The sequence below is a fragment of the Lathyrus oleraceus genome, chromosome 6 (assembly GCF_024323335.1).
Source record: "Lathyrus oleraceus cultivar Zhongwan6 chromosome 6, CAAS_Psat_ZW6_1.0, whole genome shotgun sequence".
NCBI lineage: Eukaryota > Viridiplantae > Streptophyta > Magnoliopsida > Fabales > Fabaceae > Lathyrus > Lathyrus oleraceus.
In genome coordinates this window covers 240,933,694-241,077,872 of record NC_066584.1, presented here as the reverse complement: position 1 = coordinate 241,077,872, position 144,179 = coordinate 240,933,694, and the positions used below count along the sequence as shown (strand labels likewise).

Here is a 144,179-nt window from a genome sequence, read left to right as displayed (position 1 = left end):
AATCTTAGAGAAGTCTTTTATAAAGCATCGGTAGAAACTGCCGTGTCCCAGAAAGTATCTAACTTCTCTAACCATTTTAGGTGGTTTAAGATTTTCAATGACCTCAATTTTTGCTTTATTGACCTCAATTCCTCTTTCAAACACTGTGTGTCCAAGGACTATGCTTTCCCTCACCATAAAGTGGCATTTCTCCCTATTAAGTACTAGGTTGACTTTAACGCACTTTTCCAGCACCTTTTCTAAGTTAGCTAGGCACCATTCAAAAGTGGATCCACATACAGATAAATCATCCATAAATACTTCCATGATATCATCTAGGAAGTCTGTGAATATTGCCATCATACATCCCTGAAAGGTTACATGAGCGTTGCATAGTCCAAATGGCATTCGCTGGTAGGCGAAAGTTCCATAGGGACATGTGAAAGTAGTTTTCTCTTGGTCATCTGAATGAATTGGAATTTGGAAAAACCCTGAATAACCGTCTAAATAACAAAAATAAGAGTGTCTAGCTAAACGTTCAAGCATTTGATCAATGAAAGGAAGGGGAAAATGACCCTTCTAGGTTGCTTTGTTTAGCTTCCTATAGCGTATACACATACTGTAAGACTCCATTGTTTCTTTTGTAGGTAGTGTGTGCATCTACCAATGCCTCATCAAGCTCATAACTAGGTATTGAGACCCTCAGTGCAAGGAAATCAATCAAGAGATGGTTCACAATGGTGTAAGACCCCAATTTTGACTCTAAGATCCCTCATGCTATCTCATCATTTGCATTGGCTTTGGGATCACACCTTGGCATCCTCCTTACCCCCCATTCACTGGGTTTGCATTGGGAGAGATCACCAAGCATATTTTATCGTATCATACTTTGTTTTTCATTATTTACTAACCAAAATACCAAAAATATGTCTATGTATAGCTTTGTTTCTTTTGTAGGTAGTGTGTGCATCCACCAATGCCTCATCAAGCTCACAACTAGGGTTTGAGACCCTCGATGCAAGGAGATCAATAAGGAGATGGTTCACATTGCTCTATACATCATATATGGATCCCCATTATCTTCATTTATCATTTTGATCAATAAATCATCAAGAGTTTGAAGCTTGTTTGTCTTGGAAGCCCTAATTCATCTGGGTATCTTGTGTGACTTACTCAGTAAGTTTCTTCAACATTTGATAAAATATTTAAAGGGATACTTTATTATACATAATATTTGCATATATGTTCCTCCATGAGTCCAAAATATTAATATAACTTCAAGTTTGCAAGTTGGTTCATAGTGGTTGACCAGAGAAAGTTAACTGGTCAAAACTGGGGTTCACTAGACCCTATCTCCTACAATTTTTGTCATATGAAAATGATTCCAAGATAAAGGTTACTCCTTATTAAATTACAAACAACTTTCTTGTTTAGGTCAAGAGCAATTTTTGCTTGGAAATTCATTTTTTATGGTGAAAGATCATAGGTCATTTTGTCTGGGCCCTAGTTAGGAGGTCAACTTCCGAGGACCATAACTTGTTCAATTTTTATAAGATGAAAGCTATACAAGTTTCATGATAAAATTAAATATGTATTATCCAACTTGGATTCTTTGATAAACTTAAAATTCAACTTGCAAGGGCATGTGCCAAGAGGAAACGTTATAGGTCATTTTGGTCCATTGAACAAGTAATTTTCCTCAACTTCTAAAATGCATAACTCCTTCATGAAAAATCCAAATGAGGTCAAATTTGTGACAAAATTTAATAGTTTTGAAACATCTACAACTTTGATGAAGGAACATTATCCATTTTAAGCTCATAAGAAAAGTTATTCAAGGTAGAAGAAGTGAACATTTGACTTGGTACTTAGAAAAAATTCAATTATGTTTGATTTCTCCAACTTCCACCTCAAAATTCATCATGATACAAGCTTCAAACGAAACAGTGTTCAACATGAAAGTTGTTCCCTTTGATCTCAACTTTCCAAAAAGTCCAAAATCACTTCATTTGGACAAGGTTTGAATGACTTGCACATGGATTTTCTTCAAGGTTCCATTTGGATGAATCTCATGATCCCTTCTCAATTCCAAATGCATGGCTTCATGTTACACTTTCAGCATCACTCATGATCATCTTTGGACCTTTCGACATCACTTCACGGGCCTATCACACACCCATGCAAACATGCACATTAGAATAGCTATTTTTGGCATTTTAATGGAAGTGTGTGGAAATCAAGTGCCAAGCCTATAAATACATTGCCTCATGCTCATAATTATGGACACCTTGCCCAAGCTTTGCTCCTGCAACCTTCCGTTCACCATTAGAGGATAAACTTGAAGGTTTTCAATTGAAAATCGAGTTTCAATTTCACTTATGTTTTGAAGTTGAAACTCCAAGAATCCAGGCCATTTGAGCTCTCAATTCATCTCCTGCAATCAAGTGGAAGCAAGCCCAAGCAAATTGAGATCCAGATCGAGCCTCATCACTGCAAACAGAAGGTGAAATTTGCCAAACTTTCTCTCTTCGATTTTCTCTCAATTCTTCACCATTCTCTTTGATTTTTGGTTGGATGAAGTCCTACCAATGCAGGCAACAAGATTGAGTTGCTTTGAGGTCAAATCGAAGCAATTGAGATCATGCACCTCAAATTTCAAATCCATGTATCTTTCAATATACTTGGAATTGGAAGAAATGAAGGTCAGATTCGTGCTCTTGAGTATTTTTCCTTCAAAAAAAAGTACTCACTTTTCATTTTCCATTTGATTCAGGGTGGACCAGTCCAATGAGGTCCACCAGAGAAGATGACCGGAGCTAGGGCTCCGGTGGTGTGCCAGTGTTGCCCAGACCATCTGATCATGGTTCCACGTTTTAATCAGGACCCTTACTTTTGCATACCACGCGTGTACACGCGTTGACTGAGGTGTTAGATGGAAGCGCGCGCTTGGCCATTAGATCTGCCACCTCAATTAATGAGGGAGATCTGATGGCCAATGTTTTTTTGAATTTCATTTTATTTTCTGATTTTTCATTTAATCCCTTTATTTTGTTTAATTCATATTAATTTCATTTTTAATCCAAAAAATATCGGACTTTCACCAAAAATATTTAAATATTTTTCTCTTGCATATTCTGAATTAAAATTATTTTTGGACTAATTTTGATATTTTTCATGAATTAAATGTTTTTGTGCATTTTTTTAATTGTTTAAAAATACTTCTGACTTTTCAAAAATAGTAAAAAAAATTGTCTAAGGTCCTTTTACCATATAAATCCCTTGGCCATTTATTTTGTGTTTTGAAGGAATTTTACGTTTTGACCAAATTAAAATGTATTTTACTTCATTTTTAAATTGTTTTTTAATTGATTAAATGCTTAAAAATGTTGTTGAGTCATTTTTATGGTCTTGTGATGTTTGCCCTTCTGCTTAGGCCTTGGTCATGATTGATTTGAATTTTGTTGGATCAAAACCATTGGATTTAGGGGATTGATGAAATGTACATCTCATCTCCCAAAATGAATGAATGGTTTTGATTTGATGAAAGTCCTCCCATGATCAATTTGTGTTTCTATCTTCCCCTCCCTCTTCATCTTCATCCCTATTCTTCCCCATTTCATCATTTGACCCACGAAATCTCTAATGTCTAAAGGCTAATTGATTCATCAATGACCTTGTGTCAGATGAATCAATACAAGTGTGACTGAGATAAGTCCCTCCCTTTTGATCTTTTTCTTTTAGTGTGTGGTATGTTTTAGGAGTTTGGTTCTTGATACCAAATCTCTAACATGCATTAACACCTAAATTTGTATTGCCCAACCTTAGATAGTTGTGACTTCTACATAAGTCCAATTACGATTGCTTAACATAGAGCTAAATTTGACCCTAAAGGCATAACATTCTAGTAAGTGAGATTGTAAGTCTCCCATTCTTCATGGCATTGTGTGGAGACTTGACCTTTTTTCCTTTCATGGGAGCTAGTGGCATACTTGTTGAATTATCCAAGTTGGAGCCCTTCTCATGGAAGATGTCTTAGTTTAAGGATTCATACTTGTGAATGAATGGTTGAGTGTTCTCCAAAGAATGACTTAATCAATTAAAATCACTACTAACACTTGACTAACTTTTGACTAACATTTGACTAACTCTTGTTAATATTGCTTTACTTTCAAGTCATTTACTATTATGCAATTTAAATTTCAGTCCATTATCATTCATTGCCATTTACATTTCATATAACTTGTTTATGTTTATGTCTCTTTTCACTTTGCTCATTTGAGCCATATCTTGTAATTGTATATATTGTTTGTGTGTTTTTATTTTGCTGGTGGTCTTAGGACCTTTAAATACCTAATAACAACAAAAACCCTAAAAGACATCTGGTGGACTGTTGAATTTGATCTGAGCTTTTGGACATGGAATTAGGCAACATGCCCTGTGCAAAAAGGACTTGGCCAATGCCAACATCCCGGGATTGAGCTATTTTGAATTGTGCCTTCATTTGATGCAAAACTTGGGAATTGTTTGGATTCATCTGCTACTCTATCTTAGTGCTTAATTGTTATTTTGATCTTGTGTATGATGCTTTGTTCTGAGTTGATCAAGGAATATTTCATCTGATACATTGGAAGACAATGAAGACTGTTAGCTATTGGAGTGCTTGCTTGGATGTGGCTATCTTTGTTTGATGCATTGATCTTCATAATGTCTGGATATTTCTCATTGCTTATTGACTATTGTTTGATTAAAGTCCAAAGGAAAATGGGTTTCTATATGACATTCTTGTCTGTTGGATTGCATCCCATTGGTAAGATTTTTTCAACTCTTAACTTTTAAATTTGTGCTTAGGATATCCTCTTCATTTCCTCCCACTTCTTAAATTTCAAAATTTTCTCCCCCTTTTCAAAAACCTTCTTTGCTTGTGATTTCAGATTTAGACTTTATTTTAGTAATTAGAAACTTTGGTCTTATGCCATTGAATTTTAAAACTCTTTATTAAATAAAATTTGTAAATAAACTTAATAATACTGACTTAAAATCTCAAAAGACAAAAATAACTAATAGCTCCATTCAAATTTTTGTGGCCCTTTGTGCCTTTTCTTATTAAACTTTTTGTTAAAAGCAATTCACTAACCTATTTGAAATTTTTACCATGAACTACGAGGTTTTGATCCCTCATTTTTATGTTGGTACGTAGGGACAAGTTCGAAGGCCTTGTCAAACACAAAAATATAATCAATGAATTCTTTTCTCACCCCCACACTCTATTTTTCTCAAACATCTTTTATACCAAACACATATGCACACATAAAAAAGGGCTCCCTAGGAGTATCTAGGATATTTTGGGTGCTAACACCTTCCCTATGTGTAACCAAACCCATTACCTGTAATCTCTAGAATTTTATTAGTTTTTATTTGAAAACTTCTTATCTTTGGGTTTTGTTTGTACTTTTCCTTTTTCCTTTGGAAACAATAAAAGCGCGGTGACGACTCTGGTTTTATTGACGTTGAGCTAATATATAGCTTGATGGTCATGAATTTACCGCTACAAATGGTTCTAGACATCATACATTGATAACCATGCTCTTCATTTATCATTTGGATCAAAAGTTCATCAATAGTTTGAAGATAGTTTGCCTTGGAAACCCTAATTCATCTGTGTATCTTGTGTGACTTCCTCAACAAGTTACTTCAACATTTGGTCCAATATATCAAGGTATACTTCACCACACATCACCTTATGCATATACGATCCTCTATGAGCCCAAGAGATCACGATAACTTCAAGTTTACAAGTTGGTTTAAAGAGGTTGACCAGAGAAAGTCAACTAGTCAAAACCGGGCTTCCCTAGACCCTATCTCTAAAATATTTGTAATATGAAAATTATTCCAAGATAAAAGCTACTCCTCATGATATTCCAAACAACTTTTATGTTGACATCAAGAGCTAGTTTTGTTTGGAAAGTCATTTTTTATGGTGATATATTATATGTCATTTTGTCTGTGCCCTGGTTAGGAAGTCAACTTCCAAGGATCATAGCTTGCTCAATTTTTATGAGATTAAGGTCATCCAAGTTTCATGATAAATTTCAAGATGTATTCTCCAACGTTTATGCTTTGGGAAATGTCAAATTCATCTTTCAAGGGGATATGCCAAGAGAAAACATTATAGGTCATTTTGGACCATTACCATTGAACAAGCAATTTCCCTCAATTTCTAAAATGCATAACTCCCTCATGCCAAATCCAAATGAGGTCAAATTCATGACCAAATTTAATAGGATTGAAAGCGCTACAACTTTTATGAAGGAACCATTTCCATTTGAAGCTCATAGCAAATGTTATTCAAGGTTGAAGAACTGGTCATTTGACTTGGTACTTAGAAAAGTTTCAATTATGTTTGATTTCTCAAACTTCCACCTCAAATTTCATCATGATACAAGCTTCAAATGGAAAAGTGTTCAGCATCAAAGTTGTTCCCCTTGACGTCACCTTTCTAAAAATTCCAAGATAACTTGATTTGGCCAAGATTTTAGGGACTTGCACGTGGTTCCTTTCATAGGTTTATTTTGGAAAGATTTGAATCCAATTATCCATTTCCTTTTGCATGCTTACATGTTATTGCTGAAGTGTCAATTATGAATGAATTGGAATGTGATAGCATCATGAATTGGGCCCAAATCATTGCCCATGCATCCATGCACTAAAGTTGATAAAATTGGCAAAGTTTAAAAGTGTGTGAAAAGCAAGTTGCTAGGATATATATACATGACCATTGTGATCAGAATGAGGACCATTCAGCCCAAACTTTGAATTCTTGCATCCCTAGCCTCCATTAAAGGATAAAATTGAAGATTTCACTTGAAATCGAGTTTCAATTCTCCTTCTGTTTTGAGATTGAAACTCCAAGAATCCAAGCCTCTCTTTGATCCATTTCACTTCTTGTAAACTTCTAGGTTCGAGCTAAGGGAAATTGGAAGCAAGATCAAGCTAAATTGAAGCTACCCGAAGGTGATTTTTCTCAAACTTCTCTTTTTCGATTCTCCCTCATTTCTCAACTATTTTGATTGATTATTGGTTGTTTGAAGTCCTACCAATGTAGGAAACAAGATTGAGTTGCTTTGAGGTCAAATCGAAGCAACTCAGATCCTGAACCTAAATTTTCAAATCCATGTATCTTTCAATATACTTGGAATTGGATAAAATGGAGGTCAGATTCGAGCTCCTGAGCATTTTTCCTTTAAAATAATGCCCTTGTTTTTCATTTTGGTGATGGTTTATGGTGGACCAGTCCGGTGAGGTTCATCGGAGAAGATGACCGGAGCTAGGGCTCCGGTGGTGTGTTGGCACCTTCCAAACCATCAGATACTTTCAGAACATTTTAATCCCGACCCTTCTTCCTGATTACCACGAGTGTACAGGCATTGACTGTAGAACATGATGAAAATGTGCGCTTGCCCATCAGATCTTCCAGCTCAATTAATGAGGGAGATCTGATGCCCTTGTTATTTTTGTATTTTTTGATTTTTCATATAATTGCCTTACTTTATTTAATTTATAATAAATCCATTTTTAATCCAAAAAATATGGGACTTTCACCAAAAATATTTAAATATTTTTCTCTTCCATATTCTGAATTAAATTTATTTTTTGGATTAATTTTGGTATTTTTCATGAATTAAATACTTTTATGCATATTTTTAATTGTTTAAAAATACTTTTGACTTTTAAAAATCATGAATTTTTTTGTCTAAGGTCCTTTGACCTTGTTTGACCTAGGATAAACCCCTTGGCCATTTATTTAGTGTTTTGAAGGGATTTGAGGTTTTGTCCAAATTAAAATGCATTTAAATTCATTTTTAATTGATTAAATGTTTAAAAATCATGTTGAGCCATTTTTATGGTCTTGTGATGTTTGAATTTCTGTTTAGGCCTTGGTCATGGTTGATTTGACTTTTGTTGAGTCAAAACCATTGGATTTTGGGGATTGATGAAATGTACATTTCATCTCCCAAAATGAATGGATGGTTTTGATCAGTTGGAATTCTTCTCATGATCAATTTGTGTTTATATTTCCCCCTCCCTTTTCATCTTCATCCCTATTCTTCCCCATTCCCTCATTTGACCAATGAAATCTCTAATGTCTAAATGCTAATTGATTCATCAATGACCTTATGTCAAATGAATCAATACAAGTATGACTGAGATAGGTCCCTCCCATTTTCTTTTAGTGTGTGGTATGTTTTAGGAGTTTGGTTCTTTGTACCAAATCTCTAACATGCATTAACACCTATATTTTTATTGCCCGACCTCATATACTTGTGACTTCTACATAAGTCCAATTATGATTCTTTAACATAGAGCTAAATTTGACCCTCAAGGCATGGAATTCTAATAAGTGAGATTGTAAGTCTCCCACTCTTCATGGCATTATGTGGAGACTTGACCTTTTTCCCTTTCATGAGAGCTAGTGACATACTTGTTGAATTATCCAAGTTGGAGCCCCTCTCATGGAAGATATCTTGGTTCAAGGATCCATACTTGTGAATGAATGGTTGAGTGTTCTCCAAATAATGGCTTAATCAATTAAAACTCAACACTAACATTTGACTAACCATTGACTAATACTTATTCATTATGCTTTTACTTTCAAGTCATTTACTTTATGCAATTTAAATTATAGTCATTTATCATCCATTGCCATTTACATTTCATATAACCTATTTATGTTTAAGTCCTTTTTCACTTTCCTCATTTGAGACATATCTTGTGATTGTATATATTGTTTGTGTATTTTGATTTTGTTTGTGGTCTTAGGACCTTAAAACACCTAATAACAACAAAAACCCTAAAAAACATTTGGTGGACTATTGGAACTTGATATGAGCTTTGGACTTATAATTAGGCAACATTCCTTATGCTAAAGGACTTGGCCAATGCCAACATTCGGAGACTGAGCTATCTTGGACAGCGACTTTCATCTGATGCAAGACTTGGGGATCTCTTTGATTCATCTGCTACTTTGTCTCTGTGCTTAATTTTTTTTTGTCTATGTCTGATGTTTTGTTCTGAGTTGATCAAGGAATATTTCATCTGATACATTGGAAGACAATAAAGACTGCTAGATATTGGAATGCTTGCTTGGATGTGGCTATCTTTATTTATTGCGTTGATCTTTATGGTGTCTGGATGTTGCTTATTGCCTGTTGCTTATTACTTAATCAAAGTCCAAAGGAAAATGGGTTTCTATATGACATTCTTGTCTGTTGGATTGCATCCCATTGGTCAGATCTTTTCAACTCTTAATTTTTATATTTGTGCTTAGGGTAGTTCCTTCATCTCCTCCCACTTCTTAAATTTCAAAATCTCTCCCTCTTTTCAAAAACTTTCTTTGCTTGTAATTTCAAACTTAGATATGTTTTAATGATTAGACACTTTGGCCTTATGCTAATGAATTTTTAAATCTTTTCTTAATCAAATTTGTAAATAAACTTGACCATATTGACTTAAATTTCAAAAGAAAAAAAAAGAACTAACAACCCCATTCAAAACTTTGGTCTTTTGTGCCCTTTTACTTAAACTTTTTTATTAAAATCAATTCATCAACTCATTTGAATTTTTTACCTAGAACTACAAGGTTTTGATCCCTCATTTTTATGTTGGTACGTAGGCACAAGACTGAAGGTCTTGTCAAACATAAAAATATAATCAATTAATTTTCTTCTCATCCCCACACTTTATATTTTATCAAATATCTTTTATACCCAAAAACATATGCACACAAAAAGGGCTCCCTAGGAGTACCTAGGACACTTTGGGTGCTAACACCTTCCCTCTGTGTAACCAACCCCCTTACCTATAATCTTTGGCATTTTATTAGTTTTGATTTGAAAACTTCTTATTTTTGGGTTTTATTCATACTTTCCCCTTTTTCTTTCGAAACAATAAAAGCGCGGTGGCGACTCTGGTTTTATTGATGTCAAGTTTATCGATAACTTGATGGTCATGAATTTACCGCTACACATACGACATCTAGTCTCTACTCGTTTGGCTACAACCTCTATTTTTTCATTCTTAACAACTGTTAGCCCTCCCTTTTTAGGTACGACGTGCATTGGGCTAACCCATTGACTATCATAAATGGGATAGATTATTCCAGCATCGAGTAATTGAAGTATTTATTTCCTAACCATGTTGCTCATAATAGCGTTAATCCTCCTCTGGTGTTCTCTAGAGGTTTTTGAATCCTCCTCGAGCATAATTTTGTGCATGCACACAAAGGGGCTTATTCCCTTTAGATCGAAAATGTTGTATCCTAAGGATGTGGGATATTTCTTCAATACCATCAATAGTTTCTCTGTTTTCTCTTTATTAAGATCTACGCTAACTATGATCGGGCGATCAAGTTGTTTATCAAGAAACTCATATATTAGGTTTTTAGGTAATACTTTAAGGTATACAGATGGATGCTTAGGGCTTGGCATAAGATATGGTGTAAGTGGTAAACACTCCCTAAGACAGTCATCTTGATAGGGTCTAAGGAACACATCATCTTCTGATACATGTGGTGCTGAAATCGTTATAAATTCAGTACTCAAAGGTGTTTCTAACTCTAGTTCTTTCAAACATTCATCAATAATATCCATAAAAACAACATGTATCTGTCATACCCCAATTTAGTGCGGGCCACATTAAATTTTCATAAATTCGATTTTAATTTCAATTTGCATCAGTTGTATAACATAACATGCATTTCATCATGAATAACACCTAAATTATCAGTCGGAATAAATTCTCGAATATACAGACAAACTGGTTAAATCATTTCTCAAGTACGTGCAAAATCAGCGGGTAAAAAGTTTCGAAATCAATCTTACAAACGTCAGTATTATTAATCTACGGTTCACGTAGTTTAACCTAGTGTGCTCTTTATATTTTTGATGACTTTTTCAGTTGCATTTTGATCCGCTTGAGCCTTTCAACCGGTCAAAATTTATTTCAAAATTAAAAGAAGCGATGTATTTTTCCAATAAGTCTATTTCACGCTGATCATTTTAGTGCATTCAGTTTAATTTTTCGAACATATTTGCGCCCGGTCCTTATTTATTGTTTATCATTTTATTGTTAATTTTTAGCAAAAATTAGCATTTGAATTTATTAGAATTTAATAAGAAGTTAGTATTGAATTTATTAAAGATAATAAATTCTATTACTAGCATTCAAAATAATAAAAAGAATAAGAGTATGCAACCATTCCATTCCATATGTGACAGTTCATAAATCTCTCTCATGAGCTAGGAAGATAAGGACGAAAAAAGAGAAAGGAAAAACGTCTCTCTCAAATATCCAAACAGATACTCTCTCATGGGGACACGTAGAAGGACTCTCCCTCTTACTAAAAGATCATTTTTCCCAATTGAAAAATGGTGGCATACCCAATGACTTAAAAAAGGAAAAGATCACTACCCTTTTTTTGCTAGGCTAGCCAGCTGTAAGAGAGATAATGATAACTTTTTCTTGGGACCACTCACCTCGGAGGAAGAGACTCTCATTAACAGCCGTATAGTACCCATTCACATAATAAAAATAGAACGAGGAAAAAAGAAGAAGGAGGACAAAAAAAGTATCAATTGAAATGGGGTTATTTTCTCTCTTCATAAAGGTTCCAAAATACTTCTTCAAGGGACAACCCTCATAATTTTCCTCCTTCCCACGATTTCCCTCAACTAACAGAATAAGCTTAACAACACCTTTCCTCTTATTGCCACCACGAAACCACAGACCACCCCTCACGGTCTTCTGTTCACTCCACCAATAACCCAAACCATTATTTCTTCCTCCAAATTTCCGATCTTCACCAACCCTCCTCATCACCTTTTTCCACCTTTCTTCTCCGCCTACACCATACAACAATCGCTCACCATACCACCACGAACATAACTACGCCACCACTCGCCATCATCTCCAACGACAACACACAAGTCTTCATCTCTCCAACCCTCCGTAAATATCCTCACAAACCGGCGAAAACCAAACCCTCGTCGTCTTCGCACAAAACCTTCACCACCACGAAAATCCTCACTCCATTTTCATCGCCATCCCCTTCTTCTCCACCCTCACGTCCGCTTCAACTCGCCGTCGTCCCTCGCCTTAAAGCAACAACAATCAATACCGCCGCCAAAACCCCTGCAACAAACACACGTCACCGATAATAAAACTATGAGTTCCTCCGGTCATCTCCGGCACCAGCACAATCCTGCGTAATCCTCCGTCTTACCCATCGGAAAACCTCATTCGATATCCATTATAAAATATCAATGATCATGAACGGAATACTCCGATCCGTTTCTATCACAACTTCAAACCTCAACTCACAACATCGGTGTTCACGAGCTTCATATCAATCGATCTTCCAAATGTTGAACTGAAGAAAATTATCGTTCCTCCACGAGAACTATTGCAATGACAATGTTCGTCCCTCCAACTTTTGTTCACTAATCTGATTCTGTTTAACTCTCATTCAAAAACATCAATACCGAGAGTTTTTCCGGCCTACACAGCAAATTTCATCTTTTCACTGGTGTAGTATTTGGTAATTTTCGGTTCAAGTTTCATTCTGTTTTGATTCGTGTGTCATTGCGATTTGGCCATGTTCGTCGATTTATGTTTAAAGTTTTGGATTGTACCAGTTATTTGTTTTTACATTCTAGATTGTGTTTTCCCTATGGATGTTAGTTTTTGTGTTTATAGATTACGCTTATTTCAAATATTTTCTGGTATGCAGTTATAACAAATAGCTTGGTTAAAATTGGTTATGCCTGGAACGTTTGGCTACTAGTAATGGACAGGCTACCGCCGCCTGTGTATTGTTGGAGGTCTTGGTATTTAGTTAAGTCATCCATGATCTTGTAATCTTAAATAACATTTCCGAGCTTGAGATGAAATTTTGTACTATCATGTTGTAGTGTAGAATACTGATTAATTTACTTTGAAGAGTGAACACAGGAACATGTATTTTTGTCTGTTTGCTTGTGAGTCTTTCTTGATGTTGTAGTGTAAAATTGGTTACGGTGTACCTGAATCACATTGAGATTAGCCAAAAGTTTGGGAAGATATTGTAAGTAAAATATATTATGAATTTTTCTTGATGTTGTTTACTTTACCCCATTACAATTAAAATTGGATTCTAAACCGCGGACTCGGCAATTTTGTGCCGATACGTCGCCAAAATGTCAATATATCAATAAAATATTTTCGCTGCATTTTGAATTTGCGTATCACATTAATCATGTTGTCATCACGTGCAAACCGGTTTTGAGCACATCTTCATCAACTCATACCGATTAATTAGATATTATCATCTATTTTCTTTTTCTTTTAATTAAATTATTTAATTAATTAAAGTTTAGCTTAATTAGTTTAATTACGATTAAATAATTTTAATTAACTTGATTATTTGATCTAATTAAATAATTTTGATAATTAATCTTAATTAATTTAATTAATCGATTCAATCGAACTTTAATCAATTAATTTTAATAATTAAAAATTAATCAATTTCATAATTAGTTCACCTTCACATCGTTTCCAAACTAGACCAATTCGATTTCCTCGTCAAATCAATACAACTTCTAAAGACCTTCTTCTATAATTTAGACAAACTTGGGATGAAAATGGGTATAGGAAGCGTTCGCTTCACTATTTCTCAAGTACTCGAATGATTGGCGCACACCATATTGCTTGAATTCTTGTCACCCGATTAAAACTTTAATCGTATAAGTTCAAATTATTTTTCAAATCAATATAAGAATTTTTACAATTTAAACTTTGGATGAAAAAGAATGGGAGGCGTTCGCCTCACTATCTCTTGAATATTTGAACGATTGGCACTCTCCATATTTCTCAAATTATCGACTTCCGATTAAAACACGTTAAATAAACTTGGATAAAGGAATGGGTGGCGCTCACCTCATTATTCCTTGAATAAGCAAGTGGGAGGCGCTCGCCTCACTACCACGCACATTCGATTTCCGCAAACAGCTTTCAATAATAATTTGAACGAAAAATGGAATAGGAGGCATTCGCCTTGTTATTCCTCGAAAAAATTAAACGATTGATGTGCACCATATTGCTCAATATTTTGTTGTTCTTCTTCAAAATACCAGACATTAAACTTAATTCCTTTCCCTCGTGCGACCAACAACTTAACTATTTTCAGAAAGAACATTTCTTAATCCTTTCTAATGCATACACAAACTAGCGCTTAAGTCTCTACCGCGAGCATGCAAGCCAACATTTAACCGTTAGAATGCGATCTAAGCACTTGTTCCTTAAAACACATCCAACTTATCAAACCTCTTTCATCGCCCCCGTATGATCGAAACTCTTTTAAAAAAGAACACTGTTTAATCCTTTCTAGCGCGCACAACAAACTAGTTCTTAAGCCTCCGCCAAGAGTAGACAAGCCAACATTTGCCTTTAGAACGCGATCTAAACAGTCATTCATAAAAGACACCAACAAACCGTAGTTTCCCGAACTACGAATGCTCTGATTTCCTTATTTCACCATAAGGATACGTAGGCACGAGATTGTGAGATCTTGACGAGCACACTAATAAAAAACCTCCATTTTCCCCTTTCTAAGGTTTCCATCCATCCCTATTTTTAATCTTTTATTCACTCGAAGAAAAGAAACAACATTCAGCTAACATTCAAGTCGCAAATTAAACTAAAAGGTTCCCATTGAGTACAACGGATGTGAGGGGTGCTAATACATTCCCCTTGCGACGACCATTATTTTATTTTTCAAAGGTTTTATCGATATTTTCCTATTCCTTCATTGGGATAAATAAAGTTCGGTGACAACTCTGTTCGAACTAATTTTATTTCTCCGCGACCATCGTGAGGAATCGTATTTTTCGAGATGTGACAGATGGTGACTCTGCTGGGGAATATAGCTCCAAGCTAGAGAGAGTCAAGCCTAATTTAGTTCAAATTGCTATGAATGTTAAAATATTGTTTTCTTCTTTATTGCTTCTTTATATCTTACTATATTATTTATGTTATGTGATTTATTCTTCTATTATATTGGGTGGTCTATGGTGCTTGATACATGTTGTGAGATAAGCTCCGTACCAGAGCTTTGAGAAGAACTTAGAACCTGTAGTTGTGTAGTATTGAAATAAGGGGTATACACCTCGTTGGGACAATACGAAGACTCCACCTAGAGTAGACCTGTTCGGAATTTCCATCACGATATGGCTAGCCCACTATTGCGAGGAAACTTTGAACATGGTCTGTGACTCTAGGGACCTCTCCTTAACCCAAAGTCCGTCTTCATGATTGGAGATTGTGTAGTATTGAACTGAGGGGTCTACATCCTGTTTGAAAAATACTAAGATCCCACTTAGAGTAGATTGATTCAGAACTTTCATCACGATGTGGCTAGCCCATTATTGTGATAAGATGATGAACACAATCCATGACTCTAAGTTCTGTCTTGGAAAGGAACAACATTAGGAGCCATTCTTTGTGTGTGGGGTAGAGAACATAGAACCTCCGTATAGGGTGTACCATATGATACTCATGATATCCTGGATCCTAACTATACCTGAATTTTATTTCCTTTGCATACCAAAATACAAAATCTCATGCATTCGCATTTCATCAGCATGAATTGCATATCATTTTCATAAACAAAAAACTCATCGCATCCCTTGTCCATAACCCGCAGTTGAATTCCCGACACTCGTATCAGACTTGAAGTAGCTCTTGAAAGACCATGGATCCATTAGAGCAAAGCCATATTGCATTGAGAGGAGATGTAGACTCGATGAAAAACTAGATAGACCAACTTGTGGAGGCTATGATAGCTTTAGCAAAGAGGGAGGACAACATTTAGCAGATTGCAGTTGTTGAGAATGTTATTCTAGCTCTAGTAAATGGTCCTACACAACCTCAGCTTGTGCGAACCCCAGTTGATAACTCTGTTGTACAAGAATGTCATATTGTATGAGATGTGTGTTCCTCATATCATGATGTTGTTGGGTATCATAACTTTGCATTCTCTACGCCATATTCCCATGGAACAAGCCTGGTGGTTAATACTGAACGACGACAAGATGATGAGATTGCTGAAAGATGCCGCGTGCTAGAGAAAAGATTCAAGGCCATAGAAGGACAAGATACTAAGCATGTGTTTAGTACCTGGCGTGGTTACACCCCCAAAGTTCAAAGTACCAGAATTTGAGAAGTACAAAGGGGATAGTTGTCCAAAGAACCATTTGGTGATGTTTTGCCGAAAAATGACCTCTCATGCCCATAATGATAAGCTAATGATTCACTGTTTTCAGGACAGTTTGACTAGGGCATCATTGAGTTGGTATATGAAGTTAGAAAAGAGTCACATTCAACCATGGTTGGACCTAGCTAATGCTTTTTTGAAGCTGTACGAATATAATTTGGACATGGCTCCCGATCGCATGTAGATGAGGACCTTGTCTCAAGAAAACAATGATTCCTTCAGGGGGTATGCCCAAAGATGGAGAGAGTTAGCGGCTCATGTTGAACCTCCACTCTTAGAGAAATAATTAATGGACTCATTCAAAGATACCTTATAAAGTCCTTACTTCGAAAGGATGATTCGCAGTGCAGCATCAGACTTCGCTCATTCAAATATACCTTATGAAAACTTTATTTGTTTAAAACAATGATATTCATCAATTAAAACATGCAAACATTTATTAAACAGAAACAAATAAGAGTGCCAAGAATTGGATAAAGGTTCAAATTTATTTAAGAGAATGGTAGTCCGCAAATGGTGAGACTCCATGGATCTTTACAAATTTTGAAATTGGTGATTTATATGGAAAAGGGCTACATTGAACATGATGACCGTTTCTCCACCAACTATGAATCAACTATATTCGAAACATCAGTTGATGATGATTGAGCGAGAATCTTTGACAGATGACAGTTGTAGAACAGAGTCTTGTCAGGATGTAGTTACTTGCCAAATCCCTAATTTTTGCCTAGATTTCCCCAGGGTGAGGTATTCAATCTAGCGGGATATATATTCATTTTTTTTCATGTCTCTAACTTTTTCCTGGACCGCCTTTTCGGGTTTTCAATCCACCGAGACGCTCATTTTTTCCTAAGCCGCCCTTTCGGGTTTTCAACTTAGTGAGTTATTCTGTTTTTATTTTTAGGCGAAGTATTTCTTGATTGCATCTGAATTCATAGGACGAGTGAAATCCTCCCCATCCATAGTCGTAAGCAACAAAGCACCGCCTGAAAAGGCTCTCTTAACTACATATGGACCTTCATAGTTTGGAGTCCACTTGCCCCTGGAATCGGGCGCGAAAGGCAAGACTTTCTTGAGCACGAGGTCACCTTCTCGGAACACACGAGGCTTGACCTTCTTATCAAAGGCTTTCTTCATCCTTTGTTGATACAACTGGCCATGGCACATGGAAATTAATCTCTTCTCTTCAATCAAATTCAGTTGGTCATAACGACTCTGAACCCATTCAGCCTCAATCAACTTGGCTTCCATCAAGACTCTCATTGACGGGATCTCGACCTCTACGGGGAGCACAACCTCCATGCCATATACAAGAGAAAAAGGGGTTGCCCCTGTTGAAGTGCGAACGGATGTACGATAACCATGCAAAGCAAATGGCAGCATCTCATGCCAATCCTTGTATGTAACAACCATCTTCTGAATAATCTTCTTGATGTTCTTGTTAGCAACTTCAACAGCCCCATTCATCTTGGGTTTATAGGGATAAGAATTATGATGTGCAATCTTGAACTCGCTACACAAATCTTGCATCATCTTATTGTTCAAGTTAGATCCATTATCAGTAACGATCTTGTCTGGCACACCATATCGGCATATGAATTGGTTCTTGATAAACCTCACAACCACCTGCCTGGTCACATTTGCATATGATGCCGCTTCAACCCACTTAGTGAAGTAATCAATGGCTACGAGAATAAAACGGTGATCGTTCGACGCCTTAGGTTCAATCATGCCGATCATGTCAATTCCCCACATGGAGAAATGCCATGGTGAGGAAATAACATTCAGAAGTGTCGGGGGAACATGAATCTTATCCGCATAAATCTGACACTTATGGCATTTCTTCACATATTTGCAGCAGTCAGACTCCATTGTTAGCCAATAGTAGCCTCCTCTCAACATCTTATTTGCCATAGCATGTCCATTGGAATGAGTACCAAATGAACCCTCATGGACTTCAGTCATCAACAGGTCTGCTTCGTGTCTATCCACACATTTGAGCAGAACTATATCAAAATTTCTCTTGTAAAGCACATCACCATTAAGGTAGAAACTGCCAGATAATCTCCTCAAAGTCTTCTTATCTTTAACAGATGCCCTAGGCGGGTAAGTCTGACTCTGGAGAAAACACTTGATATCATAATACCACGGCTTATCATCTTTCACTTCTTCGTCTGCAAACACATGAGCGGGTCTACCCAAGCGCATCACAGTAATATTTGGAACTTCATTCCAATAATTGACAGCAATCATTGAAGCAAGCGTAGCGAGAGCATCCGCCATCCGATTCTCATCTCGAGGAATATGATGGAAGTTAACTTTAGTAAAGAAAGTTGAAATCCTCCTTACATAATCTCTATATGGGATGAGGCCAGGCTGATTCGTCTCCCGTTCACCCTTAATCTGATTAACAACAAGGGCCGAATCACCATAAACATCAAGATGTTTGATCTTAAGATCAATAGATTCTTCCAAACCCATAATACAAGCCTCATACTCCGCCATATTATTCATGCATTTGAAAGTTAGCCTTGCTGTAAAAGGAAAATGTGTGCCTCGAGGAGTTATAATCACTGCCCCAATACCATTTCCGTACTGATTGACAGCACCATCGAACACCATACCCCATCTGGAACCAGGCTCTGGCCCTTCATCGAGCGTAGGTCCATCACAATCTTTCATCTTCAAATATAGAATCTCCTCATCAGGGAAGTCATATTGTACGAACTGATAATCTTTAATTGGTTGATGCGCCAAATGGTCAACCAAGATACTACCTTTAATAGCTTTTTGAGCTCGATACTCAATATCATACTAAACAACATCATTTGCCAACGAGCAATTCTCCCAGTTAAAGCAGGCTTCTCAAAGATATACTTGATTGGATCCATTTTGGATATCAACCAAGTGGTATGATTCAACATATACTGGCGTAAACGCTTAGCAGCCCAAGCCAAAGCACAACATGTCTTCTCAAGCATTGAGTACCGAGACTCACAATCAGTGAACTTCTTACTCAAGTAGTATATTGCATATTCTTTCTTTCCTGATTCATCTTGATGACCAAGGACACAACCCATGGAATCATCAAGCACCGTCAAATACATAATCAATGGTCTCCCTTCAACAGGCAGAGATAGAATCGGAGGCTCAGACAAATACTCTTTGATACTATCGAAGGCCTTTTGGCAATCCTAGGTCCAATCAAGACGCTGATCTTTTCGGAGGAGCTTGAATATAGGCGCACATGTGGCAATCATGTGGGATATAAATCTCAAAATGTAATTCAAGCGGCCAAGAAAACCTCGGACTTGCTTCTCAGTTTTGGGCGCAGACATCTCTTGTATTGCTTTGACCTTGGCAGGATCAACTTCAATACCTCTCTCGCTGACAATACAGCCCAATAACTTGTCGGAACAGACTCCAAATGTACACTTATTCGGATTCAAGCGGAGTTTGTACTTCCTCAAATGCTGGAAAAGCTTCAACAAGTGTTCTACATGTTCATCTTCCGTTTTCTACTTTGCAATCATATCATCGACATACACCTCAATCTCTTTGTACATCATATCATGAAACAAGGTAGTCATAGCTCGTTGATACATGGCTCCGACGTTCTTCAAACCGAAGGGCATCACTCGATAACAGAATGTTCCCCAAGGTGTGATGAATGTTGTCTTCTCCATATCCTCGAGTGCCATTTTAATCTGATTATAACCGGAAAATTCGTCCATAAAAGAAAAGACATTGAATTTAGCCGTATTGTCTACCAACATATCAATGTGTGGTAGAGGAAAATCATCTTTTGGACTAGCTTTATTCAAGTCACGGTAATCCACACACATTCAAACTTTTCCATCTTTCTTAGGCACAGGCACAATATTGGCCACCCATTGAGGATATGTAGAAGTCACCAGAAACCCCGCATCAATTTGCTTATGAACTTCTTCTTTGATTTTCACCGCCATGTCAGGATGAGTTTTTCTGAGCTTTTGCTTCACAGGCACACACTCAGGCTTCAACGATAAGAAATGTTGCACGATATCAATATCCAGACCAGACATGTCTTCATATAACCAGGCAAAAACATCGACATATTCTTGTAGCAAATCAATCAACCCCTTCTTAACAGATTCTTCAAGGAGTGCCCCAATCTTCACTTCATGAATGCAGTCCTCGGACCCCAAGTTGACTGTTTCCAAATTCTCAAGATGCGGCTAAATGATCTTCTCCTCGTGCTCAAGCAGACGGGTAATCTCATCAGGAATCTCTTCAACATCATCTTCTTCTGTGTTAAATACAGGGAACTCAAAGTTGGGAGATGGTGTTGGATCATTATGTTCAATGGGTTTGATTAACCTGCATAATGATTTTGAGTATAAATGAGATTTCAGAATTCAAACAAGGCAAATCATTATGCAGATGGAAAATTGATTCTCTTTTTTATGGTTTTATGGTGATCACCAATTTCATGCGAAAAAGCAAAAATGAAAAGTAATTTGAAAAACAAACATTTAACATGCGATTATTGAATGAATATCATTGTATTAATCAATCATGCCAACAATGTCTTCACTTCTCCTTTTGGCATGGGAGAAGGGTTTTTAAACAAAATGAACACATTACGTTGACTTATGGATAACTGTTGGAACATCAACAGCGATCCAATTATTGCAGATTCCTCCAGGTATGACAAAGTTGCCAAGGTATTCCTCTTCATCTTATTCAAAGATGGCAACAACTTCCTGATCTTCAACGGAGTGGATGACACCTCCACTAAGAAACAACCCAAGATCATTGGAAACACCAGAAGAATATCTTATACCAGCTCGGGACTTGTTATCTTCCAACTTTATCATTTTCCCCAAACCAGTAGTTGCACCATGCTCAATGGCCAACTTTGCGTCATTATAGGAGACAAGTGAAGAAAGTCCTTTCCTAGAAGGCTCAACAATAGACAAGGCTTGGAACGGAGTTCCAACCTCATCCTCAGTATCAATGTAGGAGAAGGAAGATAAATGGCTGACCAAGAGAGCCTTCTCTCCCCCTATCACCACCAAATTTTTGTTCTTAACGAACTTTAACTTTTGTTGCAGGGTGGATGTCACGGTGCCTGCCTCGTGAATCCATGGTCTACCAAGCACACAGTTGTATGACGGATGTATATCCATAACCTAGAAAGTGATATGGAAATCACTAGGTCCAATCTTGATCGGGAGATCTAATTCACCAATCACAGTTTTACGCGATCCATCAAAAGCTTTCACTACCACTCCACTTTGCTTCACGGGAGGCCCGTGATATGAAAGTTTGGCAAGAGTGTATTTTGGCAATACATTGAGTGATGACCCTGTGTCCACCAACACATTGGATAGGGCATCGTCTTTACAATTCATAGAGATATGTAAAGCCAAATTATGGTTTTTTCCCTCCTCGAGAATATCATTATCACAAAAGCTCAAATTGTTGCAGGCAGTTATATTTGCAACAATGCTATCAAACTGCTCAATCGTGACATCGTGATCCACGTATGCCACGTCCAACACCCTTTACAACGCTTCACGGCGTGGCTCTGAATTCATCAGCAAAGATAGGACATATATCTTTGATGGAGTTTAAAGCAACTGCTCCACAACATTGTACTCACTCCTCTTGATGAGCCTCAACATCTCATCACCGTCCTCTTTCAATTAGCCAAACTGGCCAACCAGGATATGAGTGTTATTGGATTTAACAACAACAGGGTCAACACCCTTCACAACAGGAATAGAATTATTTGAAGAAGAAGTCCCAACAGGACCGGAAGGACTAACAACATCTTTCTTCACAACGTCTTCATGGGATTTCGCTGAGCCGAGAAAACACGACCACTACGGGTCACTCCACTAACGTCAGAAATGCTTACCACATCGGTTGAGGGCAACTGCACCTCCTTCCCATCCTCCAGCATAACTGCATTATAACGATACGAGACCGCTTTATCTGATTCATACGGGATAGGGCCCGCTGGCTTGATCACAAGAGTTGGCGATACTTTTTTCTTGCTACCATCATACTTGATGATAACAGGATCAGAAATTTTGAATACTGGAGTGATAGCATCGACTTCGTCCTCATTACGATTATGAAGTATCTCAATCATCCCCTGGTCTATCATCTCTTGGATGTCCCTTATTACTTTGCGGCATCCTCTTTCATTGATAGTGCACACCTAGAACCTATCATGATCATGCTCATAATGACTGTGTTCACACAACAGCTTATGCATCTCTACCAAGGACTGCCTTATGTCATTCACATAAAGGACTTTGTATTTTCCAGGGCACCCTTGAACCATATTGACAGCTGCTTTCCCATGCTCGGGCAATGGGTTCTTCTTCACATTTGGGCCTACACCCTCAAAGAACAGTATCCCGCTCCTCACAAGGTCTTGCACCTTGGTCTTCAAAGGAAAACAATTCTCCACGTCATGTCTGAGAGCATCGGAATGATATACACAGTGAAGTTCAGGCTTGTACCACCATTGGGGATTGGCTGGCACAACAGGAGGATCACGAGGAGTTATCAGCTTCCTATCAATTAAGGAAGGATAAAGTTCAACATAGGTCATAGGAATCGGGTCAAAAGTCACCCTCTTCCTCTCATAGTTGTTGGTGCTGGTGTTGTTATTATTGAGAGGCTGGTAAGCCTGTTGTTGTTGACGATGTTGTTGTTGTGGTTGTTGTTGAACTTCTCTAAAAGCAGGTGCTATATGAGCCACCTGGTGTTGATTAACAGTTGGTTGGGCATCTTTCCTCCTCATAGAGGGCCTTCTTTTAACATGGGAAGAAACATCATGAGCCTCCCCTTCTTTTTTCCTAGCAAATCCTCCATATTTCTTTGCCGAGGAACCATCATCACGAGACAAGCGTCCTTCACGGACCCCCTCTTCTAGCCTCATCCCCATATTTACCATTTCGGTAAAGTCTGAGGGAGCACTAGCAATCATGCGCTCGTAGTAGAAAGAGCTCAAAGTGTTCAGAAAGATCTTTGTCATCTCTTTCTCCTCCAAGGGTGGCACTATCTGAGCTTCCAATTCTCGCCACCTCTGGGCGTATTCCTTGAAGATCTCCTTATTCTTCTGGGACATTGCCCTCAGCTGATCCCTGTCTGGAGCCATGTCCACATTGTATTTGTATTGTTTCATGAACGCCTCTCTAAGATCATTGAAAGTGCGGATGCTTGTTCTCTCTAGCCCCATATACCACCGCAGCGCAACACCTGTCAGGCTGTCCTAAAAGTAGTGAACCAGTAGTTGATCATTGTCTGTTTGGGTTGACATCTTGCAGGCATACATCACAAGATGGCTGAGTTGGCACGTGTTTCCCTTGTACTTCTCAAAGTCAGGCACTTTGAATTTAACTGGGATTTTTACGTTGGGCACCAAGCACAAATCAGCAGCACTCTTCCCAAAAAGGTCCTTACCTCTTAAAGTCTTCAGTTCCTTGCGCAACTCAAGGAATTGATCTTTCATCTCATCCATTTCTCATATACGTCCGGCCCCTCAGATGGCTCGGAATGATAAATAGTGTCTTCCACACGAGGTAAGGTATGCATTATAGGTGGCGGTACAGACAGGATCGGGCTAGATGCCGACAAAGAAGCGAAGGTGGGAGCGAAACCCTCTGGCACGAAGTTAGATGGCATTACCCAAGGGAATCCAGTAGGCAGACTAGGAGCAAAGTGGGCGGTGGCAGCAGGCACCGTTGAAGTAACCCCTTCGGAGACGACAGTCCTTGCGGGAGGAGTTGCAGAAGTTGGAGAAGCTTGACTTTGCGCAGCAAGGACTGACTCCATCATGGCAGTCAGTCTAGCAATCTCTTCCTTCAGGTCTCTGTTCTCTTGTTCGAGGTGTTCCATGATCTTCTGATGATTTGCTCGGGTGTTATACTGGTGCGTCAACTTGTCTTCAAAATAAATGAAGAGCAAAGAGTTAGACCACTGTATCATAGCTCGGAACCAAAACCTGCTTATGCATATGATGCATGCAATGCTCGTGCATATGATTTGTTTTTTATCAGAGGAACTTTATAAAGATCTATTTGCAAATGTTTTGAAAATATTGAACATATATGGAATACTCATAGCAATAATATTTGGAAACTTTTTACACCAAAGAAGTAGTACAGTTTCGGTAACCAAATACAATACAAGAGAAAAGGAGAATAAACATCCTATGGAGCCCTATAAGCAATCGTCCAAAGCCTTCGAGATCGGAAAATATGTCGCACGAAGCCTCTTCACCTCTCGCTCATAAGCTGCTTCCATGTTGGCCTTCTCCTTGCCGAGCTGATCATACTTCCTCTTCCACAACCTAGACGAGTGAGGAAGGAGATAAGTAACTACATCATCAGGCTCATCAATAACCTGATGCTCTAGAAACTCTATCATTGCATCCTTATCCTTAAGCTACTGAAGAAGCTCCTCACGTTCACGAATCCAAGCACGCGAACGGTCTTCATCACTCAACTCCTCTACTCCTTGATTAGGGAGGGTTAAAGGCCCAACCATAACCATAGGGGTAGGTCTTGGATAATCGTAAGGCATGCGGTACTCAAGAGCTCTCTTCCTTACCCAAGAGGTGTAAGGTTCCAAAGCAATACAATTCTTCGGACCAAGCTCATTCATCCCTTTCCTATGAACCTTGCGCCAGGCGCAGACCACCCTATCCTTCAAGTTTTGGGGATCTTTACCCTCTTGAAAGAACAATCCTTCCAATGAAATGTTGTTAGGTTTATCCTTTAAGGGGAACCCAAGCTGACGGCGAGCCAAAGCAAGATTGTAGTTAATTCCACCATATGTACCAAGAAGAGGTACATTGGAGAACTCACCACAAGAATCAATAATCTGAACGCCATCATAAACACAATTATACCAAAAGATATCATCATTAGTGAGAGACATAAGTCTCGTGGACCACCGTAGACAACCCTTGTTCTCCTTGAAGGCAAGCGTCTGAGGCAAGTGCAAAATAAACCACTTGTACAACAGAGGCAGACAACATACAATGGAACCACCACCCTTTGCATTCCTCATATGCAAAGAGAAATAAGTGTCACCCAACAGAGTCGGAACGAGATTAAGAGAAGAGAAAATCCTAATAGCGTTCACGTCCACAAAGTTGTCGATGTTGGGAAATAACACTACCCATAGATGAAGAGTACAAATATGGCTTCAAAAGCTTCCTTACTCATGGCCTTCCCAAACAAGGAAGCTTTGGCAATTAGAAAATCAGACGGGAGACCTTGAATTCCACCTTTGGTAGTCATATTAGCAACAATGTCAGATGCATCCATATGAAGCATGTCAGCAATCTCTTGAGAAGAGAAAATCTTCTCCAAGCCACTGAACAACAACTGGTCCAGAATAGGTATACCCATATGATAAGCATACTCCTCTAATGTAGGAAAAAGCCGGAAATCCGGAAAAGTGAAGCACCGATATAGAGGATCGTAGAACTGCACCAACACACTCATCAGGCCCTCATACACCTTGGTAGAAAGAATAGACAGAAGCTTCCCATGGCGAGCTTTGAACTTCAAGGGCTCTAATACATAAGATGCCAAACTCCTTAACTCTTTCAGGTCGGGTTGTCTGAAACTGTACTTCTTCGTATTCCTTCTTTGTTTATCCATGTCTGAAAATTTGCAAATAGACCTCTTAAGTTCCTTGTAAAACCTTTATTGTTGATGACATGAATGCGAATGAATGCATGAATGCATGGATGCAATAAACACACTCAAGGATCAAGCAATTCACACCACACAAAGGTCACGGGATGGCTCAAGTCATCATCAATATCAATCATCCATTTTGGTGGATTATGGTTTACACCTTATCAACACCCAAGTTCCATTGATATTGAGGATATACGAGAACGAATCAACCGCGAATCACGGGTTCGTTATAAGTCATGAGCATGGAGTCTCGGTTAAGAACCACCCAACGGGAGTGTACTATGGTTAAACCTGACAATCATGTTCTAAAAGGTTCCCATAGTCATCATCCCATCTTTCGGATATTATCGGATGAAACGACTACTCGTCTTCAAAAAATATTCTCAAGAGAGACTCTTATGAGTGTAGTATCGCGTAACAATTGCCTTAAGTCTTACACTTGAACGACCTTCGCACTACGTCTTAAAATAGGCCAAGATGGGCTAGGTATCTAAGGTCCTTGGTTTCTAAGGATCATATTGGAAAGAGTAATGCCTAACCACGACTACTCGTGTGACATTATTGATCCCAACAAGACCTCCACCAAGCGAATGGACTTGCAAGTTAACTTGCTAAGGAATAACTCCACACAAGTCAACAAGATTATGCCATTCTCCTATCATAAGTGCACTCGAGTTCAGGTATAAAACTCATCTCACAAGAAACCACCAAGCATACAAGCAATTAATATATCAAGCAATTCATACATTACAAACAATACATTCATCCCAAATTTGCATAAAAATATGCCACAAATAAATATAAACATACAACACATACAAGCAAAAAGTAGGCTACACCCACTAGGAAGTTGTATCCCCAGCAGAGTCGCCACTTTTCTGTAGCGGGGTTTTCGTTACCTTTAGGTTTATTGACTAAACCAAAAGTCAACATACAATACGAGTCGCCACCACACTTTTATTTGTCCAAAGGAAAGGCTAAAAAGCGAACAAAAGCCAAGTAAGAAGTTTTTCAAATCAAAAACTAATAAAAATGCCAGAGATCTGGGTTAGGGGGTTGGTTATGAAATGGGAAGGTTTTACGCACCCAAAACATCCTTAGTACTCTAAGGGAACCCTTTTTGCAAATATTTGTTGTAGGTTGGTATTTGTGAAAAGATTTGTACAAAAGATTTGGGGATGAGAAGAGAATAGATTATATTTACAAATTTTTTTGTTTGAATGGATGAACCCATTGCCTATGTACCATCACAAAGGAGGATCAAAACCTTGAGTTTGGGGTAAAAATCTCAAAGAATGGTGAATTGATTTGACCAAAAGCCTTAAGGTCTTTTGTTATCAAAGGGAGAAAACTCAACCTAAACCAACAATCCACCATGTGAGGAAGGCTTCAACATGCTAGTGAGGGGTTAACCCTATAATAAGCATGGAAGACTTATAATCCAACCACTAAGGATGACGTGAGATTTATATCACCCACTATGATAACTCAAACCTATGACTAATGTTTATGAAATGTTTTAACAAGTGGCCATTGGAACCACAAAACAACTTAAAGTGAGTTGTATTTACAAGTTAAAGTTATTTACAAAATGAAGTCAAAGTTAGATTAAAGTTTATTCGCAATGAGTGTTTATGAAAAGAGTTTTGAAAAGTCAAAGGCTTAAGGCCTAGGTTTCTAATTTGAAACAAAGTCAAAGTTTTGAAAATGATTTTTGGCTTGGTTAGAGTGAGGAGAAGAAGAGAAGGGCTATTCTTAAAGCATACAAAGACACGAGGGGGAAAGATAAACCCTTGGAGTTCCTTTTCTTGGAATCATATAGATGATTCAAGATGCTCCTTTCCTTTGGACTTAGCACACAAACAAGCAATAAATAAATTGAATTCAATCTCCTAGGATCTCCATTTGGCTTGGCTTTTAACCTGGCTACTCATGACAATGGTCCTCTATTCACAATCTCAAGGTGGGATCCCTATCACACAAGAGAAAACATCAAAAAGTTCACAACACAATAAAGGGAATGGACAAAGAATAAGTTTGATGGAGAAGTGCTTTGAGATCAACTTTGAGTTTTAGCATTCTAAAGGCATGAGTCCTAGTTGCTCTTCAACAAATTTTGCATTCTAAAGGCATGAGGCCTAGTTGCTCTTGAACTCCTTTAAGCATAGGTAAGTCCTAATTCTAAGTCCTTTCTCCTTTTTGCATTTGGTTCACACAAAACAAACACAAAGCAAACACAAGATATCACTATACTTATATACAATAATGGGCTCAAGTGAGCAAAAGAAAAATGACATAAACATAAAATATGTGCTCAAGTGAGCAAAGTGAAAATCAATATGAATAATGAGCAAGAAATAAATGACATTAAAAGTAAATGGCAAGAAATTAAAAGATCAAATTAAAATTAGTAGTTAGTAAAGTTATGTTAGCTTGTCATAAGACAATGTAGCGCTATGTTAAGCAATCGTAAGTGGACTAATGTAGTAGTCACACCTATCTGAGGCCGGTCAATAAAAATATAGGCAAAGAACACAAGTTAGAGATCATGACTAGTAAGCCAAGCTCCATAAACATGCCATGCCAAACAAAAGGGGAAGGGCCTTGTATTGACTTTTGATTATTTGCTTGACCAAGAAGCAACCTATCTTGGACACAAAACAACTCACTTGATCATGGATCAAGTTGAGTTTGGTTTGGATCAAAGAAGGTTAAACTTCTCATTTGTCAAGACCAACCATAAGACTTTAACTCATTGGCCATTGATGGAAAGAAAGGGATGAAGATGAAGGGAAGGGAAAAAGAAGACAACCATCAAATCCAATTGATCAAATATGAACCAAATCATCATCAATCAACACCAAACAGAAGAGAAAAGAAGATAACAAGTCAAAGAGTCAACAACATTTTTTTGGTATTTTCTGAATTAAAATAAAATGCAAATAAAAAATAAACAAATAAGGTCAAACCTCAAATTCAATTCAAAACAACTTCAATGAGTCTAATTAAATTCTCATAGGTTCAACATAGTCAAACAAGCTTTGACTAATTTTCTCACCAATTTTTGAAGTCATAAAGTATTTAACAAACAATTAAAAACAATTAAAAATAGCACAATATGAATAAAATCTCAAATAATCTCAAATCAAATAAGAAATTGATGAGACTATTTTTCATTGACTTATCATGACCCATAAATGCTATGAAAATATTTTTGGATTTTTCAAAAGTCAGAAAGAATTTTAAAAAGAATTAAAACTATTAAAAATCAAATAATCCATGAAAAATATCAAATGAAGTCACAAAAATAAATACAAATCAAAATATGAAACTTGATTTTTCAAGAAATTTTTTGGAGTTGGTCTCATATTTTTATGACTTCAAATGAATTTTTTATGAATTTTTGAAAATAAAAGGAATTAACTGAAAATAAAAGAAAATGGAATAAATGGAAAAAACCACAGCCACGGGATAGAGTTGATTAATTGACGTGGCATCAATGGATGGATGGGATCTGAGGCAACACGCTACACACGAGTCAAGCGCGTAACATTCAGCATTAAATGAAGTAAACGCAATGAATGAACAAGATTAAAACGTGGAAACCAGATCAAATGGCTACAAGAGCGCACATGTGGTGATGGTGGTGGAAACCACCATCTTCTCCGGCGAGACAACCCCTTCAGGCCACCAGTTGCAGATAAAAAAGTTCTAATGAAAATGGAAAACAAGGACATGGAAATGAAACTCGTGTGATGGAGATCATCACTGTACCATTGGATCTTCCTCACTCTTCCTATATTGAGAGAAATGTGAAGGAGAAGATCATGGTGTTCAAACTGTAAGCTCATGAAATGATGAATTGAAAGCACCAATGGCTTGCCTCAAGTGTGAGAACTTCAGAAAACCACACAAATAAAAGAATGCTACATTGAGATGAGAGTTCTAGATCCAAAAAGTTTGAATGTATACCTCTGAATTGAAGCACTTCTGGCCACGAATCCTCCAAGTTCCTTGATCCTCTTTGATCTATGGATGTAGGGGAAGTGAAAGGCCAAGGAATTAGGCTTTGAAGACTAGCTAATGATGCTGAATTTCAAGCTCAAAAGTAAGAACAATTTTTGAATAATTCCTTTGGTATGGTTATGGTTTCAGTGCTGCAGCAATTCAGATCTCCAAAAGGTTGCTAAATGAAGCTCATGAAGTGGTTATTTATAGTTGAAGGTATCAGATCACACGCTTCCTTCATGTGCATGGCAAATTGAAAATTGGATGCATGGGCCTGTACAGGCATGTGGAAGGTCCAATGATGATTGTAGAGGTTTGCTGAGCTCACGTGAAGAACATTTGGTCGTGCATTTTGGAGGGAACTAGCTTGCATTTTCAAGTTTCATTATTAAATACCAAAATGCACATGAATGGAAATGAATTCAAAACTCACAAATGGTAAGTCCAAAAGAGTAATGTAAGTAATGGTTGGAAAGCCCTTGAAATAAGGAACAAAAGTCGTGTTGGGAAAAAAATTCATTTGCCATGTGAAAATTAATGAAAACTAGCCTGGAAGATCCAAGTACAAAACATGTTTAAGTCATTTTGAAATTTTTTCACCAAAAGCAAGCTTAATCAAACCCCTATGTTTTCATGATGCAAGCTTCAAATGGAAAAACCCACGACATAAAAGTTGTAGATATTTTCAAGATGATAAATTTATACTCAAATTTGGAATCATTTGGATTTTCTATGATAAAGCTATGGGCATTTGAAGTTGGGTACTTTTTCAAATTCAATGAATTAGGTCCAATATGACCTATAATGTTTTGTCTTATAACATGTATTTATTTTAGGATTATGAAATTTTGTACAACATAACATTTGAATTAGACACCTCAATATTTCCAATTAATTTGGTCTCACCTCAAAATCATAAAAATTAAGGAAGTTGTGCCCTTGGTAAGTTGACCCAAAATTAGGGTTTTAGTCAAAATGACCTATAATGTTTTGAAATAAATGATGACCTTACAAGTTTCAAATGGATTTTTTATGAACATGAAAGTTGTTCATATGGTTCATAAGAACAGTTTTGCTCTTGGGGTCATCTTAATTTGACAAACACATCAAAAGTTATATCTCAGTGATCCTTAGTTTAGTCAGATGAATTGACTAGTCAACTTTTCAAGGCCAAACTTCAAATCTTGATGAATAAATGATTGAGGGGCCTCAAATAGGCCCACATATGCATAAAATGATAAATGAAAGAACTTCCCTTGATTAAATTTGATCATAGGTTGAGATTGCTTCATGGGCAAGGCACAGTCAAAGCATAGTGAATTTAGGGTTTCCTTGGGAAACAATCTTCAAGCCCCTTCGGTTATCTTGATCAAATTGGCAAGTTGAGATACTTGGGAGACATATATGATGATTAGGAACTTTGTGGACCATTGTCAGGCTTTTTCTCATCTTCATCTAGCCATTGCATTGGGCTTAGGAGCCTCCTAGGAGCATTGTGGAGCACATGATCACTTGAGCTTCAAAAAAAAAGAGTTAGTGACATATTTTTGTGCTTTTGGTTAGTAATAAAATAAGAAAAGCAATAATATACAATACAAGCATGCTTGGTGGTCTCAAAACACTCAAACAAGTCCCACCCATAGGGTTAAGGAGCCAAACATGCTATGATCCTTGAGGCAATGCACTTGTGTAATAACATGATTCCATGAGGGATCTTAGGGTCAAAATTAGGGTCTTACACAACAGAAGGCTGAGGCATGCTAGAAGATGAAACCTCTGGCTCTCTCGGTCTCTTCATCACTCGGTCGTCAAGTAGCTCAATAAGTGCATCCTTGTCCTTAGACTCCAACTGCAACTCCTCATGCTTCTTGCTCAAAGCATATAAACGCTCTTCCCACATATCTTTCTCTTACTTCATCTTGGCGAGTGCGTCTTCCAACTCCTCTACATCTTGGTTTGGGAGAGTTAATGGCTCAACCATAACCATAGATGTAGGTCTCTCACAGGGATAAGGCATCTTCAACTCCAAAGCATTCTTCTTCACCCAAAGAGTGTAAGCTTCCAAAGCTACACAATTGCATGGACCAAGCTCGGATCTTTCTTTCCTATGCACATTATGCCAGGCATGCACAATATTCTACTTCAATTTTTGGGGATCTTTAACCTCTTGATATAAAAGACCTTCTAACAACATGTTATTAGGTTTATCTCTCAAGGGGAACCCAAGTTGACGACGAGCCAAAACAGGGTTGTAGTTAATTCCTCCTTGTGTACCAATAAGAGACACGTTAGAGAATTCACCACAACAATCAATAATCTCCAAACTGCTCAAAGAAGGATCATACCAAACTATTTCATCACTATTGAGAGGCATAAGTCTCTAAGACCACCGTGGACATTGTTTGTTCTCCACAAAAGCAGGCGTTTGAGGCAAGTGCAAAATAAACCACTTATACAGAAGAGGAATGCAATAGATAATAGTTCCACCACCTTTAGAGTTCCTTAGATGCAAAGAGAAATACATATCACCCAACAAAGTAGGCACAAGATTCTCAATCAAGAAAAGTCTAATGGCGTTAACATCAACAAAACCGTATATGTTAGGGAACAAAGCTAATCCATAAATGAGTGACACAAAGATAACTTCAAAAGCGTCCACACTATCGGCTTGAGCAAAAGCAGTAGCTTCCATGATGATGAAATTAGATGGCAAGCCAAATAAACCTCCTTTCTTCACCCAATGAGCCTATATCTCAGACTTCTTCAAGTGAAGAGCTTCAGCAATAAGATGAGATATGGGAATCTCTACCAACCCACTAAATGGAATTCTACTAGAAACGGGTATCCCCAAGAGATGGGCATACTCCTCCAATGTAGGCACAAGCTGATAATCAGGAAAAGTGAAGCAACGGTAGAGAGGATCATAGAACTGCACCAATACACTCAAAATTCCTTCAACCACATTTACAGATAAGATAGACAATAACTTCCCACGACATTGTTTGAAGTCCAAAGGATCTAATACAAAAGATGCTAACTTCCTTAACTCTTTCAAGTCCGGACATCTGAAAATGTACTTTTTAGTGTTCCTTCGTCCACAATCCATGGTCTGAAAATATTTGCAAATAATACCTCAGTTCCTTGAAATTTTCATGTGATGAATGTTTTGATGCGCATAAATGCATGGATGCAACAATCACAAATAAGGGATCACACACAAGGTAGGCAAACACAGGTCAAGGGATGAATCAAGTCATTGTCAAGATCAATCATCCATTTTGGTGGATTATGGTTTACACCTTATCAACACCCAAGTTCCATTGATATTGACAAGACTTGATTGGATCAACAAAGAATCAAGGGTTTGGTGTGAGTCACAAGCATGAAGTCTGGGTAAGAACCATCCCAATGGAGTGAACTAAGGATAAAAACCTGTAGATCATGTTCTAAAAAGTTCCCAGAGTCTTAATTCCATCTATCGGATATTACAGGTTAAGATGACTAACTCATCGACCCATAATATTCTCTAGAGAAACTCGTCTGAGTGTAGTATCGCGTAACAACTGTTATCAAGTCTACACTTGAACAGTCTCCGCACTACGTCTTAAATAGGCCAAAAGGGGTAACTGTTCTACGGTTCTCAGCTTCTCGGACTCAGATTAGAGATAGTAAGGCCTAATCACAAATACTTGTGTGACGTTTCAAAATCCAAAAGAGTCCCCACTGAGTAGATGGATCTCAAGCCAACTTGTTAAGGACTACTCCACACAAGTCGAACATGACTATACCATCCTCCTATCTTAATTGCACTCAAGTTCAGATTAGAACTTATCTCACCATTCAGAGATCACCATGTACAACAAGCAGATTATATCACACAAACAAATATACAAATATCACATATATATACAATTATATACATACAAAAAAGTAGGCTAAACCCACTGGAGACTACTCCCCAGCAGAGTCGCCACTTAATTTCGGTAGTGGTAAATTCATGATCATCAAGCTATGGATAAGCAAGGCATCAAATAACAAGAGTCGCCAGCGCGCTTTTATTGTTTCCAATGGAAAAAGGAAAAGTACGAACAAAACCCAAAAGTAAGAAGTTTTCAAATCAAAACTAATAAAATGTCAGAGATTACAGGTAAGGGGGTTGGTTACACAAATGGAAGGTGTTAGCACCCAAAGTGTCTTGGGTACTCCTAGTGAGCCCTTTTTTGGTTGCATATGTATTTTGTACAAAATGATGTTTGCAAGCAAATAGAATGGGGGGATGAGAAAATAATTCATTAATTATATTTTTGTGTTTGACAAGACCTTCGGACTTGTGCCTACGTACCAACATAAAAATGAGGGATAAAAACCTCGTAGTTCATGATACAAATTTCAAAGAGGGTGCATTGTTTTAACAAAACTTAAGTTCGAAAGGCACAAAGACCTGAAAATGGTTTGAACGCGTTAGTTCTTTTTTGGCTTTTGAAAGTTTAGGTCAAGTATAGTTAAGTCTATTTACAAGTTTGATTAAGAAAAGAAGTTTGAAAATGCAATGGCATAAGGCCAAAGTTTCTAGTTTGCAAAGTGGTCAAAATTTAGAAAGTAACAAGTTCAAACAAAGAAGTTTTTAAAAGGAGGAAGAGATTTTGAAATCCAAGATCAAACCAACAGTCCACACAATAGTTTTTTAGGGTTTTTGTTATTATTATGTACATTAATGGTCAAAGACCACACAAACAAACAAAGTACATACAAACAAGATATATCACACAATATGGTCCAAGTGGACAAAGTGAAAAGGCATTAATATAAACAATTAGAATGGTATGAATAATGGGAAATGAATAGAGATTAAAAATTAAAGTGCATTAAAATAAAAGACTTGAAATTAAATGTTAGTCGTTAATGAGTTAGAAGTTAATATTGTTTTGCTTTTATTTTTGTTTTAAGTCATTCTTTGGAGAACACTCAATCCACTTATCACAAGCATGGATCCTTGAGCCAAGACATCTTCCAAAGAAAGGAAAAAAGGTCAAGTTTCCACACAATACCATGAAAGAGGGGAGACTTACAATCTAACTAATTAGAATGCTATGCCTTTTTGTGTCAAAAATTTAGCGCTATGTTAAGCAATCGTAATTGGACTTATGTAGAAGTCACAACTATTTGAGACCGGGAAATAGAATTTTGGTGTTAATGCATGTTAGAGACATAGTATAATGGACTATGCTCATGAAACATACCACACACAAAAAGAATATGCAAAAGAGGTGTCCTAATCCCATCCATACTCATGTTGATTTTTCAATCAACTAACTTTAGGACTTTGAGTTATCATAGGCCAAATGAAATGGATGCATAAAGAAGGGGAATTAGATGAAGAGGGAGGGGAATGGATCAAAACTCAAATTGGTCAAAGGATGACTTTTACCAAATTAATATCATTCATTCATTTTGGGAGATGGAATGTACATTCCATCAATCCCCTAAATCCAAGGATATTAACCTAGCAAAGTCAAATCAACCTTGACCAAGGCCCAACAACACAAGTCAAACTTACACAAACCATCTCAAGAGGTCAACATAATTATTTGGTATTTATTCAATTTAAAAATAATAAAATAATGCATTTAAATAAAATATGGTTTGTCAAATTCCTAAAACCTCATCAAAACACCAAAGAAATGGCCATGAGATTTATCATAGGTCAAACAAGGTCAAATGACCTTGGAGAAAAATTTTCAAAATTTTTAAAGACTTAAAAGTATTTTTAAACAATTAAAAATCATCACAAAATCAATTAAATCATAAAAAATATTAATAATGATCCAATTTTTTTTTAATTCATAATATGAAAGAGGAATTTATTTAGATTTTTTTAGTGAAACTCTCATATTTTTTTGATCAATATTAAAATTAATATGAATTAATGAAAATCAAATGAATTTAAACAAAAATCAAGAAATCAAAAAAATGTGAGCCACTTGATCTCCCTCATTAATTGAGGTGGCAGATCAAGTGGACACAAACGCACGTTCCATGATGGAATCTAGTCAGCGCGCCACACGCGTGGTAATCAAAACGAGCGCCTAAGATTAAAACAATTTGAATGGATCATGTGGCTGGGAGACGTGCCAACACACCGTCAGAGCACGAGCTCTGGTCTTCTTCTCCGGTGGTCCTCACCGAACTGGTCCACCCTCAACCATCACTAAAATAAAAAAGGAGGACATGATCTGAAAGAAAAAATGGCATAGAGCACGAATCTGGCCTCGATTTCAACTAACTCTAAATATATAGAAAGATATAAGGAGTTGAATTTTGAGGTGTGTCAACTGAGTTGCTTCGATTTAACCTCAAAGCAACTCAATCTTCTTGCCTACATTGGCAGGACTTCAGACAACCAAAGATCCAAGAGAATTGATGGGAATTGAGTGAGAATCGAAGAGAAGAAGTTTTCTGAAATTTACCTTCAATGCTGTGCAGAACTTGATGTTGCTTGCTTCAAACTTGATCTGATCACACTTGAGAAGCTTGTAGGAGAGGTTTGGCAATGGTACAAAGCTTTGGATCCTGGAGTTCTTGAATCTCCAAACAGTGAGATTCAAACTCAATTTTCAAGTTAAAAATTATTAGGTTTTCCTTTGAAATGTGAGGGTTTCAATTGGGGGGAAAGCTGGCGCGCAAGGTGTGTTTGAATTGAGCTCCAAGGGCCTGTATTTATAGCAATTGGAACTGATATTTGCACACTTGAAAAATTTCTAAATTTGGACATTTCATGCACAAGCTTGCATAGGCGTGTACAGGCCCATGAAGCAATTCAATTTGATCCACTTGCATATGTTTTGAAATTCAAATGAGGCTTGGATGTCAAGGCAATGTGAAATGTGATTTTTGGCATTTGATTTCTTCCAACCATGAAGCTCTGTTAAAGGCATACACATACCTAGAAAATCTCATCCAAAATGCATGAACTTTGGTTCTTTGGAAAGCTTAGATCAAGGGGAACAATTTTGATGTTGAACACTTTTCCATTTGGTGCTTAGATCATGGTAAATTTTGAGGTGGAAGTTTGGAAATTTCAACATGTTGAAATTTTTTCTAAGTGTCAAGTCATATATCTCAATATTCCACCTTGCTTAACCTTTTATGTGAGCTTCAAATGAGAAAAGTGTCGTCATCAAAGTTGTATATCTTTCAAATACCTTCAAAATGGTCACCAATTTCATGTCATTTGGATTTAGAATGCTAGAGATATGCATTTTTGAAGTTTGGAAAAATCACTTGTTCAATGGTATAGGTCAAAAATGACCTATAATGTATCCTCATATCAAATGTTCATAAAACTCGAATTAGCTCTCACTCCAAATATCAAAGTTGAAGTAGACATCTTGAATTAGATTGTGAACTTGGAAATCGTTCATATCATAAAAATTGTGCAAGTTATGGCCTTGGGAAGTTGAATTTCAAATTAGGATTTAGACAAAATGACCTATAATGTTTCAACATAGAAAATGATTTTCCAAGCAAAACTAGCTCTAGGTCTCAACATGAAAGTTGTTTGGAATGTCATTTAGAGTAACGTTTCTCTTGTAATCGTTTTAATATGGTGAAAATTGTAGTAGATAGGATCTAGGGAGACCCAGTTTTGATCAGATGAATTCATCTGGCCAACCACCATCAACCAACTTGCTAACCTTCAATTCTCTTGACTTTTTAGGCTCATGGTAGATCATATATGCATAATATGATGAATATTTGAAGTTTCCCTTGAGAAATTTGATCAATTGGTGAGATATCTTGTTGGAGAAGTTACTCAAGATACCCAAACAAACTAGGGTTTCCAAGGCAAATCACCTCCAATCTCTTGAAGAATACTTGATCAATATAACATGTAGAGATCAATGGGACTCATATATAATGCTTTGAGACATTGTGGATGAATCTTTGGTTGTTCTTTTAGCCATGAGGGTCTCAAGCACTAGGTATGAACTTGATAGATCAATGAGGATCATGCCCTACCTACAAAAAGTTAGGCAAATACAAAGACATATTTTTGGTATTTTGGTTAGTAAAAATGATAAAATACAAGTATGATACAATCACATGGTGCTTGGTGATATCTCCCAAAATAAACCCAATGAAAGAGGGGTTAATGCATATGATGGAATTGCATGAGGGATCTTAGGGTCAAAATTGAGGTCTTACAGCTGCCCCTATTTAAGGACATTCTAACTGAGGAGGTAAAGGTTAAAATCTTCGTATCGACTCAGTAGAATGGGCTTAAATAATAACATAGAAACAAATTTTGGTCCCTAAGAGACCTCATGATGAATATGATATGAGTGTAAAAACCAATTCTCTGTGGGGAAATGTTTCCACAAAGGAAAAGAAATCAGAGAGATCAAAGATCCGTAGGAGTATAATGCATTCCTTAAGAAAAACTCACTAGGGAGACAAAGACTCTGGGGGGATAAAAGGTTATGCGTAGGCCAGGCTACGACTTAAAACTGCTGGGCAGACTAGAGGAATTCCATAAAATGGAAAGACTCAGTTGGGGGAATGAAACATCTGTAGGGAATTACAAGTAGATCAGGATAAAACTGAAGTACTTGAATCAATGAAGGGAAAAACGATTTCACTAAGGAAAAGCACACTTAACTCAACTGGTGAAGAAATAAACTTCAACGCAGGAGGAGCAGAAATTCATTGTCCACTACCCATTACTGGGTAAAGAGATAATAAAAAAATCTGACAGAGAAGACACCCGTCATCGGTTAGGATGAACATATCAAGGATAACTCGCTGGGAGACACCATGAGGGAATATTCATTACCAGTTACTATGTAAGAATAGCCTTGCTGGGGAAAACTGTAGAAATAAGACTTACAACTACCAGTTACTGGGCAGAAGACCGAATATGAGAATACCCGTCACCGGTTAAGGTGAACATATCAAGGATAGACTCAAAGGAAAGAAAATCCTTCATCGGTTAAGATGAACATATCAAGGATAGTCTTTCCTGGGAATTGTTAAGGAGGATACCCGTCATCGGTTAAGATGAACATATCAAGGATAAACCAACTAAACAAAAAGTAGGAATTACATCTATCGAATACTGGATAGAAGACCATCAAAGAGAAAATTAGTCACTAGGATAAACATATCAAGGATAGACTCTGTTGAGGGGAAGAGCAGGATTTACAACTACCGGTTACTGGATAGAAGACCGCAAAGAGGAGGAAATCTGTCATCAGTTAGGATGAACATATCAAGGATTAGCCCTCTGGGGAACAAAATAGGGATTACAACTACCTTTTTACTGGGTAGAATATCAAGGATGAGAATATCCGCCATCGGTTAGGATGAACATATCAAGGATATACTTCCTGGGGAAACGTGAAAATGAATCCGCTGGGGGAAAAAGTTGCCCTTGCCCGGTATTGGGAAAAAGTGAAAAACATGAGAAGAACATCACCATTTACTGGGTAATAAACTCTTAAGGGACTAAAAACATCTATCTAGGTAAGATCTAGAAAGAAAAGGTCAATCAAGACTCAACCCAATGAGGATAAGACTCAAGGGGAGTAATTCCTTCCAGATAATCAACTGGGGAGGAAACTTAAACAATGATCATCCACAAGGAAATAACTCAGTGGGGAAAGGAGAAAGGTTAAAATCTTTCTGCTTAAGGGGATGACACTCTACAATTGAGGAAGGACAGACACCAAACTTGTATGGGGATAAAGTACCACCATAGCAAGGAATAAGAATCTCAAACAATGAATCAACAAATATGATTATGCAAAAGTATATAATCATGATATTATATGAGTGCATATGTACAAGTATATGTATATGTATATATGATGATTATGTTGACAAAACGATCGCAAAGGATACAAAGGTGTCACAAAAATTTGAATCATCGGTAAAATCCTCGGTCAATCCTCAACAAAGTGATACAACGACCAGAAAATAGGGAGATCAACGTTCCAAAGGCTCAACATTATCTGGGGAAAGAGAATATTTGTTGAGGAAAGGAAAAATTATCGAGTCTGCAGGGAATTTTAGGTCAACACCATATCAAACGGAGGACAACCATACAGAGGATAAACACAAATAGCTACTCATAAATCAGGAGGAAACTCTGACTGGGAGCAAGTTGGATGGCTACTGGCGGAGAAACCAACGCGATCTACTGGGGAAATCAATCTTACTCTGCTGAAGATCAAAACAGAAAATCAACCCTGCTGAGGAGCACGCAAACTCTTCCTGGGAAAACAGCAACTCTGTCGGGGAAAAGACACAACCACGCAGGGTACTGAATCAACCAATTCAGCCGGGAAAAGTACAGAAGCTCCGTTGGGGATCAAACACTCCACAGGGGAACTAGATCAACAAACTCGGCTAAGGATACCCGAAAGGTTATCTGCTTGGGGGAACCATGAAGGCTCCACACTTAGGACTTGTTGTTTTTCAGAATGCTGTTGATATTGCTTTTAAAACTTCCTTTGAAAAATTCTTGCTTTTATATGTTTAAGAAAATGATTTTGATTAAAAACATTTAATTTCAAAAATGATCCTAATAAAATTTAAAACTATTGGCTGAAATAAATAAGAGTAGAAACAATTGGATAAAGGCCCAACTTTATTTAATAGAATGGTAGTCTGTAAATGACAAGACTCCATAGATCTTTACAAAGTTGAAAATGGTAATTTACATGGAAAAGGGTTACATTGAATACAATTGACCGCTAATCCTTCTACCAACTCTTGATATCCATTGTGCTTTTTGTGACTGCTATAGATAGTGAACCAAAGTCTGACAATGTGCTCAAGATAAGTCTTCAAAACCGAAGATCAATAGAATGTAGTTACTTGCCATAATCCCTAATTTTTGCATAAGTTGCCCCAGGGTGGGGTACTCAACTTATCGTGAAATTTTTCTGTTTTATGTCTCTAATTTTTTCCTGGATCGCCCTTTCGGGTTTTCGATCCACCGAGACGCTCTTTTTTGCCTAAGTCGCCCTTTCGGGTTTTCAACTTAGCGATTTGTTCTTTTCTTTTTTAGGCGAAGTATTTCTTGACTGCATCTGCGTTCACAGAACGATTGAACTCTTCACCATCCATAGTTGTAAGAATCAAAGCACCGTCTGAAAAGGCTCTCTTAACAACATATGAGCCTTCATAATTATGAGTCCATTTGCCCATAGAGTCTGGTTTGAACGATAAAATCTTCTTGAGCACAAGGTCACCTTCCCTGAATACCCGAGGTCTAACCTTCTTATCAAAAGCTTTCTTCATCCTTTGCTGATATAACTGACCATGACACATGGCAGTCAATCTCTTCTCTTCAATCAAATTCAACTGATCATACCTGGTTTGACACCATTCAACCTCAGTCAACTTGGATTCCATGAGCACATGCAATGAGGGAATCTCAACCTCTACGGGGAGTACTGCTTCCATACCATATACAAGAGAGAAAGGGGTTGCCCCTGTTGAAGTGTGGATGGATGTACGATACCCATGCAAAGAAAATGGGAGCATCCCATGCCAATCCTTATACGTTACAACCATCTTCTGAATAATCTTCTTAATGTTCTTGTTCGCAGCTTCAACAGCCCCATTCATCTTGGGTCTGTAGGGAGAAGAATTATGATGTGCAATCTTGAAGTCTTTGCAAAGAGCTTCCATCATATTGTTATTCAAGTTCGATCCATTATCAGTAATAATCTTACTTGGCACACCATAATGGAATATAATCTAATTCTTGATAAACCTTACAACAACTTGCTTGGTTACATTCGCATACGATGCCGCTTCAACCCATTTTGTGAAGTAGTCAATAGCCACCAAAATGAAACGATATCCATTCGACGCTTTGGGCTCAATCATGACAATCATATCAATTCCCCACATGGAGAAAAGCCATGGGGAAGAGATAACATTTAACAGTGTAGGAGGAACATGAATCTTATCCACATATATTTGACACTTGTGGTGTTTTTCACAAACTTGCAATAGTCAGATTCCATTGTCAGCCAATAATAACCTTATCGCAACATCTTCTTCGCAATTGCATGTCCATTGGAATGAGTACCAAAGGAACCTTCATGCACTTCAGTCATCAAGAATCCTGCTTCGTATTTATCCACACATCTGAGCAGAACCATGTCGAAGTTTCTCTTGTACAATACCTCACCATTCTGGTAGAAGTTTCCGGCCAATCTTCTCAAAGTCTTCTTATCTTTCAAAGATGCCCCAAGAGGGTAAATCTGACTTTGGAGGAAACATTTGATGTCGTAATACCACGGCTTATCATCTTTGACCTCTTCAATAGAGAACACATGAGTTGGTCTATCAAGACGAATCACAGTCAAATTGGGAACTTCATTCCAATATTTCACTATAATCATTGATGCCAACGTTGCAAGAGCAGCTGTCATCCAGTTTTCATCTCGAGGGATATGATGAAATTCAACCTTTGCAAAGAAAGTTGAAATCTTCCTCGCATAATCTCTATATGGTATCAAACCGGATTGATTCGTCTCCCATTCACCTTTGGTTTGATTCACCACCAAAGTTGAATCTCCAAATACATCTAAATGCTTGATTCTAAGATCAATGGCCTCCTCGAGCCCCATAATGCAAGCTTCATATTCTGCCATGTTGTTTGTACATTTGAAAGTCAATCTAGCTGTAAACGGAAAATACGTGCCTTAAGGAGTAATAATCACTGCCCCAATGCCATTACCATATTGATTAATAGCTCCATTAAATACCATGCCCCAACAGGAACCAGGTTATGTCCCTTCTTCAAGCAATGGTTCATCACAATCTTTCATTTTCAAGTACAAGATCTCTTCATCAGGAAAATCATACTGCACTGACTGATAATCTTCAATTGGTTGGTGAGCCAAATGGTCGGCCAAGATACTACCTTTGATCGCTTTCTGAGATCGGTATTCAATATCATACTCTGATAACAACATCTGCCAACGAGAAATCCTCCCAGTTAAAACAGGCTTCTCAAATATATACTTGATTGGATCCATTTTGGATATCAACCAAGTGGTATGATTCAATGTATACTGACACAGACGCTTAGCAGCCCAAGCCAATGCGCATTAAGTTTTCTCAAGCATAGAATACCGAGTCTCACAGTCGGTGAACTTCTTACGGAGGTAGTAATTTGTAAATTCTTTCTTTCCAGTCTCATCTTGCTGACCTTGAGCACAACCCAGACTATCTTCGAGCATAGTCAAATACATGATCAATGTTCTTCCTTCCACAGGCGGAGACAAAATCGAAGGCTCAAGCAGATATTCCTTGATACTATCAAAAGCTTTTTGGCAGTCTTCGTTCCAATCACAAGACTGATCTTTTCGAAGAAGCTTGAATGTAGACGCACATGTGGCAGTCATGTGTGAAATGAATCTTGAGATATAATTCAAGCGGCCGAGAAAACCTCTGACTTGCTTCTCAGTTTTGGGTGCAGGCATCTCTTGTATTGCTTTGACCTTGGCAGGATCAACTTCAATACCCTTCTCGCTGACAATAAATCCCAACAACTTACTCGAACGAACACCAAAAGTACACTTATTGGGATTCAAGTGGAGTTTATACTTCCTCAAACGCTGGAATAGCTTCAACAAATGCTCAACATATTCCTCTTCATCAATAGATTTAGAAATCATGTCATCAACATAAAATTTAATCTCTTTATGCATCATATCATGAAAAAGAGTAGTCATTGCTCTTTGGTAAGTTGCACTAGCATTCTTTAAACCGAAAGGCATCACTCTATAACAGAATGTTCCCCAGGGTGTAATGAACGTGGTCTTCTCCATATCTTCGGGTGCCATCTTGATCTGATTATATCTGGAAAATCCATCCATAAACGAAAATACTTTGAATTTAGCAGTATTGTCTACCAACATATCAATGTGTGGCAGAGGGAAATCATCTTTCAGACTGGTTTTATTCAAATCTCTATAGTCAACACACATGCAGACTTTTCCATCTTCCTTCGGCACGGGCACAATCTTGGCCACCCATTGCGGATACTCAGCGGTCACAAGGAAACCGACGTCAATATGCTTTTGCACTTCCTTTTTGATTTTCACAGCCATATCGGGATGCATTTTCCTCAACTTCTACTAGACTGGCGGGCATTCTGGCTTCAACAACAATCTATGCTCCACAACCTCAGAATCTAAACCAGGTATGTCTTGATAGGACCAAGCAAACACATCTGAATACTCTCGAAGAAGATCAACCAAGCCCTTCTTAACATCTGGACACAGTCGAGACCCAATCTTGACTTCCTTCACATCATCCTCGGAACCCAAGTTGACTAACTCAATATGCTCTTCGAACGGTTGAATGGCCTTTTCATCATGCTCGAGAAGACGAGATAATTCATCACTCACTTCTTCATCACTTTCCTCCTCGGCCTCAAACACATGGAATTCAAAATTTGGAGAAGGAGAAGGATCATTGTATTCAATGGGGTTAGAAATCAACCTGCGTAATGATTTGATATTTTGATTTTAGAGAAGTGAATTTGTGACCAAATATTATACAAATGGACAATTATATTATTTATTTATGTTTTTTGTGATTACCATTTTCAAAATAAAGAAAAAATTAAAAAACAAACATCATAGATGTGGATGAATAGAATTAATTTTATTAATGATCAATTTCAAAATGCCCAAACAATGTTCACTTCTCCCTTAGGCATATGAGAAGGATTTTTAAGCAATTACTTAGATTGATGCAAAATAACAGGAATATCAACAACATTCCAATTGTTACAAGCCTTTCCATGCGTCACAAAATTGGTGCAGTCTTCCTCTTCGTCATCCTCTAGCACAGCAGCTAAGTGTTGTTCATTGCCATGAATGAACCCTCCGCTACGGAAGCTAAGTTGCATATCCTCAGACCATGCAGTTGACAAACCTTGTTGAAAACCCAAACCGGTTCTACCTTTGTTGTCGGAGACCTCTACCATGCGCCCCCACTGATCCACATTGCCCTATTCAACAATCTTCTTTGCATCTCTCAATGAGGACATAGGTGCCCCAACCCTCTTTTCAGCAGCAATAGATAAGGCTTGGAACGGAGTTTCAACCTCATCCTCAGCTTCAACGTAAGAGAAAGATGACAAGTGGCTAACCAACAGCGCCTTCTCCCCACCAACAATGACAAGCTTGCCATTCTTGACAAATTTGAGCTTCTAATGCAATGTGGAGGTAACAGCTCCCGCCTCATGGATCCATGGCCTTCCCAACAAACAGCGGTAGGTCGGGTGGATATCCATTACTTGAAAAGTAATCTGAAAATCACTCGGACCTATCTTCACTGGAAGGTCCACTTCACTAATAACTGTTTTGCGTGAACTGTCAAAAGCTTTGACGATTACATCGCTATACCTCATGGGTGATCCTTGATATGATAGCTTTAATAGAGTTGACTTCGGCATCACATTCAGTGACGACCCGGTGTCAACAAGCACATTACACAAAGCATCATCTTTGCAATTCATAGAGATATGCAAAGCCAAGTTATGATTTCTACCCTCCTCAGGGAGTTCTTCATCAAAAAAACAAAGATTGTTGCAGGAAGTGATGTTAGCCACAATATGATCGAATTGATCCACCGTAACATCATATTCCACAAATGCTTGCTCAAGAACTCTCTGCAGTGCTTCTCCGTGTGCTTATGAATTCATAAGCAGAGACAGTACTTAAATCTTTGAGGGGGTTTGAAGCAACTGCTCCACCACATTAAACTCACTCTTCTTGATCAGACGAAGTACCTCATCATCATCATTAGCCTTCAAATTTCTAGATTCACCAGACTTACCCTTTGAAGCATTAACCGGATCTACAGCAGGAACTTCCACTTCCTTACTGACAGCTGAATCTTTTTTGTCTCCCGGGAACACCGACCCAAACACACGACCACTATGGGTCACCTTGGTAACATCAGCAATGCTCACTACAGAGCTGGTCATAGGCAACGAGACCTCTTGATCATCTTTCAACGTCGTCGCATTGTACTGATACGGAACAACTCTATCAGATGAATACGGGACTAGACCCGCTAACCGTATAACCACCAACGATACTGATCTGTTGCTAACGTTGTTATTGTTACTACTGTCGTATTGAATGACTAATCTCTCGGGATTCTTGAAAACGGGCACTATGACATTCACATCGTCATCTACATGACGAGATTGAACAATTTGGATCATGTCTTCATCCATCAGCCACTGGATGTTCCTCTTCACAATCATACATCCTTGGGGATTAACGCTGCAAATAGCACAACCATCATGATCATGCTCACAATCACTCACCATACAAATGTCCTTATGCATCTGTACCAAGGACCTCCAGATGAAACGAACATCAAACACTATAAACTCTCTAGTACAATCGTCCACCATATTAACTGAGGGATTCCCATGAGCGGGTAGTGGATTTTCTTTCACGTTTGGCGCACGGTCCTCAAAGGACACCATTCCACTCTTTATCATCTTATGAACCTCATACTTGAGCGGATAACAGCTCTCAATATCATGTCCGGGTGCTCCTTGGTGAAAAGCACAACAGAGTTCAGGTTTGTACCACCATGGAAGTGGTTCTGGGATTTGTGGAGGGTTTCTCGGTTGGAGTAGGTTCTTGAGAACCAAAGACGGATACAACTCTTCATAAGTCATAAGAATCGGGTCAAAAGCGACTTTCTTCCTCTCAAAGTTTTGTTGATGGTGATTGTTGGTATTGTTGTTGTTGTAGGTGTTCGTTCGTTGTTGTGGTTGTTGATGTTGACGTTGTTGTTGTTGTTGAATTGGTGTTGTTTGATTATTCAAAAATACAGGAATGACTGAAGATACTTGATGATGGTGTTGACGGAGTGGTAGATTCCTTCTGATCTGAGGCCTCCTCTGCCTCTCACTGGTTATTGCATTAGCTTCGCTATCTTTCTTCTTCCCAAAGCTACTGCCATATCTCTTACTTGACGATACCTCCTCCTTTGATAACCGTCCCTCTCGGACACCTTCTTCAAGCCTCATCCCCATGTTTACCATTTCGGTAAAGTCACTAGGGGAACTGGCGATCATACGTTCATAGTAAAATGAACTCAGGGTCTTCAAAAAGATCTTGGTCATCTCCTTCTCCTCTAAAGGAGGAGTGATTTGAGCATCCAATTCTCTCCATCTCTGCGCGTACTCTTTGAATGTCTCCTTATCCTTCTGAGACATAGACCTCAGCTGGTCTCTATCAGGCGCCATATCCATGTTGTACTACTTTTTGACAAAAGCTTCTCCCAAGTCGTTGAAAGTGCGAATGCTTGCACTGTCCAACCCCATATACCAACGAAGCGCATCACCGGTCAAACTGTCTTGGAAATAGTGAATTAACAGCTGATCGTTGTTAGTTTGGGTAGACATCTTGAGGGCATACATCACTAGATGACTGAGCGGACATGTGTTCCCTTTGTAATTTTCAAAGTTAGGCACTTTTAATTTCACTGGAATCTTCACATTCGGCACCAGACATAACTCAACAACACTCTTCCCAAACAAATCCTTACCTCTCAATGTCTTCAATTCCTTGCGTAGCTCAAGAAATTGATCCTTCATCTCGTCCATTTTCTCATAAACATTCGGACCCTCAGATGGCTCGGAATGATAAATGGTGTCCTCCACACGAGGTAAGGTATGCACGATAGGCGGCGGTACGGACATGATCGGGCTAGATGCCGGCATAAAAGCAAAAGTATGCGTAAAGCCTTCAGGCATGAAGTTAGACGGCATTCCCCATGGGAATCCGGCAGGCATGGAAGGCGCAAAATGAGCGGTAGCCGCAGGCATGGTAGAAGTAGCCACTTTTGAAATGACAGTCCTTTAAGGAGGAGGGGTTGCGGGCGTTGGAGAAGGCTGGCTCTGGGCAGCTAGCATTGACTCCATCATGGTAGTCAGTCAAGCGATCTCGTCCTTTAACTCTTTGTTCTCTTGCGCAAGATGTTCCATGATTTTCAAATTATTAGCGCGAGTGTTGTACCGATGAGTCAGCTTGGCTGAAGCACAAAAGAAACACCAATAAGACATCTGGCGAAAAGGGAAACCTGCTTATGCAAATGATGCATGAAATGCAATGCTTGTTTGTTTATTTTCAAGGAACTTACTATATCATTTACAAATATATATATATATATATTATATAATATATTATTATATATAATATATATATATATATATATATATATTATATATATATATATATATATATATATATATATATAGAGATAGATATATATTACACACTTAATAACAATTGCAATAATTTGATATGACCATAAAAATCTCTTTTAATTTATATAATTGGAAGGATTACACTGAGTACAACTTTAGAAACCAAATGAAAAAATACAAGAGAAAAGGAGACTAGTCATCCTAAAGATCCCTAACAACAATGTCAGAAGATCTGGCTGTAGGCACGTACTTCCTTCGAATGCGTCGAATCTCGATCTCAAAAGAAGCCTTCATCTGAGTCTTCTCGAGGACAAGCTGATCCACAATCTTCTTCCAAGCAACGGAATGCTGAGGCATGCTAGAAGATGAAACCTCTGGCTCTCTCTATCTCTTCGTCACTCGGTCTTCAAGTAGCTCAATAAACGCATCCTTTTCCTTAGACTCCAACTGCAACTCCTCATGCTTATTGCTCAAGGCACATAAACACTCTTCCCACATATCTTTCTCTTACTTCATCTTTCCAACTCCTCTACATCTTGGTTGGGGAGAGTTAATGGCTTAACCACAACCATAGATATAGGTCTCTTATAGGGATAAGGCATCTTCAACTCCAAAGCTCTCTTCTTCACCCCAAGAGTGTAAGCTTCCAAAGCTACACAATTGCACGGACCAAGCTCGGATCTTTCTTTCCTATGCACATTATGCCAAGCATGCATAATCTTCTGCTTCAAATGTTGGGGATCTTTACCCTCTTGATAGAAAAGACTTTCTAACAACATGTTATTAGGTTTGTCTCTCAAGGGGAACCCAAGTTGACGATGAGCCAAAGCAGGGTTGTAGTTAATTCCTCCTTATGTACCAATGAGAGGCACATTAGAGAATTCACCACAACAATTAATAATCTCCAAACTTCTCAAAGAAGGATCATACCAAACTATATCATCATTAGTGAGAGGCATAAGTCTCTGAGACCACCGTAGACATTGTTTATTCTCCACAAAAGCAGATGTCTGAGGCAAGTGCGAAATAAACCACTTATACAGAAGAGGAATGCAACAGACAATAGTTCCACCACCTTTAGAGTTCCTTAGATGCAAAAAGAAATACATATCACCCAACAAAGTAGACACAGGATTCCCAATCAAGAAAAGTCTAATGGCGTTAACATCAACAAAACTGTCAATGTTAGGGATCAAAGCTAATCCATAAATGAGAGACACAAAGATAGCTTCAATAGCGTCCACACTACCGGCTTGAGCAAAAGCAGTAGCTTCCTTGATGAGGAAATCAGATGGCAACCCAAATAAACCTCTTTTCTTCACCCAATGAGCCTTTATCTCAGACTTCTTCAAGTGAAGAGAATCAGCAATAAGATGAGATATGGGAATCTCTTCCAACCCACTAAATGGCACTCTACTAGAAACGGGTATCCCCAAGAGATGGGCATACTCCTCCAATGTAGGCACAAGCTGATAATCAGGAAAAGTGAAGCAACGGTAGAGAGGATCATAGAACTGCGCCAATACACTCAAAAGTCCTTCAACCACATTTGCAGATAAGATAGACAATAACTTCCCATGACGTTGTTTGAAGTCCAAAGGATCTAATACAAAAGATGCTAGCTTCTTTAACTCTTTCAAGTCCAGACATCTGAAATTGTACTTCTTAGTGTTCCTTCGTCCATAATCCATGGTCTAAAAATATTTGCAAATAATACCTTAGTTTCTTGAAATTCTCATGTGATGAATGTTATGATGTGCATGAATGCATGGATGCAACAATCACAAATAAGGGATCACACACAAGGCAAGCAAACAAAGGTCAAGGGATGAATCAAGTCATTGTCAAGATCAATCATCCATTTTGGTGGGTTATGATTTACACCTTATCAACACCCAAGTTCCATTGATATTGACAAGACTTGATTGGATCAACCAAGAATCAAGGGTTTGTTATGAGTCACGAGCATGGAGTCTGGGTAAGAACCATCCCAAAGGAGTGAACTAAGGATAAAAACTGGTAGATCATGTTCTAAAAAGTTCCCATAGTCTTAATTCCATCTATCGGATATTACAGGTTAAGATGACTGACTTATCGACCCATAATATTCTCAAGAGAAACTCGTCTGAGTGTAGTATCGTGTAACAACTGTTATCAAGTCTACACTTGAACAGTCTCCGCACTACGTATTAAATAGGCCAAGATGGGTAAATGTTCTACGGCTCTTAGTTTCTCGGACTCAGATTAGAGATAGTAATGCCTAACCAAAAATATTTGTGTGACATTTCCAAATTCAAAAGAGTCTCCACTGGGCAGATGGATCTCAAGACAACTTGTTAAGGTCTACTCCACACAAGTCGAACATGACTATAACATCCTCCTATCTTAATTGCACTTAAGTTCGGATTAGAACTTATCTCACCACTCAGAGATCACCATGTACAACAAGCAGATTATATCATACAAACAAATATACAAACATCACAGATATACAATTACATACACACACAAAAGTAGGCTAAACCCACTGGAGACTACTCCCCAGCAGAGTCGCCACTTAATTTCTGTAGCGGTAAATTCATGATCATCAAGCTATGGATAAGCAAGACATTAAATAACAAGAGTCGCCACCGCGCTTTTATTGTTTCCAAGGGAAAAAGGAAAAGTACGAACAAAACCCAAAAGTAAGAAGTTTTCAAATCAAAACTAAAAAAATGTTAGAGATTACACGTAAGGGGGTTGGTTACACAGAGGGAAGGTGTTAGCACCCAAAGTGTCCTAGGTACTCCTAGGGAGCCCTTTTTTGTGTGCATATGTATTTTGTAAAAAATGATGTTTGCAAGCAAATAAAATGGGGGAATGAGAAAAAAATTCATTAATTATATTTTTGTGTTTGACAAGACCTTCAGACTCGTGCCTACGTACCAACATAAAAATGAGGGATCAAAACCTCGTAGTTCGTGATACAAATTTCAAAGGGGGTGCATTGCTTTTAACAAAAATTAAGTTTGAAAGGCACAAAGGCCTGAAAATGGTTTGAATGAGTTAGTTTTTTTTTGGATTTTGAAAGTTTAGGTCAAGTATAGTTAAGTCTATTTACAATTTTGATTAAGAAAAGACGTTTGAAAATGCAATGGCATAAGGCCAAAGTTTCTAGTTTGCAAAGTGGTCAAAATTTAGAAAATAACAAGTTCAAACAAACAAGTTTTTAAAAGGAGGAAGAGATTTTGAATTAATGAAATGGGGGGAGATGAAGAGACTAATCCTATGTACTAAATTAAAAGTTAAGAGTTGAAAAGATCTGACTGATGGGTAGCAATCCAATAGACAAGAATGCCATATAGAAACCCCAAATTCCCTTAGATATTAGAATCAAGCAACAAATAATGCATACAATATTAACTTGAAGAGCAAGACATCAAATAAAGATAGCCCCATCCAAGCTTTAGCCACTCCATAATCTTTTTCAAATTGGCCAATGTAGCAGATGAATTCCACAAGTCACAGGTTCAAAATAACAGCTTCACAATGATCATGTTACAGATGAACTCAGATGGATCTTCAATGATGTATCATATAAAGTTTCAAATTGCAAGCACTTGGTTACATGATAGTTGACATTGGCCAAGTCCTTTTTGCATAGGAATTTTGCCTAGATTCTAAGTCTAATTGTCCAAGATCAAACCAACAATCCACACAATAGTTTTTTAGGGTTTTTGTTATTATTATGTACATTAATGGTCAAAGACCACACAAACAAACAAAGTACATACAAACAAGATATATCACACAATATGGTCCAAGTGGACAAAGTGAAAAGGCATTAATATAAACAATTCTAATGGTGTGAATAATGGCAAATTAATAGAGCTTAAAAATTAAAGTGCATTAAAATAAAAGACTTGAAATTAAATGTTAGTTGCTAATGAGTTAGAAGTTAGTATTGTTTTGCTTTTGTTTTTGTTTTAAGTCATTCTTTGGAGAACACTCAATCCACTTATCACAAGCATGGATCCTTGAACCAAGACATCTTTCAAAGGAAGGAAAAAAAGGCCAAGTTTCCACACAATACCATGGAAGAGGGGAGACTTACAATCTCACTAACTAGAATGATATGCCTTTTTGTGTCAAAAATTTAGCGCTATGTTAAGCAATCGTAATTGGACTTATGTAGAAGTCACAACTATTTGAGATCGGGCAATAGAATTTTGGTGTTAATGCATGTTAGAGACATAGTATAATGGACTATGCTCATGAAACATACCACACACAAAAAGAATATGCAAAAGAGGTGGCCTAATCTCATCCATACTCATGTTGATTTTTCAATCAACTAGCTTTAGGACTTTGAGATATCATAGGCCAAATGAAATGGATGCGTAAAGAAGGGGAATTAGATGAAGAGGGAGGGGAATGGATCAAAACTCAAATTGGTCAAAGGAGGACTTTTACCAAATTAATATCATTCATTCATTTTGGGAGATGGAATGTACATTCCATCAATCCCCTAAATCCAAGGATATTAACCTAGCAAACTCAAATCAACCTTGACCAAGGCCCAACAACACAAGTCAAACTTACACAAACCATCTCAAGAGGTCAACATAATTATTTGGCATTTATTCAATTTAAAAATACTAAAATAATGCATTTAAATTAAATATGGTTTATCAAATTCCTAAAACCTCATCAAAACACCAAAGAAATGGCCATGAGATTTATCATATAGGTCAAACAAGGTCAAAGGACCTTGGAGAAAAAATTTCAGAATTTTTAAAGACTTAAATGTATTTTTAAATAATTAAAAATAATCACAAAATCAATTAAATCACGAAAAATATTAATATTGATCCAAAAAATAATTTTAATTCAGAATATGAAAGAGGAATTTATTTAAATTTTTTTGGTGCAACTCTCATATTTTCTGGATCAATATTAAAATTAATATGAATTAACGAAAATCAAATGAATTAAAACAAAAATCCAGGAAATCAAAAAAACATGAGCCACTTGATCTCCCTCATTAATTGAGGTGGCAGATCAAGTGAACACAAACGCGCATTCCATGATGGAACCTAGTCAGCGCGCCACACGCGTGGTAATCAAAACCAACGCCTAAGATTAAATCAATTTGAATGGATCTTGTGGCTGGGAGATGTGCCAACACACCGTCGGAGCCAGAGCTCCGGTCTTCTTCTCCGGTGGACCTCGCCGGACTGGTCCACCCTGAACCATCACCAAAATAAAAAAGGAGGAGATGATCTGAAAGAAAAAATGACATAGAGCACGAATCTGACCTCAATTTCAACTAACTTTAAATATATAAAAAGATATGAGGGGTTGAATTTTGAGGTGTGTCAACTGCGTTGCTTAGATTTGACCTCAAAGAAACTCAAACTTCTTTCCTACATTGGTAGGACTTCAGACAACCAAAGATCTAAGAGAATTGATGAGAATTGAGTGAGAATCAAAGAGAAGAAGTTTTCTGAAATATTTACCTTCAATGATGTGCAGAACTTGATGTTGCTTGCTTCAAACTTGATCTGATCACACTTGAGAAGCTTGTAGGAGAGGTTTGGTAATGGTACAAAGCTTTGGATCATGGAGTTCTTAAATCTCCAAACAATGAGATTCAAACTCAATTTTCAAGTTGAAAATTATTAGGTTTTCCTTTGAAATGTGAGGGTTTCAATTGGGGGGTAAAGCTGGCCCGCAAGGTGTGTTTGAATTGAGCTCCAAGGGCCTGTATTTATAGCAATTGGGACTGATATTTGCACACTTGAAAAATTGCTAAATTTGGACATTTCATTCATAAATGCTAAATTTGGACATTTCACGCATAAATGCCAAATGATAGAGTTATGCATTTTTGAAGTTTGGAAAAATCATTTGTTCAATGGTATAGGTAAAAATCGACCTATAATGTATCCTCATATCACATGCTCATAAAATTTGAATTAGCACTCACTCCAAAAATAAACGTTGAAGTAGACATCTTGAATTTGATTGTGCAACTTGGAAATCTTTAATATCATAAAAAATGAGCAAGTTATGGCCTTGGGAAGTTGACTTTCAAATTAGGGTTTAGACAAAATGACCTATAATGTTTCAACATAGAAAATGATTTTCCAAGCAAAACTATATCTAGGTCTCAACATGAAAGTTGTTTGGAATGTCGTTTAGAGTGACGTTTATCTTGGAATCATTTCATATGGTGAAAATTGTAGGAGATAGGGTTTAGGGAGACCCAGTTTTGATCAGATGAATTCATCTGGCCAACCACCATCAACCAACTTGCTAACCTTCAATTCTCTTGACTTTTTAGGCTCATGGTAGATCATATATGCATAAGATGATGAATTTTTGAAGTTTCCCTTGAGAAATTTGATCAATTGGTGAGATAGCTTGTTGGAGAAGTTACTCAAGATACCCAGTCAAACTAGGGTTTCCAAGGCAAATCACCTCCAAACTCTTGAAGAATACTTGATCAATATAACATTTAGGGATCAATGGGACTCATATATGATGCTTTGAGAGATTGTGGATCAATCTTTGGTTGTGCTTTTAGCCATGAGGGTCTCAAGCACTAGGTGTGGACTTGATATATCAATGAGGATCATGCCCTACCTACAAAAAGTTAGGCAAATACAAAGACATATTTTTGGTATTTTGGTTAGTAAAAATGATAAAATACAAGTATGATACAATCACATGGTGCTTGGTGATCTCTCCCAAAACAAACCCAATGAACGATGGGTAAGGAGGATGCCAAAGTATGATCCCAATGCTGATGCATATGATAGAATTGCATGAGGGATCTTATGGTCAAAATTGGGGTCTTACACCAATGACTTAAAAAAGGAAAAGATCACTACCCTTTTTTGGCTAGGCTAGCCAACTGTGAGAGAGATAACGATAACTTTTTCTTGGGACCACTCACCTCAGAGGAAGAGACTCTCATCAACAGCCATATAATACCCATTCACATGAAAAAAAGAGAAGGAGGACAAAAGAAGAAGGTGGACAAAAAAAGTATCAATTGAAATGGGGTTATTTTCTCTCTTCATAAAGGTTCTGAAAGACTACTTCAAGGGACACCCCTCAAAATTTTCCTCCTTCCCACGATTTCCCTCAGCTAACAGAATAAGCTTAACAACACCTTTCCTCTCATCGCCGCCGCGAAACCACATACCACCCCTCACAGTCTTCTGTTCACTCCACCAACAACCCAAACCATTATTTCTTCCTCCAAATTTCTGATCTTCACCAACCCTCCTCATCGCCTTCTTCCACCTTTATTCTCCGCCTACACCATACAACAATTGCTCACCACACCACCACAAACATAACTATGCCACCACCCGCCATCATCTCCAACGAAATATACAAGTCTTCATCGCTCCAACCCTCCGTAAGTCTTCTCACAAACTGGCGAAAACCAAACCCTAGCCGTCTTTGCACAAAACCTTCACCACCACGAAAACCCTCACTCCATTTTCGTCGCCATCCCCTTCTTCTCCACCCTCACGTCCACTTCAACTCGCCATCGTCCCTCGCCTTAAAGCAACAACAATCGCTACCGCCGCTGAAACCCCTCCAACAAACACACGTCACCACTAATAAAACTATGAGCTCCTCCGTTCATCTCCAGCATCAGCATAATCTCGCGTCATCCTCCGTCTTAACCATCGGAAATCCTCCTTCGATATCTATTATAAAATAGCAACGATCATGAACGACATACTTCGACCCGTTTCTGTCACAACTTCAAACCTCAACTCATAACATCGGTGTTCACGAGCTTCATATCAGTCGATCTTCCGAATGTTGAACTGAATAAAATTACTGTTCCGCCACGAGAACTATTGCAGTGACAACGTTCGTCCCTCCAACTTTTGTTCACTAATCTGATTCTCTTTAACTCTCATTCAAAAACAGCAATACCGAGAGTTTTTCCGGACAACACAACAAATTTAATCTTTTCACTGGTGTAGTATTTGGTAATTTTCAGTTCAAGTTTCATTCTGTTTTGATTCGTGTTCCATTGCGATTTGGCTATGTTCGTTGGTTTATGTTTAAAGTTTTGGATTGTACCAGTTATTTGTTTTGACATTCTAGATTGTGTTTTCCATATGGATGTTAGTTTTTGTGTTTATAGATTACGCTTATGTCGAATATTTTCTGGTATGTGGTTATAACAAATAGCTTGGTTAAAATTGGTTATGCTGGAAGGTTTGGCTACTAGTAATGGATAGGCTACCGCCGCCTGTGTATTGTTGGAGGTCTTGGTATTTAATTAAGTCATCCATGATCTTGTAATCTTAAATAAAATTTCCAAGCTTGAGATAAAATTTTGTACTATCATGTTGTAGTGTAGAATACTGATTAATTTACTTTGAAGAGTGAACACAGGAACATGTATTTTTGTTTGTTTCTTTGTGAGTCTTTCTTGATGTTGTAGTGTAAAATTGGTTATGTTGTACCTGAATCACATTGAGATTAGCCAAAAGTTTGGGAAGATATTGTAAGTAAAATATATTATGAATTTTTCTTGATGTTGTTTACTTTACCCCATTACAATTAAAATTGGATTCTAAACCATGGACTCGGCAATTTTGTGCCGATGCGTCGCCAAAATGTCAATATATCAATAGAATATTTTTGTCGCGTTTTGAATTTCCATATGACATTAATCATGTTGTCATCACGTGCAAATCGGTTTTGAGCACATCTTCATCAACTCATACCGATTAGTTAGATATTATCATCTATTTTCTTTTTCTTTTAATTAAATTATTTAATTAATTAAAGTTTTGCTTAATTATTTTAATTACGATTAACTAATTTTAATTAACTTGATTATTTGATCTAAATAAATAATTTTGATAATTAATCTTAATTAATTTAATTAATCGATTCAATCAAACTTTAATCAATTAATTTTAATATTTAAAAATTAATCAATTTCATAATTCGTTCACCTTCACATCATTTCCAAACTAGACCAATTCGATTTCCTCGTCAAATCAATACAACTTCTTAAGAGCTTCTTCTATAATTTAGACAAACTTGGGATGAAAAGGGGTATAGGAAGCGTTCACTTTACTATTTCTCAAGTACTCGAATAATTGGCACACGCCATATTGCTCGAATTCTTGTCACCCGATTAAAACTTTAATCGTATAAGTTCAAATTATTTTTCAAATCAATATAAATATTTTTACAATTTAAACTTTGGATGAAAAAGAATGGGAGGCGTTCGCCTCACTATCTCTTGAATATTTGAACGATTGACGCTCGCCATATTACTCAAATTATCGACTTCCGATTAAAACACGTTAAATAAATTTGGATAAAGGAATGGGTGGCGCTCGCCTCATTATTCCTTGAATAAGCAAGTGACAGGCGCTCGCCTCACAACCACGCACATTCGATTTTCGCAAACAGCTTTCAATAATAATTTGAACGAAAAATGGAATAGGAGGCGTTCGCCTTGTTATTCCTCGAAAGAATTGAACGATTGGTGTGCACAACATTGCTCAATCTTTTGTCATTCTTCTTCAAAATACCAAACGTTAAACTTAATTCCTCGCCCTCGTGTGACCAACAACTTAACTCTTTTCAGAAAGAACATTTCTTAATCCTTTCTAATGCATACACAAACTAGCGCTTAAGTCTCCACCGGGAGCATGCAAGCCAACGTTTAACCGTTAGAATGCGATCTAAGCACTTGTTCCTTAAAACACATCCAACTTATCAAACCTCTTTCGTCGCCCCCGTGCGATCGAAACTCTTTTCAAAAAGAACATTGTTTTAATTCTTTCTAACACACACAACAAACTAGTGCTTAAGCCTCTACCGAGAGTAGACAAGCCAACGTTTAGCCTTTAGAACGCGATCTAAATAGTCATTCATAAAAGACACCAACAAACCGTAGTTCCCCGAACTATGAATGCTCTGATTTCCTTAATGTACCATAAGGATACGTAGGCACAAGATTGTGAGACCTTGGTGAGCACACTAATAAAAAACCTCCCTTTCCCCTTTTTAAGGTTTCCATCCATCCCTATTTTTAATCTTTTATTCACTCGAAGAAAATAAACAACATTCAGCTAACATTCAAATCACAAATTAAACTAAAAGGTTCTCGTTGAGTACAATGGACGTGAGGGGTGCTAATACCTTCCCCTTGCGTAATCGACTCCCGAACCTGAATATGGTTGCGATGACCATTATTCTATTTTTCAAAGGTTTTATTGATATTTTCCTATTCCTTCATTGGGATAAATAATGTTCGGTGGCGACTCTGTTCGAACTAATTTTTTTTTTCTCTGCGAGCATCACGAGGAATCATATTTTTCGAGATGCGACAGTACCGTATATTGTTAAGGCCTTAAGAAATTGGGAAAGAATAAACTCAATTTTCTCTTCTCCTACCACAAATGTCAACTTCCCTTATTTTACATCTATTATCACACCAATTGTGGCTAAGAAAGGTCGTCCTAAGATGATGTGTATATTAGAATCTTCCTTTATATCCATTACTAGGAAGTCAACATGGATATAAAACTGACCAATTCAAACTAGAGTAATCTCCAGAATTCACACAAGGTACTTAACTGAACGATCTGCCAAATGAAGTGACATTCTAGTAAGTCTAAAGTCTCCTAACTTAAGTTTTGCACAGATGGAAAGAGGTATTGGACTGACACTAGATCCAAGATCGCATAATGCCTTGTCGATGACAAGCTGTCCTTTGACCCAAGGAATAGAAAAACTTCCAGGGTCTTTCAATTTAGGTGGCACGCTGTTTTGGATTATGGCACTGGATTCTGCAGTGAGTGCCACAGTCTCGGCATCTTCAAGTTTCTTTTTATTTGACATGATCTCTTTTAGGAACTTAGTATACGAAGACATTTGAGGGTATGGTATTTTTGGTTTATAGGGAGGTGGAGGTACATAAGTTTTCTCTTTCTTGACATCCTCCTCAGTAGCAGGTGTAGTCTCCTCATCAGTTGTTTTTCTCACTTGATCTCCCTCAATGACCTTTTCAGGTTCCTCTTCTACTCTCTTATACATCATAGGGTTTTCAACTCTTGGATCTACAGGTCCATCCAACTCTACCCCACTTCGTAGTGTGCTAGCGTTTGCATGGCCTTTAGGGTTTGGTTGAGGTTAGCCTGGAAATGTGCCTGTAGGAGCAACAATGACCGCTTGTTGCTGAGCTACTTGAGTTATTTGAGTTTCAAGCATCTTGTTATGAGTATCCATGTGTAACGATAAATTCAGGACAATTAAGCTATGGATAAACTTGACGTCAATAAAACCAGAGTCGCCACCGCGCTTTTATTATTTCCAAAGGAAATGGAAAAAGTACGAACAAAACCCAAAGATAAGAAGTTTTCAAATCAAAACTAATAAAATGTCAAAGATTACAGGTAAGGGGGTTGGTTACACAGAGGGAAGGTATTAGCACTCAAAGTGTCCTAGGTACTCCTAGGGAGCCCTTTTTTGTATGCAAGTGTTTTGGTCAAAATGATGTTTGATTAAAAAATACAGAGTAAGAGGATGATAAAAGAATTCATTAATTATATTTTTGTGTTTGACAAGACCTTCGATCTTGAGCCTACGTACCAACATAAAAATGAGGGATCAAAACCCCGTAGTTCGTGGTTAAAATTTCAAAGAAGTTGGTGAATTGATTTTAACAAAAGTTTAAAAGAAAAGGCACAAAAGGCCAAAGACTTAAATGGAGTTGTTAGTTCTTTTTGTATTTTGAAATTAAAGTCAATATGGTTAAGTTTATTCACAGGTTTGATTTAAGAAAAGGTTTGAAAATTCATTGACATAAGGCCAAAGTTTCTAATCATTAAAATATGTATAAGTTTGAAAACACAAGCAAAGAAGGTTTTGAAAAATGGGAGAGATTTTGAATTAAATAAGTGGTAGGAGATGAAGGGATAATCCTAGACAAAAATTATAAGTTAAGAGTTGAAAAGGTCTGACCAATGGGATGTAATCCACAAGACAAGAATGTTAGATAGAAAACCATTTTCCCTTGGACTTTTGAGCAAGTAACAAACATAAGCAACATCCAAGCAAACCATATGAATACCAAGGCATCAAATAAAGATAGCCATAATATCCAAGCAAGTACTCCAATAGCTAACAGTCTTCAATGTCTTCCAATGTATCAGATGAAAATATTCCGTGGCAAATTCTCAAAACAATCATCAGACATAAACAATAATAACAATATAACAATCAAGTATAGAGACAAAGTGACAGATGAACCAGGAGCACTCAAGGTTTACATCAGATGAAAGGCACAATCAACGATAACTCAGTCTCAGATAATGGCATTGGCCAAGTCGTCAAAGCATAGGGAAGTTGCCTATTATAAGTCTGAAAGTTCAGATCAAGTCTAACAGTCCACCAAGATATTTTTTAGGGTGTTTTGTTGTTATTAGGTATTTTAAGGTCCTAAGACCATAAAACAGAACAAAATCGCCAACAAATAATATATGCAGCCACAAGATATGACTCAAGTGAGCAAAGTGAAAAGGACTGAAACATAAATATCTTGAATGAAATGTAAATGACAATGAATGATAAAGGTACTGAAATTTAAATTGCATTAAATAAATGACTTTAAAGTAAAGCAATATTATTAAGAAGCTAGTCAATGTTAGTGAAGAGTTTTATTTGTTTAAGTCATTCCTTGGAGAACACTGAACCATCCATTCACAAGTATGATTACATGAACCAAGACATCATCCATGAGAAGGGATCCAACTTGGATAAATCAACAAGTATGCCACTAGCTCTCATGAATGGAAAAAAAAGGTCAAGTTTTCACACAATGCCATGAAGAATGGGAGAATTACAATCTCACTTACAAGAATGATATACCTTTTAGGACAAATTTAGCTCTACGTTAAGCAATCATAATTGGAATTATGTAGAAGTCACAACTATCTAAGGCCGAGCAATAAAGATATGGGTGTTAATGCATGTTAGATATTTGGTATGAAGAACCAAACTCCTAAAACATACCACACACTAAAAATAAAGTGGGAGGGACATATCTCAGCCAGGCTCATGTTCATTCATCTGACATAAGGTCATTGATGAATCAACTAGCATTGGACATGAAGAGACTTCATTGGTCAATGATGGATTGAAGGAAGAATGGGATGAAGATGGAGAGGGAAAGGGAAATAGAAACCCAAATTGATCATATGATCTGATCAATACTATCCATTCATTTTGGGGGATGAAATGTACATTTCATCAACCCCCTAAATCCAATAGTATTGATCAAATGGAAGTTTAAATCAACCATGGTTAAGGCCAAACAGAATGTTAAACATCACAAAGTCAAGCAAATGGCTCAACAATACTTTTAAACAATTAAGCAATTAAAAATCAAATTAAAAATGAATTAAAATGCATTAAAAAATGGACAAAGCATCAAATCTCTTCAAATCACCAAATAAATGGCCAAGGGATTTATCCTAGGTCAAACAAGGTCAAATGACCTTAGACAAAAAATTTCACAATTTTTGGAAAGTCAGAAGTATTTTAAAATATTTAAAAATAAGTCCAAAATCAATTAATTCACAAAAACTATCAAAACTAATCCAAAGAATGGTTTTAATTCAAAATATGGAAGAGGAAAATATTTAAAGATTTTTGGTGAAAGCCCCATATTTTTGGATTAATAATGAATTTATTATGAATTCATCAAAATAAGTGGATTAAATAGAAAATCATAAAATAGAATAAAATTGAAAAAAAAAGGGCCATCAGATCTCCCTCATTAGTTGAGGTGGCAGATCTGATGACCACACGCTAAGGTGCATGATGCACTCAAGTCAACTGCGTGGCAGACATGGTCATCCAAATCAAGGGCCAAGATTAGAACGCTGGGACATGATCAAATGGTTGAGACGTTGCCGACACACCACCAGAGCTAGGGCTCCGGTCATCTTATGTGGTGGACCTCATTGGACTGGTCCACCACCAAAGTTCATAAAAATGAAAATTGAATACACTAATTTGAAGGAAAAATCCTCAGGAGTCCAAATCTGACCTTAAATTTCTTCAATTCCAAGTATATTGAAAGATACATGGATTTGAAAATTGAGGAGTATGATCTGAGTTGCTTCGATTTGACCTCAAAGCAACTCAATCTTGTTGCCTACATTGGTAGGACTTCAGCCAACCAAAAACCAAGTGAAATGATGGAGAATTGAGAGAGAATTGAAGAAGGAAAGTTTTACAAAATTTACCTTCTGTTTGCAGTGATGAAGCTCGATCCAGATCTCAATTAGCTTGGGCTTGCTTCCACTAGCTTGCAGGAGATGAAATAGATGATCCAATGGTTTGGACTCTTGGAGTTTCAATCTCAAAACAAAAGTGAAATTGAAACTCGATTTCAAATGAAATCTTTAAGTTTATCCTATCAATGGAGGGATGGGAATGTTGCAGGTGCAAAGCTTGGGCAAAGTGTCCTTGATTCTGAGCAGAATGAGTTGCATTTATAGACTTACCAATTGATTTCCACACATTTCCATTCAAATGCCAAAAATAGCAATTCTATTGTGCATTCTTGCATGGGCGTGTGATAGGCCCATCAAATGATTGTTAAAGGTCCAAAAATAGTTCATGAGTGATGTTGAAGCCTTGACATGAGACCATGCAATGTGGAATTAAAATTGGTCAAGAGAAATTTCCAAATGGGGCCATGCAATGCAACCATGTGCAAGTCCTACAAAAATGTTCCAAATTCCATGATCTTGGACTCTTTGGAAAGGTAACACGAAGGAGAACAACTTTGCTATTGAGCATTTTTCTATTTGGAGCTTGGATCATGATGAATTTTAAGGTGGAAGTTGGAGAAATCAAACATAGTTGAAAATTTTCTAAGTATAAAGTCAAATGATCACTTTTTCCACCTTGAATAACTTTATTTATAAGCTTCAAATGAAAATGGTTCCCTCATAAAAGTTGTATATATCGCATTCCTCTTCAACTTAGTCATAAGTTTGACACCATTTGAATCTTACATGAGGGAGTTATGGATTTTAGAAGTTTAAGAAAAATGCTTGTTCAATGGTAATGACCCAAAATGACCTATAATGTTTCCTCTTAGAAAATTCCCTTGCAAGCAGAAATTGAGATTTCTCAAAGATTAAAAGTTTGAGAAGACATCTTGAAATTAATCATGAAACTTTGATGGTCTTCATATCATAAAAATTGAGCAAGTTATGATTCTTGGAATTTGACCTTCCAGGGCACAAACAAAATGACATATAATCTTTCACCATAAAATATGGCTTTCCAAGAAAAATTAGCTCTTGATTCCAACATTAAAGTTTTTTGTAATGTCATAAGGAGTAACGTTGCTCTTAGAATCATTTTCATATGACAAACATTGTACGAGATAGGGTCTACGGAAGCCTAGATTTGACGAGTTGACTTTTCTGGAAAACCTTCTTGAACCAACTTGCAAACTTGAAATTCGTTTGATCTTTGGGGCTCATGTAAAATAATATATGCTTGAGATGATGTTAAATGAAGTATCCCTTGAAATCTTTGACCAATTGGTGAAGAAACTTGCTGAGGAAGTCACACAAGATACCTAGATGAATTAGGGCTTCCAAGGCACACAAGCTTCAAACTCTTGATGAATTCTTGATCAAAATGATAAATAAAGAGCATGGGGATCCATATATGATGCTTGGAAACATTTTGAACCTTTCCTTTATTGATCTCTTGAACTGAGGGTCTCAAACCCTAGATGTGAGCTTGATAAGGCACAAACAGATGCACACACTACCTACAAAAGAAATGAAACTACACTAGACATATTTTTGGTATTTTGGTTATTAAATAAAGAAAAACAAAGTATGATACAATAAAAAGTGCTTGGTGAACTTTCCCAATACAAACCCAATGAATGAGGGGTGAGAAGGATGCCAAGGTGTGATCCCAAAACCAATGCAAATGATGAGATAGCATGAGGGATCTTAGGGTCAAAATTGGGGTCTTACAGCTGCCCCTATTTAAGGACATTCTAGATGAGGATGTGAAGGTTAAAATATTTATATCAACTCAGTAGAATAAACCTAAATAACAATATCAAGAAACAAATTTTGGTCCCTAAGAGACCTCATGATGCATATGATATGAGTGCAAAAATAATCTTTGTGGGGGATATATTGCCACAGAGGAAAAGAATCCGGAGAGACTGGAAGTCCACAGGAGCAGAATTCATTCCGTAAGGAACACTCACTAGGGAGACATAGACTCTAGGATAAAAGTTATGCATGTGCCAAGCTACAACTTGAAAACTGCTGGAGATACGAGGGGATTTTCCATGAAAATAAATCAGTGGAAAGACTCGGATTGGGGAGAAGGAATATGCATATATCAGGATAACACCAATACAGCAAGAAACACCTTCCGGTGAAATGTGTAAATCAGAACGAGGCTGAAATACTCAAACGCAAAAGGGAATTCGATTTCACAAAGAAATATGAAACCAAACTCAATTGAGGAGAAAAACTTCAATACAGGAGTAAAAGAGAAATATTATCTACTACCGGTTATTGGGCAGGAAGATAATATATTCGAACAAAGGGACATTCGTTATCGGTTGGGGTAAACATATCAAGGATGACTCACTGAGGAAAAAGAGGAATATTCATTACCGGTTACTGGGTAAGAATAACCTATTGGGAAAAGGAAACCAAATCGGATTTCTAACTACCTTTTTACTCGGTAGAAGACCAAAGAGAGAGTATCTGTCACCGGTTAAAGTGAACATATCAAGGATAAACTGTCGAGAAAAATAGGATTTACAACTACCGGTTACTGGGCAGAAGACTAAGAGAGAGTATTTGTCACCGGTTAAAGTGAACATATCAAGGATAAACTCAAAGGGTAGAATAGGATTTACATCTACCATGTACTGGGCAGAATACCGCAAATAGGAATTACAACTATCGGTTACTAGGTAGAATACCACAAAAAGAGAAAATCTATCACCGGTTAAAGTGAACATATCAAGGATAAACTCTCTGGGGAAAGAAGGAAATATAACTACCTTTTTACTGGGTAGAATACCACAAATAGGAATTACAACTACCGGTTACTGGGTAGAATACCACAAAAAGAGAAAATCACTCACTAGTTAATGTGAACATATCAAGGATAAACTCTATGGATAAAGAAGGAATTACAACTATCGGTTACTGGGTAGAATACCACAAAAAGAGAAAATCACTCACTGGTTAATGTGAACATATCAAGGATAAACTCTATGGGTAAAGAAAAAATTACAACTACCTTTTTACTGGTCGTGTAAATTGTAAGCCATTCAATTCATCCAAAAATGATTGAATTGGTCTGATTTTGAGTTGTAATTTGTCACTGTAAGATTTTAAGCATAAGTGTGTGTCTACTTGATTGAAGCTGCTAAGTAAGATCAAGTGTGTGTCTTTGAAGAGTGTCTTCTTTTCAGTGTAATTCTTGTTTAATATCACTGGTGTGATTGAGGGGGAGTGAGTGGGATCTCATATCTAAGAGTTCTTAGGTAGAAGTCACAAGGGTGGAGATTAGGTGAAAAGACTATAACTTATGTTGTTTACTGAGAGTCTTTGAACTGATTCTATTTTAGTGGAATTCCTTCCTGGCTTGGTAGCCCCCAGACGGAGGTGAGTTTTCACCGAACTGGGTTAACAATTGCTTGTGTCTCTTGCATTACCGTTCTTTATCTTTATCCTGCTTGTATTGTTCAGATATTAGTGTCGTGACATTACCTTCGACATCTCATATCTGATATCAGAATTTCAAAGAAGATTCTAATGGGGTTAACATCAACAAAATTGTCAATGTTAGGGAACAAAGCTACACCATAGATGAGCAATACAAAGATGGCTTCAAAAGCATTCATGCTACCGGCTTGAGCAAAAACAGTTGCTCTACCAATGAGGAACTCAGAAGTTAACCCAAGAATACCTCATTTCTTCACCAAATGAGCATCAATCTCAGATTTCTTCAAATGAAGAGCTTCAACTATGACACAAGATTTGGGAATCTCCTCCAATCCATTAAAAGGTACCTTGTCAGATACGGGTATTCCCAAGAGATGGGCATACTTCTCTAACGTAGGCACAAGCTGATAATCAGGAAAAGTGAAGCACCGATAGAGAGGATCATAGAACTGAACCAAAACACTCAGAAGTCCTTCAACCACATCAGTAGATAACATAGACAAGAGCTTCCCATGATGTTTCTTGAAGTCCATGGGATCTAATACAAAGGATGACAACTTCCTTAGCTCTTTGAAATCAGGACATCTAAAATTTTACTTCTTAGTGTTCCTTCGTCCATAATCCGTGGTCTGAAAATATTTGCAAATAAGACCTCAGTTTCCTTGAAATTGATTAATTGTGATGAATGTCATGATGCGCATGTACGCATGAATGGAATCAATCATAAACAAGAGATCACACGCAAAGCAGACACAGACAAAGGTCAAGGGATGGATCAAATCATCATCAAGATCAATCATCCATTTTAGTGGATTATGGTTTTTCACCTTATCAACACCCAAGTTCCATTGATATTGACAAGACTTGATCGGATCAACCAAGAATCAAAGGGTTTATTGTGAGTCACGAGCATGGAGTCAAGTTAAGAACCATCCCAAAGGAGTGTACTAAGGGTAAAAAGCTGTAGATCATGTTCTACAAAAGTTCCCAGAGTCTTAATCCCATCTATCATATATTATAGGTTAGGATGACTGACTCATCAACACATAATATTCTCAAGAGAAACTCGTCTGAGTGTAGTATCGCATAACAACTGTTATCAAGTCTACACTTGAACAGTCTCCGCACTATGTCCTAAATAGGCCAAGTTAGGTTAAATGTTCTATGGCCCTCAGCTTCTCGGATCCCAAATCAGAGAAAGTAATGCCTATCCACAAATAACTTGTGTGACATCAGTAACTCTAAAGAGATATCCACTGATAAGATGGGTCTCAAGCCAACTAGTTAAGGACTACTCCATACAAGGTGAACATGACTATACCATCCTTCTATCTTAATTTCACGCAAGTTCAGGTTAGAACTTATCTCACCACCCAGAGATCACCAAGCACAACAGACATATTATATCACACAAACAACATATGCAAACATTAAATATACAAATATACACATAAAAAAAGGCAAAACCCACTGAGTGCTCTCTCCCCAGCAGAGTCGCCACTTAATTTCTGTAGTGGTAAATTCATGACCATCAAGTTATGGATAAACTTAACTTCAATAAAACCAGAGTCGCCACCGCGCTTTTATTGTTTCTAAAGGAAAAGGGAAAAGTACGAACAAAACCCAAAGATAAGAAGTTTTCAAATCAAAACTAATAAAATACCAGAGATTACACGTAAGGGGGTTGGTTACATAGAGGGAAGGTGTTAGCACCCAAAGTGTCCTAGGTACTCCTAGGGAACCCTTTTGTTATGTGTGCATATGTTTTTGGTATAAATGATGTTTGATAAAACAGAGTGTGGGGATGAGAAAATAATTCATTGATTATATTTTTGTGTTTGACAAGACCTTCGGTCTTGTGCCTATGTACCAACATAAAAATAAAGGATCAAAACCTCGTAGTTCATGATAAAAAAATTCAAATAAGTTGGTGAATTACTTTTAACAAAAGAAGTTTTAAGTAAAAGGGCATAAAAAAGCCAAAGATTTGAATGGGGTTGTTAGTCCTTTTTTTTTCTTTTGAAATTTAAGTCAATATGGTTTAGTTTATTTACAAAATTGATTTAAGAAAAGTATTGAAAATTCATTGGCATGAGGCCAAAGTTTCTAATCATTAAACATGTCTAAATTTGAAATCACAAGCAAAGAAAGATTTTGAAAAGAGGGAGAAGTTTTTAAATTTAAGAAGTGGGAGGAGATGAAGAGGCTATCTTAATCACAAATTTAAAAGTTAAGAGTTGAAAAGATCTTACCAATGGGATGCAATCCGATAGACATGAATGTCATATAGAAACCCATTTTCCTTTGGACTTTAATCAAGCAATGAGCAATATCCAGACATCATGAATATCAAGGCATCAAATAAAGATATCCATATCTAAGCAAGCACTCCAATAGCTAGTAGACTTCATTGTCTTCCAATGTATCAGATGAAATATTCCTTGATCAACTTAGAACAAAACATCAGACATAGGTAATAACAAAAGTAACAATTAAGCACAGAGGCAAAGTAGCAGATGAATCAAAGAGATCCAAAGTCTTGCATTAGATGAAAATCACTTGTCAAGAATAGATTGGTCTCAAATGTTGGCATTGGCCAAGTCCTTTAGCACAGGGAATGTTGCCTAATCCTAAGTCTAAAGCTCAGATCAAGTCCCAACAGTCCATCAAATGTTTTTTAGGGTTTTTCTTGTTATTAAATGTTTTAAGGACCTAAGACAACTAATAAAACCAATAGTAAGCAAACAATATATACAATAACAAGATATGACTCAAATGAGTAAAGTGAAAATGACTTGAAACATAAACAAGTTATTTGAAATGTAAATGACAACGTATAATAAATGACTGAAATTTAAATTTCATAAGGTAAATGACTTGAAAGTAAAATCATATGAATAAGAGTTAGTCAATGGTTAGTGTTAAGTTAGTGGTAAATTTTAATTGATTAAGTCATTCTTTGGAGAATACTCAACCATTCATTCACAAGTATGAATCGTTAAACCAAGAAATATTCCATGAGAAGGGCTCCAACTTGGATAATTCAACAAGTATGCCACTAGCTCCCATGAAAGGAAAAAAGGTCACGTCTCCACACAATGCCATGAAGAATGGGAGACTTACAATCTCACTTACTAGAATGATATGCCTTGAGGGTCAAATTTAGCTCTATGTTAAGCAATCGTTATTGGACTTATATAGAAGTCACAACTATCTGAGGCCGAGCAATAAAATATAGGCGTTAATGCATGTTAGAGCTTTGGTACAAAGAACCAAACTCCTAAAACATACCACACAATAAAAAAATGGGAGGTACCTATCGCAGTCATACTTGTATTGATTCATCTGACACAAGGTCATTGATGAATCAATTAGCCTTTAGACATTAGAGATTTCATTGGTCAAATGGGGGAATGGGAAACAATGGGGATGAATATGAAGATGGAGGGGAAGATAGAAACACAAATTGATAATGAGAGGAATTTCATCAAATCAAAACCATTCATTCATTTTTGGAGATGAAATGTACATTTCATCAATCCCCTAAATCCAATGGTTTTGATCCAACAAAAGTCAAATCAACCATGACCAAGGCCCAAATAGAAATTCAAACATCACAAGACCATAAAATGGCTCAACAATATTTTTAAACATTTAATCAATTAAAAATCACATTAAAAATGAATTAGAATCCAATGGGGTCTTACAATAATCACTGCCCCAATGCCATTACCATATGAATTAACAGCTCCATCAAATACCATGCCCTAACGGGAACCAGGTTTTGGCCCTTCTTCAAGCAATGGTTCATCATAATATTTCATCTTCAAATACAAAATCTCGTCGTCAGGAAAATCATACTACACTGACTGATAATCTTCAATAGGTTGGTGAGCCAGATGGTCATCCAAGACACTACCTTTAATGGCTTTTTGAGATCGGTATTCAATATCATACTCAAATAACAACATCTGCCAACAGGCAATCCTCCTAGTTAAAGCAGGCTTCTCAAAAATATACTTGATTGGATCCATTTTAGATATCAACCAAGTAGTATAATTCAACATATATTAGCGCAGACGCTTAACAGCCAAAGCACAACATGTCTTCTCAAGCATAGAATATCGAGTCTCACAGTCGGTGAACTTCTTATCGAGGTAGTAGATTGCATATTCTTTCTTTCCAGATTCATCTTGCTGACCAAGAACACCGCCCATACTTTCTTCAAGCACAATCAAATATATGATCAAAGGTGTTCCTTCAACAGGCGGAGACAAAATCGGAGGCTCAAGCAGATACTCTTTGATACTATCAAAAGCTTTCTGGCAATCCTCGGTCCAATCACAAGACTGATCTTTCTGAAGGAGCTTGAATATAGGTGCACATGTGGAAGTCATATGCGATATAAGTCTTGAGATATAATCCAAGCGGCCGAGAATAACCTCTGGCTTGCTTCTTAATTTTGGACGCATGCACCTCTTGTATTGCTTTGACCTTGGCAGGATCAACTTCAATACCCTTCTCGCTGATAATAAAGCCCAACAACTTACCAGAACGAACACCAAACATACACTTATTGGGATTCAAGCGGTGTTTATACTTCCTCAAACGCTGGAGTAACTTCAACAAATGCTCAACATCTTCTTCTTCAATCCTTGATTTAGCAATCATATCATCAACATAGACTTCAATCTCTTTATGCATCATATCATAAAAAAGAGTGGTCATAGCTCTCAGGTACGTTGCACCAACATTCTTTAAACCGAAAGGCATCACTAGATAACAAAATGTTCCCCAAGGCGTAATGAATGTGGTCTTCTCCATATCTTCGGGTGCCATCTTGATTTGATTATAACCGGAAAATTCATCCATAAACGAAAAGACTTTGAATATAGTTGTATTGTGTACCAACATATCAATGTGTGGCAAAGGAAAACCATCTTTTGGACTGGCTTTGTTCAAATCTCTATAATTAACACACATACAGACTTTTTCATCCTTCTTAGGAACAGGCACAATATTGGCCACCCATTACGGATACTCAGAGGTAACAAGGAAACCAACATCAATTTGCTTCTACACTTCCTCCTTAATCTTCACTGCCATATCGGGATGAGTTCTTCTCAACTTGTGCTTGACTGACGGGCATTCTGGCTTCAAAGGCAATCTATGCTCCACAATCTCATTATCCAAACCTGGCATATCTTGATAGGACCAAGCAAACATATCAGATATTCTCGAAGAAGATCAACCAACCCCTTCTTAACCTTTGGACAACGCTGAGACCTAATCTTGACTTCCTTTACATCATCCTCGTAACCCAAGTTGACTAATTCAATCTGCTCTTCAAACGGATGAATAATTCTTTCCTCGTGCTAAAGCAAATGGGATGACTCATCAGACACTTCTTCATCATCATTCTCTTCCTCAACTTCAAACACAAGGAAATCAAAGTTTTGAGAGGGAGTAGGATCATCATATTCAATGGGTTTGAGAACCAACCTGGATAATGATTTGATATTTTGATTTTAGAGAAGTGGAGTGTGAACAAATATTATGCATTTGGAAAGATTATTAATTATTTATGTTTTTTGTGATTACCATTTTAAGAAAAGCAAAAAGTAAAAACAAACATCATAGATGTGGATGAATAAAATTGTATTTTTATTGATGATAATATTGAAATGCCCAATAATGTTTTACTTCTCCGTTAGGCATATGAGAAGGATTTTCATAAACAATAAAACAAATTTTCATAACAACAGGAACGTCTACAATAACCCAACTGTTGCAGGTTTGGTCGTGTGTCACAAAGTTGGCACAAGCTTCGCCTTTCTCATTGTCTTTAATAATTGCAGCTGAGTGTTGATCATCCTTGTGAATGAACCCTCTACTACGGAAAACTTCTTGCATAAACTTAACATTGGCGTTGAATGGACCTTGCTGAAATCCCAAACTGGCCTTGTTCTTGGTCTCAATAACTTTTACAATATGACCCTATTTTTCGGTGCCACCGGCCTGAATAACCTTTTTGGCATCCTTCAGAGAAGACATGGGTGTCCCAGTCTTCTGTAATTCACCGGAAATGTTCAAAGCATGGAACGGAGTTCCAACTTCTTCTTTAGCGTCCACATAAGTGAAGGATGACAAATGGCTTACTAAAAGCACTTTATCCTCACCAACAACGACAAGCTTGTCGTTCTTAACAAATTTTAGCTTCTGATGCAAAGTAGACGGTACAACGCCAACTTCATGAATCCACAGCCTTCCCAATAAACAGTTGTAGGCTGAGTGAATATCCATCACTTGAAAAGTAATTTGAAAATCACTCAGACCTATCTTAACCAGAAGGTCCACCTCTCTAATGACAGTTTTTTGGGAACCGCCAAACGCTTTAACCACCACGCCACTGTACCTCATCGGGGCGCCTTGATAAGAAAGTATTGCTAGAGTTGACTTGGGCAACACATTTAATGATAAACCAATATCAACCAATACATTGGACATAACGTCCTCTTTGCAAATCATTGAAATATGGAGTGCCAAGTTGTGATTTCTACCTTCCTCGGGAAGTTCTTCATCACAAAAGCTCAAATTATTACAAGAAGTAATGTTGGCAACAATATGGTCAAAAGGATCTACGATAACATCGTGCTCCACATAGGCTTGTTCTAACACTTTCTGTAAATCCTCTCTATGTGCTTCAGAATTCATCAATAACGACAATACAAAAATCTTTGACGGCGTTTGGAACAACTGCTCCACGATGTTGAATTTGCTTCTCTTGATTAAATGAAGTACCTCATCATGATCATTAGCCTTCAACCCACTAGATTCACCAAACTGAAGAGTTAGAGCACTAATTGGATCAACTGTAGGAACTTCTGCCTTTTTACCCATTGAAATATCTTCCACAACTTTAGGAGATATAGGGCCAAATACACAACCACTACGGGTCACCTTCACTACATCTGCAATGTTCACCACTGAATTTGCAGCGGGAAGAGGAACCTTTTTCCCATTCTCAATCATGGTGGCATTATACTTATAAGGCACAGCTTTATCGAATGAATAGGGGACAAGGCCTGCTAACCATATAACCAACGACGATACTAATCTGTTGACATTTCTGCTACTGCTATCAAACAGAATAACTACCCGCTCGGGGGTCTTGAACATTGGCATGATAACGTTTACATCATTCCCCATATACCTGGACTGCTGAACTTGAATAACATTTTCATCCATCAGTTTTTGAATATCCCTCTTGACAATTACACATCCTCGAGGGTTGACGCTACAAATAACACAACCATCATGGTCACGTTCAAAATCACTTACCAAGCACAAATAATCTCTATGAATTTCCACCAATGACCTCTGAATACGATGCACATCAAAGAATCTAAAATTCCCAGGACAACCATCCATCATGTTCACAAAAGCATTGACATGAGTAGGTAATGGGTTGGCTTTAACATTAAGTGCTTGGTCCTTAAAGGACATCATACCACTCTTAATCAGCTTCTGAACCTCATACTTCAAAGGATAATAATTTTCAATGTCATGGCTGGGAGCTCCCTGATGAAAAGCACAGTGCAAATCTGGCTTGAACCACCATGGTAAAGGTTCAGGAATTTGTTGAGTATTTCTTGGTTGGATCAGATTCTTGACAACCAAAGAAGAATATAATTCTGCATACGTTATTGGAATAGGGTCAAAAGAGACCTTCTTCCTCTCAAAGTTATGATGATGATTGGTGTTGTTGTAGTTGGTACGTTGTTGTGGTTGTTGTTGTTGCTGAATAGAAACTGATTGATTTGCTAAATTATTGGTGAAAACGGGAATAACTGATGATACTTGATGATGTTGCTGACGTGGTCTAACATTCTTCCTCACATGAGGCCTCCTCTGCCTCCCCACTGACACTACATTAGTTTCTCCTTCCTTCTTTTTGGAGAATCTACCACTGTATTTCTTGCTTGAAGTAATTTCATCTTTAGACAACCGGTCTTCTCTAACACATTCCTCCAGTCGCATCCTCATGTTCACCATTTCGGTGAAATCATTAGGAGCACTAGCAATCATGCGTTCATAATAAAATGAACTCATGGTTTTTAAGAAGATCTTGGTCATCTCCTTCTCTTCTAGGGGTGGACTAATCTGAGAAGCCAATTACCTCCATCTTTGGGCATACTCCTTGAATGTCTCTTTGTCCTTTTGAGACATTGATCTCAACTGATCCCAGTCTGGAGCCATATCAACATTATACTTATATTTCTTGAAGAAAGCCTCGCCTAAGTCATTAAAAGTATGAACATTAGAACTATCTAATCCCATATACCATCTGAGTGCAGCACCAGTTAGACTGTTCTAGAAGTAGTGGATGAGTAATTGATCGTTGTCGGTCCGAGTAGACATCTTTCGAGCATACATGACAAGATAACTCAGAGGGAAGGTATTCCCCATATATTTTTCAAAGTTTGGGACCTTGAAATTGATAAGGATCTTGACATTGGGTACCAAACATAATTCAGCAGCACTCTTACCAAACAGATCTTTCCCCTTAAGGTCTTCAACTCCTTTCTCAACTCAAGGAATTGGTCTTTCATCTCGTCCATCTTTTCATAAACATCGGGATCTTCAGATGGCTCAGAGTGATAGATGGTATCCTCGACACGGGGCAAAGTATGCACAATGGGAGGAGGCACAGACAGGACTGGGCTAGATGTCGGCATAGAAACAAAAGTTTGGTGGAATTCCCTACGAGAATCCGGCAGGCATGGTAGGCACCGACTGGCTAGTAGCAACAACATGCATAGACCTTGAAGCGATCTCTGAAATCACAATCCTCTGAGGAGGAGGAGTTGTAGGAGGCGGGGATGGTTGGTTCTGAGCAGCAATCACAAACTCCATCAAGGCAGTGAGTCCGACAATCTCATCCTTAAGCTCTATGTTCTCTTGTTCAAGATGCTTCATTCTTCTCTGACGATTAGCTCGAGTGTTATAGTGATGAGTCAGCTTGGCTGATACACAGAAGAAGAACCAATAAGACATCTGGCTGAAGAAACTTGTTATGCAAATGATGCATGAAATACAATGTTTTTTTAGTTCAAGGAACATATGAAGTCTCATTTGAAAATATTTTCAATTAATAATAATAATCAATAATAATAATTAAATTGACCATAAAAATCTATTTTTATTCATAAAATTTGGAAGGATTACACTGAGTACAATTTCAGATACCAAAATATAAATACAAGAGAAAAGAAAACTGTAATCCTAAGGATCCCGAGCAACTGCATCAGATGAACTGGCCAAGGGAGTGTACTTCCTTCGAATGCGTCAAATCTTTGACTCAAAAGTTGTTTGCATCTGAGCCTTCTCGTGGACGTGTCGATCAACAATCTTCTTCCAAGCACCGGAAGGTTGAGGCATACTAGAGGAAAATAAATCCTATGGCTCTCTTTGTCTCTTCACTGCACGCTCCTCAAGAACCTCAATGAGTGCATCTTTATCTTTCGACTAAAGTTGCAACTCCTCATGCTTTCGATTCAAAGCATGGAATTGCTCTCCCCACGGGTATCTCTCTTGCTTCATCTTGGCAAATGCGTCTTCTAACTCCTCTACATCTTGGTTAGGGAGAGTTGATGGCTCAACCACAACCACAGTTAGGTCTCTCATAAGCATATGGCATCTTGATCTCCAAAGATCTCTTCTTCACCCAAATAATGTAAGCTTCCAAAGCTACACACTTGCATGGACCGAGCTCGGATTTGCCATTCCTATGCACATTATGCCAAGCACGCACCATTATACTCTTAAAAATTTGGGGATCTTTAGTCTCCTGATAGAATAGACCTTCTAACTGAACGTTATTAGGTTTATCTCTCAAGGGGAATCCAATCTAACGATGGGCCAATGTTGGGTTGTAGTTGATTCCTCCTTGCGTACCAATGAGAAGCATGTTAGAGAACTTACCACAACTATCAATAATGTCCAATCTATCTAATGTAGAATCATACCAAACAATATCATCATTAGTGAGAGACATAAGTCTCTGGAACCACCGTAGACATTATCGGTTCTCCAAGAAAGCAGGCGTTTGAGACAAGTGCGAAATAAACCACTTGTACAGAAGAGGGACACAACATATAACGGTTCCACCACCCTTAGAATTCCTCAAATGAAAAGAGAAATACATGTCACCTAACAAAGTCGGAACATGATTCCCAATCAAGAATATCCTAATGGCGTTAACATTAACAAAATTGTCAATGTTAGGGAACAAAGCTAAATCATAGATGACCAATACAAAGATGGCTTCAAAAGCGTCCACGCTATCGGCTTGAGCAAACACAGTAGCTCTACCAATGAGAAATTTAGAAGTCAATCCTATAATCCCTCCTTTCTTCACCATGTTGGCATCAATCTCATATTTCTTCAGATGAAGAGCTTCGGCTATGACGTGGGATCTCGAGATCTTCTCCAATCCACTGAAAGGTACCTTGTTAGACACAGACATACCTAAGATATGGGAATAGTCCTCTAGTATGGGCACAAGTTGATAATCAGGAAAAGTGAAGCACCGATAAAGAGGGTCATAAAACTGCACCAAGACACTCAAAAGTCCTTCAACCATATCAGTAGATAATATGGACAAGAGCTTCCCATGATGTTGCTTGAAGTCCAATGGATCTAATACAAAGGATGAAAACTTCCTTAACTCTTTCAAATTAGGACATCTGAAACTGTACTTCTTAGTGTTCCTTCATCCATAATCCATAGTCTGAAAATATTTGCAAACAAGACCTTAGTTCCCTTTAAAATTTTATTTTATTTTATGAATGCTATGATGTGCATGTGTGCATGTGTGCATGAATGCAACAATCACACACAAGGGATCACACACAAGGGATCACACACAAGGCAAACACAAATAAAGGTCAAGGGGTGGATCAAGTCTTCATCAAAATCATTTATCCATTTTGGTGGATTATGGTTTTTAATTTATCAACACCTAAGTTCCATTGATATTGATGAGACTGATCGGATCAACCAAGAATCAAAGGGTTTGTTGTAAGTCACGAGCATGGAGTCGGGTTAAGAACCATCCCAAAGGAGAGTATTAAGGATAAAAAACTTGTATATCATGTTCTAAAAAGTTCCCAGAGTCTTGATCCCATCTATCGGATACTCTAGGTTAGGATGACTGACTCATCAACCCATAGTATTATCAAGAGAAACTCGTTTGAGTGTAGTATCGCATAACAACGGTTATCAAGTCTACACTTGAACAATCTCTGCACTACGTCCTAAATAGGCCAAGTTGGGCTAAATTATCTACGGTCCTCACCTTCTCGAACCCCAGATTAGAGAAGTTAATGCTTATCCACGACTTACTCGTGTGACATCAATAACTCTAAAGAGGTCTCCACTGAGTGGGAGTTCTCATGTCAACTCTTTCATGACTATTCCTTCAAAGCCAACATGACTATATCACCCTCCTATCTTAAATTTCACTCAAGTTAGGGTTAAAACTTATCTCACCACACAGAGATCACCAAGCATAACAGACAGAATATCACTCGCAATCTTCATTGTACTCGAGGATACGTTGGAGAAAGACTCACAATCTTGGAAAGCACCTTAATAAAATCATTTTTGAGACCTCTTTTATTTTACATTTTTATCACTCGAAATCGCAAGTTCAAACAAAAAGGTTCCCTTTTAGTACAACGGACGTGAGGGGTGCTAATACATTCCCCTTGCATAATCGACTCCCAAGACTTGTTGTCTTCTAGCTCAATCATTTTTCCTAAACCAGAAGTTGCACGACACTCAATGGCCAACTTTGCATCTTTATAGGAAGCAAATGAAAGAGTTCTCTTCTCAATAGGCTCAGCAATAGATAAAGCTTGGAAAGGAGTTCCAACTTCATCCTCAGCATCTATGTTTGAGAAGGAAGACAAGTGGCTAACCAGGAGAGCCTTTTCTCCCCCTACCACTACCAGCTTCTTATTCTTCACGAATTTCAGTTTCTGGTGTAGGGTGGATGTCACGGCGCCTGCCTCGTGAATCCATGGTCTGCCTAAGAGACAACTATATGATGGGTGAATGTCCATAACCTGGAAGGTAATCTGGAAATCACTTGGTCTGATTTTGACTGGGAGATCAACTTCCCCAATCACCGTTTTACGCGACCCATCGAAAGCCTTCACAATAATCCCACTCTGCCTCATGGGAGGCCCTTAATATGACAGTTTCAAAAGAGTATCCTTTGGCAATACGTTCAGTGATGACCCAGTGTCCACCAGCACATTAGACATGGCGTCGTCTTTGCAGTTCATAGATATGTGTAATGCCAAGTTGTGGTCTCTTCCCTCCTCAGGGAGATCAGAGTCACAAAAGCTCAAGTTGTTACAAGCGGTAATGTTTGCAACAATACTATCGAATTGTTCTATTGTGACATCATGATCTACATATGCCACATCCAATACCTTCTGCAGTTCCTCTCTATGTGGTTCTGAATTTAACAACAAGGATAACACTGATATTTTGGATGGTGTTTGTAGAAGCTGGTCTACAACATTGTACTCACTTCTTTTGATAAGCCTCAGCATCTCATCACAGTCTTCTTTCATATTGCCGCTCGGGCCAACAGAAGTAGGAGTTATCAATGTAGAGGAGGGTTTAACAATAGGTGTCGGATTCGGAGTGCTCACTGCATTCCTCATCGGGCGTTCAACAAAATCAGCATTAGCCTGGGTTTGGGAGGTGCTGAAAACACACGACCACTGCGGGTCAAACCACTTACATCTGCAATGTTAACAATAGAGGAGGATGGTAAGGACACTTCTTTCCCACCTTCTACAGCGAAAGCATTGTAGCGATAGGGAATTGCTTTTTCGGACGAGTACGGTACAGGACCGGCAGGCTTGATGACCAGTGCAGGAGACGCCTTCTGCTTTCTACCATCATACTTGATGATAACAGGCTCGGGCATCCAGAATACTGGGGAAATTACGTTGACCTCAGGCTCATCTTCGTCAACATTCCTATTCTGGAGAATCTCAATGACTCGTTCATCCAGCATTTCCTGAATATCCTTGTGCACCTGGCGACAACCCAATCAGTTAACAGAGCATACTCGGCATCTATCATGGTCGTGCTCATAATGACTGTAATCACATAGCAAACGATGCATTTCGACAAGAGACTGTTGAATATGACTGACATATTTGACTTTGTACTTGCCAGGGCAGCCCTGAACCATGTTGACAGATTTCCCATGCTCGGGCAATGGGTTCTTCTTCACATTAGGACCTACGTCCTCAAAGCACAAAATGCCACACCTCACAAGGTCTTGCACCTTGGTCTTCAAAGGGTAACAATTCTCCACGTCATGGCCGGGAGCACCCGAATGGTAGACACAGTGTAACTCGGGCTTATACCACCACTGGGGGTTAGCAGCTATAGCCGGTGGGTCTCTCGGAGTAATCAATTTCCTCTCTATCAAAGAGGGATATAATTCTGCATACGTCATTGGAATAGGATCAAAGGTGACCCTTTTCCTCTCGTAACTCGTGCTGGTTTGATTACTGTTTCGAGGCTGGTAGGCTTGCTGCTGCGGACGGTGTTGTTGTTGCTGATATAGCGGATGTGGTTGCTGATTGTTGCTATGTTGCTGATACTGCTGATTGTCTCTGAAAACAGGTGTTATATGAGCCACCTGGTGCTGGTTACTGGCGGGACGCACGGTCTTCCTCCTCACCGAGGGTCTTCTTGGTTTCACATGGGTGGTCACAGCATGTGCCTCTCCATCTTTCTTCTTTTCAAACGCCCCATAACGTTTGGTAGAAGAGCCTTCTTCTCTGGTTAGACGTCCTTCTCTAACCCCTTCTTCTAAATGCATCCCCATATTCACCATCTCGGTGAAGTCATAAGGCGCGCTAGCGATCATACGCTCATAATAGAATGAACTCAAGGTCTTCAGAAAGATCTTGGTCATTTCCTTCTCTTCCAGCGGGGGCACAATCTGTGCTGCTAACTCTCGCCACCTCTGGGCGTATTCTTTGAATGTTTCTTTGTCCTTCTGGGACATGGCTCTCAATTGATCCCTATCGGGAGCCATATCCATATTGTACTTGTACTACTTGACGAAGGCCTCGCCAAGATCGTTGAAGGATCGAATGTTCGCACTGTCTAAACCCATATACCAATGCAGAGCGGCACCGGACAAGCTGTCCTGAAAGTAGTGGATGAGTAACTGATCGTTGTCGGTATGAGTTGACATCTTCCTGGAATACAGACCAGGTGGCTGAGAGGGCAAGTATTTCCCTTATATTTTTCAAAGTCAGGGACCTTGAATTTCACAGGGATCTTCACATTGGGGACCAAGCACAGTTCGGCAGCAGACTTGCCAAAAAGATCCTTTCCTCTAAGAGTTTTCAATTCCTTGCGGAGCTCAAGAAATTGATCGTTCATAGCGTCCATCTTTTCATAGACATCTGGGCCTTCAGATGGCTCAGAATGATAGATGGTGTCGTCTACCCTGGGCAAAGTATGCCCGACAGGAGGAGAAACAGCAAGGACCGGGCTAGATGCCGACATAGAAGTAAAAGTTGGAGCAGGACCCTCAGGCATGAAATTGGGAGGCATCCCCCATCGGAATCCGGCTGGCATGGATGCTGGAGCAAAGTGTGCACTGGCTGCAGGCACGGTCGAGGATACAATCTCAGAGATGACTGTCCTCTGGGGAGGAGTTGAAGGTGTCGGAGAAGACTGGCTCTGGGCAACCAAGAATGATTCCATCAAGGCACTCAATCTGGCCACTTCCTCTTTCAGCTCGCGGTTCTCTTATTCTAGGTGATCCATCAGTCTCGAAATGTTGGCTCTGGTGTAGTACCGGTGAGTCAGCTTGTCTTCAAAATAAATGAAGAACACAGAGTTAGACCACAGGACAAGAAGCCGAGAACAAAACCTGCTTATGCATATGATGCATGCAATTCTTGTGCATATGATTTGTTTTTTTTATTTTCAAAGGAACTTTTAGGGTTCTTATTTGCAAATTTTTGGAAATATTAAACATTTATCACATATGGAAATATCTCATCAAATAATCAGGGAAAAGAAGTACAACATTGTCAATCATATACAAGAGAAAAGGAAAATAATCATCCTATGGATCCCTAGAAACAATCATCTAAAGCTCGGGACACAGGGAGATAGGATGCATGAAGTCTCTTCACCTCCCTCTCGTAGGCTGCCTCCATATTCGCCTTCTCTTTGGCGAGTCAATCATACTTCCTCTTCCAAAACTTGGAAGACTGAGGAAGTAGAGAAGTCCATGCATCATCAAGATCATCAATAACCTGATGTTCGAGGAACTCAATCAAAGCATCCTTCAAAGCATCAATAAGCATCACCCAATAGAGTCGGAACGGGATTAAGAGTAGAGAAAATCCTAATAGCATTCACATCCACAAACTTGTCGATGTTGGGGAACAATACCAATCCATAAATGAGAAGTACAAATATGGCTTCAAAGGCATCCTCACTCATGGCCTTCCCATATACAGTAGCTTGAGCAATGAGGAACTCAGAAGGGAGACCTTGAATTCCACCTTTGGTAGTCATATGAGCACCAACCAGATATTCATCTATATGCAACATGTCAGCTATCTCTTGAGACGTAGGAATACTCTCCAAGCCACTGAACGGCAACTGGTCTAGAATAGGTATACCCACAAGATAGGCATACTCCTCAAGCGTAGGTAAAAGTTGGAAATCCGGAAACGTGAAGCAACGGTACGAGGGATCATAAAACTGCACCAATACACTCATCAACCCTTCATCCACCTGAGTCGTCAGAAGAGGAAGAAGCTTCCCAAAACGAGCCTTGAAACCCAAAAGATCTAATACATAGGATGTCAGATTCCTTAACTCTTTCAAATCTGGTTGTCTGAAGCTATACTTCTTTGTATTCCTTCTTTGTCTTTCCATGTCTGGAAATTTTGCAAATAAACCCCTTAAGTTCCTTGAAAATTTTCTTCATTATTGATGATATGGATGCAAATGAGTGCATGAATGCATGAATGCAACAATCACACTCAAGGATCAAGCAAAGCACACCAAACAAAGGTCATGGGATGGGTCATGTTATCCTTAATATCAATCATCCATTTTGGTGGATTATGGTTTACACCTTATTAACACCCAAGTTCCATTGATATTAAGGATACATGAACGGATCAACCATGAATCAAGGGTTTGTTGCAAGTCACGAGCATGGAGTTTAGGTTAAGAACCACCCCAAAGGGAATGTACTAGGGTTTAAACCTGCCAAACATGTTCTACAAGAGGTTCCCATAGTCATCATCCCATCTTCTGGATATTATCGGAGAAACGACTACTCGTATTCCACAAATATTCTCAAGAGAGACTCTTATGAGTGTAGCATCGCGTAACAATCGTATCAAATCTTACATTTGAATGACTTTCGCACTACATCCTAAGAATAGGCCAAGATGGACTTGGTAAACTAAGGTCCTTGGCTTCTAAGGTCTATATTGGAAAGAGTAATGTCTAACCACAACTTACTTGTGTGACATTATTGATCCCAACATGAACTCCACCAAGTGAATGGACTTGCAAGTCAACTTGCTAAGGAATAACTCCACACAAGTCAACAAGACTACGCCATTCTCCTATCCTAAGTGCACTCGAGTCCGGGTATAGAACTCATCTCACAAAGATCACCAAGCATACAAGGAATTAATATCAAGCAATTCAACCATTACATACAATACAGTAATCCCAAATTGCACAAAAATATGTCACAAAACAATACAATACAACAAGCATGAAAAGTTGGCAAAACCCACTAGGCAAATGCTTCCCCAGCAGAGTCGCCACTTTTCTGTAGCGGGGTATTCGTTACCATTAGAGATATTTACTAAATACAAGGTAAATCATACAAGTCGAGTCGCCACCGCACTTCTATTTATCCAAAGGAATGGTTAGAAAGCGAACAAAAACCTAATAGTTTTAACAAAAACACTAGTAAAAGAAACAGAGATCTGGGTAAGGGGGTTGGTTATGCAATGGGAAGGTGTTAGGCACCCAAAACATCCTAGGTACTCCTAGGGAGCCCTTTTCATACTTGTTGCAAAGGTTTGTTATTTTATGGTAATCTTTGTTTGTGCAAACATGATTGAAGAGATGAGAAGAGGATGTACAAGTTATTTGCATTTTGTGTTTGGATGGATAAACCCATTGCCTACGTACCATCTTATAAAAAGATTAGGATCAAAACCTCGTAGTTCGGGGTAAAAGTCTCAAAACAAGTTGGTGAATTGATTGGTCCAAAATCCTTAAGGTCTTTTGTTATCAAAGGGAGAAAACTCAACCAAACCACAAATCCACCATGTGAGGATAGCTTCAACATGCTAGTGAGGGGTTAACCCTATAATAAGCATGGAAGACTCATTGTCCATCACTAAGGATATAGGTGAGTATTACATCTACCACAAAGATAACTCAAACCTAATAGCTAAAGGTTAAGGAAAATTTGATTAAGAAAGTGGCCATTGGAACCACAAAAGACATTTAAATGGGTTATATTTACCAATTAAAAGTATGTACAAAAATGATCAAAGTTGACTTAAAAGTTCAATTCAAAATAAGTATTGTAAAAAGAAAGTTTGAAAATCAAAAGCATAAGGCTTAGGTTTCTAATGTTTGAAAACAATAGTTAAATGTTTGCACAAAAGGTTTTGGCTTGGGTTAGAGTGAGAGAAGAAGAAGAAGGGCTAAGTCCTAAGTAAAACAAAAAGAGAAGGGATAAAGAATCAAAACCACAACAGAGTCCCTCTCTTGAGATCATATTGATGATCCAAGTAGCTCCCATCCTTTGGAATAAGCAACCACAAAGCATAAGCAATCAAACAAGTCTCTTAAAAGATCCTCAATGTATCTTGTGTCTTCCACTTGGATGAACATGGCAATGGTCCTTCAATTAAGCTCAAGTAGAATCCCTAGCACAAAAGCACCCACATCAAAAGTTCTATGAAATAAAATAAGAATGGACAAGAGTGAGTTTAGAGATTTGGTCCTTCTAATCCATCTTAATTCATTAAGGTCCATTTACTCCAAATTGCATAAGGAGAGTCCTAGAATCTAAGTCCAATTCTCCATTCTTTGCATAGGGAAAGTCCTAGAAACTAAGTCCACTTCTTTGTAATTGGTTCACAACAATCAAAACAGAACACAAGCATAATAATATATACACAATTATATGCTCAAGTGAGCAAAAGGCAAATGGCATTAACATAAACATGTGCTCAAGTGAGCAAAGAGAAAAGCAAATGGATAATATGTACAAGAATAGTAAATTGCATAAAAGTAAAATGCATAAAGTAAATGTTAATTGTCAATAGTTAGTGTGCCATAAGGCAAATTTAGCACTATGTTAAGCAATTGTAATTGGACTTATGTAGAAGTCACAACTATCTGAGGCCGGTCAATAATAATGTAGGCAACAAACACAAGTTAGGAGTCTTGATTAGTGAACCAAGTCCCAACAACTTGCCAAGCCAAAAAGAAGAAGAGAATTGATCTTGTGTTGGTTTAAGCCTTTTGCATGATTTAGAAGACAACCTATCCTTAATGCAAATCCATTCACTTGATCAATTGATCAAGATGAATTAGATTTGAATCAAGGAAGATTAAATCTCCCTAACCAATGCTAACTTATCAACCTTCAACTTATTGATCAAAAAGAAAATAAGAAGGAGAAGAAGAAGGAGATGGATAAGAGAAATGGAAATGGCAAAATTAAAGTGCATTAAATGAAATACAATGTGCCAATCCTCATATGTTGACCAATAACATTGAAAGTCAAGGTCAAACAATCAAAAACAGAAGTGAGATAAGGATTGGAAATCAAGAAATGAATAAAATATTTTTGGCATTTTTTAACATTTAAAATAAACTTGAATTAAAAATAAAGGAAAAGGTCAAACTTCAAAATCACTTCAAATCAACCTCGAAAGGTCCAAGTGATTTATCCCAAGTTCAACAAGGTCAAACAAAGTTTGACAAAAAATTTCAGCATTTTTAAAAGTCAGAAACTATTTTTAATCAATTAAAAATGAATAAAAATAACCTAATTGAACTAAAATCTCAAATAAATCTCAAATCAATTTAAAAATTGATGAGAATATTTTTCATAGATCCATCATCATTCAAATAGGTTAGGAAAATATTTTTGTATTTTTTGAATATCAAAAACTAATTAAAATGAATTAAAAATAACCAGAAAAGAGAAAATTCACAAAAAATATCAAATGACAAAATAAAAAATATTAAAAATCAGAAATAGAAACTAGAATTTATTTGGAGACTAATGCAATTAGTCCCATAATTTTTGAATTAAAAATGAAGAAGATATTGATTTTTGAAAATAATTGGAATTAAAGAAAATAAAACAAGAAATTAAAAATGGCAAAAAACGAGAGCCCTTGGATCTGAGCTCATTAATTGAGCTGGCAGATCTAAGGATCCAGAAGCGCGCGCCTATTGTAGTCCACGGTCAATGCAATCACATGAAAACCAATAAAAAGTCATAACAATGAAGGATCCAGATTAGATCTGGAAAAGAGATCACACGGCCAGGGATTGATCTGGCAATGATGAAGCCACCGGAGCCACCGTCTTCTCCGGTGAGCTCGGATTTTCTGGCCAAAATTGCAGAGATTCAAAAGGCAACCAAAGTACACGATCCTTATACCAAAATGAAGCTGGGGTGATGTACATCACCCCTATAACCTTGAATCACACTCAAGATTCCTATAGGTTGCGAAATCTGAGGTGGAAGATTCAGGTATGGAAAACGCAGACTAAGGAAAAACGAAATTGAAGCTACCACTAGCTTGCCTCTCAAATGAGGACTTCAGAAAACACTAGATCCAAGCAAATAGCTCCATGGATGATGAGATTCGAACAAAATACCAGTTGAAGAGTAAGCTTGAATTTTGGGAACTTGAGCTCGATTATTTGCTTGCTTTGCCAAAATAGAAGATCAGTGAGATGAATGATGAAGGTTTAGAAGCTTAAGATCCAAGAATTCAACCAGATGAAGTTGAATTTTGGATCTGAAAATTTTGAAGAAAATGAAATTGCTTCTTCGGTGAGAGGTTGAGTTTTGATTTCTGCACCAATTCAGGTTGAATCAGGTGTGAAAATTGAATGGCATAGGGTCTCTATTTATAGAGGGAAAGGCAAGGGAATGATGAAATGATTCGTGTGCATGATTTTGGATACCACTTGCATGGGCTTGCATGATCATGCTCAAGGCCCAAAAACAATGCCAATTGCAAGCTGAAGTCAAATTCCAAAGGTTTGGACGTGTAATTTGCTCTGAATTGGTTTGTGCAACAAGATTTCAACATGAATTCCACAATTGAACCTAAACATTCACCTCTTCGAAAATACTATTTAGAAAATCCACACATAGGCATGTGGATAATGGTTGGAAAGGTCTTTGTATAAGGAACAAATGTTATGTTGGACAAAAACTCATTTGAAGTGTGGAAATTTATGAAATTTGAGTTTAAAGTGTGATGTGCAAAAAATGTCAATGCAAGGTTTCCAAATTTGGCCAATGTTCAAGCCCTTCTTTTTTGATGATGAAAACCCCAAATGGAAAAATCTCCAACCTCAAAGTTATAGATATTTTCAAGACAATAAAAATGGAATTAAATTTTGCATCATTTAGATTTTTGATGAAAGAGTTATGGGCACTTGAAGTTGGACTTTTTTGCCTTTCAATGCATTTGGTCAAAAAGGACCTATAATGTTTTGCATTATCACATGTATTTCCTTTGAGATTTTGAAGTTTTGTTCAACATAACATTTTAAGTAGACAACTTAAGCTTTCCAATGCTTTTGATCCCACCTCAAAATCATAAAAAATCAATGAGTTATGTCCTTGGGAAGTTGACCCACAATTAGGGTTTCAGTCAAAATGACCCATAATGTATTGGAATGACAGATGGCCTTCCAAGCTTCAAATCAATTTTTGATGAACATGAAAGTTGTTCATATTGTCCTTAAGAACATTTTTTATTTTGGAACCATCTCCATTTGACCAACACATAAAATGTTAGGTCTCAGTGCATTTCAAAATAGTCAGATGAATTGACTGATCAACTTCTCAAGTCCATGCCTCATACCTTGATGAATTGATGATTGAGGACACTAAAATAAGTTCAAATATGCATGAATTGAATAGTTAAAGAACTTCCCTTGATTGTATTTGATCATGGGCTGAGGTTGCTTCAGGAGCAAGGCATTGTGGTGCACAGATGAATTAGGGTTTCCTTGGGGCACAGACCTCAAACCTCTTGACTTGCTTTGATCAAAATGATGAATTGAGATACTAGGGAGGAATATTTGATGGATGAGAGCTTTGGGAGCCATTACCATGCTTGCTATCATCTCTTCATGACCATGTATTTGTACCAATGATCTCCTTAGAAGCTTTGGGCCTTGTGATTGCTCAAGCTACAAACTAAAGATGTTAGTGACATATTTTTTTTGCTTTTGGTTAGTAAACAAAATAAGAAAAGCAATGATATACAATTCAAGCATGCTTGGTGATCTCAAACCACTCACAAGGAGGTCCCTCCCAAAGGCAAGGGAAACCAAGATGCTTATGACCCTTGAGGCAATGCTAAATGCAATGTTATGATGCCATGAGGGATCTTAGGGACAAAATTGGGGTCTTACAATAACTATCTCACTTTTGGTGATAGACCTAAAAGAATAATCAAGGGCATATGAGGATTGGTCAGTCAAGTTTTACCTAGCCTTGGGATGTGTTGTTGGTAGAAGGTCTGACTACAAACTTGAGTGATTCTTATTCGGTGAGTGTTGTTCTCGTACCATCGACAAAATTTTCTTTTGTTTTCTTTTTATTTTCGATGGTTGTTTTTCTTAATTTTTTCGCACTCACCTTACTTTCATATACTTATGGGGTTTACCTCGAACTTAGAATTTGACACAACTTAATGACATAGCATTGACTCTGAACAGGGTAATGAAGTTTTTGGGCCGTGGGTTACATTTATGTGATTATATAAAACAAAGGGTACAGGATTAAACAGCGTTAACAAAGGATAATATTAACGGGATGGATAGAAGGCTTGGGGATATATTCAAACAACGTGCCTCAGTATGTGTATATATGCAGTGAAATTCCTAGAGAACCTACGCAAAGTCCGAGTGATAAAGACATACCTGAATATCGCTCATGATGACAAATGTGTTTGGCTTTTTATGCACTCACATGTTAGGTAAAGCTTGACAGCATCCATAGTACTTCTAGCATGGTGTGGCTTCTTACTCAACTCGAAATGAACAGGTGTAGCACCTCAAATTTGCACCTCCCATTTGTACATTCATTTCATTTTTAGGTCACTAGCATTGCATAGCATGTTGCATTTCATCAGTCAAAACTGATCAGGAGAATCCATATGTGCAAGAGAGCAAAAGCATTTCCATGAGACAAAGGCCCTATGGTTGTTCTAGAGAGCTTACATGACCCAAGGATCATTCTGAAGCAACTTGGCCAAGTGTTGAAAGCTCAAAGTCCACAGTGCATGACCAAGTCATCTGAGGCCCATAAAAGTCAACTGCAAGTCAACTGAGGGCTAGGAGATGGAGAAATGGTTTGAGACACTTCATTCATGTCCCAAAGAAGGTTATTCAACATGTCAAACATCTACCTTGAAGATTTTGAAGCCAGATCAAAAGTTTCCCAAAATGGAAAGTGACCTGTAATTTGAAAGTTTCCAAAAATGGCAAGTTTTTGGACCAACTTCAACTCAACTTTCCAACATCAAAGAAGCTTCAAATGAATTTTTGTCCAACATGAAAGTTTAAGATCTTTCTCCCATTTCCAAAAAGTCCAAGATCATGGATTTATGATGTGTGGTTGAGGAGATATGATCCAATCTTGGCAAAGTGTGCTTAAAAATTCAAATGGCCATATCTTTTGAACCAAGGCTCCAAATTTGGTGGTTCTTTTTGCACTTTGCTTCTCATAACATGTAGTTTCCAAAACATCCATTACATGGCATGAATTTCATTTGCATGATCATTTACTTATTCATGAAGTTTCTTGAAGGAAAATTACTAAAATCAATTTGGGTGATCATATGCATGAAATACCAATTCCAAAGTGTGCATGGGCTTTTTTTGAGTGGATTTGGGCCAGCTTGGAGCACTGTTCACGCATGCATCTCATGCATGAGGTGAAAATGCAAATTGATGCATACACCTTGTAACTTGTTAATCCCATTTAGCTTTGGCTTAAGCATGATTTCAGATTCATTAACAAGGCATATATAATCATAATCACAACTGCATTGATCATTAACAACACTTTCAGATCTAGATTTTGGAAATTGATCAAATTTTTCTCTCAAAAAGAACTTCCAATTTTCTCACACAAAGACTAATTCTCTTGTTAAATTCATGATCATGAAGTGTTTCTGAGGAAGATTGAACGTGAATTTGGAGGAGTTCGTGCCATACTCAGCCATACATGAAGCTTGAAGCATTAATGGAATTTTCAAATTCAACTGGATTCACACGTGTTTGAGCTTCAATCTCTCCATCAATCATCTCAACAAGCATTATAGAGGAGTTTTGGACCATTGCTGAGCCTTGTAGCACGCGTTTCCAACTTGCTGTTCTTCAAGAGGTCAAGTTTCGATCTCACTTATTCTCAAATTCATGGTTATATTTGTGTAGATATTGTGTTGGTGATCATTCTGGTAGAAAAATCAATTGAAATGGTGCATTATTCATGAAGTTATGTGTGTTTGAAATTTTGATGTCAATTTTTATTTTCTTCGATCTGAACAATATATGAGGTTTTAGCATGATTTGTTGTTTGATCTTTAATGTGCATAAAACAAGGATTCGAATGGCGTTAAAATTTTTGATTTCTGGAATTTTTCTAGAATTTTCTGGAATTTGTATGAAGTTCATCTTCATCTTCATCTTCAACCTCATGAAGAAGATGAAGATCATGAGGTTTTTCCAGATTAGCTACGAATTTCTGGAATTAGCTACGAATTCTTCATCATTAGCTACGAATTCTGGAATTCTTTTCCAGGCTTAGGGTTAATCAAAACGGTGCCGTTTTGGAAGCGCGCATTTTTCAAATTTGGCCAAGGATCGATTCTGGCCGAGCGCATTTATTCAAATTGATCATCATTTTCACATGTTCCCTCCATTATTTCATGCTATGTTCATTTTTAAACTTCAAATTTTATGCCAACTTCATAAAATCATATAAAATTGAAAAATGATCCAATTCAATCCCAATTTTTTGCAAAATGCTCCTTGTTTTGTCTAGTTTTTTATGATCATGAATTGGAAAGTTATGCATGGTTGGAAAATTAATTTGCTCTAGGATGATTGAACACATGTACATTTATGACCTTGCTTTGTTCAAACTATCATGAAATGCTTGATTTTAATCCAATGGACTTGAAATTTTACATGCTGATTCTAGACACATTGATGGACATTTTGGTTTTGGTTTGACATTTTTCTCATTCACCATTTCTGTTTTATGCTTGTGTTATCTTGGTGTAACAATTTGTGTCACACCTTTGGTTGTCCAACTTGTGCAATTTTATTTCTATGCCAAATGACCTCTATTTCTTCTGATGTTTTGCATGATGGATGTTTTGGATGTGTTGAATTTTCATGAATTTTTCCAGAATTATTTGAATCATTTCTGTTTTGATTGGGAATTTTCTTTCTTAATGTTCAAATGCATGCCTTGAATTGGTCATTGACTTCTCTTGCCTACCAAATGGACTTGCTTGATGATTTTGGTTTGGTCCTTTTTAGGACTTGTTCTTGATTGGTTAAGTATGATTCATGTTGAATTTGAAGTTCTGTTTTGGATTTTTGATTCACTTTTGACCCTAGGCTTTGACCTAGTGGTTTGTTGCTTACATTTGAGTTGTGAATTTCAGGTTCAAGTATACATCTCCATGGTTGATGTTGCTCCTTCATTTGAGCTTGATCATTTGTTGTTGTTGGCTAACATTTGCTTGTTTTGTAGGCTTTGAGAACAACTCACTTTGTTTGCTCATTGTGCACATTGGATTTGTCTGTCTGTCTAATATTGACTGTTGACTGTTTGTCTGGATTTTGTACTGATTGGTTTAGATGTTTCCACAGGTACCTAAGTTGCTTTAAGTTCATTTGAACTCTGCTTTACTTGCTTGTGGTTGGCATACCACTGAGGTATAATTTCTTGATCTTCATGTAGTCTGGAAGACCTGTCATGTTACTTTGGCAGGCACCTGTCTGAAGCCCTCCTTAAGAGGCAATGCTTGTGTTTGTTTAATTTTGTGCCAAGCAGGTAAAGACCTCTTAAGAGGCAATTGGCAGATAAAAGGGATGTGCAATCCATCCCCTATTATTCAGTTGTGTCATTCACTTTGCTCACACACCATGTGTTGATGCATCTTGAATAAGAACCCAAGATCTTGTTGTGTGGTAGTCATGTGGAGAAGAGTTCCCTCATTCTGAACTCCCACACTTTCTATTTGATTCAAGCTCTCCCAGGCTAGGGATAAGAGCTATGAGGCATAACCCTTATCTCCCATTTCATCTGCTTCACCCTAACTCTCAATGTTAGGGTTAAGAGCTAAAAACACCCCATTCTAGTTGGCTTGTTTCTACAGCCTAGCCTTGTATGAGCCAATTGTTTGCATATAGTGTGTGTGCTTGCTTTATGGTGCTTATATTTGTTTGACTGTGCTGTTTAGGATAGCTTGCTTCCTGTGCAGGTTAGGATAGAAACCTCAACATAGGGATCGTATGCATGACAACTTCTAGGCTCGAGTCAGGCTCCCTTCTAGTTTGTCATTTCCCAGTCTCTGGTTAGGATAGAAGTTTTTTTCCCTGTTTAGGGGAACTAAGTCGCCCTGATCCTCATACCAGATGAGGTACGTAGGCAGGAGATGAGCTGATCTCTCCGGGCGCCCTTTTTCTTTTTCACCCCCTTTGTGTGTGTTGGAGTCTGACGTAAGTCCAGCGATTGGCAGTCGGTTTCCTGTGTCTTGTTTGTTTGTGTGGAGTCTGACGTAAGTCCAGCGATTGGCAGTCGGTTTCCTCTGTGGTCTTGTTTGGCGTGCGTTAGCCGAGCTACGAGTGCTCTGATTCTTCTCTGATTAGAGAAGATACGTATGTATAGGATGCGACATCCTAGCGAGCACGTTTCCCCTGTCCCGACTACGTCGACTCTGATGTCTGTGCCTGACAGACTACGTAGGCCCAGGATGCGATGTCCTGCCGAGTCCCGTTTCTTTCGTCTTTCTGTGTTTCCCTCCAGCCTTGTGCAGTGTTTTGAGCAGTCTCTAGCAACCTTTTTCTATTCTTTCGAGCGTGGATCCCGTCGAGTACGACGGATGCGTAGGGGTGCTAATTGTTGGAGAATTGACATCCAAGGCGCAGCGGAATTTAAAAAATTTCTCCATTTAGTGATCCTTACGAATGGGCATGATCAGTGATAGAATCGTTACCTCTTGCGGCGATTCAAACCTTTGGTGCAGATCTCTGATAATGATCAAAACCTTTGATACAGATCTACGGGGCGATCACGAACGTTGAACGATGACAACGTCTCTACTCAGTCCACACGAACGGATTCCTTCAATCGCAGTGCTAGTTGTTATGAATGAAGGCTTTGAGTGAGAGAGAGATACGAAATTCCAACTCTTCAGTTGTGTTGTATTCCCATACAAAGCTTCTGCACAAGAGCTCTATTTATAGAACCACTTGTGTGGGCTTCAAGCCAAAAAGCCCACTTAAGTGCATTTTGGCCTATATCTCATAATATGCCAAAATCACTTAAGTATTTGGTACCTTACCATATTTCGTATTCTGCTTAAGTACACCGTACCTTACGATGTTCCTTAATTATTCTATCTCTCATCAATCCGTCCTTTGTGTGTGACCCTATAGGTTTTCGCGACGTTGGCAATTATATTAAATCACGCATTTAACATAATAAACAGTGAGCGGTATCTAGCAACACATCACTGCTACCCAAGTCACGAAAATGTCATGTGATCTGACAAAACCTCCTGTGATAATAATTATGTGTATAATTATCCCTTTGCCCTTATGTCTATATTGAACACAAGGTATAGACCGTGTCACCCTTGTCCAGTTCAATATTGGGCCCATAGACATTTATCCTGTTACGCAGGATTGGCAAATTCCATCTAGGACACTCATGTCCCTCAGCATGCTTCGTGGAGTACTCATCAACTGTCTTTATGGTCATCCAGTTACGGATAACGTTGGATCAGTAATAAAGCACTTAACTCTACATCTAGGATCCATAGTGGTTTCAGGTCGAAGAGTGGTATACACTATTATCACCATGAGAATAACTTATGACACTTTGCATAACTTTCTATATAGTATTCTCATAGCGGGTCAATCCGGTATAAATATTACTCCTAATATTCATACCTATGTTTAAGACTTGATAACTCTTTATCCATGATCCATGAGAGGTGATCATCAGTCTACAAACATAATAGTCTTAATGCTTTAATGTTATCCCACTTCACACTAAAGCTCGACTACGGATACTTTAAGAATAGTGGCCTTATGTTTAATGTGTTCTCATGATTAAGTCATACTTAATACATTAAACGGACTATCTATTCTAGGGACTTTATTAATCAACCATAATAAAGAAAATGCCTTTAAATAATTCGATACAAGTACCAAAAGTATTGGCCTCTAGGGCTTACACCAACAATCTCCCACTAGCACTAGAGCCAATCAGGCATACCCCGTATGCCCATTGATCTAGTATGGCCATCATGCTTCTGCTGCGCAAGAGGCTTTGTCAGTGGGTCAGCAACATTGTCAAGTGTAGGTACTTTACATATTTTCGCACAACGCCTAAGTATGTGTTTGGATCGTTGGTGAGATCTAGGCTCCTTAGCTTGTGCGATAACACCATTGTTATCATAATAGAGACCAATGGGATCCACAATGCTATGGACTATGCCAAGTTTATTGATCCAAACAGCTTCCTTTGCTGCACTTAAGGCAACAATATACTCGACCTCAGTTGTAGAATCAGCAACTGCATCTTGCGTTGAACTTTTCAAGCTCACAGTGCCACCATTTAAGCAAAACACATAACCAGATTGGAATCATTCATATTAAAGCGTCTCAGCACTTTGTCTATGTATGTACTCTGACTTAGGCCAAGCAGTTTTTGTGATCTATCTCTATAGATTCTGATTCCTAATATATAGGCTGCTTCACCTAGGTCCTTCATAGAAAAGCATTTCCCCAACCAAGTCTTTACTTGTTACTTCGGAGGACGAATCCTTTCCCTGAACTTTTTCCACCATCAGCCATTTCTCAATCTTTTCCAATCTCTCAGCCATGGCTTTCTGTCCCAAGGCAAGCCCTCACACAACACTGAGCAACTCTCTCATCATCTTTTTCAGTTCACAAATGTCGGCGTTGGGAGGATCCATCAGTTTGGATTTGTTGCTCCCCAGCAGGATATCTGAGCAGACGAGCTATGCGCACCGGTTGACACCTACAAAACAGCAAATGGGTTAGTATGACTCACGCATGCAATGTCTATCCGTATGAGGAATTGTCCTTTGATTCTGGTTTCACAGAGACAGATACTTTTCATCGGTACATTTTGACATCTGGTCATCTCTCAACCAGAATCTTAATCAAAAAATGGACCCTGAGTACGGATAGACATGGGTTGAATGCAGATGAATGCGGAATGGGATGATGCAAATGCATGAATGCAGGTCACTGTGCCACCAAGTCATCTGAAGACCCATTAAGTCTCTGAACCAGTAACAGTCATCTGGGACTAAGTCACCATAAATCCAACTTGGGGAGTTCCGAAATAAACGGAACCGAAGGTTACATCACTATTATCACAGGAACATCCACTGAACAGACGACAATCAGATCCTCTGAACAAGTATTCTCAAATTCAACCCAGGGATCCGAAATAAACGGAACCCGCTGATAAACCACGGACAGAACTCCGGCGTCCCAGAAATAAATGTCCATAATTCACGGTCACCATCAGTATCCAGAGTCACCAACAGGTCACCAACAAGTCACCAACAGTACCTGTAATAATGATCATTCCCTCCCCACTCACGGGTGTCATCTAGGCCAGGGTAAGGTCGAATGAAACGCAGGATAAACAACCCTTTCAAGAATATCATCCTGTGCACACTCGATGTATGCACCGATAATACCCCATCAGAGTCTGAACTGCTCGTGATATCAATGTTCCGCTAAGTGGCGCATACCACCCGCTTCCCATGAATCACTCTATTCCTTGGTTTCCTAGATTTCACTCATAGCCTGGGTATTGGGCCTTTTACCTCAAGTAACTCCCACCCCAAATAGAGAGAACACAGCACAACCAGCAGATGAATATGAATGAATGCAAACAATAAATGCAAACAATAAACAATGAATGCAATAAATAACAGCAAACAACAACCAAAACCCTATCCTAGAGAGCGCTAGGAATGACTCGCTTAGGGAAGATGGACCAGCAAGAGGTCAACTTCTCTCGTCCCCAGCAGAGTCGCCAGCTGTCGCATTACGCGAAAAACCGGCGGGAAACGAAAACAACAGAGCCGCCACCGTGCGTTATTTATCCCAAAAGAGGGAAAGGAAACGCTCGAAGTAAACCTGGGAAAAGACATGGTCTCGCGACCAAAGAGAATGGGATCGGGAGTCGGTTATGCGAAGGGAAGGTATTAGCACCCCTACGCATCCGTCGTACTCGACGGGATCCACGCACAATAGGAAGGAAAATGGTTGCTAAAACACTGCTTAAAACATCACACACACTGGCTGAAAGAGACACAGGAAAACAAAGAAACTGACTCGGCAGGATATCGCATCCTGGGCCTACTTAGTCTATCAAGCATAGACATCAGAGTCGAAGTAGTTCGGACTGGGAAAAACACATGCTCGCTAGGATGTCGCATCCTATGCATACGTATCTTCTCGGACGAAGAAGAATCAGAGCATCCGTAGCTCGGCTCACGCACGCCAAACAAAACCACACAAACACGGGCAAACATGGAACCCGAATGCCAATCGCTGGACTTATATCAGCTTCCGAACCAGACACACCCACACTGGAACCCGAATGCCAATCGCTGGACTTATATCAGCTTCCAAGCACACAACAAGAGGATAGGGAATGCCAATCGCTGGGCTTACATCCATCTCCTGACACACACAAAGACAAAACAAAAGGGCGCCCGGAGAGATCAGCTCATCTCCTGCCTACGTACCTCATCTGGTATGAGGATCAGGGCGACGTAGTTCCCCTATGCAGGGACACAGGACTAGCCTAACCAGATAACAAAGGGAGACACAACTAGGGAGACTACGACTCGAGCCTAGATGTTATCATGCATATCATCCCTAAGTTAAGGTTTCTAGCTAACTTGCACGGGAAGCAAGCTATCCTAAAGCACAGGCAATAGCAAAGCAAACAAACACAGATAGCACACACTATATACACACCAAGTGGGGCTCAAACAAAGGTTAGGCTGCAAGAGCAAGCCAACTGTATCAGGGTGATGTTAGCTCTTAACCCTAACATTGAGAGTTAGGGTGAAGCAGATGAATAGGAAGTGAGGGGTGTGCCTCACAGCTCTTATCCCTGGCCTGGGAGAGCTTCAGACAATGAAAGTGTGGGTTCAGAAAGTTGGAACCCTTCTACACTTATGACTGACACAATGTACAATGATCTTGGGTTAGTATCTACAATGCATCAACACAGTGGTGTGAGCAAAGCAGATGACACACAGAATAGCAGGGGATGGATTGCACATCCCTAGTATCTGCCAAAGCCTCTTCACTTAGGAGGTCTTTGGATATGTACAAGGACAAAAGTAAACAAACACAAACATTGCCTCTTAAGGAGGACTTCAGACAGGTGCCTGGCCAAGTAACAGGCCAGGTCTTCCAGACTACATGGAGAAAAGAAATTCTACCTCAATGCTCAAGCTATCAAGCAAAGCCAAAGCAAGTTCACAAAGGAACTATAGCAACTAAAGTACCTGAAATCAATCCAACATAATCAGTATACCAGACAATCAAAAGTCAAACAGACAATTACAAGTCCACAGCACAAACAGATAACAAGCACCAATGCACAAAGGTGCAAGCCACAAGGCCTAAGCATAAGTCTCAATGCCTACAAAACCAACTCAAAGTTAGTCATAAACAAGCAATAAACCAAACTCCAATTGAGTGCACATCATTAAGTACAAGCAATTGTGCTCTTTGACCTGAAACAAAGCTCAAACATTAAACACTAACCACTAGTACAAGACTAGGGTCAAAATGGGAGCAATAAACCAAAACAGAACATGAAACTTATCAAAACTCAATATCAATCAAATAAGAATCAAATCCAAGTGGTCTCACATTCATATCATCAACCATCATCATTTCATGAAGCATAGAGTACAAAGCATGCAATTTGAAGCTCATAGAAGCAAACAGAATGATTCAATTCAAATCAACTCAAGAATATTTCAATAAATCCCCACAAAATTCATGGTCAAACAGAATTCATAACATGATCTACACACCAAATTTCAAGTCATTTGGACTAAGGGAAGCAAGTCAATTAAATTCATCAAGTCAAGGCATGTTCAAACAAGCTCATACAAGGCACCAAATCATAGGTCAACTTCAAGCAAGCACAAAACAGAATTGGCATAAGATAAATGAACCAAATCAAAGCCATGGCAAACTTCAAGATGTCTATAATACACATGCCAAATTTCAAGTCCATCCAATAAACACCAAGAATTTCACAAATCATATAAGATCATGACTCATAAAATGTCCATAATTGGTCAAACAGGGAAGAAAATCTCAATCAAATTGGAAATGCACTCAAAAAATCCACAGAAATTCATTAGCAAACTTAACATCCAGAAGATTCAACATGCTAAAATTCAAGTCATTTTGAGTTCATATGGCATGGTAACAAAAATCATGAAGTCAAGCAAGAAATGGTGTGACACAAATTGTCACACCTCCAATGATCATGTCATATCTCACAAACCAGGAATGCAAAAATCACAAACTATATACCAAAATGCTCCTCACGGTCTCTAGATTAAGCATGCAAAGTTTCAAGAATTTCCAATTAAGCATCATCATTTCATGACCAAAATGGCAAGCAAGGTGCAACAAATGACATGTTCACATAAACCCTAGCCAAAACAGAAATCCACACGTTCACAATTTCCATAAAAATCATCAAAAAATACTAGACATGGCAAGGATCATCATGGAAAAAACATCACATCAATTGGACAAACCAACAAGAAGTTATGAATTTTCTATTGAGAAGAAAAAATAAAAAAAAGTGAAACAAGGCAAGATGAACATGATAAGTGAAATGAAATTAAATGCTAAAACCAAAAGGAGAAGTGCATGAGCCCGGTATCGAACCGTGTTTCAATTTAAAATGGGGCGCCAGTTAGTGAAACGTCGTGTTTCACTAAATGAGGTGTCACATTGTGGTTGGTGGCATGGCGTATAAACACAGAAAACATGCAAAGCAACGAGGCTGAAGATCTAGCGCAATCTAGAAACAACATTGTTAGGGTTTCACGTGACATTCATCGTGTTCATCATCAGGATGAACTTTTTCACAGAAATTAGCAAGCAATACATCAATAGATTCGTCTTCTCAAGCACAACAACAATCCAACATTGGTTTAACCTAATTCATGCTAATAAATCCGAATCGAGCAAATTAAGTTTCAACAACCAAACTTAAATTCAGCATATCTCTCTTAATACTCAATGAAAATCCACGATTCAAAGTGCAGTATAATCAGCATGGCAAGATCTATGATAAGCATATCAACATTTCAACATTTGCAAGATTCGAATTCCAACCTGATTTGAAGAGCAGAAATGGATTGGAGGTTTCCAGGACTTGTAAAGCTGAAACAGCAACTCTTTGATGCTCAAGTTGATGAAAGGATGACGGATTGTGGCTCAAAGGTCTTGGATATAGCTCAAATCAGCAGCTGCCATTGATGGAGCTTGATGTAACAGTTCCAAAAGAGGCACGAAAACCTTGAATGCTTGCTTCCAAAACCTTCAAAAATGCTTGTGGATGATGGAACCAACAAAAATCAAGCAAGGTTTGTGAAGGAATTTGCAGAAAAGTGGAGAAAAAGTTTGAGAGCAAGAATGGAATTCGATTTAGATCTGAGTAGAAAATGGAATGTTCATGTGTTTTCTGTTTTGATTATGCATATATACCATTTGTTAATGATCTTTGCTAATCAACATTAAGCCAAGCCAAAAAGATTAATGAATGCAAGTGTTATGGCCAATTGGGAATTCACCCTCATGTGCATGGGGTGCATGCTATAGTACACGAAATTGGGCCTAAATCCACTTAAAACTCTGTTTGTAATCCAATGGGAATGTTGCCAAGTGTAAACAATGCATTATTTTAAGATTTGAAAATTCCATCCAAAAAGTCAAGTGAAAAATCAAATAATTTTGTGATGAGATTTGATGAAATGTAATGAATGATTTGGCCAAACCACTTCAAAATGATCCCTATGTCATTTGAACTTGTTGAACCAACCATAGGGCTTTGCTTCAATAGGATTTGCACTTGCTTGCTTGCTCGACTGATCCTCCTAACCAATTGACCTAATCTTGTCTGAGGACTTGCACTAGGGCAAAGGACAATGCAATGCTATGCAGTGGACTATGTAATGTTAATGACCTAATCATGAAAATGTATGTACAAAATGGGAGGTGCAAATTTGAGGTGCTACAGCGTTAACCGGTTAACCAAATGCGTTAACCGGTTTACACTGTTTGAAAATGTCTTGGAAAACTGTTTTCCGCCTTGCGTTAACCGGTTAACCAAATGCGTTAACCGGTTAACACTGTTTGAAAACTTAAAATTTTTAATTTGGCATTGCGTTAACCGGTTAACCATACGCGTTAACCGGTTAACACTGTTTCAAAAAGTGTTTAGGAAGCACAACTCTTGTGCGTTCAAACCCCAATCGCATAACTCTCTGACAACACAACCCTTGTGTCGTCACTAACCCTGATGCACCAATTTCAGACCGTCAAACACATCTCGATTGTTAATTCAGTATGATTGATCAACACGTCATTGCTTCACCATACTAATGTCGGATCAAGAAGCAAACGACCATTGATCGCTCAAAGGAAAACAATCATCGAGGGTTTGAATGAACGAAACAAGAACACTATATCATATATAATGTATTTTGCATCAGGATCACCTATATCACATATATGTAACTTGATCGATCTCAATTTAACCTTTGATTCATTCTGTTTTAATCATATTATTACATAACAAAAACAGATATCAGATTCATGGTTTCGTAACCAGGCTCTGATACCACTGTTGGAGAATTGCCATCCAAGGCGCAGCGAAATTTAAAAAATTTCTCCATTTAGTGATCCTTACGAATGGGCATGATCAGTGATAGAATCGTTACCTCTTGTGACGATTCAAACCTTTGGTGCAGATCTCTGATAATGATCAAAACCTTTGATACAGATCCACGGGGCGATCACGAACGTTGAACGATGACAACGTCTCTACTCAGTCCACACGAACGGATTCCTTCAATCGCAGTGCTAGCTGTTATGAATGAAGGCTTTGAGTGAGAGAGAGATACGAAATTCCAACTCTTCAGTTGTGTTGTATTCCCACACAAAGCTTCTACACAAGAGCTCTATTTATAGAACCACTTGTGTGGGCTTCAAGCCAAAAAGCCCACTTAAGTGCATTTTGGCCTATATCTCATAATATGCTAAAATCACTTAAGTATTTGGTACCTTACCATATTTCGTATTCTGCTTAAGTACACCGTACCTTACGATGTTCCTTAATTATTCTATCTCTCATTAATCCGTCCTTTGTGTGTGACCCTATAGGTTTTCGCGACGTTGGCAATTATATTAAATCACGCATTTAACATAATAAACAGTGAGCGGTATCTAGCAACACATCACTGCTACCCAAGTCACGAAAATGTCATGTGATCTGACAAAACCTCCTGTGATAATAATTATGTGTATAATTACCCCTTTGCCCTTATGTCTATATTGAACACAAGGTATAGACCGTGTCACCCTTGTCCAGTTCAATATTGGGCCCATAGACATTTATCCTGTTACGCAGGATTGGCAAATTCCATCTAGGACACTCATGTCCCTCAGCATGCTTCGTGGAGTACTCATCAACTGTCTTTATGGTCATCCAGTTATGGATAACGTTGGATCAGTAATAAAGCACTCAACTCTATATCTAGGATCCATAGTGGTTTCAGGTCGAAGAGTGGTATACACTATTATTACCATGAGAATAACTTATGACACTTTGCATAACTTTCTATATAGTATTCTCATAGCGGGTCAATCCGGTATAAATATTACTCCTAATACTCATACCTATGTTTAAGACTTGATAACTCTTTATCCATGATCCATGAGAGGTGATCATCAGTCTACAAACATACTAGTCTTAATGCTTTAATGTTATCCCACTTCACACTAAAGCTCGACTACGGATACTTTAAGAATAGTGGCCTTATGTTTAATGTGTTCTCATGATTAAGTCATACTTAATACATGAAACGGACTATCTATTCTAGGGACTTTATTAATCAACCATAATAAAGAAAATGCCTTTAAATAATTCGATACAAGTACCAAAAGTATTGGCCTCTAGGGCTTACACCAACACTAATACCTTCCCTTCGCATAACCGACTCCCGATCCCATCTTTCTCTGGTCGCGAGACCATGTCTTTTCCAGGTTTACTTCGAGCGTTTCCTTTCCCTCCTTTGGGATAAATAACGCACGGTGGCGGCTCTATTGTTTCGTTTTCCCGCCGGTTTTTCGCGTAATGCGACAGCTGGCGACTCTGCTGGGGATAAAAGAGAAGTTGACCTCTTGCTGGTCCATCTTCCCTAAGCAAGTCAGTCCTAGCGCTCTTTAGGATAGGGTTTGGTTGCTTTTATTGCTTTATTTATTGCATTTATGATTATTATGTTGTATATATGTGCATTATGTGTTTGCATATATCATATTATCATTGTGCTGGCTATGTATCTGTTTCTCTGTGGGGTGGGAGTTACAAGAGGTAAAAGGCCCAATACCCAGGCTATGAGTGAACTCTAGGATACCTAGGAATAGAGTGATTCATGGGAAGCGGGTGGTATTGCGCCACTTAGCGGAACATGATATCACGAACAGTTCAGACTCTGATGGGGTATTATCGGTGCATACATCGGGTGTGTACATGATGATATTCTTGAAAGGGTTGTTTATCCTGTGTTTCTCTTGACCTTACCCTGGCCTAGATGACACCCGTGAGTGGGGAGAGAATGAATCATTACAGGTACTGTTGGTAACTTGATCTGTTGGTGACCGTATTCTGTTGGTGACTCTTGGCTCCTGTTGGTGACTTGGTTCAGAAGTATGGGTTCCAGATGACTTTGGGTCTCAGATGACTTTGTGGTTCCGAATTCAAGCCGAAGCTTTGAACCTGTGCTCCGTGATACACAGCCAACCAGTCATGTTTGCATCATTTGCATCATAGCATGTTTATTTTCGAAAAAATAATGCAAAAAAAAAAGAAATGAGAAAAGAAAATAGAAAAGAAAAAAGCTAATCTCCTCATGCATATCATTTCCCAGGTTCATTCAGGAGTCTGTTCACTGTGAGAGATGGCAGTCGTCCTAGAGATGAAGAGGAAGACTTGCACCTACTGTTTCCACCGTGAGCCATTGACATCTTTGATAGAGTTGAGCAATCTTGTGACCGGCGGTAATCAGAAGGTGTTTGTTGATCAGTATGGGGATTTGTTGACACTGTTGAAGATGGTGGTAGATCCAGTATCGTTGCAGACTCTTCTACAGTTCTATGACCCAGAGCTCCGTTGTTTCACCTTCCAGGATTATCAATTAGCGCCCACTCTTGAGGAGTACTCCATTCTGATGAATGTCCCGATCAGATATCAGGTTCCCTTCTTAGATGTGCCAAAGGAAGTTGATTTCATATTCATTCCCAGAGCTCTTCATTTGAGTATCAAAGAAGTGAGTGACAATTGGAAGTCAAGTGATGATGTGGTGGGGTTGCCTTTGAAGTACTTAGTGAGGATGGCTAAAGAAGAAGCAAAGAAGGGAAATTGGGAAGCTTTTCATGCTCAGTTGGCTATTATGATCTATGGGATTGTGTTGTTCCCGAGTATGCCCAATTTTGTGGATCTTGCCGCTATCACTCTTTTCATTGAAGGAAATCCAGTTCCTACCGTGTTAGCTGACACTTACTATGCTATACACAGTAGACATGGTAAGGGTGGAGCTATCAGATGTTGTCTTCCGTTGCTACTCAGATGGTTCTTGTCCTTGTTGCCAACCAGTGGACCTTTTGTGGATACTCAGAGCACTCGTAAGTGGACTCAGAGGATTATGTCTCTCACATCCTATGACATCAAGTGGCAAGCTTACAGGTTGAATGTGCGTAGTGTCATCATGAGTTGTGGGGAGTTTCATAATGTGCCACTCATAGGGACTAAGGGTTGCATCAATTACAACCCGGTTCTTTCTCTTCGCCAGTTGGGGTTTGTTATGAATGGAAGACCACTAGATGATGAGATAGCTGAGAGTGTGTATTTTGAGAAGCGGAGTGACCCGGCTAGATTGGAGCAAGTGGGAAGAGCTTGGAAGACTATTGGTGTCAAAGGGGGAGCTGTGTTGGGGAAAAAGTTTGCAGTTGCTATGCCTGATTACATTGATTGGGTCAGGAATAGAGTTGTGACTTTGTTGTTGCCCTATGATAGGATGGAGTCATTGCAAGAATAACCACCTGTGATCCTTTCTGAGAGTGTGCCTGCTGAGCACTACAAACAAGCCTTGATGGAGAGTCGTCGGTTGAAAGAGAAGGAACAAGATACTCAGATGGAGCTTTACAAAGCCAAAGTTGATAAGTTGAACTTGGCTCATCAACTCAAAGGCATGCGAGGTGAGGATGCTAGCAGATTGAAGAGCAAGAAGAGGTCCTATGAGGAGATAGAGACATTGTTGAATGAAAAACGCAGTAAGTGCTTGAGGTTGCAGAAAGCTGAAGCCAATTATCAGAAGAAGATAAGAGACTTGGAAAAGCAGCTCAGAGACAAAGACATCCAATTGAAGAAGGAGGTAGACCTAAGACATGCATCAGAGAGTCAGCTTGGCGGGGAGGTTGTGGAGCTCAGAAGACAACTGAAGGAGAAGCTCACTCCTTTGCCCGAGTGTTCAGAATGCGACCTGTTGATAGACCAGTGCCAATATCTGAAGACTCTCATTCCTGGAGGACATCTTTCTTAGCTTGTATCTGTTGTTTATGTTGAGAATCACCTCCAGGATTGTTGGATGGGATTCATTGTTGTACTCTGATCATTTGAATCTTTGCTTGAATATTGTTGTATGATCCTTGTTGCTCACGTCTATAGATGAGGTTGTTGATGTTTCACCTTGTGCTCATTATCCTGTGTAGGTTGCTTCTTTGTTGTTTGTATTGCAGGGTGCCATTTATTGAAAGATGAATTAGGCTCTTGAATGCCTGAGAAATGAACATATCATGTGCATCATACGCATCATTAGCATCATACACATATCATTTTGCATTATAGGTGATCTTGATCGAGACTTCTCACTCTAGTTCCTGTTTTAGGCAGGATTGTTGATCAACGTCTGCACCGCTACGCAACCCGACTGAATCAAAAGAGGAATATGGACCAAGTGCAAGCTGAGTTGGCTGAGATGAGGGCTAACATGGCCCAATTCATGACCATGATGCAAGGAGTTGTTCAAGGGCAAGAGGAGCTGCGTGCCTTAGCCCAGAGACAGGAAGCCGTGCTCCCACCTACCAGTCGTGCTTCGCCAGTGGGCGTTCCTGTGAATGATAATGTTGCTGCTGCCACCGTCCCCGTCAATGATTATGCTGTGGGTGATGAATTGAGGGGTATTTGAATCAATGGACAACCTCTTGCTGCAGAGACTGCTAATGCCAGAGTGACCCGTGCTCCCGTACGCCATCCTGCTCCGCTGGTTGACAGGCAGGAAGACATGTTCACCCTGCTCAGTGATGAAGAAGAAGTTGTAAGGGTTGAAGAGAGGGACAGAAAAGTTGATGCCCTAGCTGAGAAGATCAGAGCCATGGAGTGTCAGAACTCTCTGGGGTTTGATGTGACAAATATGGGTTTAGTGGATGGATTGAGGATTCCTTATAAGTTCAAAGCGCCTTCCTTTGACAAATACAACGACACTTCTTGTCCTCGCACCCATGTGCAGGCTTATTACAGAAAAATCTCCGCATACACTGACGATGAGAAAATGTGGATGTACTTTTTCCAGGATAGCTTGTCTGGAGCTTCCTTGGATTGGTACATGGAATTGAAGAGGGAATCCATCAGAAGTTGGGGGGATTTGGGTGAAGCCTTTCTGAGGCAATACAAACACAATATGGACATGGCGCCGAGCCGAACTCAGTTATAGAGCTTATGTCAAAAATCTGGAGAAAGTTTCAAGGAGTACGCCCAGAGATGGCGGGAATTAGCTGCAAGGATGCAACCTCCTATGCTGGAAAGGGAGTTGACCGATATGTTCATTGGAACTTTGCAAGGAGTGTTCATGGACCGGATGGGGAGTTGCCCATTCGGTAGTTTCTCTGACGTAGTGATTTGTAGGGAGAGGACAGAAAGCCTTATTAAAGCTGGAAAGATTCAGGATGCTGGTTCTTCATCTTCAAAGAAGCCATTTGCTGGGGCACCCAGAAGAATGGAGGGTGAAACTAATGCCGTACACAGTAGAAGAAATGTGAACAGAAGCCAGTATCGCCATATTGCTGCTGTAACCATTCCAGCACCTCAACCACGACAACAACAACAACAAAGAGGACCACCACCACCACAACAACAACAACAACAGCAACGTCCGTTTCAGTTGAGACAGAGAATGTCGGATCGTTGCTTTGACCCGTTACCTATGACATATGCTGAGTTGCTGCCCGAATTGCTCAGGTTGGGGTTTGTTGAGTTGCGTACGATGGCTCCATTGACAAAGATACCTGCTGGGTATGATGCCAACGTTCGTTGTGACTTCCATTCTGGTGCACCGGGGCACCATATTGAAAACTGTCGGGCTTTTCATCATAAGGTCCAGGACTTGATTGACGCCAAGACAATCAATTTTGCTTCTGTGCCTAATGTTGTGAACAACCCTATGCCTCAGCATGGTGGGCCTAGGGTGAATAACGTGGAAGGTGAGGAGGCCTTGGACTTGGTGGTAAATGTGGAAGATATTCAGACGTCGTTGTTTGTTGTGAAAGAGCGTCTGTTGAATGGGGGAGTATTCCCGGGCTGTGATAAAGGCTGTTCAGACTGTGTAGATTCAGAGAATGGTTGTATGCAGTTGAGGATTGGTATCCAGGGTTTGATTGATGAGGGTTGTTTGCAGTTTGCTAGGGCTGTGAAAGAACGTGGGGTGGTCTCAGCCGTCACCATTTATTTCAAACCGTCTGAGGGTTCTGGACGTGGCCAGAGAACTGTTAATGCACCTGCAACCGTTAGTGCTCCTGTTACTATATCTGCTCCAGTATCTGTCAGTGCTCCCACTACTATTGTTGCTTCTGGAGGGAGACCTGTTGAGAATAGTAGGGTTGTACCGTGGAAGTATGATAACGCTTACCGCAACAACAGAAGGGCAGAAAGTCAGATCAGGCCAGTTAATCAAGCTCTAGTGACAATTGGTTTACCGAGTAGAGCTCCAGTGACAGTTGGTCCTGCTGTAGACAATGTAGGAGGACCCGGAGGTTTCACTAGAAGTGGTCGTCTGTTTGCACCGCAGCCTTTGAGGGACAACAATGCTGAGGCTCTCGCCAAAGCGAAGGGTAAACAGGTTGTGGTTGAAGAGGAACCCGTGCAGAAGGAGGCGCCTGAGGGCTCATTTGAGAAAGATGTGGAGGAGTTTATGAAGATTATTAAGAAGAGTGACTACAAGATTGTAGATCGGCTGAATCAAACTCCGTCCAAGATTTCTATACTCTCATTGCTATTGTGCTCTGAGGCACACCGTAACGCCTTGCTGAAAATGTTAAATCTGGCTTACGTGCCTTAGGAAATCTCTGTCAACCAGTTGGAGGGTGTTATTGCTAATGTCAATACAAGGCATGGTTTGGGGTTCACAGATTTGGATCTGACACCTGAAGGTCGTAACCATAACAAAGCCCTGCATATCACCATGCAGTGCAAAGGCGTAGTATTGTCACATGTGTTGGTGGATACTGGCTCGTCTTTGAATGTGTTGCCCAAGAAGACTCTGAGCAAGATTGACGTTAAAGGGGTTGTCCTCACTCCAAGCGATCTCATTGTTCGTGCATTTGATGGATCCAAACGGTTTGTTTTTGGTGAAGTCACGTTGCCAGTGAAGATTGGCCCAGAGGTATTTGATATTATCTTCTATGTGATGGATATTCAGCCAGCATATAGTTGCTTATTGGGGCGTCCCTGGATACATGGGGTTGGGGCAGTTTCGTCAACTCTCCATCAGAAATTGAAGTATGTTTGGAACGGTCAGATTGTAACAGTGTGCGGCGAGGAGGACATTCTGGTGAGCCATTTATCCTCTTTCAAGTATGTGGAGGTGGATGGCGAGATCCATGAAACTCTATGCCAGGCGTTTGAGACCGTTGCTCTTGAGAGGGTGGCTTTTGCTGAGCAGAAGAAGCCAAGTGCCTCGATTGCATCATACAAGCAGGCTATGGAGGTTGTCAACTCGGGCAATGCAGAAGGCTGGGGCAAGATGGTGGACTTGCCCGTCAAAGAAGACAAGTTCGGTATTGGTTATCAACCTCTGCAGGCGGAACATGGTGAGCAGAAAGGGCCGAGTACCTTCACCAGCGCTGGGCTGATGAATCATGGCGACGTCTTTTCAGCCGGTAGTGAAGACTGTGACAGTGACTGTGATCTGAACAACTGGGTTCGCCCGTGTGCTCCAGGGGAGTCGATCAACAATTGGACAACAGAAGAAGTGGTCCAAGTTACTCTTCAAACAGAGTAATTTTCTTTTGTTTTTCATTTTGCACGAAACCCTACGTTCTGCCCAAGGCGTAGTGGTTCATTGTAGGGCCTCATCATGTTTTTCAATGATATCATTAATAAAGGACGTTTTGCAAACAACTTTGTGATCCCTGTCTTTCTGTTTTCGTTTTTCATTTTTCAAAACAATAAAGTGGCAATGTTTTTTGTTTTTGTGACTTTCTTGAACTCTTTTTCTAAAATAAAGCATTAAACATGCATAATCGATCTTACGGACTCCACTATAAACAGTTCTGTTATGGCTCAGTCTGATTTCAATAATCCCATCTACCAAGCTGAAGAGGAGAGTGAGGAAGACTGTGAACTCCCTAAAAAACTGGTCAGATTATTGAAGCAGGAGGAAAGGGTCATCCAACCTCATCAGGAGGAGTTGGAGATTATTAACCTGGGTACTGAGGACGCCAGAAGAGAGATCAAGATCGGGGCTGCTTTCAAGGAAGATGTCAAAAGAGGGCTGATTGAGATGCTGAGACAATATGTGGAGATATTCGCCTGGTCGTATCAAGATATGTCGGGGTTGGATACAGATATTGTGGTGCACAGGCTACCTCTCAGAGAAGATTGTCCTTCAGTCAAGCAGAAGCTTCGTAGAACTAGTCCTGATATGGCTGTCAAGATCAAGGAAGAAGTTCAGAAGCAGTTGGATGCGGGTTTTCTATCAGTTACTACTTATCCCCCGTGGGTGGCCAACATCGTTCCCGTGCCGAAGAAGGATGGCAAAGTCAGGATGTGTGTCGATTACCAGGATTTAAACAGAGCTAGTCCGAAAGATGACTTCCCATTACCTCACATTGATGTATTGGTTGATAATACTGCTCAATCCTCGGTTTTCTCTTTCATGGATGGTTTCTCTAGTTATAATCAGATCAAGATGGCGCCAGAGGACATGGAAAAGACGACATTCATTACACCTTGGGGCACGTTCTGCTATAACGTGATGCCATTTGGGCTGAAGAATGCTGGTGCTACCTATCTGAGGGCTATGACGACTCTCTTTCATGACATGATGCACAAAGAGATTGAAGTGTACGTGGATGATATGATTGCAAAGTCTCAGACAGAAGAGGATCACCTGGTGAACTTGCAGAAGTTGTTTGAAAGGTTGAGAAAATTCAATCTGAGGCTGAACCCAAACAAGTGTACCTTTGGTGTGAGATCCGGAAAGCTGTTGGGCTTCATTGTCAGTGAGAAAGGGATTGAGGTCGATCCAGCAAAAGTAAAAGCTATTCAAGAAATGCCTGAACCAAAAACAGAGAAGCAGGTTCGTGGGTTTTTAGGGAGATTGAACTACATTGCACGGTTTGTATCTCACCTAACTGCCACGTGTGAACCGATATTCAAATTGCTAAGGAAAAATCAAGCAATCAGGTGGAATGATGATTGTCAGAAAGCTTTTGAGAAGATAAAAGAGTATTTACAGAAACCTCCAATCCTTATACCTCCAGTTCCTGGGAGGCCTCTGATAATGTACCTGTCAGTGACTGAGAACTCGATGGGGTGTGTATTGGGACATCATGACGAGTCTGGTCGAAAAGAGCATGCCATATACTACCTTAGCAAAAAGTTTACCGACTGTGAAATAAAATATTCACAGCTTGAGAAAACTTGCTGTGCTTTGGCCTGGGCTGCTCGCCGACTGAGACAGTATATGTTGAACCATACTACCTTATTGATTTCTAAGATGGATCTAGTGAAGTATATCTTTGAGAAGCCGGCTCTCACCGGACGTGTTGCTCGTTGGCAGATGATTTTAACAGAGTATGATATCCAGTACACGTCGCAGAAGGCCATCAAAGGTAGTATTCTGTCAGACTACCTTGCCGAGCAACCAATTGATGATTATCAGCCGATGATGTTTGAATTCCCTGATGAAGACATCATGTATCTGAAGATGAAAGATTGTGAAGAGCCTCTTGTCGAGGAAGGACCGAATCCTGATGACAAGTGGACATTGATGTTTGATGGGGCGATGAATGTGAATGGCAACGGTGTTGGGGCAATGCTTATCAATCCAAAAGGGGCTCATATACCTTTTTCTGCCAGACTGACTTTTGATGTAACCAACAACGAAGCTGAGTATGAGGCTTGTATCATGGGGATAGAAGAAGCCATCGATCTAAGGATCAAAACTCTAGACATTTATGGAGATTCCGCTCTATTGATTAACCAGGTCAATAGAGATTGGAATACTCACCAGCCGCATTTGATTCCTTATCGAGACTATACCAGAAGGATCCTGACTTTCTTCAAAAAAGTGAAGTTGTATCATGTTCCCCGAGATGAGAATCAGATGGCTAACGCCTTGGCTACTTTGTCTTCTATGATCAAAGTCCATTGGTGGAATCATGTGCCACATGTTGCGGTGAATCGACTCGAGAGGCCTGCGTATGTGTTTGCAGCCGAGTCTGTTGTTGATAAGAAGCCGTGGTACTATGATATCAAGAACTTCCTCAAGAGTCAGGAGTATCCTGAAGGCGCGTCAAAGAATGACAAGAAAACCTTGAGAAGGCTAGCTGGAAGCTTTTATTTGAATCAGGATGACGTGTTGTACAAGAGAAACTTTGACATGGTGTTGCTCAGATGCGTGGATAGACACGAAGCAGACATGTTGATGCAAGAAGTGCATGAAGGATCTTTTGGTACCCATGTTGGTGGTCATGCAATGTCCAAGAAATTGTTGAGAGCCGGTTATTACTGGATGACTATGGAATCCGATTGTTTCAAGTACGCTTGGAAGTGCCATAAATGCCAGATTTATGCTGATAAGGTGCATGTACCACCAAGCCCTCTGAATGTCATGAACTCGCCTTGGCCATTCGCGATGTGGGGCATTGATATGATTGGGAAGATTGAGCCTACTGCTTCTAATGGACATCGTTTCATCCTGGTTGCGATTGATTACTTCACCAAATGGGTGGAAGCAGCTTCTTATGCTAACGGCACCAAGCAAGTGGTTGCCCGGTTCATCAAGAAGGAAATCATTTGTCGTTATGGGGTTCCTGAGAGGATCATTACTGATAATGGTTCGAATCTCAATAACAAGATGATGAAAGAGCTTTGTAAAGATTTCAAGATTGAACATCACAATTCTTCTCCTTACAGACCGAAGATGAATGGTGTTGTAGAGGCGGCAAACAAGAATATTAAGAAGATTGTGCAGAAGATGGTCGTGACGTACAAGGATTGGCATGAGTTGCTGCCTTTCGCTTTGCATGGGTACCGTACCTCAGTACGTACGTCGACCGGGGCAACCCCTTACTCCCTAGTATATGGTATGGAGGCAGTCCTACCTGTTGAAGTGGAGATTCATTCTCTGAGAGTCCTGCTGGATGTCAAGCTTGACGAAGCTGAGTGGATTCGAACAAGGTTTAATGAGTTGAGCCTTATCGAAGAGAGGCGGTTAGCAGTTGTGTGCCACGGGCAGTTGTATCAGAGAAGGATGAAGAATGCCTTTGATCAGAAAGTGCGTCCTCGAAGCTATCAGACTGGTGATTTAGTTTTGAAGAGGATTCTTCCTCCCGGTACAGATAACAGGGGCAAATGGACTCCTAATTATGAAGGTCCATATGTTGTTAAAAAGGTTTTCTCTGGTGGAGCCTTGATGCTTACAACTATGGATGGTGAAGATTTTCCGTCCCCTGTTAACTCATATGTAGTCAAAAATACTTCGCATAAATTGACCCGCTGGACGAAAAGAATAAAAGAGTCCAGGCAAAAAAGGGCATCCCGGCGAACCAAAAAAAAAGGAAAAAAGGTTCGGGCAAAAGTTAGGGATAAAAAGAATGAAAAATATGTACACCCGGTAAGTCGAAAACCCGCAAGGGCGGCTTTCGCAAAAAAGGGTATCCCGGTGGATTGAAAACCTGAAAGGGTGATCCAGGCAAAAGAGGGATTAAAGCGAAGACTACAGTCTGAGTTATCTGTACTTCATCGCGCTTCAGTGTCTACCATCTCGAAGGATATGATCGGTCCAGTCATTCTTCTTAGAAAGCAAGGAATTTGGGGAGAAATTGATGATCTGTGAGTCATAACAGAATTGGGAAATAGTGGATGCCGTATTCACATTGCCATTAGGATAGATTTTTCCTTTTGTGCGCAATTACCTCTTCCTAGGAATTGCTTCCTGATGTATTTGCCGTTTCAGGCCCATTTTCAATCAATAAAAGTCGTTATTCAGATAAATTGCTCTCTTATTTTTATTTTACTGTTTTGTTTGCAAAAACGTCCGAATTTTTGATAAACATTGCATATAAAAACATGAAGGCTAGACAATAACGTGGAGAAAGATAAAACATTTGAAAATCATTTTGAATGTTGAATACACTTGAGTGTATCTTGTCCATGCAATCCCCTGAGGCATGTATGTCTTGTTGGTTGCAGGTTATTATCTTTGGTTCCTGGCTGAAGCAGATAAGCCACGGTTTCCCCAAGCAAGTCTGAAAGCTATTATAACTATTCTTCCCCGGCAGAAGCGTTTGTGGGTAGTGTATCCCTCAGCAGCAAGTTCAAAGGCTATTCTATCCCCAGCTAGTCTGAAGGCTGTTAGTCCCCACTGAGTCTGAAGGATGTTGTATCCCTAACGAAGGTATCAGTGAGTAGTTTATTCCTCAGCAGTCGGGTATGAAGTACTGTAATCCTCAGCAGGGTTATGAATGCCTTTCCCCATCAGGGTTGTGAATGTTTTCCCCTAGCAGATCTCCCCAACAGAGGTTTGTGTTAATGGTTTTCCCCAGCGAGTTCCCCAAGTGGATCAGGGTCGGTGAAAATTATCCCCAGTAGAGTTTATCCTACCTGTGGATTGGCCGCTATCCTCAGCAGAGGTGAGCATTGGTTGTTTCCCTAGCGGAGTCCCCAAGTGGATTGGATTCGGTGAAGGTTGTCCCCGGTGGGATCCTTTCTCCAGCAGCAGTGCTATTCCCCAACCAGAGACTCCCCAGTTGAGTTGGTTTCTCTGCCGTCCCCAGAGTATCAGATCAGCAAGGCACCCCCGGCAGTGCGTCTCCCCACAGAGTTGGAGAATCTATTCAGATTTGTGTGCTCAGCAGAGCAATCCGTTTGCTCCCCAGCAGGAGTTTTCATCATTCTGCATCTTGCATGTAGTAATTATTGCATCCTCAAAGCACGTAGCATTTCCATTCAACATGGAGCATTACGCCATAGAAAACTTCAAACATATGCATTCATGTGTTAAACCTAATCAAACCATATCCCCGGCAAAGGCGGATCATTGTTCAACATCTGTACGGCACGCTTGCTACAGTTGCTCTTGACATACAGCATTCAAGGTTGATTCTCCCCAGTGAGCTCCCCAATGAGATCCCCAGCAAGTGTTTAGCCTTGCCTTGACATATGTAGATGTCATCCCTGTGATACCGATAAGTGTCATGTCAGCACCCGTGTGTGTTCTTTTTTTTGATGTCGGTAAACATCATCTTTCGATGTCGGTAAACATCAAGTCTCACCCCAGTCATCGGTAAATGTCTGGTCGTCCTTTGTTTTGATGTCGGTAAACATCATCTTTCGATGTGGGTAAACATCGAGTCTCACTCCAGTCATCGGTGAATGTCTGGTCGTCCTTTGTTTTGATGTCGGTAAACATCATCTTTCGATGTCGGTAAACATCGAGTCTTTCTCCCAGTCATCGGTTGATGTCTGGTCTTGCTTCACTTTGGTAAGCACCATTGTTTCGGTGTCTATAAACATCGACTCTTCCCATTCATCCGTTGATGTCTGGTCACCTCTCCGTTGGTGTCGATAAACATTGAGTTTTTCCTATTCGTCCGTTTACGTCTAGTTGTATGCCTTTCCTATTCATCCGTTGATGTCTGGTCACCTCTCCGTTGGTGTCGATAAACGTTGAGTTTTTCCCATTCGTCCGTTGACGTTTGGTTGTATCTCTTTCTCCCAGTTTATCCGTTGATGTCTGGTCACCTCTCTGTTGGTATCGCGTTGAGTTTTTCCCATTCGTCCGTTGACTTTTGGTTATATCTTTTTCTCCCAGTTCATCCGTTAATGTCTGGTCACCTCTCCGTTGGTGTCGATAAACGTCGAGCTTCTCCCGTTTGCCCGTTGCTAGATGAGAGTTGCCATATCTATTTGTGTCTCACCTACGATTGGGGTGTCTTCAAGCAAAACCGTATAATACCCGAAATGTTCAACAATCTGGGTAATCATGCCCCAACAAAAAAACCCCCCGGAGTCTGCCCGGCCAACTCTCCCCAAATAATCAACTGCAAAGGCAGCAACATTGATGGCCTGATTTTGCACCATCGAGTACATGAAGAATAACTCCTACTGAGTTATCACGCCCGTGCTATCACCCCATCCAAACAGAGTGTATGCCAGACCTTTTTGGGCATAGCGAAAACACGGGTTCTGGATACCAGAGGCCTTTGCACCTTTTGAGGAGTAATCAGTCCTCCCAGTAATGGCAATCCATAAATCTTTTAGAGAAAACCCATACAAGACCGTACCCATTCCATACAGTGGAAGTCGGAGAATGCCGGCCAACTCCTCAACAGGAAGCTCATGATAATTATTAAAAAGGCGAAAACGGAGAGTACCAAAGTAGTACCTTGTCGTGTTAATCCACCGCTTTTCCAGTTGGAATTCAAGTTTGCTCAAGAATTCGAGTGCGATGCGCTCATAGGTCGACGCTTCGAGGCTCATGAATTCTAACATCCCCATCACATGGAACATTCTGTCAACTTCAATTTTTAGGCTTAAAGCATTAAGGCTTTGTTCGCAAATATACCTGGTGGGTGTGAGCTTCCGCTTTCTATGAACTTGGTATCGTTGCTCCTGCTCTGGATTGTCGAAGACAATGTTATGCAGATTTGGGTTTCGGATGGTTCTTTTCAGTGGCCTCGGGGTCTCGGCCATCTGTTCCTTGCCTTGCAAAATTCTTCTTGGGGGCATTTTCGTACCTGCAAAAATGTCAAGAATTTTGAAATAGGAATTAGAGAAAACGGAAACCATGGTTAGGATGAGGAAGGAAATGGAGAAGGATTCCTGAAGGGAGTTTGTGATTTGGATTTGTGGTTGTGGTAAACGTGGGAGTTTTAAAGTGAGTTTTAATGGAGGATGAGGATTTTTAGAGAGAGAGAGAGAGAGGTTGGAGAAGATGAAATAGTGAGAGGTAATGAGTGAATATTAGTGAAATCAGAATTTTGGGGAAGGATAAAATGGTTGTAATGAGTGGTTAATAGGTAGTAATTATAGGTGGGCCCACACAAAATTCAAATTTTCCCCAAAAAAATTCAAATTTGCATGCCTGGCACGGGCCGTGTCAGGCCACTGTCTCTTGGTTTCCATGGGTGTGGCCTTCAATATTCTTGACAAGGGTCGTGTCAGCTAACACGGATGGCCGTGTCAGGCTTTTGTCAAGGTGCAATTTTTCGTTTCTTCAGTGCTCCTGACACGAGCCGTGTCAGGCTGTTGTTTATGCTCACTTTTAAAACTTTTTTCATGGCCCTAACACGGGGGGCCGTGTTAGGATGTTGTTATGCTTGATTTTCATACTTTTTCATTCTCTTTTCCTCAAATATGGCCATTCCTTCCAATACGACTTCTATATTTATTTGAGTACCTTCACCTTTTTATGCAAAGCATTGTGTAAACCTAAAATAAGAAACAAACACACACAATAATTAGAAACAAAAATGCGTGGGTTGCCTCCCACGAAGCACTTCGTTTAACGTCGCATGGCTCGATGGTCGTCCATCTTCTCAGATAAGACGGACCTTATCTATTAGACCATTCTCTTGCCCTTGGAGGTGTGGCTTTACTCTCTGCCCATTCGCTTTAAAAGTGTCCCAATTTGTTGGGTTTTTTAGCTCAATTACTCCATGCGAGAATACTTTGTGAATCACAAAAGGTCCCGACCATCTCGACCTCAGCTTTCCAGGGAACAACTTCAACCTGGAATTAAATAACAAAATCAATTGTCCTTCCCGAAGTTCTTTCTTCTGAATTCGTTGGTCATGCCATTGTTTCGTTTGTTCTTTGTATATTTTTTCATTTTCATACACCCGATTCCTGAACTCTTCTAGCTCATGTAGTTGAAGAATCCGAGATTCCCCAGCTTTGGAAAGGTCAGTTCAGGAATTTGGAAGCCTAAAATGCCTTATGCTCAAGTTTGAGCGGCAAATGACATGCTTTACCATAAACCAGTTGATAAGGGGACATACCTATGGGGGTTTTGAACGCTGCTCTGTATGCCCATAGTGCATCCTCCAACTTGATTGACCAATCCTTTCGCGAAGTACTTGCAGCCTTTTCCAGAATCTGCTTTATCTACATATTTTATACTTCAACCTGTCCACTTGTCTGAGGATGATACGGTGTGGCAATTTTATGCTTGACATTGTATTTCCTTAACAGATTCTCCATTAACTTGTTTAGAAAATGAGTACCTTCGTCACTGATGAGTGCTCTTGGTACCCCAAACATAGAGGAAATGTAGTTTTTTAGGAAATTGACCACCACTTTAGCATCATTCGTGGGTAATGCCTCGACTTCCACCCATTTTGACACATAGTCAACAACGACTAGAATGTAATGCTTTCCAAATGATGGTGGAAAGGGTCCCATAAAGTCTATTCCCCATACATCGAACATTTCTACCTCCAACATGGCATTTTGAGGCATCTAATTTCTCTTTAAAATGCTACCCGTCCTCTGACATTTGTCGCATTCTTTTACTATCCCTTGGGCATGTTTGAACAGTGTAGGCCAATACAACCCAGACTGGAGAACTTTTGTTGTTGTTCTATCCCCACTAAAGTGTCCTCCATATACTGAGTCATGACAAGCTCTAAGAATGTCCCTTTTTTCTTCCTCTGGGATACATCTTTGAACCAACCCATATATTCCTTTTTTGTACAAGAACGAATCATCCCGCACATAAAACCTGCAATCATGCAAAAACGTTTTCTTTTTGTTAGAATCAAAATCATCAGGTATTAGCCCACCCACCAAATAATTTGCATAATCGGCGAACCAAAAGACACCAGTAATAGCTAGGATACGTTCTTCGGTGAACTCATCTTTTATTGGGTGTTTCTCCTTTGTTTCTTCGAGCAGAGACATCCGGGATAAGTGATCAGCAACAGTATTTTCGCTACCCTTTTTTTATCTGATTTCTAGATCGAACTCTTGCAGAAGTAGAATCCATCACAACAACCTTGGTTTAGATTCCTGTTTAGCAAAAAGATATTTCAAAGTTGCATGGTCAATATAAACAATTACCTTTGATCCTAACAAGTTAGATCCCTCTTTTTCAGTGGTTGCATAATTCATCTGGGTGGGATTCAACACGTGGCTTGCATAGTAAATCACATGCAAGAGCTTCGCCTTTCGCTGTCCTAGTACTGCCCCCACTGCATTATCACATGCATCACACATGATCTCAAAAGGGAGAGACCAATCAGGGGAAATTACTATAGGAGCAGACACCAGTTCCCTCTTCAGGGTCTCAAAAGCTTCGTTGCACTTTTTGTGAAAAAGAAAAGGTGTGTCTTTCACAAGTAAGCTTGTTAATGGTTTGGAGATTTTGGAAAAGTCTCTTACGAACTTGCGGTAAAAACCCGCATGTCCCAAGAAGCTTCTAATTCCCTTTTCATTCATCGGTGGCGGTAAATTAGCTATCATCTCCACTTTTGCTTCGTCTACTTCTATGCCTCATATTGAAATTTTGTGTCCCAACACGATCCCTTCATGTACCATAAAATGGCACTTCTCCCAATTTAGGATCAAATTTGTTTGCTGGCATCTTTCTAGCACAAGGGACAAGTTAGTCAAACATTTATCAAAAGAAGAACCAAAAACAGAAAAGTCACCCATAATGGCATTTCCATATGCTTTTCAAGCATGTCCGTGAATATGGATGTTATACACCTCTGAAATATGGCAGGTGGGTTGCACAACCCAAATGGCATTCTCTTGTATACGAAAATACCATAGGGGCATGTGAAGGCGGTCTTCTCTTGATCTTCAGGGGCTACAACAATCTGATTGTACCCAGAGTACCCGTCTAGGAAGCAATAGTAATCATGACCCGCTAACCTTTCCAACATTTGATCAATGAATGGAAAAAGGAAGTGGTCCTTTCTTGTTGCAATATTCAGCCTTCGGTAATCAATGCATACTCTCCAACCTATAACAGTTCTAGTTGGGATTAACTCATTTTTCCCATTTCTTTAACACAATAGTTCCCCCTTTTCTGGGTACCATGTGCACTGGACTAACCCATGAGCTATCGGATATGGGGTAAATTAGCCCCGCATCCAACAATTTTACAACCTCTTTGCGAACCACTTCTTTCATGGATAGATTAAGTCTTCATTGTGGTTGAGCTACCGGTTTGTGATCATCTTCTATTAAAATCTTGTGCATGCAAACTTTCGGGCTAATACCTTTCAAATCCTTAATCGCCCATCTAATCGCACTCTTGTATTTTTTTAGTACTTGAATGAGTTATACTTCTTGGACACTTCTTTTCGGCATCAAGAAACACATATTTCAGATTCACCGATAATTGTTTCAGATCTGCCCCCTTTTGGGGCTCTTGAGTATCTTTTGATGGTGGAGGTGGTCTTAAACCTTTCCACCGATGTGATTTAGATCTAATCCACTGAGGTTGTTCCTCCATCATGACTAGCACTTCTGACTCTCTCTCGTCTTCATCACTTTCAAAAATTGATAAGATTAAAACACGTTCTAACGGTGAATGAGGTGTTTTCTTTTCAATTTCTTGAGCAATCACTTGATCCATTACCTCTATAGTGTGACTCGTGCCAACATCATCTTTGTATTGTATAGTGTTTAGAACATCATTTTTTAATTCTTCGTCATAGACTTTGAGAGTCATTGTTCCTTCCTCTAGTCTATCATACATCGCTCTGTCTCTAAAAATGGTTTGCCCAATATGAGAGGGATCTCCTCATCTTCATGCATCTCAAGAATGACAAATTCAACCTGAAATACAAATTTATCTATCTTTATCAAAACATCTTCCACGGTTCCATAGGGTTGCCTAACTGAGCGATTGGGAAACTGAAGCATCATCCTAGTGTCTTAAACGGTGCCAAGGCCCAATTTTTTGTAAATGGGCAGTGGCATCAAACTCACACTAGCTCCCAAATCAATTATAGCCTTCTTGAACTTTCTATCACCAATACAGCAAGGAATAGTAACAGAACCCCTATCTTTCTTTTTCACATGAATTTTCATACCTTGGAGAATAACACTACATGTTTCAGTGAGGATGACCGGGTCTACATTCGTGGAGCGCTTTTTGGATGTGTTGTCTTTCATGAATTTGGCATATATTGGCATTTGTTCTAGAGCTTCAGAAAATGGAATGTTTATTTCAAGTTTCTTAAACATTTCCAAAAACTTCTCAAAATTATTTTCATGTTGATCTTTCTTCTTTTGTCTTGGAGGGTAAGGTAGTTTGATGATTGGTTTAGAAGCTTTTTCTTTCCCCTTTACAGGCATTATCACAACTTCTTCCTCTGGGTTCTTTGTTTCTTCGATTTCTAAATCGACCTCTAACAACCCATCTTCCTCCGCACTGTTTTCTTCTGGTTCTTCAGTTGACTTACCACTTCTGGTCACTACCATGTTAACATTATCATGTTCACACGAATCTGTCATTGTACCACTTGGCAAGGTACCTGAAGCTTGAGAATTTGAAGCTAACTGTTGTGCTATCTAACCCATCTGACCTTCAAGATTTTTTATTGAGGCAGTGGTGTTCTTTTGATTGTTTCTAGTCTCCTCTTAGAACTGAATAGTGTGAGCGGCTAATTTTTCAATGGAAATCTCCCAGTCTGCCTTTTTAGGCGCTTACTGTTACTGATGTTGTTGATAATGAGTATGATATTGTCCTTGAGCTTGTTGCGGAACATTCCCTCTCTGATCTTTCCAGGAGAAGTTAGGATGATTCTTCCACCCTGAGTTGTAATTGTTTGAGTAAGAATTATTCTGCTTCAAGAACTTTATCTATTCAATTTGTTGAGGAGTTGCAAAGCAATACACCGTGTGGTAAGGTCCATTACAGATTTTACAAGTGATGGCTTGAGCCGGTTGAACTTGAGCTACCTGTTGAGTACCTATATTCATAGCCTTTAATTTCTTTTCCACTTCGGCAGCGACTGTGTCTTCCAGACAGATTTTATTAGCTTCCAATTTCAGATCAGTGACTCCTTCGGGCTTGCATGTACACCTGTCGTATAATTCCGGAAGCTTATTGGCAGCTATCGCTTCAATAATCCTTTTAATATCGGTGGTTGTTGAGAAATTTGTTGAGTCACCGGTTGCTGTATCAATCAACTATTTTGTCTTTATTTTTAGCCCGTTAACAAACATCTGCATATGTTCTGTCTGGTCCATATTATGAGTTGGGCAAGCTACTAATACCCTTTTGAATCTTTTGTAGGCATCTTCCAAAGACTCACCGTCCTTCTATTTGAAGTTCAAGATTTCATACCTTTTTCTCAGGAATACTGATGTTGGAAAATATTCATTTAAGAACGCAATTGCCATCTCTTCCCATGATGTAATACTGCAGGCTGGGAGAGAGTAGAACAACTCTTCCGCATCTTCAGCTAAAGTGAATGGGAACATTCTTAACTTTTTTGCTTCATCCGTATGACCATCAATTTTCAAAGTAGTACTCATGGTCAGAAATCTCTGTAAGTGTTTGTTGGCATCTCCATTAACCTTTTGGTGAAAGATTTCCTTTCAAGTTGATTGATTATGCTAGGATACAGTTGAAAATTTGTCACATTCACTTGTTGGTTGATAATAGTCCGTCTACCACCCGGCGCATTTGCACCTCTATAGTCACCTAGAGTCTTTCCGAAGGTGGAGGAGGTGGAACTGGAGGAATTTCAGCCATAGTTTCTTTTCTGAATCTGAGTGATCATAGGGAACTTCTTCTTTGGAATTCAATCTCGCGTTTTTGCATCTTCGGTGAAGAGTTCTCTCGATTTCTGTGTCAAAAAGAAATTCAGCTGGGGGTTCTCCTCGCATACACAAATTAGTAAATTAAATTATATAAATGACAGAAAAATAATTTTATTGTAGAGCAACAAAATTTTAATTGAACTAAAATTAACTCTATATTTTTGCAGTCCCCGGCAACGGTGCCAAAAACTTGATCGAAAAAATAGCAAGTGTACTATTTTGCCTATTATAGTAATAAAGGGGAAATTCCCCGAATGTCGATCTCACGGACTGCAAGTTAATATCGAGTTCAAATCATTGTTCAATTAAACAAAAACTATTGTTGGGGGTTTTAGATTTAGATTTATAAAAATAAAGGTAAACAAATTTAATACTGTAAAATAAGGGTTTGCAAGGGAAGAGGAAGAATGTTAGGGAAGGTGTATGATTTGTCCCTATAACAACTCTGAGTCACTATTGCATCAACAAATATCAATCAATATCAGTTCTCGAGGGTATTTTTTCCCAAGTCATTGGTGAGAAAACCTTTAATCATTCTACCCTAATTTCTAGGTCCATAGGCAATTATGGTGAAGTTAAGCCTTATTATATCAAGAATGCTCTGATTCATACATGGTATCCCTAGTCCTAGGTGATATCTACTATAGAGTAATCTTATGAAAACCTTATCAATGGAGATCCAGCCTAATTGATAACCATATAACAATATCGATTGGTCCAAAAGAGAAAGCATTAAACACATCAAAAGATTACCGTAAAAACAATATTGTAAATGCAATTATAAACTCAATCCATTACATATCTAAATCAGGGACACCCCTAGCATTGGGGGGTTTAGCTACTGATATTGTTCAAAACAGATTCAATCGCATTACTAGTAATTGGATGACTTGGATCTTCAATCGCTTCCGCTCATGAAAATCTTCCGCTCTCTGAATTCCTTGATCTCTGTAATTCTCGATCGCCTGACAATTCTTTATGTTCTCCTTGTTCCAAGATATCTTCTTCAGTTGTAAAAACTCCCCTAAAATAGTGAAAAATCCTTTGGAAAAGGTTGGAAATCTCCAAAACGTCCTTGCTGCTCAAGCCCGGGTAAAAAGTCCAAAAATTGGAAGAATGTGTGCCTTGGCTAACACGGCCCGTGTCAGCTCTCTTCCTTGCCACTTCCTACCTGACACGCCTCAGGTGACCTGACACGGGCCGTGCCAACTGACACGGGCGACCGTGTCAGGCCCCTGCCTTGGCCCTTCCTGGTGGTTGAGTTTCCTTCTTCCTAACACGGCCCGTGTCAGGTGACACGGGTGGTCGTGTCAGGCATCCTGTGTTAAGAATTCTTCTTTCCGCGAATGCCGCAACTTCCCACTTTCTCGCATTGAATCCGTTGGATCTTCTACCTGGACCTGGAGGACATAAACACAGACAAGCAACGCATAAAATCCCAAAAACTTAAAATAAAACTAACAATTGATAAAATGCTTAAATAACTTACGGAAATGAAAATTAACTTCAAAGGTACCATAATGCGTACACAGTGTTCCAAAATCCTTGGTTTCTTGTCAGATAAATAACGAGAACATAGTAAAAATGCTGATCGATCAATGAGTTAAAGAGTAAATGAAGTTAACGTATCTGGACCCAAACTAGTTACCAATACTCATAGGGTAAATATGTTAGATTCTGAAATGGAGGAGAAAATATTCTCCAAAGAGAGTTAGGGTTTCTACATCAAGCAACGACCTTGATGAACAAAATATGGTGCACGGTGCAGTTTTGTTGCAGATGATTATTAATTTTGATATTTCAGAAAAGGAAACCAAGAAAGTTGAGTCTGATAAGAAGAAAGCACCAGTAAGTTCCTCTGCTATGAAACCCTATGTGCATGTTGAATCCATGTCTAATGCTAAAGAAGTTGAGTCCAACCTTGTTGGGAATATTATTTCTCTTGCTGAAACCATTGTTCAGATATCGAAATATGCGTGTCAAAGGAGAATTGTTCAAGAAAAGAAGCTAAGTAAAGAAGCCTTGAACTACAAATAGATTTTAGAGCTGCCGACAACTGCATGATTGATGAAAACTATTACTGAGATTTGCCTCTGCTATGAAAATATAGTTAGGAATTTTATTGTGAATGTCATGTGTGCTTGAAATGATGAAGAAAGCCAAGTATTCGGGAAAATATATGCCAGAGGAAAGTGTGTTAAGTTTTCACCATCAGTTATCAATAATTATCTATGCAGAAGCAAGTCTGAATGATCTAATAAGACTCCCTCAATAGATAAGATTGCTAATGAGCTAACTGTTGGACAAATAAAGAAATGGCCCAGCAAAGGGGTTTATCCCATGTGTAAAATTAAGTGTGAATTATGCCATCTAGAATAGGATTGGTGCATCCAACTAGGCACCCACGAATCACATATATAGTATAACTACTTCTTTGGTCAAGCTTGTCTTCCTAATTGGCACAAAAGCCAAGCTGAATTTTAGTGAGTATGTGTTTGTTCAAACTATGAAGCATGCTGATTCATTTACCGTGAAACTCCTAATAACATTTCTTTGCTTAATCACTAACATTATCTTGCAGTAACACCCTAAATTTTTGCATCCTCAAGAAACTCCAAGCAAAACGGTTAGGCCTTTGAACCTTGATAAGAAGTTGTTTCAGGGGACACTTGTCCTAGATACTGTGTTGCCTTAGTATCAAAGTCAAACTACTGGTGGGAGTTCCTCTTCAATCTCCGATTCCTCCTAAAATAGTGTGCTACTTGAGTTAATGTAAGTGTCAAAAGCTCTATAAGACCCAATAACTGCTAGTACAACCATGGAGAATAAGATAGATGCATTAATCAACTTGATGAAAAACGAGGAGGAAGCTTCAAAAGAAGATAGTGCTAACAGTGAAGAGGAAGAATAGTCTGATAGCAAGAGTGAGGATGAAAAAAAATCTCACAGTAAAAAGGAAGAGGAAGAACAATCTAATATTGATGGAGAAGCTAGAAGCTCAGAATCCCAAGTGAAGAAGAAAAAATCAGCTCTGAAGACTGATGTCTTCAAGTTGTAGCTGCTAGTAATGTCATCAAACTAAAGCTATTTTGTGTGGCTTTTTAATCTTAGGCTTATTCTTGTGGTTATGTAATAAATTTAGCATGTGTTGGTACTTATCTGTGTTGATATCAACTAAGTCTTAATGCTCTATCATCATGTTCAACATTTGTTCTCATAAGTGTTGATGATTATCTCATGTTCTACTGTGAGTATGCGCTAACATACTGACCTTTGTGATGACTGTCTAATTTTTCTGAGGAATACCTTTTCCAAATTATGGAAAAAAAAGGGGGAGTATTGGTGTGTAGGGGGTAGTTTGTTCTAACTACTAACTACTGACTTTGTGGGCTGGTGTATGAATGCTGATATTTGTTGACTCACTCTGTTGTGCTTAGTATTGACTAGTGTGACTAGTACTAACTGATTTTCTAAATCTGTGTGCATACATGCTGAATCATATGGACCTCAACTCAGTGTGAATGTATGTGTGTGTGTGTGTGTGTGTGTGTGTGTGTGTGTGTTTGTAGTAGCTTCTGAGCCTTAACCACTGACTACTAACTGTGTGTGCATGCATGACTAACTAATCATGAATGATTGCATGACTGGCTGTATGGAGCATTGACTATGTGTAACAACCACTTGACTTCTGACTTGTGCTAATAACTTATGTTATTTTTATGTGTTTGCTCTGATATGTGTTGTTATTGATGTTTTTGTCGCTGGTATAGGTTACTTATGTATAGCATTCTGTAAGACCCCAATTTTGACCCTAAGATCCCTCATGGCATCATAACATTGCATTTGCATTGCCTCAAGGATATTTAGCATCTTGGTTCCCTTTGCCTTTGGGTGGGACTCCTTGTGATTGGTTTGAGATCACCAAGCATGCTTGAATTATACATCATTGTTTCTTTTACTTTTGTTTACTAACCAAAAGCACAAAAATGTATCACTAACATCTTTTGTTTGAAGCTTGAGTATCATCCAATACACTTTGTGGGTTCTATTTAGATGATCAGTCAACACAAGGGAATGGCTTGAGATACTTCCAACAGGTTCAAATGGGGTCTATTCGTCAATCAAAACGTTAATCTTGAAGGAGCAAAAGTTTGTTCATGAGCTGTCATGCTCGCTAGGCGAGTAGAATGGGTCGCCTAGCGAGTCCCAAGAAAAGCCACCAGAATCACCTACGCTTAGAGGAATTTCTTAAACTGTCATGCTCGCTAGGCGAAGCCCACGTGTTTAAAAAAAATGAAACGAAAAAAAAAAAAATATAAATAAATAAAATATAACAGAAAATTTTTGGACTTGGGCCTCTCTCATTTGAGCCCATAGGTCCACAAAAATCAGGTTATAAATTTAGAGTTTCAGTGAAACAAAATTTCATTCTATTCCTATTACCCTGGCAGGGAAAAAGATAGTGAGAGAAGACCTAACAGAGTTCAGAGCAACCTCCAGAGAATGAAGGGAACTCATCGGCAAAGAACTAATTCCCTCTCATATAAACCCTCAGATTGCTTTGCAAACCCAACCGGGCAATTCAATTTCATTCGATCTCCCCAGTCAGCTTGAGAGATCTTTGGGTTTCTTATTTATCTAATTGTTGTTACTTCGGATCTTTATCCGTACGAAGTGCGGTGGCGACTCGACTTGTATGATTTACCTTGGATTTAGTCAATATCTCTAATGGTAACAAATACCCCGCTACAGAAAAGTGGCGACTCTGCTGGGGACGTGTATTTGCCTAGTGGGTTTTGCCGACTTTTCATGCTTGTTGTATTGTATTTGTTTTGTGACATATTTTGTGCAATTTGGGATTACTGTATTGTATGTAATGATTGAATTGCTTGATATTAATTCCTTGTATGCTTGGTGATCTTTGTGAGATGAGTTCTATACCCGAACTCGAGTGCACTTAGGATAGGAGAATGGCATAGTCTTGTCGACTTGTGTGGTGTTATTCCTTAGTAAGTTGACTTGCAAGTCCATTCACTTGGTGGAGGTTATGTTGGGATCAATAATGTCACACAAGTAAGTTGTGGTTAGACATTACTCTTTCCAATATAGACCTTAGAAGCCAAGGACCTTAGTTTACCAAGCCCATCTTGGCCTATTCTTAGGATGTAGTGCGAAAGTCGTTCAAGTGTAAGATTTGATACGATTGTTACGCGATACTACACTCATAAGAGTCTCTCTTGAGAATATTTTTGGAATACGAGTAGTCGTTTCTCCGATAATATCCAAAAGATGGGATGATGACTATGGGAACCTCTTGTAGAACATGTTTGGCAGGTTTAAACCCTAGTACACTCCCTTTTGGGTGGTTCTTAACCTAACTCCATGCTCGTGACTTACAACAAACCCTTGATTCATGGTTGATCCGTTCATGAATCCTTAATATCAACGGAACTTGGGTGTTGATAAGGTGTAAACCATAATCCACCAAAATGGATGATTGATATTAAGGATAACATGATCCATCCCATGACCTTTGTTTGGTGTGCTTTGCTTGATCCTTGAGTGTGATTGTTGCATTCATGCATTCATGCACCCATTTGCATTCATATCATCAATAATAAGAGAAAATTTTCAAGGAACTTAAGAGGTCTATTTGCAAAATTTTCAGACATGGAAAGACAAAGAAGGAATACAAAGAAGTACAGTTTCAGACAACCAGACTTGAAAGAGTTAAGGAATTTGACATCTTATGTATTAGATCCCTTGGGTTTCAAGGCTCGTTTCGGGAAGCTTCTTCCTCTTCTGACTACTCAGGTGGATGAAGGATTGGTGAGTGTATTGGTGCAGTTTTATGATCCCTTGTACCGTTGTTTCACGTTTCCGGATTTCTAGCTTTTGCCTACCCTTGAGGAGTAGGCTTACCTTGTGGGTATACCTATTCTAGACCAGTTGCTGTTCAGTGGCTTGGAGAGTATTCCTACTTCTCAAGAGATAGCAGACATGTTACACATAGATGAATCTCTGGGTGAGGCTCATATGACTACCAAAGGAGGAATTCAAGGTCTCCCTTCTGAGTTCCTCATTGCTCAAGCTACTATGTATGGGAAGGCCATGAGTGAGGATGCCTTTGAAGCCATATTTGTACTTCTCATCTATGGATTGGTATTGTTCCCCAACATCGACAAGTTTGTGGATGTGAAAGCTATTAGGATCTTCTCTACTCTTAATCTCGTTCCGACTCTGTTGGGCGATACCTACTTCTCTTTGTATATGAGGAATGCAAAGGGTGGTGGCGCCATTGTGTGTTGTTTGCCTCTGTTGTATAAGTGGTTTATTTTTCACTTACCTCAGACGGTCGCTTTCAAGGAGAACAAGGAATGTCTACGGTGGTCCACGAGACTTATGTCTCTCACTAATGATGATATCTCTTGGTATAACCGTGTGTATGATGGTGTGCAGATTATTGACTCTTATGGTGAATTCTCCAATGTGCCTCTTCTTGGTACATGTGGTGGGATTAACTACAATCCTGTTTTGGCACGTCGGCAGCTTGGGTTCCCCTTAAAGGATAAACTCAATAACATTCTGTTAGAGGGTTTATTCTTTCAGGATGGTAAAGATCCCCAAGGCTTGAAAGCTAGTATGGTTCGCGCTTGGCGCAAGATTCATAGGAAAGGAAGGAAAGAGTTGGGTCCTAAGAATTGCATCACTTTGGAGCCTTACACTGTTTGGGTTAGGAAGAGGGCGTCTGAGTATCTCATGCCTTACGAGTATCCGAGACCTACACCTATGATTATGGCTGGGCCTTCAACCCTCCCTAATCAAGGAGTAGAGGAGTTGAGAGACGAAGACCATTCACGTGCATGGGTCCGTGAACGTGAAGAGTTGCTTCAGCAGATTAAGGAGAAGGATGCGTTGATTGAGTTTCTTGAGCATCAGGTTATTGATGACCCTGATGATGTATGGACTTCTCTACTTCCTCAGTCTTCTAAGTTCTGGAAGAGGAGGTATGATCGACTCGCCAAAGAGAAGTTCGATATGGAGGCAGCCTACGAGAGGGAGGTGAAGAGGTTTCGCGCATCTTATCTTCCTCTGTCTCGAGCTTTAGATGATTGTTTCTAGGAATCCATAGGACGATTATTTTCCTTTTCTCTTGTATATGATTGACAATGCTGCACTTCTTTTCCCTGATATTATTTGATGAGATATTTCCATATGTGATAAAATGCTTAATATTTCCAGAATTTACAAATAAAACTCTAAAGTTCCTTAAAAATAAAAAACAAATCATATGCACAAACATTGCATGCATCATATGCATAAGCAGGTTTTGTTTCCGGTCCCTTGCCCTGTGGTCTAACTCTGGGTCCTTCATTTATTTTGAACACAAGCTGACTCACCGGTACTACACTAGAGCCAATACTTCAAGACTGATGGATCAACTAGAGCAAGAGAACCGTGAACTCAAAGAGGAAGTGGCCAAATTGACTGCCCTAATGGAGTCACTCATGGCTGCCTAGAGCCAGTCTTCTCCGATACCTTCAACTCCTCCCTAGAGGACAGTTATCTCCGAGGTTGTCTCCTCTATTGTGCCCGCTGCCAGTGCACACTTTGTTCCAATAGCCATGCCAACCGGGTTCCCGTGGGGGATGCCTCCCAATTTCATGCCTGAGGGTCCTGTTCCTACCTTTGCTTCTCTGTCGGCATCTAGCCCGGTCCTTGCCGTTCCTCCTCCTGTCGTGCATACTTTGCCCAGGGTAGACGACACCATCTATCATTCTGAGCCATCTGAGGGTCTAGATGTTTATGAGAAGATGGATGCTATGAACGATCAATTTCTTGAGCTTCGCAAGGAATTGAAAACTCTCAAAGGGAAGGATCTTTTCAGCAAGTCTGCTGCCGAACTCTGCTTGGTTCCAAATGTGAAGATCCCTTTGAAATTCAAGGTCCCTGATTTTGAAAAGTACAAAGGAAATACTTGTCCTCTCAGCCACCTGGTCATGTATGCCAGGAAGATGTCGACTCAAACTGATAATGACCAACTACTCATCCACTACTTTCAAGACATTCTGTCTGGTGCCGCTTTGCGTTGGTACATGGCTTTAGACAGCACGAACATCTGATCCTTCAATGATCTCGGCGAAGCCTTCGTCAAGCAGTACAAGTACAATGTGGATATGGCTCCCGATAGAGATCAATTGAGAACCATGTCCCAGAAGGATAAAGAAACATTTAAGGAGTACGCCCAGAGGTGGCGAGAAGTGGCAGCACAAATCGTGCCTCCGCTAGAAGAGAAAGAGATTACTAAGATCTTTTTGAAGACTTTAAGTTCTTTTTATTATGAGCGGATGATTGCTAGCGCTCCTTCTGACTTCATCGAGATGGTGAATATGGGGATGCGTCTAGAAGAAGGGGTCCGTGAAGGACAGTTAACCAGAGAAGAAGGCTCTTCTGCCAAACGTTATGGGGCGTTTGCAAAGAAGAAAGATGGAGAGGCACATGCTGTGACCTCCCATGAGAAACCAAGAAGACCCTCTGTGAGGAGGAAGACTGTGCGTCCCGCCAGTAACCAGCACCAGGTGGCTCATATAGCACCTGTTTTCAGAGACAATCAACAGTATCAGCAACATAGTAACACTCAGCAACCACATCCAAAATATCAGTAACAACAGCACCGACCGCAGCAGCAGGCCTACCAGCCTCGAAACAGTAATCAAACCAGCACGAGTTACGAGAGGAAAAGGGTCACCTTCGATCCTATTCCTATGACGTACGCAGAGTTATATCCCTCTTTGATAGAAAGGAAGCTGATTACTCCGAGAGACCCACCGGCTATACCTGCTAACCCCCAGTGGTGGTATAAGCCTGAGTTACATTGTGTTTACCATTCTGGTGCTCCCGGCCACGACGTGGAGAATTGTTACCCTTTGAAGACCAAGGTTCAAGACCTTGTGAGGTGTGTATTTTATGTTTTGAGGACGTAGATCCTAATGTGAAGAAGAACCCATTGCCCGAACATGGGAAATCTGTCAACATGGTCCAGGGTTGCCCTGGAAAATACAAGGTCAAATATGTCAATCATATTCAACAATTTCTGGTCCAGATGCATCATTTGTTGTCTGACTACAGTCATTATGAGCATGACCATGATAGATGTCGAGTCTTCTCTGTTAACCGATTGGGTTGTTGCCAGGTGCGCAAGGATGTTCAGGAAATGCTGGAAGAAGGAGTCATTGAGATCCTTCAAAACAGGAATGTTGATGAAAATGAGCCTGTGGTCAATGTGATCTCCCCAGTGTTCCGGATACCCGAGCCTGTTATCATCAAGTACAATGGTAGCAAGCAGAAGGCTTCTCCCGCTCTGATCATTAAGCCTGCTGGTCCTGTGCCTTACTCCTCTGAAAAGGCAATTCCCTATCGCTACAACACCGTAGCAGTAGAGAATGGGAAAGAGGTGTCCTTGCCCTCTTCTTCTGTTGTGAATATTGTCGATGTTAGCGGTTTGACCCGTAGTGGTCGTGTATTTTCAACACCGCCGAAGCCTCAAATTAATGCTGATTTTGTTGAACGCCCGATCGGGAACGCTGTGAATTCTCCGAATCCGACACTTGCTATTAAGCCCTCCTCCGTACTGAAAACTCCTACTTCTGTTGGCCCGAGTGGCAATGGGAAAGAAGACTGTGATGAGATACTAAGACTCATCAAAAGGAGTGAGTACAATGTTGTAGACCAACTTCTACAAACGCCATCCAAAATATCTGTGTTATCCTTATTCTTAAATTCAGAACCACACCGAGAGGCTCTGCAGAAGGTGTTGGATGTGGCATATGTAGATCACGATGTCACTTTGGAGCAATTTGATAGCATTGTTGCAAACATTACTGCTTGCAACAACCTGAGCTTTTGTGACTCTGATCTCCCTGAGGAGGGAAGAGACCACAACTTGGCATTACATATATCTATGGGTTGTAGAGACGACGCCATGTCCAATGTATTGGTGGACACTAGGTCATCATTGAACGTATTGCCAAAGTCCACTCTCTCAAAGCTATCATATCAAGGGCCTCCCATGAGGCAGAGTGGGGTAGTTGTGAAGGCTTTCGATGGGTCTCGTAAAACTGTGATTGGGGAAGTTGATCTCCCAATCAAGATCGGACCAAGTGATTTTCAGATTACCTTCCAGGTTATGGACATTCACCCATCGTATAGTTGTCTCTTAGGCAGACCATGGATTCACGAGGCAGGCGCCGTGACGTCCACCCTACACCAGAAATTGAAATTCGTGAAAAACAAGAAGCTGGTGGTGGTAGGGGGAGAAAGGGCTCTCCTGGTTAGCCATTTGTCTTCCTTCTCTTATATAAATGCTGAGGTTGAAGTTGGAACTCCTTTCCAAGCGTTATCTATTGCTGAGCCTATTGAGAAAAGAGCTCCTACATTTGCTTCCTACAAAGATGCAAAGCTGGCCATTGAGCGTGGTGTAACCACTGGTTTAGGAAAAATGATTGAGTTAGAAGACAACGAGTCCCGGGCTGGCATAGGTTTTTCTTCTGGTACTTTCAACAAGCAAGGGTTATTCAAGAGTGGAGGTTTCATCCACACTGGTCTAGATGAGGAAGTTGTTGCCGTTTTAGAAGAAGATACAAAGGATTCTGGCAACTTTATCATCCCTGGTGGGGTCTACAACAATTGGGTCGCTGTGGATATTCCTACAGTTATCCATAAGTCAACGTAATGATCACTTTGTTTAAAAACCCTTCTCCCATGCCAAAAGGAGGAGTGATGAGATTGTTGGCGCATAAGTACAATGATATTTTCATTCAATAAATTCGTGTTAAATGTTTGTTTTTCCAATTATTTTCCCTTTTCGCTTTTTGCATGAAATTGGTGATCAAATAAAACCCTAAAAATAAGAATAAAATCAATCTTTTTCATATGCATAATGATTTGCCTTGTTTGAATTCTAAAGCTTTTCATATCCAAAATCATTATGCAGGTTAATTTCTAGACCCATTGAACATAATGACCCAACACCATCTCCCAATTTTGAATTCCCTGTATTTGAGGCAGAGGAAGATGATGTTGAAGAGATTCCTGATGAGATCACCCGGCTACTTGAGCATGAAGAGAAGATCATTCAGTCGCATCTTGAGAATCTAGAAATAGTCAACTTGGGGTCTGAAGATTGTGTGCGAGAGGTAAAGATTGGGGTACTTCTGGAAGTATCTGTTAAGAAGGGGTTGATTAAGTTGCTACGAGAATATGTTGACGTCTTTGCCTGGTAATATGAAGACATGCCCGGTCTAGATACAGATATTGTGCAACATTTCGTACCTTTGAAGCCTGAGTGCGTGCCTATAAAGCAGAAGCTCAGAAGAACTCATCCTGATATGGCAGTGAAGATCAAAGAGGAAGTTCAGAAGCAAATCGATGCGGGGTTTCTGGTGACTTCTACGTATCCTCAATGGGTGGCCAATATTGTGCCCGTGCCTAAGGAAGATGGAAAAGTCCGATGTGTGTGGACTATAGAGACTTGAATAAAGCTAGTCCGAAAGATGATTTCCCTCTACCACATATTGATATGTTGGTAGATAATACAGCTAAATTCAAAGTCTTCTCGTTTATGGATGGATTTTCCAGATATAATCAGATTAAAATGGCACCCGAGGATATGGAGAAGACAACATTCATCACACCTTGGGGAACATTCTGTTATCGAGTGATGCCCTTCGGTTTGAAGAACGCCGGAGCCACGTATCAACAAGCTATGACTACCTTGTTCCATGACATGATGCACAAGGAGATTGAGGTATATGTCGACAATATGATCGCTAAGTCAAGATCGGAGGTTGTACTCCCTGTAAAGGTGCAGATCCCATCAATGAGAGTCTTGATGGAAGCCAAGTTGACTGATGTTGAATGGGTTCAGAGTCGTTATGACCAGCTGAACTTGATAAAAGAAAAGAGATTGACGGCCATGTGCTACGGTCAGTTATATCAGCAAAGGATGAAGAAAGCTTTTGATAAGAAGGTCAAGCCTCGTGTGTTTCGAGAAGGTGACCTTGTGCTCAAGAAAGTCTTGTTTTTCGCGCCCGATCCCAGGGGCAAGTGGACTCCAAACTATGAGGGTCCGTATGTTGTTAAGAGAGCCTTTTCAGGCGGTGCTTTGATACTTACAACTAAGGATGGGGAGGATTTCGCTCGTCCTGTGAATTCAGATGCAGTCAAGAAATACTTCACCTAAAAAAATAAAAAAATAAAAAAACTGAATAGCTCGCTAAGTTGAAAACCCGAAAGGGTGGCTTAGGCAAAAATGAGCGTCTCGGTGGATTGAAAACCCGAAAGGGCGGTCCAAGCAAAAGTTAGAGACATGAAAAATGAATATAGGTATCCCGCTAGATTGAGTACCTCATCCTGGGGCAATCTAGGCAAAAATTAGGGATTTGGCAAGTAACTGCATCCTGACAAGACTTTGTTCTACAACTGTTGTTCGTTAGAGATCCTTGCTCATTATCAGCCAAAGCTTCAAATACATCGGATTCAGAATTGGTGGAGAAATGGTCATTATGTTCAATGTAGCCCTTTTCCAATATATATCACCAATTTCAAATTTGTAAAGATCTATGGAGTCTTGCCATTCGCAGACTACCATTCTATCAAATAAGTTTGAGCCTTTTATCCAATTATTGGCACTCTTATCTGTTTCTATTCAACAAATGTTTTGCATGTTTTGATTAAGAAAATATCATTGTTTTAAACGATCAAATTTTTTATAATTTGTTTTTAAACAAAGTGAACATTCACAATGACAAAAGGATACTTAGGAGATCCTCAGTGCTCTCCCAAGGGTGGTACGATCCCCAACAGGGTAAGATTTTTGTCCATATTCTTGGCATGACTGTATCTCCTCCTTCCGGAACCTCATGTGGTTTATCCTACCAAGTGGATTGCTTGTTGAGAGTCACCTCTCTTCCCTTCAGCAGAGTAGCAATCTTTCTTCCTCAACAGCTTGGATCTTATTGGGCAAGAGCGGTATTTGGTGGTTGATCTCGATAAATCCTTTATCTCCTCGGATAGATTCCCCAGTAGAGTTGTTGGTGTGGTGGACCTTGTCTGTGATAACTCTCGTCCCCAGCTGGTATGATTGATGATTCATCCCATGCAGAGTTCTTTGCTTCCTGGTATCTCTGATCCCCAGCAGATTGGATACTCTCCGGTGAACTTGGCTTTCTCTCTTGAGATGTAGTATCGGGTGGTTGATTCATGGACCTGGTTGTGTTAGATATGTCTGTCTGTCAGCATACATCATACATAAACCACGTTGTCGCAACGCGAAAAACAACCGGCGGGAAAAAGCAAACAAACAGAGCCGCCACCGTGCGTTATTTATCCCAACGGAGGGAAAGGTAACGCTCGAAGTAAACCTGGAAAGGAAATGGTCTTACGACCGAAGATTACAAGGATCGGGAGTCGGTTACGCTAGGGGAAGGTATTAACACCCCTCACGTTCGTCGTACTCGACGGTATCCACGCTCAGAAGAATAGAAAAAGGTTGCTGAATAACTACTCAAAGAGAATGCACACACACTAGAATAAAACACAGATGGAAGAAGACGGAAGCGGACTCAGCAGGATGTCGCATCCTGGGCCTACGTAGTTTGTCAGAAACAAACATCAGAGTCGACGTAGTTCGGGGAAATGGGAACGGGCTCGCTAGGATATCGCATCCTATGCCTACGTATCTCATCTGGAATAAGAATTAGAGCTACCGTAGTTCGGCTAACGCACGCCGAAACAAAACACAACACAAAGACGCTGAGACGTCAAAAGAAACTCGCAAACGGAAATAGACTGCCAATCAATGGACTTACATCCGACTCCGAACACACAAACGCAACTAGGAAACCGAATGCCAATCGTTGGGCTTACATCAGACTCCACAAACAAACAACAACACAGGAAACCGACTGCCAATCGCTGGACTTATGTCAGACTCCGAACAAACAAACACACAAGAGGTTACCAAACAGACAAGCTAATAGGGAGTCTGGAACTCGAGCCTAATAACTGTCAAGCAAACACACACAAAAAGAAAAAAAGGGTGCCCGGAGAGATCTCGCACGATCTCCTGCCTACGTACCTCATCTGGTATGAGGATCAGGGCGACGTAGTTCCCCTGAACAGGGGAGAAACTTCTATCCTAACCAGAGACTGGGAAATAACGAACTAAAAGGGAGACTGACTCGAGCCTAATAGTTGTCATGTAATCCACAATAGTCCTAGGTTAAGGTTTCTAACAAGAGTTTGACTCACACAGGCAGTGAGTCAACTCAAGTCTATCTCTATGTACATTCAACTTCCTTGAAAGTTGATCATACGACTCCTACAGAAAGGAGATGAGAAGCAAAACAGATAAACAAGCAGAGGTGAACAGGTATCACACACTATACTCAAACAAGTGGCTCATACAAGGTTGGGATTTAGTCAAGGGGTCATATCGACCTTGACAAACAAGCCAACTGGAAAGGGTGGTTGGGCTCTTAACCTCTAACATTGAGAGTTAGGGTGAGCAGATGAAATGGAGATGAGGGTTATGCCTCATAGCTCTTAACCCGGGCCTGGGTGAGCTTGAATCAAAGAATGTGTGGGAGTCCAGAATGTGGGACTCTATTCCACATGACTGACACAACAAGATTTTGGGTTTTTATTCAAAATGCGTCAACACACAGTGTGAGCAAGATGAAAGACACAATTGAATAGCAGGGGATGGACTGCACATCCCTTCTATCTGCCAATTCCTCTTCACTTAGGAGGTCTTTATATGTACAAGGCACAAAGATAAACAAGCACAAACATTGCCTCTTAAGGAGGGCTTCAGACAGGTGCCTGCCAACATAACATGATAGGTCTTCCAGACTACATGGAGATCAAGGAAGTTACCTAAGTGGTATGCCAACCACAAGCAAAGCAAAACAACTCAAATAATGAGTTAAAGCGGCTAAAGTACCTGTAATAAAAGCTAAACCAGTCAATATTTACATTCAGACAAACTAAACAATCAACAATAATCAAACAACCAATTATCAGACAACAATGGTGCAAGGCCTAAGGTGCAAGCAAACTAAATTGATTCACCATCCACAAGACCTATAAAACAGCAAGGTTAGTCAACCAAAATAACTTGTATCTCAAGTGATGAGATCATATCAACCAATGTGGCTAATGGCTTTGAAACCTGAAATGCACAACTCAAATTGTGAGAACAAACCCCTAAGGCAAAGCCTAGGGTCAAAAGTGAAGTAAAAAGCCAAAACAGAAGCTAAACCTCAACATGAATCATCCTTAATCAATCATGAACATGTTCTAAAAAGGACCAAATCAAAATCATCAAGCAAGGTCATCATTCAACCAAGAGAAGGCAATGCACACAACATGATCATCAATTGGACATACAAGATGAGAAAATGCACATTAAATCAGAAATGGCTCAAACAATTCTGGAAATTTCCATGAGCATTCAACACCTCAAGCACAATTAGCATACCAAAAATCATAAACAGAAGAGATCAATTGATATGGAAATGAAAATGCACAAGCTAGACATCCAATTGTGTGACACAAATTGTCACACCTAAAGTACATGTGTCCCAAACAGTGAAGATAATGGCATTTGGATCATGTATGAGCATTTTATGCTAGGATGAATGAAGCAAGGTCACAAAAGCATACATGTTTAATCACTCTAACACAATTTAATCTCCAGGCATGGTAAAATCACAAAATCAAAACCATAAAATTCTAGACATCTCAAGGATCATGTGGAAAAAAACCTGGCATCATTTGGATCATTATTCAATTAGTTATGATTTTTCAAAGATCATATATAAAAATGAAATAAAAATTGCAAAACATGAAGAAATAATGAAAATGAATTATTAAATTTCCAAACGCGTCCCAAAACGACTCCGTTTTGGATAAGTGAAATTAAAATGAAAAAATAAAACAGAAACACTCTCGGCAGGAATCGAAGAGGGAACCACGGATCAAACAGCGTCTGTAAAACCTCAATTTTGTCCCTAAGATCCCTCATGACATCATATCATATCATTGCATGACCTCAAGGATCATTGGACACCTTGCTTCCTTCCCTGTGGGTGGGTTATCCTCTTTTGAGTGGTTCTTGATCACCAAGCATTCCTTGCATTCATATGTCATTGCTTTTCTTTTGATCACTAACCAAAAGTACAAAAATATGTCATCTAACCTTTGTCTTGCAGATGAAGTAATAACAGGTCAAGCACATCAAAGGCATTCATTGAGCAATAGATGGTTGTCACTCTTGAGATTTGGACCCCACAATCATTCACAAGAGTTGATATGAGTTATGATGTCATTTTGAAGCAAAATCCCAAGTGGTAGAGGCTTGAATTTCATCAGAACATTTTCAAGTCATCTGAAGACCTAGAAAGTCAACTGCAAAGTCAACTGTGGATTTGGAGGTGGGAAGTGATTAGAGATACTTCATTCATATTCAAACAAGTCTCATTTGACATTTCAAACACTCACAGTGAAGAATTTGAGGTCTAGTCAAAAATTTCCCAAAATAGAAAGTGACCCATAATTTGAAATTTCCAAAAAAGGAAAGGTTTTGGACCAACTTCAACTCAATCTTACATCATCAAAAAAGCTTCAAATTAAATTTTGTTGAACACGAAAGTTGTAGATCTTTCTCTCCCATTTCCAAAAAGTCCAAGATCATGGATTTATGATGTGTGGTTGAGGAGATATGATCCAATCATGGCAAAGTGTGTTCAAAAATTCAAATGGGCATAACTTTTGAACCAAGGCTCCAATTTTGGTGGTTCTTTTTGCATTTTGTTCCTCATAACATGTAGTTTCCAAAACATCCATTAGATGGCACGAATTTCCTTTTCATGATCATATGCTCATTCATGAAGTTTTTGGAAGGAAAATTTCTAAAATCAATTTGGTTGATCATATGCATAAAATATCAATTCCAAAGTGTGCATGGACTTTGTTTAAGTGGTTTTGGGCCTTATTTTGGCATTGTTCACGCATGCATGAAAGGCATGAGGTGAAAATCCAATTTTGTGCACACACCTTGCAACTTGTTAATTTCACTTGGCTTTGACTTAAACTTGTTTTCAGTATGATTAGCAAGGGATATATAAGGATAATCACAATTGCATTTGCCATTAACAACAGTTTTCAGATCTAGATCTCAAAATCAACCAAAATTTTCTCTCATCAAGAACTTGCAATTTTCTCACACAAAAGCATTTTCTCTTGTTGGAATCATGATCATGAAGCATTTCTGAGCAAGATTGGACGTGGACTTAAAGCAATTCGTGCCATATTTGATCATACATGAAGCTTGAAGGTTCAATGGAGATTTCAAAATCAACTGGATTCGTGCTTGTTTGAGCTCCAATTTTTCCATCAATCAACTCCATAAGCATTATAGAGGAGCTTTGGATCATTACCAACCTTGGATAGTGCAGTTCAAAGGTTCTGCTCTTCAAGAGGTTAATCTTCGACCTCACTTAATCTCAAATTCATTATGATATTCATGTAGATCTTTGCTTGGTGATGATTCTGACATAAAAATTGAGTGAAATGGTGCATTATCCATGAAGTTATGCATGATTGAAAGTTTGATGTCATTTTTTATTTTCTTCGATTCAATCTGGTTATGATGTTTTAGCATGATGTGATTGTTGATCTTTGATGTGCATGAAATGATGATCATCTTCATGAGGAATATGAAGATCATCACGTTTTCCAGAATTTTTGTTGGATTCTGGAATGTTTTTGGATTTTCTGGAAATTAGCATTTGAAGTTCATCTTCATCTTCATGAGGAATATGAAGATCATCACGTTTTCCAGAATTTGCTACGAACTTGCCACGGTTTCGCTACGAGTTCATCATTAGCTACGAAATTCTGGAGATTTTGCCAGGCTTAGGGTTTTGCTCCAAAACGCTGTCGTTTTGGAAGCGCGCGCTTCTTTTTGAATCCATACCGGATTCGATTCCCAGCGAAGGGACTTTTTCAAATGCGTCATGATTTTTGCCTTTCCCTCCTTATTTTCACATGCCATGCTTATTTTCATTTTCTATTTTTTCATCAACTTAGAAAAATCATAACAAATTGAAAATTGATCCAATTTCATCCCATTTTTTTGCAAAATGCTCCCTATTCTGTCTAGTTTTTTATGATCATGATTTCCAAAATTGTGCACGGCTGGATTTTATTTGGTTCTAGGTTGATTGATCATATGTCTACTTGTGACCTTGCCTTGCTTATCTCATTGTGAAATGCTTGATTTTGATCCAATGAACTTGAAATTTTGCATGTTGATTCTAGACACATTGCTGGACATTTTGGTTTTGGTTTGACATTTTTCTAAATTACCATTTATGTTTTATGCTTGTGTTAACTTGGTGTGACAATTTGTGTCACACCTTTGATTGTCCAACTTGTGCAACTTGATTTCCATGCTAAATGATCTCTGATTCTTCTGATTTTTTGTATGTTAATCATGCTAGATGTCTTGAATGCCCTTGAATTTTTCCAGATTTATTTGAATCATTTCTGTTTTGATTTGAATTTTTCATTCATGTTGATCACATATGAGCTTTGAAATTGCCTTTGACTTCTTTTGATCATGAAATGCATTTGATGATTGATTTTGATGTGAGCCTTTTTAGGATATGTCAATATGTGTTTGAAGTTGCAATGTGTTGAATGTCAGCTCCTGTTTTGAATTTTTTTCTCCATCTTTGACCCTAGACTTTGACCTAGTGGTTTGTTGCTTACATTTGAGCTTTGATTTCAGGTTTAAGCATCCAAGTTCCATAGTTGATGATGCTTCATCATGTGAATATTGATGTTTGAAATTGATTACTAACATTTGTGTGTCTTGTAGGTTGATGCTAAATCATTTGAGTTTACCTTATGGCTTACACCTGTTGTACATTGGGATTGTCTGTTGCTTATTGACTGTTGTCTGTTTGTCTGAGTATTGTACTGATTTGTTTAGTGTTTCCACAGGTACCTAAGTTGCTTTAAGTTCATTTGAACTTTGCTTTGCTTGGTTGCTTAACCACTTAGGTATAATCCCTAATCTTCATGTAGTCTGGAAGATCTGTCATGTTACTTTGACAGGCACCTGTCTGAAGCCCTCCTTAAGAGGCAATGCTTGTGATTGTTTAATTTTGTGCCAAGCAGGTAAAGTCCTCTTAAGAGGCAATTGGCAGATAAAAGAGATGTGTAATCCATCTCCTGCTACTCAGTGTGTCATTCACCTTGCTCACACCATGTGTTGATGCATTGTGAATAAGAACCCAAGATCTTATAGAGTCAATCATTTGTGGAGAAGAGTTCCTACTTTCTGAACTCCCACACTTTCCATTGATCAAAGCTCTCCCTGACCAGGGATAAGAGCTATGAGGCACACCCCTCATCTCCATTTCATCTGCTTCACCCTAACTCTCAATGTTAGGGTTAAGAGCTCAAATCACCCCATTCCAGTTGGCTGGAAAGCCTAACCTTGATTGAGCCTAATTGATTGTGTATAGTGTGTGCTAATTGACTTGTTTGTTTGCTTACTTGATTCATCTGTGCATATTTGCTTGAGTGTGCCTTTGTGCATTTCTCATCATTACTTGTATATCATTTCATAAACATTGTTCATTACTTTGTAACATTTTGTTTTGTCCATGGAGGAGGCAAGCATAAGTCCATTGATTGGCAGTTGTTTCCTATGATATGGTAGGAGACTAGTATAAGTCCATAGATTGGCATCTGGTATCCTTGTTTCTTTGTTTTGTGAGACTAGTATAAGTCCATAGATTGGCATCTGGTATCCATGTTTCTTTTTGTTTTGTGATATTGGAATAAGTCCATTGATTGGCATCTGGTATCCATTTTGTTTTGTGATATTGGAATAAGTCCATTGATTGGCATCTAGTATCCATTTTGTTTTAGGAGATTGGTATAAGTCCATTGATTGGCATCTGGTATCCATTTTGTTTTAGGAGATTGGAATAAGTCCATTGATTGGCATCCGGTATCCATTTACTTTGTTCATCTGTTATTTGCTTGTTGCCTTTTCCAAAGGAAATCACTTGAATCATTTACATATGATCTCAAGAGGTGAACATCTGAGAAGTTTTACATCCCTTAACCCTCCCACCTTTTGTTTCTTTAAACCTCCATTTGCATGTTAACCAGAAACTCAAAAACTATTGTGCAAACATTTTCATCTGTTTTTCAAATTAGAAACCTAGGCCCTAAGCCTCTGATTTTTCAAACTTCATTTTCACAACACTTCTTTTGAATTGAATTCTAATCATACTTTGACTTCATTTTTGTGAATACTCCAAACTGGTTAATTTCACTCACTCAATTGCTTTTGTGGCCCAAGTCCACTTCTTAATCAAGTTTTCATACATTAGCCATAGATCTCAATTATCTTAGTGGTTGATGTTAATCTCGCCTTTTGTCCTTAGTGATCGAACCGTAAGACTTCCATACTGAAAACAGGGTTAACCCCTCTAGTATGTCGAAGCTATTCTCACATGGTGGACTTGTTGTGGATATAGGTTGAGTTTTCTCCCGTGGATAATGAAAGACCTTAGGGCTTTTGTTTAAAATCAATCCACTCACTTACTTTTTGGAAATCTTTTAGCTGAACTACGGCGTTTTGATCCTTACCTTCCATGGAAAGGTACGTAGGCAACGGGTTCATCCGTTCAAACAAAAAAACAATAAAAATTGTATATTCTTTTCTCATCCCTTCAATCATGTTTGCACAATAAATATTTCATAAACAAATAACATTTCATACAACAAGTTGTGAAAAGGGCTCCCTAGGAGTACCTAGGACGTTTTGGGTGCCTAACACCTTCCCATTGCGTAATTAACCCCTTACCCAGATCTCTGACCTTTTCATTAGTTTTCTATGTGTAAAACTTCTTAGGCTTTTGTTCGCTTTTTAGACATTCCTTTGGATAAATAAAAGTGCGGTGGCGACTCTATCTTTGTATGCTTTGCTTTTGATTTAATTAATAAATCATAAAGTGACGAATACACCGCTACAGAAAAGTGGCGACTCTGCTGGGGAGCAATCCTTGGTGGTTTTGCCTACTTTTCACCCTTGTTGTATGATATTTGTTTATTTGTTATATGACATATTTTTGTACAATTTGGGATTACTGTATTGATTGTAATGATTGAATTGCTTGATATACAATTGCTTGTTTGCTTGGTGATCTCTGTGAGATGAGTTCTATACCCGAACTCGAGTGTACCTTAGGATAGGAGAATGGCATAGTCTCGTCGACTTGTGTGGAGTATTCCTTAGCAAGTTGACTTGCGAGTCCATTCACTTGGTGGAGGTCATGTTGGATTAATAATGTCACACAAGTTATTTGTGGTTAGGCATTATTCTTTTAACATGTTCCTTAGAAGCCAAGGACCTTAGTTTACCAAGCCCATCTTGGCCTATTTCTAGGACGTAGTGCGGAGGTCGTTCAGATGTAAGATCTGATGCGATTGTTACACGATACTACACTCATAAGAGTCTCTCTTGAGAATATTTCTGGAATACGAGTATTCGTTCCTCCGATAATATTCGAAAGATGGGATGATGACTATGGGAACCTCTTGTAGAACATGTTCGGCATGTTTAAACCCTAGTACACTCCCTTTGGGTGGTTCTTAACCGAGACTCCATGCTCGTGACTCTCAACAAACTCGTGATTCATGGTTGAGTCGTTCAGACATCCTTAATATCAATGGAACTTGGGTGTCGATAAGGTGAAAACCATAATCCACCAAAATGGATGATTGATATTAAGGATGATTGAGCCGGTTCATGTATCGTTAATATCAATGGAACTTGGGTGTCGATAAGGTGAAAACCATAATCCACCAAAATGGATGATTGATATTAAGGATACTATGAGCTTTCCCATGACCTTTGTCTGGTGTGTTTTGCTTGATCCTTGAGTGTGATTGTTGCATTCATACATTCATGCATTCATCTGCATTCATGTCATCAGAAAAATCAGAAAATTTTCAAGGAACTTAAAGGGTTTATTTGCAAAATTTTCAGACATGGAAAGACCAAAAAGGCATACAAAGAAGTACAGCTTTCGACAACCCGATCTAAAAGAGTTAAGGAATCTGACATCTTATGTATTAGATCCCTTGGGTTTCAAAGCTCGTTATGGGAAGCTTCTGCCTCTGTTGACTACTCAGGTCGATGAAGGGTTGATGAGTACTTTGGCACAGTTCTATGATCCTCTGTATCACTGCTTCTCTTTTCCAGACTTTCAGCTATTGCCTACGCTCGAGGAGTATGCTCATCTTGTGGGTATTCCTATTCTGGATCAGGTACCGTTCAGTGGCTTAGAGAGTATTCCGACTTCTCGAGAGATCGCAGACTTGTTGCACATAGATGAATCCCTGATTGAAGCGCATATGACCACCAAAGGTGGAATTTAGGGTCTTCCTTCTGATTTCCTCATCGCTCAAGCTACCGTTTATGGGAAGGCCATGAGTGAGGATGCCTTTGAGGCCATATTTGTGCTGCTCATCTATGGATTGGTATTGTTCCCCAACATCGACAAATTTGTGGATGTGAACGCCATTAGGATCTTTTCTGTTCTTAATCCCGTTCCTACTCTCTTGGGTGATACCTATTTCTCTTTGCATCTGAGGAATGCAAAGGGTGGAGGAGCTATTGTGTGCTGTTTGCCTCTGTTGTATAAGTGGTTTATTTCTCACTTACCGCAGACGG

At 39.0% G+C, this 144,179-nt stretch overlaps 1 protein-coding gene across 1 annotated transcript; it reads right to left on the bottom strand.

Annotated features, from left to right (window-relative positions):
• Positions 1-119,458: 119,458 nt before the first annotated feature.
• On the bottom strand, positions 119,459-120,040 carry LOC127094955 (uncharacterized). Its single transcript, XM_051033711.1, has one exon. It carries the CDS (start codon positions 120,038-120,040, stop codon positions 119,459-119,461), a length of 582 nt encoding a protein of 193 aa, XP_050889668.1.
• Positions 120,041-144,179: the final 24,139 nt, after the last annotated feature.

Bases quoted from the DNA above. Each gene is read 5' to 3' on its own strand.
- LOC127094955 (XM_051033711.1), bottom strand. From the start codon at position 120,040: ATGACAGATTCGTGTGAACATGATAATGTTAACATGGTAGTGACCAGA.